Genomic DNA, 144,179 nt, shown 5'->3' on the forward strand with positions numbered 1-144,179 from the left:
ACCATTTTCTGCTGCTGATCATGTTCCTCAATACTCATTTGATCAGAAATCCTTGTCTTCTTTCCATTTCACTTCTCTGAGCATTAGTATGTGTAGATTGAGCCTTTGCATTTCCCTTTTCAGATTTTGTTGCTGCGCCCCGACAATCAAGCTTCTGACACTAAAATGGTTGAAATGGCTCTGAGCACTATGGGACTTAACATCTGAGGTTATCAGTCTCCTAGACCTTAGTACTACTTAAACCTAACTAACCCAAGGAAATCACATACATGCATGCCTGAAGCAGGGTTCGAACCTGCGACCGTAGCGGTCGCGCGGTTCCAGACTGAAACGCCTAGAACCGCTCGATCACAACGGGCGGCAGATTCTGACACTCCACGCCCCGTCTCGTACAACGTTATGGTTTCGTTGATTGCTCAATCTTCTTCTCATGGTCATCTTCCCCTTGGCAGTCCGCTCCCGGAGATCCGAATGGGGACTATTCCTGAATCTTTTGGCAAAGGAGAGATCATCATGACACTTTTTCATTTACAGGCCACATGTCTTGTGGATACATGTGTCTTTAATGCAGTGGTTTCCATTGCCTTCTGCATGCTGATGTCGTTGATAATTGCTGATTCTCACCCCTTCAGAGACAGTTTCCCATTCCAAGGACAACAGAGTGCCCCGAACCTCAGTCCGCTTCTCCGCCATCTTTGACAAGGCCGTTGGCAGAACGAGGGCGACTTATTATGAAGGAAGTCTTCGGCCGCCAATGCTGATTATTAATCAAATTTAAAATGGTGGCGGGTTTCGCACACTGCACTGAGGACGTTTTGATTACACTACTGGCCATTAAAACTGCTACACCAAGAAGAAATGCAGATTATAAACGGGTATTCATTGGACAAATATATTATACTAGAACTGACATGTGATTACATTTTCACGCAATCTGGGTGCATAGATCCTGAGAAATCAGTACCCAGAACAACCACCTCTGGTCGTAATAACGGCCTTGATACGCCTGGGCATTGAGTCAAACAGAGCTTGGATGTCGTGTACAGGTACAGCTGCCCATGCAGCTTCAACACGATACCACACTTCATCAAGAGTACTGACTGACGTATTGTGACGAGCCAGTTGCTCGGCCACCATTGACCAGACATTTTCAATTGCTGAGAGATCTGGAGAATGTGCTGGCCAGGGCAGCAGTCGAACATTTTCTGTATCCAGAAAGGCCCGTACAGGACCTGCAACATGCAGTCGTGCATTATCTTGCTGAAATGTAGGTATCGAATGAAGGGTAGAGACACGGGTCGTAACACATCTGAAACGTAGCGTCCACTGTTCAGAGTGCCGTCTATGCGAACAAGAGTTGACCGAGACGTGTAACCAATGACACCCCATACCATCACTCCGGGTGATACGCCATTATGGCAATGACGAATACACGCTTCCAATGTGCGTTCACCGCTATGTCGCCAACAACGGATTCGACCATCGTGATTCTGTAAACAGAAACTGGATTCATCCGAAAAAATGAGGTTTTGCCATTCAATCGCGGGCGCGGGCGCTCCTGTCTGTGATGCAGCGTCAAGGGTAACCGCAGCCACGGTATCCGAGCTGATAGTCAATGCTGCTGCAAACGTCGTCGAACTGTTCGTGCAGATAGTAGTTGTCTTGCAAACGTCCCCATCCGCGGCGTTCCGTATTACCCTCCTGAACCCACAGATTCCATATTCTGCTAACAGCCATTGGATCTCGACCAACGCGAGCAGCAATGTCGCGATACGATAAATCGCAATCGCGATAGGCTACAATCCGACCTTTATCAAAGTCGGAAACGTGCCTCCTTACACGAGGCATCACAACAACGTTTCACCAGGCAACGCCGGTCAACTGCTGTTTGTGTATGAGAAATCGGTTGGAAACTTTCCTCATGTCAGCACCGCCATCGGCGCCAGCCTTGTGCGAATGCTCTGAAAAGCTAATCATTTGCATATCACTGCATCTTCTTCCTGTCGGTTAAATTTCACGTCTGTAGCACGTCATCTTCGTAGTGTAGCAATTTTAATGGCCAGTAGTATATTAATCAAAGGTGCTTCCTCTAGACTACGGGTCAATCTAGATTTGTTCATGTGAATGTGAGTAAAAAATTTCTTAGTGTTTATGAATAGTGTAAATGAGGCGGGACTAGGCCAACATTCACCTAGTGTAATGTGGAAACCGCCTGAAAATCACATCCACGCTGGCCGACACCCTGAGCCGCGTCATTAATCCGGGGCAGGCGTACCTCCCCGTTCCGGAAGTGGCACTTTAACACGCATAGCTGTCCAGGCGTGTCAACATGGATCATGTATGCTGTATTAATAATCAACATCTATAAAGTGCAGTCTGAGGAAGCCTGTAAGTGTTGTGTGCTGTCCTTAGGTTTGTTAGGTTTAAGTAGTTATAAGTTCTAGGGGACTGATGACCATAGATGTTAAGTCCCATAGTGCTCAGAACCATTTGAACCATTTGAAGTAGTAATCTTTCCGAGAACCGAAGGCGCGATGAAGTTTTTCGCATTATGCCTCGGCCAGCTGTGTTTTCACGGGTGACGGGTGTTTGTCCGATAAGGTAGCAGGGATTAACGCAGAGCGAGAGCAGGCGGTAGGAGCGAGCCGTGCTGGGGTAACAAAGAGCGCGGGCGGAGCTGTGGCCGGCCTCGGCGCAGCCGCCACGCCACGCCGCAGCACGCGGGCCGCGGCGCGCTCCTAATTGGAAACAATTAGCGCCTCGCGGCCTCCACGCCAGACGGCAGCGGCAGCCGCGGCGGCAGACGCCAGGGCTCGAAGCGGCGCCGCGCTCCTCCTTTTTCACTCCGCCAGTGCGCCGCGACACGTGCCCACACATTAGTATCTCCTCGCCTCCTTTCTTCGCTTATTCCCAGGCCTCCATTGTGCAACGCTCCCTCTCCCGGTCCGGGCGTACACTCAAAGCGACGAAAAGTAGGATCAGTTCCTGGGCTGTTTGGTAAAACCGTGTGACTGACTCGAGGTCGCACTCGAGTTGTGCACTTCATTCATTTGTCTCTGATATCGTGTATTCCAATCCCGAGCCGGCAGCCAGCCGGAGTGGCCGAGCTGTTCTAGGCGCTACAGTCAGGAAATGCACGACCGCTACGGTCGCAGGTTCGAATCCTGCCTCGGGCATGGATGTGTGTGATGTCCTTAGGTTACTAAGGTTTGAGTAGTTCTAAGTTCTAGGGGACTGATGACCTCAGCAGTTAAGTCCCATATTGCTCAGAGCCATTTGAACCAATCTCAAACAAAGCAGGTGTTGACAGATGTGAAAATTACCGAAATATCAGTTTAATAAGTCACGGCTGCAAAAAGACTAACGCGAATTCTTTACAAACGAATGGAAAAAAAATGGCTCTGAGCACTATGGGACTTAACAGCTATGGTCATTAGTCCCCTAGAACTTAGAACTACTTAAACCTAACTAACGTAAGGACATCACACAACACCCAATCATCACGAGGCAGAGAAAATCCCTGACCCCGCCAGGAATCGAACCCGGGAACCCGGGCGCGGGTAGCGAGAACGCTACCGCACGACCACGATCTGTGGACGACGAATGGAAAAACTGGTAGAAGCCGACCTCGGGCAAGATCAGTTTGGATTGCGTTTGAAATGTTGGAACACGTGAGGCAATACTGACCCTACGACTTATCTTAGAAGAAAGATTAAGGAAAAGCAAACCTACGTTTCTAGCATTTGTAGACTTAGAGGAAGCTTTTGACAATGTTGACTGAAATACTCTCTTTCAAATTATGAAGATGGCAGGGGTAAAATACAGGGAGAGAAACGCTATTTACAATTTGTACAGAAACCAGATGGCAGTTATAAGAGTCGAGGGGCATGAAAGGGAAGCAGTGGTTGGGAAGGGAGTGAGACAGGGTTGTAGCCTCTCCCCGATGTTATTCAATCTGTATATTGAGCAAGCAGTGAAGGAAACAAAAGAAAAATTCGGAGTAGGTATTAAAATCCAGGGAGAAGAAATAAAAACTTTGAGGTTCGCTGATGACATTGTAATTCTGTCAGAGACAGCAAACGACTTGGAAGAGCAGTTGAACGGAATGGACAGTGTCTTGAAAGGAGAATATAATATGAACATCAACAAAAGCAAATCGAGGATAATGGAATGTAGTCGAATTGAGTCGGGCGATGCTGTGGGAATTAGATTAGGAAATGAGACACTTAAAGTAGTAATGGTGTTTTGCTATTTGGGGAGCAAAATGACTGATGATGGTCGAAGTAAAGAGGATATAAAATGTAGACTGGCAATGGCAAGGAAAGCGTTTATGAAGAAGAGAAATTTGATAACATCGAGTATAGATTTAAGTGTCAGGAAGTCGTTTCTGAGAGTATTTGTAGGGAGTGTAGATATGTATGCAAGTGAAACATGGACGATAAACAGTTTAGACAAGAAGAGAATAGAAGCTTTCGAAATGTGGCGCTACAGAAGAATTCTGAAGATTAGATGAATAGATCACATAACTAATGAGGAGGTATTTAACAGAATTGGGGAGAAAAGGAGTTTGTGGCACAACTTGACTAGAAGAAGGGATCGGTTGGTAGGACATGTTCTCAGGCATCAAGGTATCACCAATTTAGTATTGGAGGGCAGCGTGGAGGGTAAAAATCGCCTAGGGAGACCAAGAGATGAATACACTAAACAGATTCAGAAGGATGTAGGCTGCAGTACATACTGGGAGATGAAGCAGCTTGCACAGGATAGGGTTGCATGGAGAGCTGCATCAAACCAGTCTCAGGACTGAAGACCACAACAACAACAACAACAACAACAACAATCGTGTATGTTGCTTTGCAACGGCAACTGCTGCTGCTACTTTTGTCTGATGCTTTTCCATCAGGGTTCCGAGGTGAGCATCTGAAATCCGATAACTAGTTACACATTTACAGTCCGAAAAGTCTCGAGACTGGATTAATAAAAAACATTGAAAAGTTACGAGCTTGATTTAGTGTGGCAGATGTTCTACATAGTCTCCCTCCCCCCGCTTGGCTACACCAAACAAAACGTTCATACAACAATGTGAACCTGCAAGAAAAGTCCTTTGGGATGTTGATCAACTCGCACAAACCCAGTCCTGTCGTCCTTGGTGACTTTTTCCACAAAAAAATAAAATAAATAAAAAAATAAAAATAAAAAAAACTGTCGGCGTTTTCCATTTCAGATAAAATAAGTCGCAGTAGGCGCTTAGGCGTCGTTGTTTATGTTCCGGAGTTACGGTGGTCATGTGGTCACGTTGTTAGACTGCATAGAGGGAGATCCGGGTTTAAATCTCCCTCATGCTCCACCTTTTCTTTCTCACAACATTATGAACTAACCGTCCGTCACTGACGTCTGTTCGTTGTATTAAAATTTGTGTATCTATTATGGTGTAATGTCTATTCGCAACAGCGACGTGTAACGAATGGACCTCCAGTCGTACGTACATCCTGTTTGTTCTATCAAAGTACCACATGCTATGCCTCTTGAGTTCCGCTTTGGAAATTTTGACTCTTGGATTCCTTCATTGTAACATAATTCACACCCGTTTATTTGTTGTTTACATTTCTGTCAGAGACCTATGTGGCATCTCACCTGCTCTCACTGTTCATCGTATTTACTTGCGACGGTAATGTATTCTTACCGCATGACTCATAGTATACAGAAATAGTTAAAAAATGGTTGAAATGGCTGTGAGCACTATGGGACTTAACATCTGACGTCATCAATTCCCTAGAACTTGAGAACTACTTAAACCTAACTAACATAAGGACAGCACACACATCCGTGCCGAGGCAGGATTCGAACCTGGCACCGTAGCGGTCGCGCGGTTCCAGACTGAAGAGCCTAGAAACGCTCGACCACGACGGCCGGCGTAGTCTAGAGACTACAAAAAATGGTTCAAATGGCTCTGAGCACTATGGGACTTAACATCTATGGTCATCAGTCCCCTAGAACTTAGAACTACTTAAATCTAACTAACCTAAGGACATCACACAACACTCAGTCATCACGAGGCAGAGAAAAACCCTGACCCCGCCGGGAATCGAACCCGGGAATCTAGAGACTACAGAGGGAGTACAGAAACGTCAATGACCGGACGGACAATTCATTAATTTGCAAAAAGAAAAAAGAAAGGTGTGAGGGAGATTTGAAAACGGACTTCTCGCTTTGCAGTTCAACCACGTGGCCAGACGAACACTACGCCATGGTTGTTGCGAGCCGCTCGATGTTATACAACTTAAGCTTGCACGTTCCCTATTTCCATTTTGCTTCGTTTCACAGTTCAGTACACCTTCTTCTTGTTTTCATATCCGATCTGTATTCAGTTTTTGACGTCCTACCCACTGGGTCATTTTACCAATAAATCTGAGGGGCGTGCGATGTGCAGTTTCTCTTGTTAGTACAATGGCGCGTCTGACATAGCCGTCCATTTGTGTTCCTGGACGTCCGCATAGTTTTAGCCAGCAGCGGGCAAGATTCTAAAATTGCCGCCACTGATGTAACTGATTCAAGAGTTCGACAACATGTTGTGCCTTAATTTAACAGGAGGTGCACAAAACTTGTTGTATCTCTAACGTCTGACAGTTATCCAGGCGATAAGATTACTTTTATACCTAAAAGGTAAGCATAATTATTTCATTCTCAAACATATAAAATTTTTATGTGTTGGCCACCCTGTATTATTTCTTATTTTGATTACGCTGGCTAGCTGCCATTATGGGATGTCATGAGATAAAAAGTAAAATCATGGGATATCTTTTGTCTCAAGACAGATCCGATGATGACAATTAGCTGAAACAAGTAACCAAAATGAGAAATAAAAAAGGGTGGCGAAGACAGGAAAAATTTGCGCTTTTGCACATGGTAATGACCAGTGGCCGACACAACGACCTTATCTCTGCTGTTACATTTCATTCTGTGAAGTAAATTTTTAAAATATTATTGAAACCAAGGAATTACGAAACAAAACTAGAAAACATTTGCAAAATACATTTTCATTTGTACGTCAATGATGTTAGGTTGGTATGAATATCAGAAATCTCACATAGGAAAAAAAACCATATCCATTAAAGAAATCCTGTCGCATATCTGCATAAATAATCACGAAAAATGCTCCTGTTTGATACTATAGAGGATGAAACATGAAATAACCTATAATAATGGTTATTCAGACTTGATACCATGTTTTTTACTTACAAAACTTTACATCTGATCATGCCATCGGATTTATTTCTTTTCTTTCATGACGACTATTTTTTAAAGTTGATTGTCATAATAAAAGTTCAACAAAACGTGTTTTGAAACATGTACAACCTTTTGGTTCGTTTGACTAATATGTAAACCAGTATCAGCATTCGACGTCGTGACTGTGAAAAATGTTCCAAAACTTTCTTCAAACAGACCAGTAGAACCGAAACTTAAAAAGGTATGACTGAAACAATTCTCGTCCCCTTAGTCTAATACGTTGTCGTGCAGTGGTGTCAAAGGAGCTGCTCAATTAGTAATACGACGCCTGCAAGTTGCACGTGCTGAAAGGATGAGGAGTTTAATTCGGCATTGTCCTCTAAAGGCCTGCATTCGCCATGACCTGAAAACAATATCGAAATTGCCGGCGCGATAGTCAAACTTTGTAATTTACGGTTAACGCCCTGATAACCAAAGAACCGAAGTTATGCAAAGCTTGCCAAATCCGCAGTGTTTCCTATTGCAGTCGACGTTGCTAAATCTGGGGTTTAATAGTATAACAGGTGATAATTTCTAAGAAAGAGTGAGAATTCTGTAATGAATAGGAGCCTGTGTCTCACGATTCCAGGAGAGGGCACGCGCCCCCTCTTGCCCTCCACAGAGTCCCACTATCGCCCACTGCCCCCCTCCCCCTTCCACAGCTCCCTGGTCAACACCTCCACCTCTTAGCCGGCCTGAGTGGCCGTGCGGTTCTAGGCGCTACAGTCTGGAGCTGAGCGACCGCTACGGTTGCAGGTTCGAATCCTGCCTCGGGCATGGATGTGTGTGATGTACTTAGGTTAGTTAGGTTTAATTCGTTCTAAGTTGTAGCCGACTGATGACCTCAGAAGTTAAGTCGCATAGTGCTCAGAGCCATTTGAACCATTTTTGAACCTTCACCTCTTACGGACGTCTAGGTTTCTATTTACAGTATTTGAGAAATAGGTTTCTCATCAGCCACAAGCGAGGATTGGTAATAAACGTAACTGTTTACTGTGCATCTGGTTGTAAAGATGACATTTTAAGGTTGAGCCTCACTGAATTACGTTCGATCTACCGATCGCGATAGACAGCTTCAGAGAATAAACGCGCGATTGAAATGTAGGAAAACCGCCCTGGGCTTCAATGTGACATATTTTTACCCGCACATTTATCTGTTTCTGCCACAGGGGAATTTGCTTGAAACTCACAGTCATACGTCAAAGAAGACGTCTGGAAAATTCCAGGAAGATAGGGAATGACGTCAGCGGCAGCGTCCCGATAAGGGGCCGCTGTGCCGTGACCCAGATGTGGCAACAGCGCCCAGATCAGAGCAGCAGGGGTAGCTTAAGTCGGCAACTATTCTGCTCACTCCACGAGCCACTGTAGAACGTATGCAGGACGGTACATAGTACCAACATTATTCATTCTCTTTCCTGTTCCATAGGTGCACTGAGCGACGGAAATATTACTGTCGTTATGCCTTTTTGCGAGCACTAATCTCTGTTATCTTATTCTCAAGATGCTAATGGTGGCAGAGTCTTTTTAAAATACAGGTCCCCTAAATTTGTCCGACACGGCTTGCGAGAACTACGTCGTACTTCTTCGAAGGGGTTTGCCATTTAAGTTCCCTGAGCGTTTCTGTTGTACTTTCACGTGAGCTTCTCCGACCTGTGATGATTGTAGCAGTTCGATGTCTGCAGCCGTGCCTACTTGATGACACCAAACACTGAAACTGGTCTCTCTACTTTCTGGTTTGCTGTTTCCTTTACACTCCCAACATTAAGCCTTCCATTGGATTTCCCTGGTGATTTGGCGTGATGGTCATATTTCATATCGTTTTATGATATTACCCCTAAATACTTACGTGTTTTGACGTGCTGAATATGTTCGCCAGTATACTTGTAATCAGATACTATACGATTCTTTCTTACCTTTGTCCACATTTAATGAGATCTACCATTCATTACAACAAGTGCAAATTTTTTCCAAGAGCCTCATAATCCCTTTCGATCGTTCATCAACGATACTATTCTGTACACAACAGCATCGTCATTGAACACCATTACAATGCTGATCATCATATCTAGTTAATCGTTTATGTGTATTGACAAGAGCAGAGGTCCTACGCATTTTCTTCGGGCACATCCGATGTTACTCTCGTTTCTGTGGAACATTCCCAGTCCACTTTAAGTTCAGTCACAACTTAGTGAATATATTAGTGAATATGTTAGTTGTCGGCGTTGTGCTACACTTGAAATCCAGCTATACTTCGTTGTTTTGCTCGTTAAGGGCAAGAACCCATCAATAGATTCTCATATTGATACCTCCTATGGATACACATACTTCTTTTGTGCTCGTCGATCTGTTCTCGACTGCAGGTTCAAGACATCATTTTATGTTGAGGTAATTTTAAATTTATAAAAAAGAAACCAAATATTTGCACCATCAAGCAAATACGGTTCTGCCTTGAACAAACACGAATTACTCTTCTTGTTTAACATCCAGACATGTTTCACTATATGTACAGCAACTACTGGCACAAATTGCACATCCATCTGCATATTTTCAAGCATTAACCAATGTATTACCGCAACGTTTAGGCATTTATTCCATGTAACAGATATAATCTTAACACCCCTTGCCTTGTAAAGTTTCCTCTCATACAATCACTCTTTCCACCCCCTCTCTCCCTCTTACTTTCTCTTTCTCTTCCTCCCTCTCTGCCTCCAGCCTTTCATATCTATCTATGATCGCAACCAAAATTGTTATTTGTGTATAATTTTACCACTGTAGCCAATATCATTACAGTACTCAAAGTTTGTAACACTTCACCTGATTGTATAAATGAGTATGAAGTTTAAGCTATTTTAACTTTTCAAATCCTGATTTATATACCACCTGAAGCATTTATTCCAACGAGTGTATTCAACACCTCAAACAACACCTTCAAATCCCTTAAAAAATTTATTCTGTAATAATGTTGTTATGACGTATATTCTTTGTACTTTGTGATGTTTTCTCTTCTGCTATAAGATCTATGCACCCAATAGTTTCCGGCGCCATATTTGTTTACAAAATATGACAGTATACATGTGATGTGTTACGACAGTGAAAGGAACCTGTGACCACTGGAGCTACTTTATTTTACTTATTTTTATGTTTACCGTTAGATACATGTTTAATTTTTTGTCAAAAGAAACCCAAAACCATGTTCTGAGATAGACAGTACCACAAGTTCCTCCAAAACATCGTAACATAACACACACACAAATGTCATATTAACGAATGTAAATCCACGTGATGATGGAGCTTTAAATCGTTGAAACGCGTCGTGGAGATTAATAAACAGTGACTGGGAACAGTATACTTATTGTTTCATTTAATGTTTCGCTGAAGCTTTACGATCCTCAGTGGTTTCACTGACTTTCGTAGTTCCATGTACTGATGTTCATATGGCTCTTTGTTTTCACGGAAACTTGTTTGGGTGTTAAACAAAAGGAATTTGTGATTGCCCAAGATGAAATCGTATTTTCATAATTCTATATGAGGAATCAAACACGGACAACAAGTGAGCTTCAAGCACAAGATGCAGAGATTTGCTCATACGTTTCGCACTACTAAAAGCTTTTTATACGATATTTGACTACTTCCATTCAGTGACAAGCCGTATTGCTCCACTTCAGTATGCCACTGCAGTATTTGTTAGAATGTAAGAATCTGAAACTGTTGCTCTCACTCTGCTGGTAACTGACCTAGCTCTCTCAACACTCTCCACAACTGCCCATCTTAGCCCGAACATTTTCTTTGATTGTCGTAGTTACGTCAGAAACACAAAACATTTATTGTGGATTAACTAAACGTTGCTACAATTTTAAGTGGAACCGAAGGCAAATTTTCCGTATAATTCAGCTTATCCTCAGAAATCGTCAGTTCTGCTTGCGTGCGGATCTTGTTTCTCATAATTGACGGAACCGGGTTATACGTGGGGATACAAGGCCTAAAAAACACCCACAAAACGAAGGTCACTTCAAAATGGAAATCATTAGCAAAGAATGAAGCCGATGCCGTGCTTCGGCGACATTACTAGCGGACGTCTAGAAATTCACCATATCGTCCGTTAGAGCTTGGCGAAAACTGCACGTTGATATATTAATCCATACCCGATATATCTGCAATGGCCTGTTCTAGCTGCCTCACGCTATATATAAAGCAAGCACATTTTAATTCAATCTGGCCTTCGCAAAGTAGGTCATCAGTTATGAGTGCATTTTTGTTGATGTTTTAATTGGGTCCGAGTTGTTTGGGGGAAGAGAGCAAACAGCGAGGTCATGGGATTAGGGAAGGACGGGGAAGGTCGTCGGCTGTGCCCTTTCAAAGGAACCATCGCGGCATTTGCCTGGAGCAATTTAGGGAAATCACGGATGTTTTAATTAATAAATATTAATTGGAATCGTGTCGTTTGGATGAAGAAATTACTGTTCTAGTTCAACCTTTATATCGACTGTAATGCTTTGATTAGTTCGGCATGCTTTTTGAAGGAAATATCGAAAAGTAGGACGAGCAGTGCTCTGATACCTGGCTTCGCAAGATTAGTTCAAAAATGTGTGAGAAATCTTATGGGACTTAAATGCTAAGGTCATCAGTCCCTAAGCTTACACACTACTTAACCTAAATTATACTAAGGACAAACACACACCCATGCCCGAGGGAGGACTCGAACCTCCGCCGGGACCAGCCGCACAGTCCATGACTGCAGCGCCTTACATCGCTCGGCCGCAAGATTAGTTCACGGTAGCTAACGCCAACAAAACCTATTATGCCACTGCATATGACAGGTGGCTCTGACTTCCAGTAGATGTTAGTTATGATCCAGTTAATTTCTAAAAGAGAAACCGCATACGAAAACTTGAAATACACGGAGAAAGCTGATAAATTAAATGTAAGTAAAACAATCAATGTGAAAACGGATAGATAGTTTCAATTCATTTTATGTAATGTATGAAAGTGTGTTATGTTGCAATAGAACCAACTTTGATCGTGTGGAATTCTATTTCAACAGTGGAATGCCAATTATGATGATACGAATTTAAGGAAACACAACACCCAATCCCCGTGCGGAGAAAAAACTTCGCCGCCGGGGTGGCCGAGCGGTTCTAGGCGCTACAGCCTGGAACCGCGCGACCGCTACGGTCGCAGGTTCGAGTCCTGCCTCGGGCATGGATGTGTGTGGTGTCCTTAGGTTAGTTAGGTTTAAGTAGTTCTAAGTTCTAGGGGACTGATGACCTCAGATGTTAAGTCCCATAGTGCTCAGAGCCATTTTTTAAGAAAAAATTTCGAGCCGGTGAGGAACCGAACCCGGGACCCTTTGGTTAATAATCTGCCGTGCTGACTTCGCTTCTACCGAGTCGCACACCACCAGCACTACTGCAGTCTAATGGAAACGCCATCGCGCCGTACTTTCATAGTGCTTAAGGTGGCGGGCTGCGGCCAGCTGCTCTGCGCGTGCAACTGACCTGCGGTCGCGGCCGCGAGCCGCCGTGTTTGTGGAGCCCGCTCGCGCCCAGATACCGAGCGTCCGTTTGGACAGCGCGGCAAACAAACACTCTATCCCTAAGTACACGCAACTTTGAACACTGAACTTGGCCTTTAGACGAGCTGCCCGGCCGAATCTGGCACAAAAGAAGCGATTGCCGGTGGCACTTTATCGCCGACCGAGACGGCTCGGTAAACACCGTGACTTCTCCGGACACTACGGCTTGTCTCGGAGATCGGCGGTCGCCAACCGGAAGCTGTGCAGCGCCGCCTCGTCCTTCTTACGACAACATTTCGTTTCTGAGCCACTACTCCAGATCTACAGAATGTTTTCATAAACACATTATACAGAGTGCCACCAAGAAAATGGCGAAGTTTGTGGGATGTTTTGTGAGGATTTTGTTATAAGGGACTCGTGATCTCCGGAGGTTCATTACGAAATGATACTGTGTTTATGATTTATTACGTTTGTTCCCCCAAATTCCCTTTGGTTCTGTAAAAATATGATCATAAAAGCGAGTAAGCCTATAACATGGGGGTCCGTATCTTTCATTCTACAAAGGACAAATACGCTTTCTCACATGTACCTATATACGGATGCAAAACGCCTGTGATCTGGTTGCCGTCGCTGCAGTAACAGCTCGGCTTAACGTTTTGCCGCACTTCCATTTCTGTCAGAGAATCCTAACATGATGTGTATAATCTACCAATTCTTCATAGAAAAACCTGTCCATATCGCTGTGTATCAACGTTAACGTACAACTAACACTGTCGGAGAAACAAACCCGAAAGAGAAACGAGCAGCCGGCCGCGGTGGTCTCGCGGTTCTAGGCGCGCAGTCCGGAACCGTGCGACTGCTACGGTCGCAGGTTCGAATCCTGCCTCGGGCATGGATGTGTGTGATGTCCTTAGGTTAGTTAGGTTTAATTAGTTCTAAGTTCTAGGGGACTAATGACCACAGCTGTTGAGTCCCATAGTGCTCAGAGCCATTTGAACCATTTGAGAAACGAGCAGTAATGAATGAAAGCTTGGTGGCGAAGAATAAACTGCCCACTGCTGTTGCTAACGGCGAGTACCGTTAGTGAATGGAAGGTGCTTGTTTCCAAAGAAGAAATGGTTCAAATGGCTCTGAGCACTATGGGACTTAATTGCTGAGGTCATCAGTCCCCTAGAACCTAGAACTACTTAAACCTAACTAACCCAAGGACATCACACACATCCATGCCCGAGGCAGGATTCGAACCTGCGACCGTAGCGGTCGCGCGGTTCCAGACTGTAGCGCCTAGAACCGCGCGGCCACACCGGCTGGCCCAAAGAAGAGATACGGCGCATATCGTCGATAATTTGCACTGCTGTATACATATTTTGAGTCCCAAAATATGTATACAGCAGTGCAAATAATCGACGGTATATATGAATAAATGAGAGCAAGAAAACAAACTGAATGTACTTACTTTGTAACGAACCAGCTGAGACAACTGGTCCATACGGAAAAACACAACTTTCGTCGTTTGCAAATTATCATACGTTGGCGCACCAGAGTGGTGGAGCTCCATTGTGTTGGAAATTAATTCATTAGGTTTCCTGAAGTTGGCGAAAAAACTACGCCTGTAGTGTCTGACACAGTGTTTTGTCCTCAAAAAGGGAAGGCTGCACATTTTTTGATAAAAAAGACAGACAATACGTTCCCTTTAAGGGAGTGTCTTTCATGGTAGAACATTTATTGAGGATTCTGGGGTCCCCATATACGCTCGTTATGTCGGTTACTATTACAGCTTAATCGCAGAGAATTATCAGCGGTAAAAATGTGTCGCCTAAGAGAGCTTCGCTGATGTCCTTCGTTCATCAATTTGAAGATGTTGCACTAATTGTAGCGTGTAGTTTGTGGGCTATACGTGGCCTCACCATTGGCCAGAATCTTGTATGGGGTGTCACGAGTTCTTTGCATGCGCACCAATTTTCGTATGCTCCGTTCTAAAGTATGCCGAGTGCTCTCCACCCCTTCATCGGAAGTGCAAGGTGGAACTCTCACGCCGGCGGCTGTGGCCGAGCGGTTCTAGGCACTTCAGTCCGGAACCGCGCTGCTGCTACTGTCGCAGGTTCGAATCCATCCTCGGGCATGAATGTGTGTGATTTCCTTAGGTTAGTTAGGTTTAAGTAGTTCTAAGTCTAGGGGACTGATGACCTCAGATGTTAAGTCCCATAGTGCTTAGAGCCATTTGAACCATTTATGACACTCCCACCTTTGTACAGACATTCTGCATTTTCAAATTGGTGGTACCAACGACGATTAGCTTTCGCCAAAGACGAAAGAATCTCAAAACGACGGTGAAAAGCAGGCAACGCTGGACGGCAATGACTGAGGCGAAATTATTCGCAGCAACACATAAAAAAAAACTTGAACAGACACCAGCGTGCTTTGAAGAGCTACAGCTAAAGTGTCCCGGGAGAACCAGTTAATGTTGAGACATTTAAAGTATGCACAATTTTCAGTGAAAGCGTTCACACGATCCTGTGTACAACTTTCACTCTGTACGCTGTTACAACATGCCTCGCACACAAGAATACAAAAGCACGCTGGTCCAATGGCGCTTGACTCGCGTTTAGCTGGCTTCAATCCCGATATCTCAATAAATTTTTATCGATATTCGCAGGTAAAGGGTAGGCACAGTAGGTGGTGGCTTGTGTCGCTAATTTGTATAACTTGCCGACCTTTTCCGCAGTGTCCAGCGAAGCGAGGCCACGTGACACAGTCGACGGTTCTCCGTCCGCCGGGTGGCCCGGGTGAGTGAGAGCCACGTCGTCCTCGAGTTTCCGTCCCTCCCATCAACAACAAACAACGGTGACAACAGTAGATTAGACATATATTCGTCTCAAAAACTTATACTAAACGGTTATACTTAAGACACAATATTCATTCTTTGATGAAAAAAGGTGTTAATATGCGCGAGGATGGAGAAGCTTACTAAGTAGATATCTTAACCTACCCTCTCGTGTCTCCCAGCCAACAATGCCAAATGACCTTACTTTCATCTTCAAACATAATCTTATTTTTCACATTGCATTAATAAATCAATCACATTTTTTAGGTCGGAACTAATGATGAAGCGGTGTGGAGCTCATGTTATACACGCCAAGATATACGGGTAAAATTATCAAGCAAATAAAAGTTAATCTGTCTTCGTACTTTGACATTTCTAAAAGTAATCCAGTGATTTACAACAATTAAAATCAAAACTGTCAAAATGTTACTCGCCTCAACGTGCTTTTGCTAGTCTTAATAGGTCGTATAGCTGAACTGAGTATAGTCAGCGATATGTACCAAGCCGGATGACACAATTCAGACTCCAGACATTCCATGCTTGCGACTCATAGAATGTTGTCCCTTCGTTGGTTATTCCACGTTTTTCTCATTATCATACCCTCCTTGGCAGTCCCCTCTCGGAGATCCGAATGGGGGACCAATTAGGAATCTTTTGTCAATGGAGACATTATCGCGACACTTTTTCAGTTACAGACCACATGTGCTGTGGATACAAATTATGTGTCTTCAATGCAGTGCTTTCCATTACCTTCTGCATCCTCTTGCCGTTGATCATTGCTGATTCTTCCGCCTGTTAAGGACAGTTTCCCACCCCAAGGTCAAGAGAGTGCCCTGAACCTCTGTCTGTTCCTCCGCCCTCTTTGACAAGGCTTTTGGCAGAACGAGGACGACTCCTTAAGCCTGAAGTCTTCAGTTGTCATTTCTGTGTTTTTTATTCAAAATTTTAGAAGCGCTTGGGTTCAAACCCGACATGTTTTGATGACTAGTAGAGTCGCAAAACAGTCGTAGGCTACTGTAGACTACCATAAGTAAGCGTAGAGTGCGGCAGTTTTTTTGTCTAACGCGCTGCTTCCCGAGCGGGAAGGCGTGTCGGTCCCAGGTACGAATCCGCCCGGCGGATTAGTGTCGAGGTCCGGTGTGCCGGCCAGCCTGTGGATGGTTTTTAAGGCTGTTTTCCATTTGCCTCGGCGAATGCGTGCTGGTTCCCCTTATTCCGCCTCAGTTACACTATGTTGGCGATTGCTGAGCAAACACTGTCTCCACGTACGCGTACGCCATAATTACTCCACCACGCAAACATTTATGGTTACACTCGTGTGGTATGAGACGTTCCCGGGTAGGGGGGGGGGGGGGGGGGAGGGCGGGTTCGGTATGAGGCAGCAGTGGGGTTGGCGGACTGCTGTGGCCTGTTGAGGGGTTTGTGAACCACTGAGGGCTACGTCGGACGAAGCCTCCCCGTCGTTTCTAGGTCCCCGGTTTAAAACACACAATACACATACACAAGACACTGATAGCCTACTTAAATAAATCTATCGTTGTGAGATAACACTTGATAGGTATGCAACACATCTATTCTACAGGTACCTCGGGTAGGACCTTAACCGACCATAGCTACTAGGAAAATTACCGTGTATTGTGTATTGTAATTATGGTGTACGTGTACGAGGAAACAGTGTTTGCTAAGCAGTCGCCGACATGGTGTAACTGAGGCGGAATAAGGGGAACCAGCCCGCATTCGCCGAGGTAGATGGGATTCGCACCGGGGACCGGCACGCCTTCCCGCTTGGGTAGCAGCGTGTTAAACCGAGCGGCTAGCCGGGTGGGCATCAGATGTGTTACTAGATATCCCTAAAAACTGGAAGTGGTTAACCGTCCATAAACTGAGGATGTATAAAGGCAACCTATGGAATATTTTAGTTCTACATAGTTATCCTCTTGTCTGTTACTTAAAAAAACAATTTTTATAGCAAAAATGAAATTATCAGTGATTAATTCACGTTTTTTTCGAACATTGTTAACTTGTAACGTGAAAAAAGGGATATTGTAGTAAAAATAAATAAAACGGTACAGGTTTATCATATAGCTCTAGAAAACGCAATTTCGTCAGCAAAAAGGTAAAACAAAAAAACAGCAAAACAAAACTATTTCAAACATCGATTCAATATTTCGTTGTACATACGTGAAACATGTATCTGTTATTCGTCAACAACTTTCGCGTTAATCAATAATAACAAAAAACTCTTGCCTTTGACAGTGGTGAAGGACGTTGTATTGAGTGGAAAATTGCAACAACATTTATATATTTTATATGTTGGTGCAAAACGATTTAGAAAAAGATATCTGTATGGTGCGAAAATTGGCAATTGACTTTAAATAATGAGAAGTGTGGGGTCATCCACATGAGTACTAAGAGGAAGCCGCTAAATTTCGGTTACCCGACAAATCTGTCAAATTTAAAGGACGTAGATTCAACTAAATACCTAGGAATTACAATTACAAACAACTTAGATTGGAAAGAACACATAGAATATGTTCTGGGGAAAGGCAAACAAGAGACTGCGTTTTATTGGCACAAAGAAAATCTAATAGATCTACTAGACTGCGTACACTACACTTGTCCGTCCTCTTTTGGAGTACTGGTGCGCGGTCTGGGATCTGTACCAGGTAGGATTGACGGAGTACATCAACTTTCTACTCCGAATGCGAAAATATTTTGTTGATGGCTATTTACACAGTGAGAAACGACCATCATAATAAAATAAAGGAAATCAGAGCTCTCACGGACAGATATAGGTGTTCGTTATTCTGTTTGAGATTGGATTAATGGAGAATTATTGTGAAAGTGATTCGATGAACCCTCCGACAAGTACTTAAGTGCGATTTGCAAAGTATCCAAATAGACGTAGATGTAAACTGTACTTGTATCCAAAGTAATTGCTTTGGTTAATAAAAATGGAGGAGTTACGCGATCAACTAATTCATATTACTTTGTTGATGTTGTGGTCTTGAGTCCAAAGACTGGTTGGGTGCAGCTCTCCATGGTACTCTATCCTGTGCAAGCCTCTTCATCTCCGACTAATTACTGAAACATACATCCTTCTGAATCTGCATAGTGTGTTTATCTCTTGGTCTCCCTCTACGATTTGTACCCTCCATGCTTCCCTCCAGTACTAAATTGGTGGTCTCTTGATGCCTCAGAACGTATCCTATCTACCGATCCCTTCTTCTAGCCACGTTGTGCCACAAATTCCTCTTCTCCCCAGTTCTATTCAGTACCTCTTCTTTAGTTACGTAATCACCCATGTAATCTTCAGCAGTCTTCTGTAGCCCCACATTTCGAAACCTTCTTTTCTCTTCTTGTATAAACTGTTTATCGTCCATGTTTCACTTCCAAGCTTCTAAACACTTCCTACAAACATTTTCAGAAAACGCTTCCTGACACTTAAATTTATACTCGACGTTAATAAATTTCGCTTCTTCATAAATGCTTTCCTTGACATCGCCAGTCTACATTTTATATCCTCTCCACTTCAACCATCCGCAGTTATTTTTCCGCCCAAATAGCAAGACTCATCTACTACTTTAAATGTCTCATTTCCTAATCTAATTCCCTCAGCATCGCCTGATTTAATTCGACTTCATTACATTATCCTCGTCTTGCTTTTGTCGATGTTCATCTTATGTCCTCCGGTCAAGACACTGTCCATTCCGTTCATCTATTCTTCCAAGTCCTTTGCTGTTTCTGACAGAAATACGACGCCGTCGGCCAACTTCAAGGTTTTTATTTCTTCTCTCTGAATTTTAATTCCTACTGCAAATTTGTCTTTGGTTTCATTTACTGCTTCTTCAATGTACAGATTGAATAAAACCGGGGATAGGCTACAACCCTTTCTCACTCCCTTCTCAATCATTGCTTCCCTTTCGTGCACCGCGACTCTGATAACTGCCTTCTGGTTTCTGTACTAATTATAAATAGCCTTTCATTCTCCGAATTTTACCCCTGCCACCTTCAGAATTTGAAAGAGAGTATTCCAGTCAACACTGTCGAAAGACTTCTCGCAAGTCTACAAATGCTATAAACATAGGTTTGCCTTTCCTTAACCTAGCTTCTAAGATAGTCGTAGGGTCAGTATTGCCTCGCGTGTTCCTACATTTCTACCATTTCTACGGAATCAAAACTCATCTTCCACGAAGTCGTCTTCTAGCAGGTTTTTTTATTCGTCTGTAAAGAATTCGTGTTAGTATTTTGCAACCGTGACTTATTAAACTGACAGTTCGGTAATTTTCACACATGTTAACATCTGCTTTCTTTGGGATTGGAATCATGTATTGTTCTTGAAGTCTGAAGGTATTTCTCCTGTCTCATACATCTTGCTCACCAAATGGAAGAGTTTGGTCATGGCTGGCTCTCCCATGGCTATCCGTAGTTCTAACGGAATGTCGTCTACTCCGAGGGCCTTGTTTCTACTTAGGTCTTTCAGCGCTCTGTCAAATTCTTCTTGCAGTATCATATCTCCCATCTCATCCTCATCTATGTCCTCTTCCATTTCTATAATATTGTCCTCAAGTACATCGCCCTTGCACAGATCCTCTTTATACTCCTCCCCTCTTTCGGCTTTCCCTTCTTTGCTTATAAGTCTGCAGTTCTTGGTCTTTCGGTAGCGTTCTCGCTTCCCTCGCACGGGGTCCCGGGTGCGATTCCCGGCGGGGTCAGGGATTTTTCCTACCTCTAGATGACTGGGTGTTGTTGTGCCGTTTTCATCATCATCATTCAACCCCATTACGGTCGGAGGAAGGCAATGGCAAACCACCTCCACTAGGACCTTGCCTAGTACGGCGGTGCGGCTATCCCGCATCGTCCCCTACGCTCCTCGGAGTATGGGACGTCCTCCTCCTCATCATCGTCTTTGCTTATAAAATGCAATTTATGTTATACTAGGATATAAAGTACACACTGAAGTGATAGGGAATAATGTGCGGCTCTCATCACGTGCAAAATGAACAATCAAGTAAAAAACAAAATAGAAGTCGTCAGCTCCAATTTTTTCTCTTACACATTCATTTACGTTTCTTTTCCTACCAATTATACCAATACTACCAGTAATTCAACCATTTACTACGCCATTCATGCAATGGGCCAAAATTACCGAATCGTAGTTTTGATAGAGCCCAGCTTTAGTTATTAGTCAAAGACGCTACACCTAGACCGTTAGTAAACCTTGAGGTAAGTAGTGTAAACGTATACATGACTGGCTCCTTTATTTTTCAATATTTGATCGCTTTAGAGAGGCGTTGATTGAGGAACGACCGATACTGGCGTGCAAGACATTGCGTTTGTTCCACACTCCAGTACACACAGCAACAGTTGCTACCAATATCGGTTGGTTGGGACTATAATGTTATACCAAGGTGTGTTTCTTGTTAGTCTTTATCATGAAAATTTGGGGCTTGGGAAAAAAATTACACCAAATTGGCTTCCAGTGTGGTATAGTTTGTAAAATGTGATAAAGCTCCTTTTTTCCCCGCCCGCCCTTGTCCACAAGAGCGGCTCTCCAGATTTTCTCCGGTAAAGATTACTGATATTCCCATTATTTTACCAACTCGGCAGGAATGACTTGTTCCGCGGAGATTACGTGTATCCCAACCGTTTCTGTTTATATCTGTATACACTACTGCAAATTTAATATTCTACATATTCCTGGAATAAAAAATTGGGCGCAGTAGTTTGAAGAAAGCACAGATCACACCTTCCTGCAACAACTGCCGTCCAAAATCCCTGACATCCATTTGTTCCATAACAGTGTTAGTACGTGTTGTGAGCACAAATGTGATGAGGGATCTCGAACGGAAAGACTTCCTCCATACTAATCAGTACCGTTTCCGAAGTTATCTATCACACGAAACGCAACTTCTGCTTTTCTCACATGAGATCCTACAAACCCTCCATCAGGATAGTCGGATAGATGTGGTATTTCTTGACTTCTGAAAAGCATTTGATTCAGTATCGCTCCCACGCTTATTGTCGAAAGTAACTATCTTACCGGGTAGCGAGCCAAATTTGTGGGTAGATTTAAGGATTTCTCAGAAGGGAGAACGCAGGATGTTATCTTGGATCGAGAGTCGTCGATATGTGTAGAAGTAATGTCAAGTGCCCCCAGGAAAGTGCTTTGCTGTACATTTTGTACGTTAATGATCTTGCATACGATATTAATGCTAACCTCAAACTCTGCATAGATGTTGATGCACCTATTTATAACACAGTAACGTCTGAAAAGAACTGCACAACTATTCAGTCAGAGCTTGACAGTGTTCAAAGTGGTGCAAGGATTGCCAACTTGCTTTAAATTTTCAGAAATGTTAAATTTTTCGTTGTATAAATTCAAATACCTTTTGCTTGCAGCAATCTAAGCGTATGAATTCGAAAATTCCATACAACAAGTTCAGTTCATGATACACCACGAACTGGAAGGACCATAATTTTATCAGCACGGAAATTTGACGTTTCGGACATTATGTTGCGGAGTCCAACAAAATCAGGGAGATTATCGCAAGAAACTATAGTCTGTCGTACGACAGCACATAAGGACTCAACCAAAGAACTGGGGATGTACCTCTATAAAATTATTGTTATGCAACAATTACACTGTATGGACCATATGCAACGAGTAGCATATTGTGAATGGTTTCAGCGATTTTTTATCCGAAATGGTGTTTTAGATAGAAACTCTTTCACTGATAAGGCTTTGTTTCAACTAACTGGTTACATTAATTCCGGAAATTCACGAACTTGGTCATCAGAAAATTCACATGTCTTCAGAGAAAAGCAATTACACGAAGAGAAGATCGGAGTGTGTGTGGTTGCCATTACACGAGCGCAGTATAGGCGCGATGTTTTTCGATATTATGTCTATCGCCCTGCTGAATGAAAATGGGATCAATCATTCATTTCTACAAAAGAGAACGCTACTGCTCATACGGCACACAAGCCCCTACGAATTTTAGGTGAAATCTTTGGAGACAGAATAATTGCGGAAGGTCTCTAGCCCCTGCGCTCACCAGATCTGTCTTCGCCCGACTATGTCCTTTAGAGTGCGGCTAAAACATTTGTGCATAAAAACAACCCAAAGACAATAGATGAACTGAAGCCAATGGTAATTGATTATCAGCATTGAATTAGACATGAAACATTGGTAAAGGCTTTCGCTAATAAATGGTATCGTGTTGAACTATGCTTTCAAGAAAGAGGAAAACTTTTCCAACGCTTACTGTAGTAGTGGTGAGTACGGTGTATCAATTGTAATTAATATAATTAATTAATTCCGTTGTTTTAATTATAATAATATTGAATCCCATCATAAAGGTGTTGCCAACCTTACGCACCCCGCAAGGCGAGACACGCGGAGACTTTACGGATGCATTTATTAAATGCTTTGAAGATACCTTAACGTAGTATTTTGTCTAAGTGCACCTACTACCTCAATACGAACGAGCTGCAGGACGTATGTATTTGCGACCTGTTAACTGCTGAAGGTTGTCGTAACAACTTCTCTCACCGGGTGAATTCCGTTACACAATTCGTCAGTTTACATGCTGACTGCGCTTCTTGGTGATTTCATAAAAATTTACTAAGTGATATAGCTTAGCTGTACTGCAAGAAGAACTGCTTTATTACACAGCGAAGAACTTGTTTATAGATGTTATGGAATTGTGTAGTATTTGAATTGTGTAGTATTTGCCTCAGCTGTAACGAATTCTCGGGTGTTTTACTATTATATACCGTATGCCACGTGAAAAAAAATTCACTTTATGGTGAGTAAACCTATCCTGCTTCATTAGTTATGCTCTGCTAGGAAACTGTCATAATCTTGCTATTTCAGGAGTTGCAAGGTTTAGAAACAATACAGAATTATGTATCGATGAAGGAGTTCAAGAGGACATCTAATCCTATTGCTGCTCCAGGTACAGGAGTACTAGTTACTTTTCAGCACAGTAACGGAGATGCGGATCGCAGAGAGGTTGTTTCGTTTGGAATATGTGCTAATGCTGTACTACAAAACATTATGATGAGCCCTCTTTCGTATGATTCAATGTCTCAGACTTTCTTGAATGGCTCATATCATACTTCGAGTACATTTATCTCCTAAACCATTATTTTATAGATGCTGCTACTCCTCCCTCACCACACACACACACACACACACACACACACACACGTTTCTATGGGATGTTCACAAAACCTTCGTTAATATTGTAAATTGCATATACCTCTTGATCTGTGTATTAGAAAAAAACTTTATTTATTTCCTCATCAATAGGTGGCACTGTGTTGAATGAAAGGCATATCACCGCTGACTCGGTTGTCACATAGTGCGCGGCTGTAGCATTGGGCGTGGCATGTCGTGGACGATTGTGGTCAACTGCCAATCTATGAGGGTTGACTGAAAAATACTGCCTCCACCTTAGTAACTCCTCAACAGTTGGCAGCATTGGTATGCGGCAGGTACTGGCTTGTTCCGTAGCCTCTTCTCTACAGCTGCAGTTGGCGAGAAGCCTTAGCATTGAACGGTTATGTTGTTACAGTGTAAAGTATTGAACCCTGCGCATTTTCTCTGCCTCGTGATGACTGGGTGTTGTGTGATGTCCTTAGGTTAGTTATGTTTAAGTAGTTCTAAGTTCTAGGGGACTGATGAACATCGATGTTAAGTCCCATAGTGCTCAGAGCCATTTTTTGAACCCTGCGCAGACTGTCGGTTAATGCGGTTTAAGCAACGTGCAGTCATTGAATTCTTGACAGCAGAAGATGTCACCCCAAAGGAAATTCATCAGAGAATGAAAGCAGTTTATGGTGATTGTGTTGATGTGAGTACTGTGCGTCATTGGGCGAGTAAGTTTAAAGGTGTTGTGGCGGAAACATCTGACGTGCGTGACAGACAAAGAGCTAGACGTCCTGTAACAGCAACCACCGAGTTTCACAAGCAAAATGTTGATAGATTGATTCACAACGCTGCGAACTCTGAAATGACGGCTAACGAGGTTCCTGCAGTACGACAGTGCCAAACCACACACTTCACGTGCCACCACACCAGAACTTCAGAGACTGAATCTCACCACCGTACAGCATCCTCCGTAACAGTCCATCCTCCAGAACACTGTCTAACTTCCATCTATTCCCGAAAATGAAAGACTATCTGCGGGGCATTATTATGCTTCTGATGAAGAGGCTGAGAGAACTGTGAGACTGTGGTTGCGGAAACAGAGTGTCGACTTCTTCCGTGACGGTTTCAGAAACCTTGTTCATCGTTGGCAGAAATGTATCCAATCGGCTCGTGATTATGTGGAAAAGTGAACATTGGCAATTAACGATCACATTCTAAGGATTATTTCTGCATTTGCTTTATTAAAATATTCCCATCCAAACCCAATTAACAAAGGTGGAGGCATTACTTTTCATTCAACCCTCGTATATCGCTTACATATTTCAGATGGGAAAGGGGTACGGCTGTCCTTACAGTATTAAAAATAATTTTAGCTTATTAGCTACATCTTCCACAAAGGACTGTGTGACCTAATCATAATTACTTAGAGCAACAACAAAAAGAAAGTCAGTTAATTATCAAGCTGTCAGGTGAGGCTGCAAGATGCCAAAAGAGTCATTGCTTTTGTCAAATAGTTCTAACAAAATGGAAGGAGAATGGTTGCGTAGCAGATAACACACTAAACAAAAATAGTAGTTATATTTTATTAAACAAAAGTATTGTTTAATGATAAACTAACAACAGAGACGGATGTAGATGACCTGTACTTACATAAAACAGTTTATTGAGAGGTACAGCAGCTGAGCAAATATTTGGTTCTTCACATCCTGTTCCACAGATGGCCACATGACTTCAGGACACTGTGTCTCAACCCAACATGTTTTGTGATGCGGTAAAATTCCGACCATGTGGCTCCAGCACTACAACCAGTAGAGGGGTAGTGTTGATGAACAAGCTGAAACTCGAAAGCGGCTTCTTCATACCAGCTGCTGGTGGTGCGAGGGGGTTAACAGGTCGCAACTTACAAGGAGAATGTTCAGACCGGCCAATAGAAGTGTGATGGCGGGACGAGGCCCACGAGAATGACAGGCCGCGGCGCGTACGTCACGAAGGTACTCCTGAACTCGCTCGCTCGCTCAGCTCAGCAGACAAAATGCGTTTCTAAACCTGTCAACTCGCAGCTTGGCGTGTAAGTAGTAACGACAATTGAACCGCGCGACTGCTACGGTCGCAGGTTCGAATCCTGCCTCGGGCATGGATGTGTGTGATGTCCTTAGGTTAGTTAGGTTTAAGTAGTTCTAAGTTCTAGGGGACTGATGACAACAGATGTTAGGTCCCATAGTGCTCAGAGCCATTTGAACTAACGACAATTGCATCTTCCACTGGAACCTGCTAATATGAAGTCTTACTGATTAACAGTACTACAGCAAAATTTAATTTAAGATCAGTACTCGATATAAATGGTATAACGGCTTGTTTATAGCATTTAGTCTCTTCCGTTCAACAGTGCTCATTACATGCTGGAAGTGGTACCGTATGCAACTGATAATCATTTTAGCATGATTTTATTTTATTGTACGCCAGTACAGCCGTGACATACACTCCTGAAAATGGAAAAAAGAACACATTGACACCGGTGTGTCAGACCCACCATACTTGCTCCGGACACTGCGAGAGGGCTGTACAAGCAATGATCACACGCACGGCACAGCGGACACACCAGGAACCGCGGTGTTGGCCGTCGAATGGCGCTAGCTGCGCAGCATTTGTGCACCGCCGCCGTCAGTGTCAGCCAGTTTGCCGTGGCATACGGAGCTCCATCGCAGTCTTTAACACTGGTAGCATGCCACGACGGCGTGGACGTGAACCGTATGTGCAGTTGACGGACTTTGAGCGAGGGCGTATAGTGGGCATGCGGGAGGCCGGGTGGACGTACCGCCGAATTGCTCAACACGTGGGGCGTGAGGTCTCCACAGTACATCGATGTTGTTGCCAGTGGTCGGCGGAAGGTGCACGTGCCCGTCGACCTGGGACCGGACCGCAGCGACGCACGGATGCACGCCAAGACCGTAGGATCCTACGCAGTGCCGTAGGGGACCGCACCGCCACTTCCCAGCAAATTAGGGACACTGTTGCTCCTGGGGTATCGGCGAGGACCATTCGCAACCGTCTCCATGAAGCTGGGCTACGGTCCCACACACCGTTAGGCCGTCTTCCGCTCACGCCCCAACATCGTGCAGCCCGCCTCCAGTGGTGTCGCGACAGGCGTGAATGGAGGGACGAATGGAGACGTGTCGTCTTCAGCGATGAGAGTCGCTTCTGCCTTGGTGCCAATGATGGTCGTATGCGTGTTTGGCGCCGTACAGGTGAGCGCCACAATCAGGACTGCATACGACCGAGGCACACAGGGCCAACACCCGGCATCATGGTGTGGGGAGCGATCTCCTACACTGGCCGTACACCACTGGTGATCGTCGAGGGGACACTGAATAGTGCACGGTACATCCAAACCGTCATCGAACCCATCGTTCTACCATTCCTAGACCGGCAAGGGAACTTGCTGTTCCAACAGGACAATGCACGTCCGCATGTATCCCGTGCCACCCAACGTGCTCTAGAAGGTGTAAGTCAACTACCCTGGCCAGCAAGATCTCCGGATCTGTCCCCCATTGAGCATGTTTGGGACTGGATGAAGCGTCGTCTCACGCGGTCTGCACGTCCAGCACGAACGCTGGTCCAACTGAGGCGCCAGGTGGAAATGGCATGGCAAGCCGTTCCATAGGACTACATCCAGCATCTCTACGATCGTCTCCATGGGAGAATAGCAGCCTGCATTGCTGCGAAAGGTGGATATACACTGTACTAGTGCCGACATTGTGCATGCTCTGTTGCCTGTGTCTATGTGCCTGTGGTTCTGTCAGTGTGATCATGTGATGTATCTGACCCCAGGAATGTGTCAATAAAGTTTCCCCTTCCTGGGACAATGAATTCACGGTGTTCTTATTTCAATTTCCAGGAGTGTATTATAAGTAGACCCATGGGCTTCCCATCATTATAGGACTAAAAACAGTAAGAGTCCATAATAGCGGATCCTGTAGAAGATTCAGTTTTCGTTTGTACGGACACGCCTAGTTACGAGTTAACAGGTACAGAAACGTAGTCTGTCTGCTGATCTGAGCGAGCGAGTGCAGAACTACCTTCGTGACGGACGCGCCGCGGTTTGTCTTTCTTGTAGGCCTCGTGGTGGGAGTTAAAACTTGCAGGAGGCTGTGTGAGGATGAAATACAGGTGTGTTCTGAGTCTTTTCAGCTCATGCAAATCTGCTACGCAGTCATAGATCTTCCAAAAATGCTTCCCAGGTCAGGTCCCAGAGAAGGGAAAGTGTGGATGGCGACTCGGATGACACGGTATAGCAATGGCTCATTACTACCGCCTCCTGACCTGTAACCCATTCGCTCCATGGACATCGATGAGCTTGCTCCAGCACTTACTACACTGCCTGCTCCAGCGTAATTGTTTGTAATTATATAATAAAACAACGATTCTGCCACCTATTTTTACCAACTTGAATTTTTGAGTAGCACAAGTGGGTTATCTCCTACACTGTAGTACATACACAAGGTGTTCAGAAATTCCGTTTACAAACTTCTAGGACTTGTAGAGGGGAGTGAGTAGATAATATTTTGAACTGGAACCCGTGTCTGGAGACGTACTGCTTCCACGATAGAACCATTACAAAACGTCTTGGTAACGTGACCACTTTTACAAGTAATTGATCAGGCATGACCCAGTACATCAGTTGTTTTACGATTCCGCTCATTAATAACCGAAGAAACTGCTCGTGTACTCGTTGACGGGTTGTCTTCCACGTGATCCAGTGCGGCCTCTTCCAGTTCGGCTCAGTGGCGTCTCCTTGGAGCACAACAGTCACACCTGTTAATCGTGACAGTACCCTTTCTCGAAACTGTTGTGTAATCTGGGTGAAAAGGGTATGCGGTAGAGTCAGACAAGTGGAGAACGGTCATAATAAAGATGATGAGCAACAGTACATTTCTCGGCATGGGTCCCTATTCAAACTACACTACTGGCATTTAAAATTGCTACACCACGAAGATGACGTGATACAGACGCGGAATTTAACCGACAGGAAGAAGATGCTGTGATATGCAAATGATTAGCTTTTCAGAGCATTCACACAAGGTTGGCGGCGGTGGCGACACCTTCAGCGCGCTGGCATGAGGAAAGTTTCCAACCGATTTCTCATACACAAACAGCAGTTGACCGGCGTTGTCTGATGAAACGTTGCTGTGATGCCTCGTGTAAGGAGGACAAATGCGTACCATCACGTTTCCGACTTTGATAAAGGTCGAATTTACCCTATCTCGATTGCGGTTTATCGTATCGCGACACTGCCGCTCGCGTTGGTCGAGATCCAATGACTGTTAGCAGAATATGGAATCTGTGGGTTCAGGAGGGTAATACGGAACGCCGTACTGGATCCCAACGGCCTCGTATCAGTAGCAGTCAAGATGACAGGCATCTTATTCGCGTGGCTGTAACGGATCGTGCAGCCACGTCTCGATCCCTGAGTCAACAGATGGGGAAATTTGCAAGACAACAACCATCTGCACGAACAGTTCGACGACGTTTGCAGCAGCACGGACTATCAGCTCGGAGACAATGGCTGCGGTTACCCTTGACCCTGCATCACAGACAGGAGCGACTGCGATGGTGTACTCAACGACGAACCTGGGTGCACGAATGGAAAAATGTCATTTTTTCGGATGGATCCAGGTTCTGTTTACAGCATCATGATGGTCGCATCCGAGTATGGCGACATCGCGGTGAACGCACATTGGAAGCGTGTATTCGTCATCGCCATACTGGCGTATCTCCCGGCGTGATGGTATGGGTTACACGTCTCGGTCACCTCTGGTTCGCACTGACGGCACTTTGAACAGTGGACGTTACATTTCAGATGTGTTACGACCCGTGGCTCTACCCTTCATTCGATCCCTGCGAAACCCTACATTTCAGCAGGATAATGCACGACCGCATGTTGCATGTCCAGTACGGGCCTTTCTGGACACAGAAAATGTTCCACTTCTGCCCTGGACGGCACATTCTCCAGATCTCTCACCAATTGAAAACGTCTGGACAATGGTGCCCGAGCAACTGACTTGTCACAATACGCCAGTCACTACTCTTAATGAACTGTGGTATTGTGTTGAAGCTGCATGGGCAGCTGTACCAGTACATGCCATCAAAGCTCTGTTTGCCTCAATGCCCAGGCGTATCAAGGCCGTTATTACGGCCAGAGGTGGTTGTTCTGATTTCTCAGGATCTATGCACCCAAATTGGGTGAAAATGTAATCACATGTCAGTTCATTATACTTGTCTAATGAATACCCGTTTATCATCTGCATTTCTTCTTGGTGTAGCAATTTTAATGGCCAGTAGCGTATTATGTATTGGCTTCGCTATGAACAACACGTGTAAAAAATTCCGATTCAGCCATTTTCGACATCCTGAATTTTTTTACACTGCCATTTTAACCGTTCGCTTTCCGCCATCTTGAAGCCTAAGTGGGCTAGATCCGCAATTTTGGATTTTTGCTACATGGGGGAGAGAGAGGGGAAGGAGAGGGTGAGGTAGGAGAAGGGGTAAAGATGAAGGGGTGACCTCGAGGAGTTGGTTGTGCGGCTAGAACAGCCGTGACACAGAAGTAGGAGGATCCCTATTGTCCGCGCTCGAACGCTGCTCCATCCGCTACTGAATGTGTCGACTGTACCTCCGCTCCCACATCGCGGGAAGCTGAGCAAGTGTTACACAGCAGCGGTTATTAAGCGAGCGCTCTGGCTTCCGCCTTTCGCTCCGGATGACCCGCCGAGTGCGCGGCACGTCGAGTTTGCTGCGACACATCGCGCAGAGCCGCCATCCGTGCGTAATGCAGTCCGTTCACGGCTGGCGTACCCGGCAAGCGAACTGCTGGCGGCAGGCGAAGCGGCGAGTGGCCAGATACGACCGCGACTGGCCGACCGTGAAAAAGCGCGCGGCGGCTACCTCGCCAGCTCACGCCTCGCAGACCTCCACAATAACTGGTAATTCCATTTGGCTGCCGCTGCAGTTACAGGGGAAAAAGAAAAAGAGATACGGGAGTGAGCCCGCGGAGAAAGTGAAGCCGCCTCGCGTGCGTGGGCCGGTGCCCGAGCTGCGTCTCGCCCCCTGACGCAATCTGGCCGAGTGGCCGCGTATTTGCACGTCAAACAGCACCACAAAAGGCGCAGAAGAATACGCGCCCGCTTCCGGAACAGCGCGGCGGTGGCTGTGGCGCCTCTGATAATTTTTGTTCCGACTGCGACGGCGACGGTGCGGCAGACCCGTACGCAGCTCGCTTTCCTGGTGACTCTTCTCCCGCGCACACCCACTCACACACCCACGAGCACAGTGTAGGAAATGTAACGGCGAGCTTCCAGCGCTGTGCACTCCCTCGTCTCGCAAGCGGGACGCTCTATTAAATCAAGTGCGCCGCGACCCTGCTCCTTTTTTTTTTTTTACATTTCGCCGTGTGTTCGCTGAGAACGTACACGCCGCTTACGCCGTCTGGCAACAAGGGTACCGGCACTAATACAGACAGCGCGGTGGCACAGTGATGAGTCAGCAGAACTGAGCCGACTCGTAGCAATAATATCTCGGGAGCGAATGAATCTTCAGGGATGGTCGAGGGCCACGAAAATTTTTGTTCTTATCTTTTCGTCCTGAGCTGCGTTAGACATCTTCAGATTTGTTTCTGGTTCTACTGAATCTGGCCGATTGACGGGTCGGACGTCGGAGAATGACATAAATACCGTAAAGAGGGACTCTGATCGGCAGAGATAATTCTTGTCACAGATAAAACTTAATTATCGAACTATCGTCTGTCAAAGATAAAATTTATCTACCCATTCTGTAGTACTACTGTCCATATATCATTACGTTGAGGGTTTTCCTGTTAAAATTGTCCCTATATTTATATACTTCTCAAAAAAAGAAATGTTCAAATGTGTGTCAAATCTTATGGGACTTAACTGCTAAGGTCATCAGTCCCTAAGCTTACACACCACCTAACCTTAATTATCGTAAGGACAAACACACACACACACGCCCATGCCCGAGGGAGGACTCGAACCTCCGCCGGGACCAGCCGCACAGGTCAGGTCATGACTGCAGCGCCCTAGACCGCTCGGCTAATCCCGCGTGGCTATATGCTTCTGTTCGTGCGTATAACCCGGATAGTAGTTCGTCGTTGTAGATAAAATTTTGCTTTCGAAAGCTCTGCTAGTGACGATTTCTCTATTTTATATAGTCGACAAAGACTGTTGTGCTCCTTCAGACGTGTATTCAAGCTTCTCTTTGTATTCCTACGTAGACATTACCAGACGCATATGAATCTTATAAAGGGTGATCAGAAGCAGTCTGAAAAGCTTTTAAGGATGTTGCTGAATAGTTTATGCTGCGAAATAACTGTTAACAAAAATATTCGGTACGTTCCGCCGTTTCCGAGTTAATCAGCATTGAAATTAGCCTGTCAGGCCACTGAACGCGCACATTCAAGCGACCCGCAAAGGAAGGTGTAGCCGAACAAGAGAGCCATACAAACATTGGACATGGGAAGGTAATGAAGATCGAAACCGAGCCAAAGGTAGAGCACTCTCGTGCTCTATCTTCTACGTGTGCTACGGTACAATTTGTGACAGAGCAAGTTGACTCCCATCATCCTACTTCGTATGCCCTCGTGTTTCACGTGTTGTCGCATAAAATTTTCGCAAATTTTCTTTTCAAATTTCGATATTAAAGTTCCTAATTTAAGCACGTGCTAAGCAATCATCCAAATCATAGGAAGAAATCCCCCTCAAAGAACTTTATTATTCAAATCATTCAGTTAGTTGATCTGATTGCAATGAGATAATTAGTTTTGTCGGAAATAATGACAAACAAAAGTTATCGCAATAATTTTTGAGAATATTTCTCGTAGGGAAAGAGCTATCTGGCTAAAAGCACTTTTCAATGGAATACAGACAGTCCTGACTGCAATAAAGCATTTATTTCAATGGTTTTGACGTTCGTGCAGTCGTAACACCAACTCCGTTCACCGCTACAGCCTACAACCGTCGTATAAAGGGTCTGAGGATGAGCACGTCCTGATCAAAACCAGTAACCGTTGAAATAAATGTTTTATTGCGGTTGGGACGTCTGTAATCAATTTTTAAAAGATACTGCAATTATAAGATTGTTTCATCTAGCCTTAAGGGAAATTCATGGAGGTAATAAGTAAATTCAGGAGGGAAGACTACATCTAAATTAAAGAGCTATTTTTGATCTTTCCAGTAAAGTATTTACGTTATTCCAAACTTAATTAGATCAAAAGATGTTTTAAATTAAAGATTTCACTTGGTCCAAATTTTCAGTCCCAATCAGAGCCAAATGTCTTTAAATTTCTGTAATGTGTGATATGCTTTTCATGGCCTGACTTTTCTTAATCACCATTATTGATTAACATGGGTCCTTAATTAAAAACTACTAAATTTTCAATAACTATATTTTAACATACAAGACGGCTCCCCGCGGAATCAACAGCCGATAAAAGACGAACTTCCTGACCGAAAGAATCTGTAAACCATTGTAAATTAACGAAGTACAGTAATATCCTGGAACGAGTATTTATAAGGCCGAAGCTTACGCCAATTTCGATTATTCTGTTCATTTCGCTTGTAGCCTTTGGATAGCATGGCTAGTCTGTTCTTAGCCCAGCCTCTCGAATCTTGTAACTTGCATCTCCGTTTGTGCAAACCGGGCTGAAAGAACTTGTTTCATAATAATAATGAGCAATAGACAATCGAAATAGGTAGTGGACCATTTGAAAGATATTTATGACTAATAATGTTTCTGTGGTTTTTCTACTTCACAACGTGTGAATCAACTTCTGATCGCTCCATCTGCGCTGTATACTCTGTTACTATTTAAGAAAGTAAGAACTATTACGCTCCGCATATGACCATACTAACTATCTGTGCGTAAACGTTACTAGACGCTTGCTAGATTCGTTGGAAAATTGTAATTGAGAAATTGTAATGTCTTCCTTTACAATGGGGGCTTTTGCGTTGCTTTCTCTCTCGATGTGCCTATTTGCCTAATGTGCTGTACGATCTTTGTATGGAGCCTGCAACTCATAACGAATTCTGTTTTTTTGACGATATGACGTTTATTATAAAAAAGAAAGGGATGTAATGTGGTAGGAATATTTACATTGGTTTATGTATTATAAAAGCTATTTCGGGGTTTGTCTTGATCTTTAACGTCAACGCCCTCTGGCCCTAAGTTAACAAATATGGTCCTAGAGTCTGCTATCTTGTCTGGCATGTGAAGTCTCCGTATAAGACGCTTCACAAATATCGCCTAACGGCAACTGCATATGAGACTGTACGTTTTTCCTTTATTATTCACGCATATGAGCTTCTGTCAGCATATTGAAAGTACTTGTACCTACTATGTACTTTCGTTTCTGTTGACACTTTGGCCTCGTAATTATTATGTATTGGCTTTTCTAATTTGTGTTTTGTGTAAATTTTACCATAGTTGTCTCGTAATGACGACGCGAAACGCATCAAGACGAAAGTTTTTAACGATCCAGACATTTCATGGAATTACTACATGCCAAACATTGTTGGAGACTAGGAGTCATGGTTATTACCGGTAGAATCTTAAAGACGTTGGTGAACTTTTAAGTTTGAGCATTAAAGAGAAGCTTCTGGCTATTCATTATACGGATAAGTCCTACTACAGTATTTTCAGGTGGTGACCGAACAATGTATGACAAACTGACACTAACTGTGTCTGGCGGGCCGATTGAATTTGCGTGCGCAACGGCCTGACTGACTAATTCCAGCCCTAATTAACATCAGAATGGCGCAACGTATCGAATTTTTTTCTTAACGATTATTTCCCAGCACAGCCTACCATGCAACGTCCTTATAAGGTTTCCAGACTGTTTCTGACCATCCTATACCCCGCATTCCGACATGGGAGAGAGTTTACCCTTTACTGACGTGAGAGATTGACATACGAGTATTTTACTTGTTGGTCTAAAGACTGATCTGATATTACCGACCTGATCAGTTACGTTTTTGAGCCTTCATTGTACAACAATATTGGTAGTTGCTGACGTGATATATGTATTCCTCACATGTTCTGTCGACAATGAAAGCCATGAAAATCTGCAACACTATGATGGCGGCAAGCAGTAATGAGTACTAGATGCTTAAATACGCAAATGATTAGCATTTCGATGTAACCGCTCCAAGAAGGTGGGGATAAAGCCATTTGCAGTATGTATACAAAGGATTATTATGCGTCAGATGTATCATTCAAAAATCGCATTGGAAAGTTGGTTGTCTGTGAGAAGAGCATATTATGTGCCTTGTGCAATAACGAGAATCGTCTACCAGTACGTTTCGCAAGAGCCTCGTGGCCTTTCGATCATGGCGCTTGATCATTCGCGATTTTGTTGCTCACATTGGTCAGATTCCTGCGACTGATGAACGCGTGTGTGGAGTTGAAGCAGCACGGAGTAACGTAACCCGTGTCTATCATCCGAGCTGAGTTCTACTCGATGTCCAGCCGGGTAAGAGCCACTTTTCCTGCTAATTGTGTGGCAGCTCTCTGTTGTAAATTTCGTATTCTATACATCCAGTCACCTACTTATTTAGCTTTGTATTACTGCTACTATACTGTGATCACAACAAGTAAAATTCTGCTCTTTACCGCTATCCTTCCTGTTGTTACTATTGTAATATTCCTCAGTGTAGAAGGCTGTACACAATTTGTAACTTACAGAATTTGACGTGCCAACGGCCTTTCTGCAGCGGTAACACCGGTTTCCGTTAGATCACGGAAGATAAGCGCTGTCGGGCTGGGCTGACACTTGGATGGGTGATCATCCGGTCTGCCGAGGGCCGTTGGCCAGCGGGATGCACCCAGCCCTTTTGAGGCAAACTGAGGAGCTACTTGATTGAGAAGTAGCGGCCCCGGTCTCGTAAACTGACATACGGCCGGGAGAGCGGTGTGCTAGTAACATGCCCTCCACATCCGCATCCAGTGACGCCTGTGAACTGAGGATGACACGGCGGCCGGTCCGTACCATTGGGCCTTCATGGCCTGTTCTGGCGGAGTTTAGTTTTTTAGAATCTGGCGTGATGTGAAGGCCACTCGTGCTTCTAACAATGCGCATGAATGTTATGGCTTGGAGTCAGAAAAGATCTGTTAGTATTCCTGGAGAGTTTTCTCCTACGCCGTTTGTAGGCAAGTTCTCAGGTCATCAACCGGGAGGATCCTAACAAACAAGCTGCTGAGAAAATCCCTAGAAGTGACATTTTAAGAGGTCCGAGCAGATGTAATTTCGATGTATTGCTCATGCGCTGCCTGCGATATGCAAGGTATAAGAGAATCTCTGACCAGAGAGCAGTGTTGACTGCACTAGGAACTGTGTAGCTGTAGCAGTAAGTTGTTGCTAGTGAGCAGTCTGGAGTCTGCTCTGGTCTGGTCTGGTGTATCGTGTTGGCTGGGCCGGTCGCGGTGCAGCGATGCGGGAGCCTGAGTATTATAGTATAAGGTAAAAAGCAGCCTCGCGCATATGTAGTAATGTTATCTCAAGTCCCATGTAAATGTTGTAAAAATGTCCTAATAATAATCTTTCTCATAAAAAATAACTTTTAATAACCATTCATTTCAGTTTAAAGAATTCTTCAATCCATGATCATCCCGATTATTGCAAAAGTAAAATCAGTTGTTTCCTTTCATAAATGACAAATCTATCGGCCAGTATTGCACAGGGCTGTGCGAGAAAAATTTATTGTAAGAGCAGATATATATGCGTTATCCGGCGACTTCATTGAGGTAAGAATTTTTCTCTTTTTTATTCAGAATGATCTTTCAGGGCCATGACGCAGCACTGCTGACGTCCAAAATTTACCAGGTTAAATTCATAGTCAATTATTGAAAAGTTATAAGTGAGCGACAATTTAATTGAGAGGTTAGTTACATTGTATTACTACCAGGTTACTGAATTTATTTATTTTTTTTTTTGTTGGAACATTACACTGAATGTGAAAGACATAATTATTTTTTACTGTTGAGAGGTTTAGCAATTTTTCTGTTTTGAGGTTACATTAAATGAGAAAGAATTTTGTGGGGAGGTTACACTAGTGTAACTAGAATTTTTTGGGGCGGTTACACTAGTGTAATCTCCCCACAAAATTCTTTCTCATTTAATGTAACCTCAAAACAGAAAAATTGCTAAACCTCTCAACAGTAAAAAATAATTATGTCGTTCACATTCAGTGTAACGTTCCAACAAAAAAAATAAATTCAGTAACCTGGTAATAATACAATGTAACTAACATCTCAATTAAATTGTCGCTCACTTATAACTTTTCAATAATTGACTATGAATTTAACCTGGTAAATTTTGGACGTCAGCAGTGCTGCGTCATGGCCCTGAAAGATCATTCTGAATAAAAAAGAGAAAAATTCTTACCTCAATGAAGTCGCCGGATAACGCATATATATCTGCTCTTACAATAAATTTTTCTCGCACAGCCCTGTGCAATACTGGCCGATAGATTTGTCATTTATGAAAGGAAACAACTGATTTTACTTTTGCAATAATCGGGATGATCATGGATTGAAGAATTCTTTAAACTGAAATGAATGGTTATTAAAAGTTATTTTTTATGAGAAAGATTATTATTAGGACATTTTTACAACATTTACATGGGACTTGAGATAACATTACTACATATGCGCGAGGCTGCTTTTTACCTTATACTATAATACTCAGGCTCCCGCATCGCTGCACCGCGACCGGCCCAGCCAACACGATACACCAGACCAGACCAGAGCAGACTCCAGACTGCTCACTAGCAACAACTTACTGCTACAGCTACACAGTTCCTACTGCAGTCAACACTGCTCTCTGGTCAGAGATTCTCTTATACCTTGCATATCGCAGGCAGCGCATGAGCAATACATCGAAATTACATCTGCTCGGACCTCTTACAACATGTGAGATGAAAGTCCAGACAAACCAAGTAGTTGTATGAGAAGTTCCTGTAAAATTGCTTGCACATTCGTTATCATAAGTTGCCGAGCATTGTAATATATTGATATTTCCTGTGGAGTTGCTTAAGCGACCTCGGCTGCAGGCCGTCCCTCAAGCAGCCACAGCTGTTGAGATAACTCTCAGTGGCTACTAGCCGTGATCACATGACGTGTCCCAAGTTGTGTTATTTGATACAGAGAGACGCCACGGGAAAGTAACACACCAGCACTATACGACAGTGTGAAACGATGCTCGTCCAGAAATATTACATTTTTGGAACAAACGATGTTTTGTCTATGGAGTAAAGTGCCTCACGTATTCTTCTATTTTCCCGTAGACACAATCACACAACATGTTGACAATCGTTACCAGTTTCAGCCGTGACTGATCATCGTCTGCATCCATATGTCGTCGGAGACATTTGGCGAACAAACCGTTAACGACATGAGTTCCCATGCGTACATGTTAGACGAGTGCGTGGTGACCTCAATCTGGCAAGTATCATAGTTGATAGCCATGGCGAAAAAACACCAAATGGTATGGGTTGGTACCCAACGTATCATGACGACTCCTAGACATTGACTGCAATCTGATCAGCATAGCATCGCATCTCGAAGAAACTAGGTTCACCATACGCCACCTATGATGCGTGGACTCTGAAGATGCTCAACGTATGGCTGAAGTTTCTAATGGTTCTAAACGTGTGCTTCGACCAAGTGGTAAAGAAATACGTATAAGTTAAAAAAAATGGTTCAAATGGCTCTGAGCACTATGGGACTTAACATCTGTGGTCATCAGTCCCCTAGAACTTAGAACTAATGAAACCTAACTAACATAAGGACGTCACACACAGCCATGCCCGAGGCAGGATTCGAACCTGCGACCGTAGCAGTCGCACGGTTCGGGACTGAGCGCCTTTTTTTTTTTTTTTTTTTTTTTAAATTCTCATTTTGTTCACTTTTGTTCGTTGCATCTGCTCGGGGCGGACGTCGTAAGACATCCGTTTAAGTTCGTTGTTGATCGATTAGCTCAGTTTATTTATTACAGAGGGCTGCTAACATAAAGTTTTCTCTCGAGAGTAGACTTGAACCCAGTACCTCTCGCTCCGCAGCCACTCACGCTAACCACAGGACCACGGCGCGCCCGTAACCTAGAACCGCTCGGCCACCACGGACTGCCGTATGAGTTAACATATAATCCTTCCACTTAGTATAGAAGTGATAGCACTTACATTAACATAGCATTTTGCTATGTTTTGTAGGTACTTCAAACTCGTTAGTCAAGTGGTAGACTGAGATATTTCGTATATCATTGCCTTTATTCATTTTATCGAAAAACGTATCATGTTTCAATTTGTTATGATTGGAACAGATAATATGGGTAACATCGCTGACTGCAAAGGTCGAGCAGCAAATACCTCTTCATTTCCCTCTATCTTTTTAATTAATTGCAGGCCCTGTATTCATTATGCTATATAAGTCTGACGGACCTTTAATGAAGGAGGAGGCAAGGGCCACTGGTGACTAACCCCTGGAGTACATGAAATGTATTCGCAGTTCCGAAAATGGACAACCATTAGCTAGAATGACGACAGTGAAAATTTGTGTGAAACCGGCAGTCGGACCCGGATTTCTTTCTTATGGAGAGGGGTCGTCTTGGCATTAGGCTGTCTGAATACTCTTCACGGCCAGATAAAAACTTCCATACGTCGTCAACCATGTGTCTACAAACTGTACTCGTACATCCATTATGTATATTACTATACTGGGGGTACTTTTTAGTTGAAAGTCGCTTGCCCGATGTTAGCGGATAAATACGATATTGCAGCGTCCGTTTTGTTTTGAAATATGGTGCAATGTTCGTTCGGACATGCATCCATGTCCGAAAGAACAATGCATCATACTTTTGAACAACACAGGCACTGCTAAATTATATCAACCCTTGGAGCTCCCTAGGGAGAATAGTCGGCTTCTTACACTACTGGTCATTAAAATTGCTACACCATGAAGATGACGTGCTACAGACGCGAAATTTGACCGACAGGAAGAAGATGCTGTGATATGCAAATGATTAGCTTTTCAGAGCATTCACACAAGGTTGGCGGCGTCGGCGACACCTACAGCGTGCTGACATGAGGAAAGTTTCCAACCGATTTCTCATACACAAACAGCAGTTGACCGGCGTTGCCTGGTGAAAGGTTGTTGTGATGCCTCGTGTAAGGAGGACAAATGCGTACCATCACGTTTCCGACTTTGATAAAGGTCGGATTGTAGCCTATCGCGATTGCGGTTTATCGTATCGCTACATTGCTGCTCTCGTTGGTCGAGATCGAATGACTGTTGGCGGAATATGGAATCGGTAGGTTCAGGAGGGTAGTACGAAACGCCGTGCTGGATCCCAACGGCCACGTATCACTAGCAGTCGAGTTGACAGGCTGTAACGGATTGTGCAGCCACGTCTCGATCCCTGAGTCAACAGATGGGCGCGTTTGCAAGACAACAACCATCTGCACGAACAGTTCGACGACGTTTGCAGCAGCATGGACTATCAGCTAGGAGACCACGGCTACGGTTACCCTTGACGCTGCATCACAGACAGGAGCGCCTGCGATGGTGTACTCAACGACGAACCTGGGTGCACGAATGGAAAAATGTCATTTTTTCGGATGGATCCAGGTTCTGTTTACAGCATCATGATGGTCGCATCCGAGTATGGCGACATCGCGGTGAACGCACATTGGAAGCGTGTATTCGTCATCGCCATACCGGCGTATCACCCGGCGTGATGGTATGGGGTGCCATTGGTTACACGTCTCGGTCACCTCTTGTTCGTATTGACGGCACTTTGAACAGTGGACGTTACATTTCAGATGTGTTACGACCCGTGGCTCTACCCTTCATTCGATCCCTGCGAAACCCTACATTTCAGCAGGATAATGCACGACCGCATATTGAATGTCCAGTACGGGCCATTCTGGATACAGAAAATGTTCGACTGCTGCCCTGGCCAGCACATTCTCCAGATCTCACCAATTGAAAACGTCTGGTCTATGGTGGCCGAGCAACTGGCTCATCACAATACGCGAGTCACTACTCTTGATGAACTGTGTTATCGAGTTGAAGCTGCATGGGCAGCTGTACCTGTACACGCCATCAAAGCTCTGTTTGACTCAATGCCCAGGCGTATCAAGGCCGTTATTACGGCCAGAGGTGGTTGTTCTGATTTCTCAGGATCTATGCACCCAAACTGGGTGAAAATGTAATCACATGTCAGTTCTTGTATAATATATTTGTCCAATGAATATCCGTTTATCATCTGCATTTCTTCTTGATGTAGCAATTGTAATGGCGAGTAGTATAGAATTGTACTTGAGCCATCTCTGACAGACGGCACAGCGCTGAGAGCGGCAGCTCCGCGCGCCTACCTCAACCAGCCACGTAACGCGATTTGTGAACGTCTCTGTTGCAATATTGTTTTCGCCGGCAACCGTTTCCGCTTCGCATTTCAAAACTGGCAACAACGCTGCTAGCTGTCTGGGGTCTGCGTACACCGACCCGACCTTAGGATGCTGGCTGTCCGGTAGGCGGGATCCTGTGTTGTCCGGCTCGGTGCCGGCAGGTTGCGAACAGTCGCGACTGCACGCGCTCTGCTGTCCCAAGAGTCCGTCTAATAAGGACCAGTGTAATGAACTGTGTTGCATCTCAGCCAGTTAGAATAAATTGTTCTACAGGTCGGTCTCTCTGCCCAAAGAGAACATTGACCAAGTGTTGCTTTTCGCCAGCAGCGCTTTTCCTAGAAAACTGGAGGGTGCCAGGTTGGTTGGGAGATATTCATCTCTGATTTCTTGTGGGAAGCTCCGTTGGTGTTTGTTGTTAAAAGGGTTTTCTTCTCTCCTTTTGGGAGAGGAAGTGCCACAACCAGGCGCCACTCCAAATGGAGCGGTAATTTCTCTCCACTCCAAGGCGGGGAAAACGGCCCAATGGGCAGTATAAAAAGAGATCTGAGTAGTGTGAGTTTGGAACTTGGGTTTTTCAAAATTGTATCCTCTGGAAGGGAGCCCATAGGGTAACTTGCAAAACATTTGATAGGTCGGACGTTGGACTGCTGTTCGAAAAAATATTCCATTGTGGAATGGAGAGCGAAAACTTGTCATTGTTGGAGTACTCTTTTGTGCGTTTTTTGTATAGAACATAAGAGGAAAGATGGTATTTTTTGGACTCTTTGGATGGAAACGTGGAAATATACACTCAGTGCTCGGAAACATGTAAAAGCGGACGTTTTGTCTCTGGAGGCACTGTTGAAGTCGGACTCGCATTTTTGAATGACGGCCAAGCAATTGACGACTGGTGAATAGCGACTGGCAGGGAGCTCTACTGTGTGTAGGGGGTCAACGCTTCGACTCATCATCTGTGGTGGGATTATCCTGCAGCGTAGGCTAACCAGGAAGAAAAGCAGTTAGGACTTCTTCGACCCGTTGCTTCTAAAGTGGTTAGAGATTCGACGGCTCATCTGTGACCGAGCAGACTCTGTCGTTTGTATTCAGATTTCATATGTCTTTCGAGCACGATAGAGTCAATCACTGCAGTCCATCCGCAGTTTGGCATTTTCGAGGATGATCTATTGAAACGATGGTCACTCCCACCCCACTTGTTCCCTGGGGGCTTTGCCAAACCAACCTGCCTGTGATTTAAGAGCATTCAGTGTTCCTCTCACTTTGTAATTTGTTGCTCACATTAATATGTGATTAATTTATTTTTGCTTATATATATACTGATGAAGAATAAATACAATAAATTCGGGTTAAATGGAGCCAAGACTTTTAATTCAGTATCAAACCGCTTCCAATTAATTAAACCTTTGATGCTCTATGTAAGAATAAACAATTAGAACTCATTTACGAGGGCTAATATTCAATTCCTTTCTCACAGATTCATTTCCATACCTTTCATGAGGAGCGATCTGTCTCCCAATCGGCCCAACAGATACAGACCATCATAGCAGCCATAAGGCTTGCTAGCTGGGTTGGTGTGTTACACATTGAATAATGGCAGGACGGGGTAATGGCTTTCATGTCGTCGGTTCAAATGGTTCAAATGGCTCTGAGCACTATGGGACTTAACATCTATGGTCATCAGTCCCCTAGAACTTAGAACTACTTAAACCTAACTAACCTAAGGACAGCACACAACACCCAGTCATCACGAGGCAGAGAAAATCCCTGACCCCGCCGGGAATCGAACCCGGGAACCCGGGCGTGGGAAGCGAGAACGCTACCGCACGACCACGAGTGTCGTCGGTATAGCTCCAAGAGACAGCTGGGAATCGTCGACCTAGACAGTTCTACAGCCATTTTACTGCTGTACCATGGAACCAGGGACTAAATCAGCGTTCTGCCATATAGATAGGAATATGGTAGAACTGCGTATCCATTAGATGCTGTACACGACCCTCTTCTAGATTAATTTTACACTCGCATTAACGTTGTCGTAGCATGCCCTGTTCAAGTAAAAAAAATCGCGATATTATAAACCTATTTTCTGGAGAGTCCTGATTCTGCTTCACTCAACTCAAATACGCGGGCCGTACTTGTTCATAATCCTTTTCTGAATGTATTATGTAGCCTTCTGCAGAAGTGAAGCGTGAACAAAAATAAATCAGGCAGGAAGAGACTGGATGCTTTTGAAATGCGTCGAAGAAGAATTAGATGAATAGACTGTATAACTAATGAGTAGGTGCTGAATCGAATTGTAGAGATAAGAAATTAATTGCAAAACTTGATTAAAAGAAGGGATCGGTGTACAGAACAGATCGTGAAGCAGCAAGAATTATCAGTTTCGTAATGGAAGCAAGGGTAGAGCATAAAAATTGTAGAAAAAGAGAGGCTAAGACTTAAATACAATAAGCGGATTCAAATGCTTGTAGCTTGGTGTAGTAGTCGTGTAGAGATGAAGAGGCTTGCACAGGCTAGACTAGCACGGAGAGGTGCATCAAACCAGTCTTCAGACTGAAGACAACAACAATAAGAAACAGTGGTGCTGGGCACAATTGTTGACAGTCTCTAAGCATTCTCAATCGCTTATTGCTGGCAGGATGTTCTAAGCTTCCTTGATTTTCTGCGCGCCTGTTATTTCTAGGTTCTACAGGTTTAGTATATGCTAATGTGTTAAAGAAATCATGTGAATTACCTCCAACCTCACTGAACTGAGCCACGTGAAGCCCGGCCTCTATTGTATCTTTGTGTACCTACATTACGACAACTGACAACCAAATGCATAAAGAAGGCTAATGTCAGGACACACATTCGGCCTACCTTGATTTTCGTACAGTATTTTTTCCTTAGTTATGTTGAAACCAATCTCGGAAGTACTGCTTTAGTGTAGCCTTAGCCGATTCCTGAAGATGTACGGTTTAACTGAGTTAGTGCTGTGCCCGCAATGTGTTTCTGATGTACAGTCAAAGCTAAAGTCAGTTCTATGATAATCTACGACGCAATCCTGGACGCCAGCCTAGAGGAGATGGTTTAACGTTGTCACCTTGCAATCAGTTTTCAAATAACTGGATCCACATATACACCTTGCAAACCACTGTCAAGTGCATCACAAATGGTACTTCTCATTCTACTAGTTATTACGCCTTCTTTTGATTCAGTTCATGTATGGGACACGGGAGGAAAAACTGTTTAGACGCCCCTGTGTGCGCTGTAATGTTTATAATCTTGTCCTCTTGATACCCACGAGAGCGACACGTGAAAGGGTTGTAGTCGTCTTCTGAAGCCGGTTCTTGAAGTTTCATAAGTAGGCATTCTCGAGATAGTTTGCGTCTATCTCAAGAGTCTGCCACTTCAGTTTTTTTTTTCAGAATCTCCGTCGCACGCACCCACAGGTCAAAAAAATCACTGTCCATTCGTCCTGCCCATCTCTGGACGTATTCAGTTTTCCCTGTTAGTCCTTTTAGATCGTTTCCACACTCTTGAGAAATATTCTAGGATGGGTCGTACATGCTTTTTATAGTCATCTCTTTTGTAGACTTATTACATTTCCCTGCAATTCTATCAAAGTACCGAAGTCTGCCATCTGATTTACCTACGACTGGGCTTATGTTACCATTCTATTTCATATCCCTACGAATTGTTGCATCCAGGTATTTGTATACATCGACCGATTCGAACTGTGAATCGTTGAAATTATGATCACAGGATACTATGTTTTTCCGTTTTTGAAGGTACAGTTTTACATTTATGTACATTTAAAGCAAGCTGACAATCGTTGCACCACTTTTAAATCTTATCAAGGTCCGACTGAATGTTTGTGAAGCTACAGATGCAACTTAACTATAGATAAATGCATCTTCTGCAGAGAGTCTGAGGTTACTATTAGTTTGTCTCTATCTCCGTCCGAACAGGCTCAGGAAGGCACGACGGTGCCGACCGACCGCCGTGTCGTCCTCACAATATCACTGGATATGGAGGGACATGTTGGCAGCGCTCCGCTCTCCAGGCCATTGTTAGTTTTCGTGACCGGAACCTCTACTTCTCACTCAAGCAGCTCCTCAATTGGCCTCACAAAGCCTGAGTGCACCCCAATTGCCAACAACGATCGGCAGACCCGGACCGCTACCCAACCAAGTACTAACCAACCCGACGCACTTAACGTTGGTGATCTGACGGGAACCGGCGTTACCACCGCGGCAAGACCGTTGGCTATAAATTTGTCTGCAAGGTAATTAATATACAAAGTGAACATCGAGAGTCCCAGAACACTTCCCTGTGGCACACCCAAAGTTACTTCTACACCTGGTGACGACTCTCCATCCACGATAACATGCTGCGTCCTCCCTACCAAGACATCATCAATCCATTCAAAAATTCCGCTTGATATCCTACACGATCGCACTATCGATAATAAGCGTAGGTATGGTATTGAGTCAACTGCTTCTCGAAAATCTAGGAGTACTGTGTTTACCTGTCTGCCTGATGCATATATTTCAGGATGCCGTTTGGGTTTCACGTGACAGATGTTTTCGGAAGCTATGCTGGTTAGTGTTGAGGAGATCATTCTATTGGAGATGTCTCATTACGTTTGAGCTGGGAATATGTTCTATGGTTCTACAGCAAATTGATGTCAAAGATATTGGATGCCAGTTTTGTGGATGACTTCTGCTACCCTTCTTGTAAACGGGTGTGTTCTGTGCGTTTTTCCAACCAGTGGTACGGCCCTGTATTCAAAGGATCTACGATATGTTATAGTTGAATTCGATATGGGATCTGACAGTAATTCAACTAGGCCCTGAAGCTTTGTCCTTTTTTCTCCCCACCACTGACCCGGATATCTAAAAATGGTTCAAATGGCTCTGAGCACTATGGGACTTAACATCTGTGGTCATCAGTCCCCTAGAACTTAGAACTACTTAAACCTAACTAACCTAAGGACATCACACACATCCATGCCCGAGGCAGGATTCGAACCTGCGACCGTAGCAGTCCCGCGGTTCCGGACTGAGCGCCTGAACCGCTAGACCACCGCGGCCGGCCCCGGATATCTGTATCACTCATCTTTGCAGTGGTGCAAGAATTAAATGGAAGCAGAACCGCTCTATTTTCTTTTCTAAAGAAACAGTTGATAACGGAGTTTAACTATTTTTAGTTTGCTACTCTCAGTTTCAATTCGTCCATGAGTCCATGAATGTCTGGACACAAATTTTGGCCCACTGATGTTCTTTACTCATAACCAGAATTTCGTGGGTTTTGTGACAGATTGTTCGATAATATTCTGCTGTCGTACTCACTGAAGGCTTCACGTATGGCTTTCTTCGCAGCCAAAGGCGTGTCATTCAGCCCCTTTCTTTATATGTTCCTAAGCTTTGTTTTACATGTATTACACAGTAGTCCCCGTTTCTTTAGAAGTTTCTCACCAAGGAAGGTCCCTCCCATCATTAGTATTAATTTATCCGTGTTAATATTTTTATTTATGCTGAGACACGCTTAGGGAATTTATCCATCTTCAACTGGCGAAATACATTATATCTTACTCATTGCATTTTTATCGACTTAATTATAAATACTGCACAATTTCCTGTGCAAAATAACAACTCGTTTAGTTGAAGAGAAGCTGTAGGCTTCGGAGACCAGTCGATAAAAACGCTACACTGACGAAAAAATAAATGTAAGAGTGAAAGGCCTAAATGCCTCTCGGCATAAATAAAGCTACACAAAAACTGGCTAGTTTTTTTATTTCTTCAAGCAAAATATCAATATCCTTTCAGGTGGATGGTAGTGACAGATGTGTGTCTAGCCTACTATCATATTCATGTTGTGGTTAACAAGGAATAAAATAAGAAAACTGATCCCGTTTCGAATAAAATCATGATCACCAAGCTTAAGATCTCCCTCCAACGTGTCTCAGCAGTTCCAGAGATACACGACCTAACACAACCAAACGCGGCGTAGTGTTCCGATGTTTAATGCGAGACGTTGACACAAGCTCTGGAGGTCTGCAGGCCAGGAGTTCTGGAGGTCCTCTCCCCAGGGTTCCTACTTAATGGTGAAAATTTCTTACGCTACAAGAATACGAGTGTCGCCGGTTACTGCGGAGAGTTAGGGTGTGTAGGTAACGAAACTTTTATTAGACTCTGTGGTTTCCTTTTTTTTTTTTTTTTTTGCTGGTTATGAACATTCATTGGAGGAGTGCATATTGCGTTATTCAGACGAGGTCTGCATGGTGACTACCAGTGTTGCGAGAATGACAGGAATATGCATTGCGCACAAATCTTCTCGAGAATGTTTCACGACATGATTGTCAGCAGGAAGTGTCTATCGAAGAGTTCAGGGAACAGTTTCCAAAGTCATTTTGAATGAAAAGTGTTTCACAAGTTATATTTCGACTGTCTTCACCTCTCGCCAGGTATAACGACTTCTGTATTTCTTAAGAGAGTTCTGCACTGATGGTTACCTATTCATCGAAAACTACCCCTCCCCCACTACTCTCTCTTTCTCTGTCTTTGCCCTCCCGGCCATGTAGTAACAGCATTCGACGCATTTCATTTCAGTGTTTGCACGTGTATCTTAGCCTTCATCACTACAGACACACACGGGCAGCGATAGAATACTAATACTTGCAACACTTGCTTAACAGCAGGGCCCGTTATCTCGTCAGAGAAGAAGAACACATTGAAAGAAGAAAATCCTTTCTGCTACGTTCGCGGTACGGCTTATTCTTCTGTTATCATAGTAGCAGGAAAGCCGAGAAATCTGCAAATCACAGGCGCCGTTTCGTCTTAAAAAATAAGCAGCTGTGGCGCCATGACCTGCAGAGATGCTTTTTTTTCTGGCAAATTTTATTTTCCACAGGCAGGACAGCTGACGTGCTGAGTAGATAAAATTCTTTTAATCCAACACGATTGTATTATGCGCAGAGAGAGAGAGAGAGAGAGAGAGAGAGAGAGAGAGAGAGAGAGAGTATGTGTGTTCGTGCGTGTGTGTGTGAGTGTGTGAGTGTGTGTGTGTGTGTGTGAGCGCGAGAGAGAGAGAGAGAGAATACGGTTATCAGCTTTGCGCTCCAAAGGATCTGCTATGTTTTCCTCCGAATTCGACGAAAAAGGAAGTGGAGCCGTGTCCTGAACTTGAACGAGCACGACGAGAGACAAGACGAACAGGTAAGTGTCTGTTGAGACAGTATCAATTTGTTAGTAGCCCACAACACATTTAAGGTATTCAAAATATCCACGGGTGTCCTGCCGGTCTATAGTGTCCAACGGGCACAATATTTCGGCGATCATACATGTCGTCATCATCAGGTGAACTGACGGACTGAGCTCCTGTGAATGTGCCGGCACGGAGATCCGTACGCTATGGCCGCCGCGACCGAACCCAGTTCCCTCTGAGCACGTTCACAGGAGCTCAGTCCGTCAGTTCACCTGATGATGGCGACATGTATGATCGCCGAAATATTGTGCCCGTTGGACACTATAGACCGGCAGCACACCCGTGGATATCTTGATTATCAAATACGCCGGGAGAAACTCAAGAATCACAACATTTAAGGTATATTGCACTTCCCCTGACATGTAGGACCATACCTGGGTAATTAAAAAAAATCCAATGGTATCGATACAGTGCCAGTCATGACAAGCCGCTGTGTAATGGCACAACCGTTATCAAAATGGAAAGGGTTACTTGTGATCTGAAAGCTCAAAAATTTTTAATCCTAGTGAAATATTTCTCTACGACTGTACGTCACAAAAGCTTTGGTTTGGTAAGGACACTGGAGTTAACTGAATATGACAAAACAACATACTCGGCAATCCCATTCTGTGTTACCAATGTGCTTCAGGCGTTAACTACTAGGTAACTCACTGCTGCACGCTAAGTACAGAAAACGTAGAGTAAGAGTGACCATACCTCTTAAGTTCTTGTAATATCGTGCTTGGCAGCACTTACTTTTACGAGTAGTAAGAAAAGAAAATGTCAGTAAGTCCCGACAAAGTATTAAGGTATTGAAATGTCAATACAAGCTCAATTAAATGTTCGAAGACAGTTATGAGTAACACGCAGCTTCATCCGCCCATCGACAGGTACTCGTAAGACTTCTAAGGTTGTCAGCTACCTGCAGCAAGTGGAAACTGTGAGCTGTGTTTTCCCTACTGCGGACCCGACACCCGTGTCACCTAGGGATAGTGGTGGAACTACTGCGAAAATAATAACAACTTCTGACTGGGAAATGCAGGTAAAAGGCAACATTCACACAACACAAGTACAGCGACAGTTCCTCGCGGACGGGAAAACACGGAGTCCGAGCTGCTCTTGGCTGGTGTGAGTGAGGGAAGTCAAACACTACACTGGAAACAAACCAGTACAGTCCTTGTCCTTATCCATAAAGTGTCAACTGCAAGAACACTGAGAGTCGCCGTAGCATTTAGAGATTGTAGCACGTAGTGGAGATCACTGTCTGGTTGAACTCGCTTACTACACGCCGTACCAAAAGGTTACGGAACAGAGCTGACGGTCGCGCCACGATTTTTTCAGCGTCTCAGGAACTTGCCACGATGAGTGTCCCTGCATACATCTACTTACACATTCTGCAACCACTGTTTCATCTATCAGAACCTTTTCCCACTCCATTTCACGTATTGAGTGTAGAAAGAATGTCAACTGCATCTGTGAACGCTGTAATTTTATCTAATCTTGTCTTCGCGGGCCGTAAAGGAAATGATATTTACGGGATTGTAATAAATTACTAGATTCATCACTTAAAGCTGGCTCTTGAAACTTAGTAAGCGGGCTTCCTTAGCGTAGTTGGGTCTAACTTCAAGCATCACCCAGTTCAAATTTTTCAGCATTTCCGTGATGTTATTCCATGGATCAGACAAACCTGAGACCATTCGTGCTGTGCTTCTTTCTATCGTTAAATACCCGCAATTAATTCGATCTGTTAAGGATTAAACACGCTTGAGCAAAACACTTTTGTTATGGATCGAACGAGTGTTTTGTAAGCGATTTCATTTATAGACATTACATTTTCCCAGCATCCTATGAATGAATTGAAGTCTGTCACGTGCTTTATCTATGGGGTTTGGTCAAAAATATGGCAACACCACCAGAAATACATTAAGGCTCTAAGCACTATGGGACTTAACATGTGAGGTCATTAGTCCCCTAGACTTAGAACTACGTAAACCTAACTAACCTAAGACATCACACACATCCATGCTCGAGGTAGGATTCGAACCTGCGACCGTAGCAGCCGCGTGGTTCCGGACTGAAGCGCGTAGAACCGCTCGGCCATAGCGGCCGGCCGAGAAATACATTCTTGAACATAAATGCGAATACTAACCTGCAGGTTACGCTGTTGTATTTGACCACGAACGGCAGCGGTGCAATGTCCTCAACACGTTGAAAGTGTCAGTTGTGGTCAGAACAGCGTTCTGTGAAGTTGTGAGAGCATTATATCGGAGCTAAGTGAATTGGAATGTGGGCAAATTGTTAGTGTTCGTGTCGTGGTTGTTTCCGTAACCAAGGCAGCCGAAATGTATGATGTTCCAAGAGGGCGCTATCGAAGATTTACATCGCACGCAGGGAAAGCGCAAAGACACATCCGCTAAGTCACATCGCGGAAGAAAGTATGCGCTGAGCGGACGGTCATTGAAGAGGACTGTAACGAAAAATAAGAACAACTACAAAACTCACTGTAGAACCGAGTGTCACACTTGCGAATACTGCCAGCATCAAAACAAAAAGAAGGGAGGACCATACACCGGGAATTTCAGGGCGAGTTTAACTCCAAAACCATTCATATGTGATTCAAAGTCCCCTAGCAGGAAATGGTATTGACAAAGACATAAAATCTGGACTACTGAGCAATGAAACAAAGTCGCGGATCGTTCTTGTTTCACACTTTTGCCAACTTCTGGCCGAGTTTACGTCGCAGGAGTGAAACGTGGGTGGGGGGTTCGTGTTGATTTCGGCAGCCATATCGTGGTATTCGGTGGGCCCCTTTGTTACTCTGCAAGTCGCCTTACTGCCAACGGTCGTTTACCCATTTTGGCTGGCTAGGTCCACCTCATAGTACAATATTTCTCTCCCAACGGTGATGCTGTGTCCCATGAGGACAGGACTCCGGGTCACTCAGCTCGCCTGGTCCGGAACTGATTTTGTGAGCACGATGGTGAATTGTCGCATCTCCCCTGGGCTTTGTGGTCTTCTTTGGAGAGAATGGTGCGCGATCTCTATATCCACCTCCATCATCGTTACCTTAACTTGCCATTATTTTGCAGGAAGACTGGTATAAGATTCTCTTGTGAACCATACATGACCAGTATTTACAGCTTCTAAAACGCCAGAGACATGTTTTGAACACCAACAGAGCGTATTTGTCATGGTAATGTATTTCGTTCTTGGTGCTTTCACATTTTTGATCACTTCCTATAGGATTGATCGTATGTGATCATTCCATTTCATTTCCCCACAAACTGTCACACCTGGGTATTCGTATGAGTTCGATAACTCTAAATTGTGACTAATTAATACGATAATCATATAATACTACGTGTTTTAATTTTGTGATTTAATATTCAGTTACTGCTTTGGTTGTTTCATGCGTTTGTGGATAAGCAATCATAGGAGAACTCTCGGAACGAGAATTATTCTTCTAGGGGAAGTATGCGCGCTGTACTCACGTTGTGTCTGAGACGTAGAGGATCAAACGTGTAGGCTATTAGTCACGCAGAATCTTTCTCCCCAAGGAAATATGGTCTAGGGGGGTTGAGAACAACGACTTGGGTGGCTTGGCGGCCGGTTTCTTGACCCATTAGCCACGTGTTTTCTGGGAACGTGGTACCTGGAATGCTACGAGAGTTGAGGTCCAGCGATGAGTCACGCTGGCCTGCAGAGGCCGGCCTTGAGAAGTGCGCAGTTGCAGCTTCCTCTCGCGCCAAATGACTGCGTGTGCTGCATCGTCTTGTGTCGTGAAGCACATATTAACTCAATTCACTCTCGTAACCCTGAACCTACGAAACAAGCTCATGACAGTCGTACTGAGTTTCGGCTGTTGCTATATCTGTATAATGGAAAACCAAACCATTTCTACAGGTAATAAATAAATAATAAAAAACGCCCTATGAAGTACCCAAGCACCACACAAAACTACTCGTAGAAGACTTCAGCGAACATATCGGCAGAATAGAGAAATACAAACTAATAGTACGAAAGTTTCCTGTTCACAAACGCACCAATAAGAATGGAGAAAGGCTCATCAGCTTATGCAGACAATTCGACTTAAAACTAATGTCAACATTTAACAGAAAATTACTGAGAAGGAAGAAGATCTGGTCTTCTTCTAATACACATTTAAGGTTCATATCAACTTGATCATGTAATAACCAAACAAAATCATAGAGAAATCGTCAACGAAGGGGTCAGAAGAGGGCTAGGCACAGATTCGAACCACTTTTAATAGAAATCAGAACCAAATTTCAACCTAAGAAACCAAATCCCAAAATTTAAAAAAAGCCTAGAGAACTGATGCAAAGTTTCTGTCAGACAAGAGGAACGAATTCGATAAAAAGCTTCACACAAAGAAGAAGGGGGAATTGGGATGAGATCAGAGAAGCTATGAAAAAAACGGTGAAAGAACTAAAACAACCACGAAGAAGAAGGAAACATGGATGGTGGAATTAAATATGTGACTAAGCGATAGAGCGTAGATTAGCAACTTAGAAAAAATGGAACTCCCGCAAAAAGGAAAGAGAGTGGAGCACATTCACTGAGATCAGAAAACAGGCATAAAAATTGTTCGATCATAGAAAAGGAAATACGACAAAAACGATTAGAGGAAATAAGTACATATTTAAGATAGAACAACATTAGGGACTTCTACAAAGTTTTCAGAGAAGAAATAACAGGGTACAAGCTGGTGAGCCTTCGCTTCGGAGATTCAACAGACAAACTGATTACCAACAACAAGGACAACTGCGAGGTACTAGCAAACTACTTTAAAGATCTTCTAAACTGCGAGAAATCAACACAAAGACTAGTTTTCGGACAGCCTCAAAAAGAAAACCCGTCTACAGAACCACCCACTGCATCAGACCGAACAATGCATTGGCGAGCTGGAAAACATTTGGGCCGCCCGGAGTGGCCGTGCGGTTCTAGGCGCTTCAGTCTGGAACCACGTGACCGCTGCGGTCGCAGGTTCGAATCCTGCCACGGGCATGAATGTGTGTGATGTCCTTAGGTTAGTTAGGTTTAATTAGTTCTAAGTTCTAGGGGACTGATGACCTCAGAAGTTAAGTCGCATAGTGCTCAGAGCCATTTTTGAAAACATTTGGGCGCCAGGTGAAGGCGGAATATTAGCTGAGATGTGGGAAATGGGACGGAATGTTATCAAAGATTTCTGGGAGAATGGAAGAATATCAGACGACTGGAAACAAGTCATAATGCATTCACTACATAAGAAGGAAGACAGGGCACACACCAATTATCGAGGCGTATCTCTGTTTACAGTTACCTAAAAAATTATATCCAAAGTTCTACTGAATAAGATAGAAAACCAATCAGAACACACAACTGGCGAGTACCGAACGGCGTTAAAAAAATAGATTGTGCCCAGAGCAAATTTTTTTCCTGAAAACAACCCTCAGGGTCAGAACAGTGCGGAAGCTTAACACAGTCGTTACATCATTGATTTCAAAAAAGCCTGTGATTCTGTAGACAAACATATTCCTAACACTGGAAGAAGCAGGTATTGACAAAACCACCAGACATTTAGTCGAACAGCCAATCAGAGGCACAATTTCGAAAGTTAAATTCCTAGGAAAAGATTCTGAACCCTTCAGAATTAACATAGGTGTTCGGCGGGGTGGTGGGCTCTCACCGATTCTCTTCAGTCTGGTCTTAGACAAGGTAATGAGAGAGTGGGATAAGGAACTACAAGAGAAAAGCATCGAAGGAATCCATCTAGGCCTAAGAGAGGTGAAGATTTGAAGTGAAATGTACCACTTTCGGTGACAATACTGCAATAATTTATAAGAACAAAATAGATGCAAAGATAATGATAGAAACACTTCACGAAATTGCAGCTGAAATCGGATAACAAATGTCGCCTGAGAAATCGGAATACATTCATAATGTGGGAACATCAAAAGAATTAATAGGTTTTCGTATTTGGAAGAATGGATACAATCAAAGGAATTGATTAGCTAACACCACAAATAATGAAAGTTCGAAGAAAATTGAATTAGCGTACAAACTCACTCAAAATCGATACGATAAAAGACCAGTGTCGTTCCAGGCAAAAATTAAACACATCGCAACAGTAATTGAACCGGAATTACTAAATGGATATGAATGCCTAACACTGAATGAAAGAGGTGAACAAGAAGAACCAGAAAAGAAAGAAAGGAAAATACTCAGAAAAGTTTTGGGACCAAAAAGAACAAATAAAATAACTGGACGAAGAGAAGAAATGAAGATCTATATAAAAACGAGCCACCATGAGGAAGAAGAGATTCTAGTTTTACGATCATATTTACAGAATGCGTGACAATAGGCTAATGAAGAAATTTTTTAATTTCCAAATTAAAAAACACCACGGCTCCAAGAGAGAAGAAGGGATTTGAGAAAACTAAACGTCACAGAAGACACCATAGAGCAGAGGGAAAATTTCACGCTACTGATCAGTACTGCAAAATTTCGTAACCAACAGCAAAAACCACAACCAAGGAGGCTGAAGTCAAATAGACAGGGTGCGGTCATCGACAACGCGTAAAGAATTCCTGGAAAGACAAGAAGAAAAAAAAATGTACCGTAGTCTTTGGTTCTAAGTGATCTATAACTGGCCAAATTCTGTAATGAACGAATATGTAAATAAAAACCAATAACACGATGCGAGTTGGAGCAGAGTCAATACAAATTGCACACTCATTGTCTTTTTTTTCTTTTGTCTGATGAACTCTTTAAGGACCTGGCTATTGCAGGGGCATCAAACTAGTTAGTGCAACAGTACGGGGTTTCGGCTGTTGCTATATCTGTATAATAGAATAGCAAACAATTTCTAGTGATAATAAATGAAACAAATAAATTGCGAGAACCAATAACGCAATGCGAATTTGAGAAAACCAACACCAACCGCGTACTGATAGTCTTTTTTTCCTTAGTCTGTTGAACTCCTTGAAGACTGGCTATTGCTGGGGGAGCTTCGAGCTACATACATAGTGCGATGATTAAAACTCTGGAGCCGCGCGTCTGAAGATTTTTTAAAAACATGTTGTTACGCTTAATTAGATACCCAAATAACTTAGATCCATTTTATTTCTTTTAGTATTTCGTCGTTGGTTTTTCTTTCGATTCATGATAGTTTTATTGCTATTGTCCATATCCACATCTCTGCTGCTCTGCCATTTTCTCTCTGCTGTTTCTCAAAAGTCCATCCTTCACAAACATAGCATAAAACACTTCAAATAAATGTCTTAATAAATTTCTTCCTTCGTTATGTATTAAGGAGAGTTGGAACATTCTCTGATGAAGACTTGCTAAGGGTATGGCTGTTCTTTTCATATTCATCAGACTTTTATTATCATCAACTACCCAAGCAGCAGAAAGCGTTTGCCTGCTTGAGTGTTGTAATTTTTGTCTGAGTATTTGCTCTCGCTTTCCAGGCACTTTATACGTTATTATGCTATGGGTTTTCTTTATCATTAGTTTATGATCGTACAGGTCATAAATCAAAAATTTGAAATTGTAGTTCACACTTTTTTCTGTATCTGCAATCTTCAGTAGTATCTACTCGTACAATTCAGTGTATTACTTTACCTATTAGTGTTATCTTTCGTGTGATTTCTCTTTGTTTCTTTTGCATTTTCTATAAGTCAAGAAAACAGAAATGGGTATAGCAGACTTTCTCTTTCGTTTCCTTGTCTATTCCAATGTTTATCAACTGGGAAAGCAGTAAGCTTGCTATTCACTTTCCAGGTAAATTGTTGTGGGTTACTTTTTCCTAGTCATTGACTATTAGCTGTACTGCCGTCTTGACTCAATTTTAATTTTGGTACTTTTACTTTGTGCAACGAAATGCCAAATTTCATACCTCCGGCTGCCAATAACTCCTTTTCCAGACTACAGTTTAATCCATCTGAGGTTTTAGATCCACAGAGCTCATATGTGCATCAATAAGCGCAGTTCAGTTGAATCTGCTCTCTAGTTGTCTTTTCACTGAACCGTTAGACTCCTCTTTCAGATTCAGGAATCCAGAGTAAGTTAACGTTTCAATATATAGTTTCTTAGCAGGAGCTGAAGGTCTTAGCCGCAGTGAACATTTCACGCATCGAAATAATATGCACTTTCTGGAGTGACTCAACTGCTGCTTTCAGCCGCCGCATCTGGCCTGATAAAATAATATGTTATAAATCCATGCAGATTTTAAAAGGTGCATACGGTTAACGCTGTGACGTTGCTATCTGTTACAACTTTTGTTTTGTGAGCACTGTTTCCGATTTTGTATAGCGTTCTTACACGTAACACATACTCAAAATTATTGTCTCTATTTGAAGTAAGTCAGATAGTAATCTGTGTAGACTGTTCACATACTACGTGCCCGATCATACTTAAGAAAAATATTCACACATCAACAAATATCCCAGAGTTTGTGGTTGTTTGTAACTAAACAGTCCGATAACAATACCCTGACCAGAAAAAGTCTGTGTTCTCGCCAATACTGAGAAATAGGTGATCAAGATGTTCTGTAGTTCGATGACTCATCAAGCAGGCAAGCAGTGACTCACGTCTGCTATGCAACGTAGCTTTGACGTTCTACATCAGTTTTGGCAACCTCAGGTCCAGTGATGCCATCTTAATGACGCAGTAATGGTGTTGGGAAATGTAGGCGCGAATATACAGGCAGCACTAAAAGCGCCGTTATCCCCCCAATGCCCACCCACCCACTCCTCCTACATGGCACAAATTCGATAAATGTATTTTTTCAGCAGCACGTAAATGATGAGAGGCGTACGGGTAAATACACTGATCAGCCAGAAGATTATGACCGCCTACCTAATAGTCGGTATGCTCACATTTGGCACGGATAACAGCTGCGATGCGTCGTGGCATGGAAGCAATGAGACCTTGGTAGAGCGCTGGAGGGAGTTGGCACTACAGCTGCACACACATGTCACCTAATTCCCGTAAATTACGGGGAGGCTGGGTTGTGAGCTCTGACGCCACATTCAATCACATCCCGGATGTGTTCGATCTGGTTCAGATCTGGCGAGATGGGGGGTAAGCCATCAATTGTAACTCGCTACTGTTTTCCTCGAAGCACTCCATCACACTCCTGGTGTTGTGACATCGCGCGTTACCTTGTGAAAAATGGCATTGCCTTCGGAAAACATGATCGTCATGAAGGGATGTAAGTGGTCTGCAACCCCTTGGCCGTCATGGTGCGGTGCAAGAGCTCCACTGGACCTATAACATCGGCAAATCATGGGTCGTCGCCTGCGGAGGCCCATCGTTACGAGTGTTCGGTGCACTGGCGTGCAGACACACTTGCGCTCTCTCCTGAAATAACGTCTGATGTTAATTTCGCCACAGTTCGCCGCCTGTCTTGTTTTACCAGTCTACTCAGCCTACGACGTCCGACACCTGTAACGAATGGTGACAGCCCAACCCCCCAAAACGTCTGGCTTCACCTTGGTTTTACTACGTGTTCAAGACACTCGCCACAACACTCGTGGAACACCCGACAACGTTCATTTTCAGAAATGATCATGCCGAGCATCCGGGCCGTCAGAATCTGCCCTCGGCCACACTCAAACAGATCGCGCGCCTTCTCCATTCTACACATTGACAGCACGCTTACTATAATTACATGCACTATGCGTATGCCTGACTAGCGGCCGGCCACTGTGGCCTAGCTTTTCTAGGCACTTCAGTCCGGAACCGCGCTGCCGCTACGGTCGCAAGTTCGAATCCTGCCTCGGGGACCGATGTGTGAGGGGACTGATGACCTCAGATGTTAAGTCCCATAGTGCTTAGAGCCATTAGACTAGCAGTCATTCCTCGCTAGGTGGCGTCCTGTCTCCTGGACCGGTTTCTATCCATAGTAAGTCGGTGGTCATCTCTACATGAACTGTCGGCAAGCATTCATCTCCATCGTGCAGTATCAGTCTTCCCGAGGAGCGATGTGAGATTCATCGCAGCATTGCTGCCGAGGCGGAAGCAAACGCAATTCGAACAGCGTTTCTGACGGCCTCAGTTATCAAATAAGGAATCTGCACGATTTTGCGTTTGTTGTGTCTACACAATGAATTACCACAGGTTGTCGTGCCAGGATTTGCGGAGACCATGACGGAGGTACTGATAACGTTGACAATTTTCTTATAATTTATTTGTCTCCGAATACATCTATAAAGTATTACTTTACCTACTGCAAATGTGCTGGCTCCTCATCTTGTTGAAACCAGATTCAGCCAAAAACGCCCAAACATTACAATTTCGGTTCAGTCCAGTCAAGACGCACGGCGAGGTACGTTACCAGGTTCAGTCAAATGTGACAAATCGAATATGTGGCAGACATCGCAGCCCACACCGTCACATGAGGAGAGTTCACTTCCAGTTCCTCAAAGAGGAAATAGCAAGCTCGTCTTTGGCGGTGAGGCAAATTGAATAGTCGTCTGAGGATATCACTTTTCCACGCTTGACAACTGTGTTTAACAAATCCAACAACAGCACATAGGGGTGACGACGATTCTTTAAGTACTGAATTACGTACTTCTCGATAAAGGTATTAATGGGTTTAAGTTTCAGTGTTTCCACATGTGTCACTATAATGTACCAACGTAGCACTGTTGAATTCGGGGGATCAATTGATATTAAAATCATGTTGAATCCCTCCTGTGTGTGTCTATTCGTTAATGAGCCCAAGCACACAAATCACGACAATGCGCTGACCCAGCGTGTAACGAGAGTTGTCTATCTTTCTTACTACTATTTTTATTTGGTAGTTATTCTTGAAGTCCCCCAAATATACACTCCAAGATATTTAATGGATGTAATGGTTTCCAGTCATTGTTTGGGAATTATGTAATCAAACAATGACGCCCCTTTATATCTATTTATAGGCAATACAGTTGTTTATGTTGGTGCCAAACGTCAGTTTCTGCACCAACGTAGATCCCTTGTAGGTCTTCGTGGCCTACACACAATCAATGCCTTCTCTGCGCGGTAGCAATAGAAATACTATCGCTGACAGTGCTGCTATAGCAGAGTTACTAAACACAGCCTTCCGAAATTCCTTCACAGCAACTTAAATCACTTAATAAAAGCAAGTCTTCCGGCCCAGAATGTGTACCAATTAGGTTCCTTTCAGAGTATGCTGATGCAATAACTCCATACTCAGCGATCATATACAACCGCTCGTTCGACGAAAGACCCGTAACCAAAGCCTGCAAAAGCCAGCTCACACCAGTATTCAAGGAAGGCAATAGGAGTAATCCACTAAATTACAAGCCCTTACCATTAACGTTGGTATGCAGCAAGATTTTGGAACATGTATTGTGCTCGAACATTAAGAATTACTTCGATGAGAAGTTGACACATAGTCAACACGGATGGAGAACAGCGCGACCGCTACGGTCGCAGGTTTGAATCCTGCCTCGGGTATGGATGTGTGTGATGTACTTAGGTTAGTTAGGTTTAAGTAGTTCTAAATTCTAGGGGACTGATGACCTCAGAAAATAAGTCCCATAGTGCTCAGAGCCATTTGAACCAACACGGATTTAGAAAACATCGTTCTTGTGAAACACAACTAGCTCTTTACGCACACGAAGTGTTGAGTGCCATTGAGAAGAGATTTCAAATTGATTCCGTATTTCTAGATTTCCAGAATTCTTTCGACACTGTACCTCACGAGCGGCTTGTAATCAAATTGCGTGCATATGGAATATCCTCGCAGTTCTGGGACTGGACCTGTGATTTCTTCTCAGAGAGGTCGTAGTTCGTAGTAACTGACGGTAAGTCATCGAGTAAAGCAGAAGTGATTTCTGCCGTTCTCCAAGGTAGTATTACAGGCCCTCTGCCTTTCTTTATCTATATAAACGATTTAGGCGACAATGTGAGGAGCAGGGATAAGTTGTCAGTTACCCCAAGTAAAGTCCTAAAAAGATCAAAACAAATGGCAAAATGGTTTAGAAAAGATATATGTATGGTGCGAAACTTGGCAATTGAGCCTAAGAAACGAAAAGACGTTTCTCCTGCAAATCTGAAATTATTTTTCTGTCGCCGATCTAAACAGGGAGAAACGTCCATCATAATAAAATAAGTGAAATGAGAACTCGCATGGCGTGTTCGTTTACTTTCGCACTCCATTCGAGAGTGGAATAATGAGAATTATTGTGAATGTGATTCGATGAACCCTCTGCCAGGTATTTAAGTGTGGTTTACAAAGTCGCCATGTAGATGTAGATGCAGATGTTTACCAACGCTGCGATTTCTCTGTGCACTACGTATTTCTGAAGCTGTTTTTGCGTCTAGAGTTTATCTCCGTCAGGAATGACATGCTGTCTTTTATTTGCTAGTAACTCTTCAAGCCTGACACAAAGCTGGTCTGATATTCCGTGCGCTGGTATTGCGTTCTTTTAGGCTGCAGTTCGGAACTGTATTGAATGCCTCCAGGAATTAAGGAGACAGGGTGTCGGTATTTATTGTTTTTTTACGTCTCGTAGCCAAACAGAGTGAGGGGTATTTCACGTGATCGTTGTCTTCAGACTCTCCGTTGGTTTATACGGAGGATATTTTCGCTCTTCAGAAGGATCATAATACGGGAGCATAAATCGGGTTCCAAAGTTCTGTAACGGACTGACGTCAACGATATAGTCGTACCGTTTATGTGCGCCAGTTCGATTACCCTTCTTGAAACGAGAGTAGCCTGTACGCCTTTCCCGCCATTTGAAACACTTCACTTCTCCAGCGATGTGCGATGGCGTTCTGCTAGAAGAGAAGCAAGTTCTATTTCATATGCTACACAGACCATCAAGTCAACCTCTTTTGCTGAGCGATTTTAGTGGCTTGGTGATTGAAATGTAAGGAAACGCCCAGGGTGATTGTTACCGAAAGCCAGAGGGCATTGGAGACAGCGGGATACTCATACTGCGGGATTATTTGCTGCTAAGCTTGAAGTGAAGCACTTTGACCTATGTTGTTACATTAACCATGACTTTTGTTCTGAGTGTAAGCAATCAAGAGTCACAGCCGCTAGACGGCCGGCCCAGATCGGCCCAGCCGCGAACACACACTCGGCTGCCTCTCGCGCGGTTGCTTTTCTCCGCGACGCTGTGGCCGACACCGCCTGGTAGTAGGGTGCACTAAGGCACTCACGATAAACTCCACCTACCAATGTTCTGTGTGTCTCAAGATAACAGCGTTCGATTACGAGATTAGTGGTGAACATTTGAAGCACGTTCACCATATTTGTGGTTAGGGGTAATACTAAGAAAAGACGTAAATGGGGAGATCAAGTAAAACCGATACTAGTGAAGATGAATGGAAGACACATTTTTTGGACGGGTCCTGGGGATAAATACCCAGAAATGCGTAAAATGAAATTTTCCGAGCAGTAAAAACAAAATGATTCGATTATGTTTTGGTCATGAAAATAAATTATTTTTAAAGATTTCGTAAGACTGTAGGCCTAATAGTGACCACATAAGTAACCAATACTTACTTTCTTTTTCAAATACTAGCATTAATGAGTGACGCACTGTGGTGGAGGTTACAGCTTGATTAACGACGTATAAACAACATCTTTCTTGCTCCTCACATACCTCGCCTCCTACACATATACTTTGTACTTTATACTACGCATGAGTGATAGTGAAATTAGACATATAAGCTTAAACAGCTCATTAAAATGCGTTGTAGGTAGTTCCTGCGATGGACTAGAAAGTGCATCATTATTCACTTCTCAACAGATACACGAAGTAATTGATTGCACAACAGCAACTTAGTATTGGCTATTATGTTGCTGAAAGTCCTACACAGTATTATTATTATTATTATTATTATTATTATTATTATTATTATTAGTAGTAGTAGTAGTAGTGGCAGTGGTCAGACGCAAAGCCTTGGCAGCTTGAATTTCCAGTTTCTGCCACTTCAGAAGTAAGGAATCCAGCGATCAAGTGAGTTACAAAAAGTAATTATAATGCATGCATTTTAACTTGGTTGATTCCAAATGGGAGTTCAGAGTGTGGGTTAAGCAAGTATCGCTAGGGAGAGACGAGGTGTCGGAGAAAGATGCTAAGTAACAAGTGTCTACTCTCAATGGGAAGAGTTCGCTTTTTTTTCTGAGAAGTTGTAGGTAGAACTTGAGATGCACTGCAAATTGCTTCTTCCTTGTGAAAAAGAGATTGCTAGAAACAACTAGTACCAACTGTCTCACTGACTCATTAGTTACATGTCTAGTATAACACCTACAAAAACTAAATACCATTTACCTTTCATCAATACAAGTGTTGGAAGAAAAATCTTTTTGATTCTAAAGCTTAGTCGAGTGCCAACGTTGATGATGTAGGGGGAAGGGGGTTCTAACAGATATCGGATCTTACTTAGGGGTATTGGCAACAGAAAGGTTGTGAACTACTGCTATAGTCAGAACAGTTTCATTGTTGCAGCATTTGGAGTCGCCAAGTAGACACGACAACGACACTGAAAGAGTGTAGCGACGCGCTGCTCGGATTGTAACGGGGCGGTATGGCCCATCTGAAAGTATTGGGGGAATGCAAACGGGAATCCATGTAAGAAAGACGATGACGTTCTCACGTGAATATGTTTATGTGTTTATGAGTTGGGGGTTACCGCGGTGGAAGTTTGTTTGGTTGAGGAGGAGAGGGTGGTTGGGGTATTGTACGTGGACGTGGTGTAAAGCATGCCATAGAACTTTTTATTTGCAAACTCTGAAAGACTGTTTTAATAAAACAAAGGTTATTAACATTCTGCATGTTTATACTTCATGTCTACATATTTATTTCTCAACATATTCAACCTGACGACGAACACATTTCTCTCAATGAGATACCAGCTTGTTGATACCGTCACTGATGTTTGACGGAGTCACAACCTCACCTCTGGTTACGCCACTTCATCACTGTGGGAGTAAACTCCTACAAAGTGTTCTTTAAGTTTTGGGAACAGATGAAAATCGGATGGGGCCAAATCGGGTCTGTATGGAGGATGATCGATGACAGACAGAGAACCCAAGGCGTGGGATTGCTGCAGAAGTCTCAGCGCTCGTGTGTGGGCCGGCATCGTCATGCTAAAGAAGAGGGCGCTCCATACAGAGCCGTGTTACACGCTACAATTCGGAGTCCTCTAGCAGCAGAGGGCTACAAATGTAGAGACACGAAGAATAGAGCTGCAGAATGTTAATAACGTTTGTTTTATTTAATAAATTTTAGGAATTTTCACTTAAAATGTTGGGAGACATTACTTTTCAGCACGCCCTCGTAATGATTTGTTGAATACAATATCACAAAAGAAAAGCCTATTTCCTGATGTTATTTGCAGTAGGAGAGAGACTGATATATTCAGAGGGACTATCGACGGATGTAAATGAGTGCTTAACAGACACCGTGAATAGATTAGTCTGCTTGTAGATGTTGAAAGAATCGGAATAAACTCAACCTTAGACAGTTTTTAGCGTAGTTTATTTTAATTTAAAAGCCATTTGTGTTTACACTTGTGTATCACACTATTGGCCAATTAGTGCAACATATGTTAGGAAGATTGGTGGCTGTGTGTCTAAGTGGTTTACTATACTATGGCGTGCGTCTTGTCTACACTTGACGCTAAAAGCTCTTGCTGGTTGTTCTTTCAGTTTCTTGCAGAATCATCAAAGGTGTTAACTTGTACTCTGGTTTACATCCCTCCTGTATTTCCTACGAATATTCTGAAGAACCCTTACTATCTCCAAGATATTTTCGTTTTCATTGTACATCCCTCGAGTCATATCCGAAATATTTCTTTTGTTGCGCCTGGACACACTGTTGTATTTGGCCACTTGAACTTGTGAACTGAATGTAATGTGTCGGACTCCGGCTATCAGTACCTAGAAGGTAAGATGTTTTAACAAAGTCGTCTAGAGTGAATCCCGCATCGCAACGAAGATGACCTTGCAGCAGGCTACATGTAAGGTAAAACAAGAATCAGGGCTTTCGACGCTGGTCAAGTCGCGGAAATTAACAGTTCTTGCCAAAGAGTAAGAATAACAACATATGCGGGTTATTGAGCGTACTCAGAAGATGACAGGAAAACGAAAGAGGCTGTAAGAATGGCTGTCCTCTGACTCACGGCTGCCCCCGTTTGTTTGACTGCGTGCTTTCAGAACGACCGTGTTCGCTGACGCATGCCTGCGCGCCTTGTTTGAGATATCTCCTTGTCCCCTAAGGCGAAATCTTTCTCGCCCCCCCTCCCTCCCCCCCTCTGCCTTAACCCTCACTGATTCCAGAAACAGCCGTGCTCTGGAACCACAAGGCACTCAGCTTTACAACAAGTGAAAAAGTGACCAAACCTGTTTTGTTAGCTGGAGCTAGGAATTTTCGGTGATTTTCGACCCAAGACGCGGTTACCACAAACTGCCTGATCGCATCCTCAGCGATCAGACACTGAAATACTTACCCTCAAATGTACAGGAGGTACGCATAAATATGGAAACACAACACATTACATCTACATCTACATCCATAATTCGCAAGCCACCTGACGGTGGGTGGCGGAGGGTCCGTTGAGTACCCCTATCGGTTCTCCCTTCTATTCCAGTCTCGTATTGTTCGTGGAAAGAAGGATTGTCTATCGGTTCTCCCTTCTATTCCAGTCTCGTATTGTTCGTGGAAAGAAGGATTGTCGGTATGCCTCTGTGTGGGCTCTAATCTCTTTGATTTTATCCTTATGGTCTCTTCGCGAGATATACGTAGGAGGGAGCAATATACTGCTTGACTCCTCGGTGAAGGTATGTTCTCGAAACTTCAACAAAAGGCCGTACCGAGCTACTGAGCGTCTCTCCTGCAGAGTCTTCCACTGGAGTTTATCTATCATCTCCGTAACGCTTTCGCGATTACGAAACGAAGTAACGAAGCGCGCTGCTCTCCGTTGGATCTTCTCTATCTCTTCTATCAACCCTATCTGGTACGGATCCCACACTGCTGAGCAGTATTCAAGCACTGGGCGAACAAGCGTACTGTAACCTACTTCCTTTGTTTCCGGATTGCATTTCCTTAGGATTCTTCCAATGAATCTCAGTCTGACATCTGATTTACCGACGATCAACTTTATATGATCATTCCATTTTAAATCACTCCTAATGCGTACTCCCAGAGAATTTATGGAATTAACTGCTTCCAGTTGCTGACCTGCTATATTGAAGCTAAATGATAAGGAATCTTTCTTTCTATGTATTCGCAGCACACTACACTTGTCTACATTGAGATTCAATTGCCATTCCCTGCACCATGCGTCCATTCGCTGCAGATCCTTCTGCATTTCAGTACAATTTTCCATTGTTACAACCTCTCGATATACCACAGCATCATCTGCAAAAAGCCTCAGTGAACTTCCGATGTCATCCACAAGGTCATGCCCAATGCGGTGTAGGAAAACTGTTGGCATTCGAAACAGCTTTTAGTCGTATCGAAACGGATACAAATGGGTCCTGTGTGGTTTTCAAGGGAATCTTGTACCATTCTTCCTGCAAAATAGCGACACGTTCACGTAACGGTAATGGAGGTGAGTAGCGGTAGCTCATCCTTCTCTCCACAGTAGACCAATGTTGAGATCTGGTGACGGTGGTGGCTAGAGGAAATTCGGTAATTCAACCTCGTGCACACAAAACGGAGTCATCGACGATGCCAGCTGTCTGAATAGTCACCCTGTCGTCTCGGAACGGAGCATCACCATCGCAGAACAAACAGTGTAGCATACGATGAACTTGATGAGACAAAATTGTCACATAAGTCTTAGCAGTAATGCGATCTTTCAGAGTAACCACGGTGCCCATGGAACCACTGCTATGTTTCACTCTTGGGATTTAAACTCGGTCAGAAATTGGAAACAGTGTGAAACAAGACTCATCAGACGCATTGACTTTCTTCCACTGTTCCACCACGTTTTCCCGTTACTGGGGTTTGTCTCACTGATGATTAGTTTTCGAATTCCAGCTCGCCTTGCAGTTCCTTGCCTATGCAACTCACTTCCTGTTGTTTTGGTGTTCGCAGAGTTTGCGAGTGAGAGAAAAATGGTTCAAATGGCTCTGAGCACTATGCGACTTAACTTCTGCCCGCATCTCGTGGTCGTGCGGTAGCGTTCTCGCTTCCCGCGCCCGGGTTCCCAGGTTCGATTCCCGGCGGGGTCAGGGATTTTCTCTGCCTCGTGATGGCTGGGTGTTGTGTGCTGTCCTTAGGTTAGTTAGGTTTAAGTAGTTCTAAGTTCTAGGGGACTTATGACCACAGCAGTTGAGTCCCATAGTGCTCAGAGCCATTTTTGAAAACTTCTGAGGTCATCAGTCGCCTAGAACTTAGAACTACTTAAACCTAACTAACCTAAGGACATCACACACTTCCATGCCTGAGGCAGAATTCGAACCTGCGACCGTAGCGGTCGCTCGGTTCCATACTGCAGCGCCTAGAACCGGTCGGCCATTCCGGCCGGCCACGCGAGTGAGAGATTCAGCTCTGCAATGACTTTTCAGCTGTTATCCTCATAGTTTTCGTTACAGTCCTCTTCTGAAACCCTTTGTCACGATCACTCAACACACACTTCCGTTCGCGTTGTAACTTAGCGGATGATGATTTTCCTTCCCTGTGTACAGTGTAAATCTTCGATACAGTGCACTTGAAACACCATACACTTCGGGCTACTTTGTTTACGAAGGTGCTTTGTATACGAGCACCTACAATTTGCAGACACTCGAATTCACTGACAAGGGGAGGCCGCCAATTGTGAAATTCAGATTCGATTCATACTGCGCATAATAAAAGCTCATGGCCAGAGGTGCAATGTGGCAAAGCACCAAGATGCACTTCTCAGCCGTTGTCGAGAAAATCGACGGTTAAAATAAACCGTTCGGTGAAATACTCTCTACGATTAATGTTTTTCTACAGCGTCGTGGCGCAGCGGTAAGCGCTCGGGTTCGTAATCCGAAGGTCGCCGGATCGAATCTCGCGCCTTGCAACATTTTTTTATTATTAGTTTTTTGTAATTTATATATATATATATATATATATATATATATATATATATATATATATATATATATGAATTACAAAAAACTAATAATAAAAAAATGTTGCAAGGCGCGAGGTAACTATTAATGAATTGCTTATGCATGTTGGTGAAGGCGGATCGCTCTCCAATTGTACCGCCTCCATTTTTCCGTTTGTTTAACTGGGTGTACCAAAGCTCTCACGTCCGCACTGATTTTCGACGATGTTATAACTTGCGCTAGGGACCGCATCTACCTTATTTCGAAGTTAGCAGGCAACTACGCTGTTATGCGGCGGCTCGTTTCGGCCCATTCAACATATGTCCTTCAAGTGTAACGAGTGAGTAACGGAGTTTATATTTCATACCTGCCACAGCACATTTGTGTTCGTGGGGTTTCTATTCTAATTCGAACGCTTGACTAACGCTATACGTATTCGTTTCGAAATATCGTTTCTACGTCTTCCGTTAACTATACGTGGTTAACATTATGAAGACAATTAATAACATTTGTGAAATACAACTTTGTTTGCGGAAAACATAATGATGTTCGAAGTTGCCAGTTTTTCCACGACAAACGACTTTCAACAACTTATTATATGCATAATTGTTGCAACTGATTGCCGGGAATTATATGTACACTCCTGGAAATTGAAATAAGAACACCGTGAATTCATTGTCCCAGGAAGGGGAAACTTTATTGACACATTCCTGGGGTCAGATACATCACATGATCACACTGACAGAACCACAGGCACATAGACACAGGCAACAGAGCATGCACAATGTCGGCACTAGTACAGTGTATATCCACCTTTCGCAGCAATGCAGGCTGCTATTCTCCCATGGAGACGATCGTAGAGATGCTGGATGTAGTCCTGTGGAACGGCTTGCCATGCCATTTCCACCTGGCGCCTCAGTTGGACCAGCGTTTGTGCTGGACGTGCAGACCGCGTGAGACGACGCTTCATCCAGTCCCAAACATGCTCAATGGGGGACAGATCCGGAGATCTTGCTGGCCAGGGTAGTTGACTTACACCTTCTAGAGCACGTTGGGTGGCACGGGATACATGCGGACGTGCATTGTCCTGTTGGAACAGCAAGTTCCCTTGCCGGTCTAGGAATGGTAGAACGATGGGTTCGATGACGGTTTGGATGTACCGTGCACTATTCAGTGTCCCCTCGACGATCACCAGTGGTGTACGGCCAGTGTAGGAGATCGCTCCCCACACCATGATGCCGGGTGTTGGCCCTGTGTGCCTCGGTCGTATGCAGTCCTGATTGTGGCGCTCACCTGCACGGCGCCAAACACGCATACGATCATCATTGGCACCAAGGCAGAAGCGACTCTCATCGCTGAAGACGACACGTCTCCATTCGTCCCTCCATTCACGCCTGTCGCGACACCACTGGAGGCGGGCTGCACGATGTTGGGGCGTGAGCAGAAGACGGCCTAACGGTGTGCGGGACCGTAGCCCAGCTTCATGGAGACGGTTGCGAATGGTCCTCGCCGATACCCCAGGAGCAACAGTGTCCCTAATTTGCTGGGAAGTGGCGGTGCGGTCCCCTACGGCACTGCGTAGGATCCTACGGTCTTGGCGTGCATCCGTGCGTCGCTGCGGTCCGGTCCCAGGTCGACGGGCACGTGCACCTTCCACCGACCACTGGAGACAACATCGATGTACTGTGGAGACCTGACGCCCCACGTGTTGAGCAATTCGGCGGTACGTCCACCCGGCCTCCCGCATGCCCACTATACGCCCTCGCTCAAAGTCCGTCAACTGCACATACGGTTCACGTCCACGCTGTCGCGGCATGCTACCAGTGTTAAAGACTGCGATGGAGCTCCGTATGCCACGGCAAACTGGCTGACACTGACGGCGGCGGTGCACAAATGCTGCGCAGCTAGCGCCATTCAACGGCCAACACCGCGGTTCCTGGTGTGTCCGCTGTGCCGTGCGTGTGATCATTGCTTGTACAGCCCTCTCGCAGTGTCCGGAGCAAGTATGGTGGGTCTGACACACCGGTCTCAATGTGTTCTTTTTTCCATTTCCAGGAGTATATATATATATATATATATATATATATATATATATATATATATATATATATATATATATATGTGTGTGTGTGTGTGTGTGTGAATATACACACATTTGAATTACAAAAAACAAATACAAAAAAAGTAGCATGGCGCGAGATTCGATCCGGTGACCTTCGGATTTCGAACCCGACAGCTTACCGCTGCGCCACGACGCTGTAGAAAAACATTTATCGTAGAGAGTATTTCACCGCAACGGTTTATTTTAACTGTCGATTTTCTCGACAACGGCTGAGAAGTGCATCTTGGTGCTTTGCCACATTACACCTCTGGCCATGAGCTTTTATTATGCGCAGTATGAATCGAATCTGAATTTCACAATTGGCGGCCTCCCCTTGTGAGCTACGACGTAATGCGCTCACAACTACACAGAGCGCTGTCCTTACTAGACCACGACCTACAGTTGCAGCGTATTGAGGAGATAGCACAGACGCGTTCGTGGTCAAATACAACAGCGCATTCTGCGTGGTAATGTGTTGTGTTTTTGGCGTTTCCTTATTTTGCTCACCTCCCGTACTTTCTTAGAGAGTTTATGTGACTGGTTACTTTGCTATGTTCATGTACATATTAAATACGTTAACGTTTGCAAAACAACAGTATTACTGAGAGAAAATGATCCGAATGAAATCAATGTGACAACAATAAGCGATAAGTCCCAGCAGAGTCGCCTCTTGTTTGACTGCGTACATCTGTGGATTGGCACGCTGATGCGCTGTAGAGCCATCAGACAAAGTGTAAACGTGAAAACAAGTGCCATTATGCTTCGTCGACATCAAGGGGTGCATGCGAGTGTATTAGAACAACGAAAAATGAGTTTGTAACACGGTGGCAAGAAAGTGTACGGCACAATTTTAAATTTACCGTCTGCAGCGACATCTCTGGTAGTGGTCTCGAATCTGTAATCAATGCACTTTTGCATCGTGTATAGATAAACAGTGTGCAAGTTGAATGTTTTGTCAGCTCTGCACCGACACAGCAACAGGAATTAGTCACGTGTCTTACATAACGTGTTTCCTTGGGGTAGCCGCGCGGTCTTAGGCGCCTTGCCACGGTTCGGGCAATTCCAGCCGTCCCCCTTTACCGCTTCCCCCCCCATCCCCCGTCGGAGTTTCGAGCGCTCGGGCATGAGTGTATGTGTGTGTGTTGTCCTTAGCGTACGTTAGTTTAAGTTAGATTAAGTAGTGTGTAAGCCTAGGGACTGATGACCTCAGCAGTTTGGTCCCATATACCTTACCACAAATTTCCAAAAAAATTTCCTTGTTAGCTACCTCAGAATTAGTACTCCATCATAATTTTATGCTGCTAGATTAATGGAATAAATCCCTCACTACAGCTGGGCGAAAATCCCTAACCTCGTCACGAGTTTCACACTACTACAGTCTATGAACTTAACTACAATTATGACTGTCCTCTACTGGCGAGACGAGACGCCCTATCAAAACACGTATCTTGGAGCACTGGCGGAACACAGAGCGCACCTCCAGGAAATGAGGAATTCATCCTAGAAGTCACGAGGGGCAAACCCCCCAATATTGAAGGGGCAGGCAGTAATGTGTTGTCTGCAGAAAAGCAGTAACAACAGAATTGGTCGACCACGAGTGCTCAGTGACTTCGAATGTGGCTAGTCACTGGATGCCACCTGAGTAAAGTTTCCAACTTGGACATTTTAACCCTTCTAAGGCTGATCAAGTCGACTGCTGGAGATGTGGTTGTCAAGTGGGTTTGTACAGTAGGGCAGTTGGGACAGGTCAGAAGCTGTTCCATATCCTGACATTACCACAACCACTCCTGCCGTCAGTTTCGTCTGTAAGGACCCACTTGATCAGGTTTGCCTTTACTGGTCCGATCTGAAGCGATTTGTGCTCTTCCCTTGCCGCAGTGGATCTCTTGTAGTGGGGGATAGTCATTTGGAAGTTCGTTGAGTTCTTTGTTGCGGAATTTTTTGGGATATTTGAGTCTTCCAGGTTCACATGTAATTATAAATAAGGTGGGTGTGACGGCCATCGAAGATACTCTTAGCTTCCCAGTATTTCCGTGATTAGTTCCTCGAGAGCTCATATCTGTGAAAATGGCCGCTTTGTGCAATTAATCGAGCGGCGTTGCGTTTCATGCCATCAGTTATTATTCGACATGTTTCTTTCAAGCTCATGTTGGCATTATTGACACATACAAGTCTTGACGATACTGGGTAAGCATACTTTGTCAGGAGAAATAGAGTGATTGGGCTGTTGTCATCAGAACCTTTGGTCTATCTGCACATTTTCAGTAAGCCAATTTTCTCAATAAGTTTTCTCGGTAAGATTTCTTACTGAGACTTTATAACGGGTCTTCTCACAGTGATGTCTGTACGTCAGCACGACACCTAAGTATGTAGGATATTCTGTGTTTCAGAGTGATGCAGTTCCAGGCTACATTCCGCTTGTGATTTGCTTCTTTTGAGCGAAGACTTGTGCCTTTGGGGGATTTGGTTCAAGGGAATTTTTAAAACTCTTCCCTTGAACTGACAAGAGCATATTGTCCTCGTACGGGAAGTATGCAGGGTGAATAGGAGGGGAGTGGGGGCAGGACGCTACTCTGGAAAAGCCCGTTCCTCTGCCGCTGCTATCGGCTCTTTCTGTCCTCCTGCGTGACACGTAACACTGTCTTTTACAGCAGTGATTTTTACAGGCTGAAAATCTTTATGTGTCGTGCAGTTATGTCTGAGCTATCTGCGGTTCACTGTGTCTTAAGCAGAGCTTAAGTCAACCAAGGCTAGATCAGTTACTTGTTTATTTTCATATCCTTCCTCTATAGGTTCAGTAAGGACCAGGAAGTGACTGGCGCAAAATTTTTCTGAGGTGAAACAGGCCTGTAGACGGTTGAGGGTTGGATCCACAATGCCTGCTGCGCGGTCCAGTCAGTATCAGTCATTGATATACGTTTCACAAGTGATCACGCATCAGCTAAAAATAAAAGTTACTAAATGGTATCAAGGCTGGCACTATAGAGTTGAGACGAGCGCGAGAGACAAATATTTGCAACGGGGAGCAACAGTGGAGCTTGATGGCCGTACCATCTCTCCGCGTTATTCAGACAGCGGCCAAGGCTTTTCTTGATCACGTGGATCACGTATACCATTTATTCGTACGCCTCGCGAACAGTAAACGTCTTACTCGATTTTCCCATGTTCTCACTACTCCTCTGAGTCCGTAAGGCCTCAGAGCCAAACTTTCGACTGATTTGGTTTTACGTTTCATTCCTGAGGGTGGATTTTATCATTCGATCTGAGTTTTAGCGCCTCTCCTTTGTCCCTCTGTGTCCTCCACCCTAGTGCCTTTAGGGTGAAGGTTTTAATGTGTTGCAGGGTGGCTGGCTTTTCCTTTTTATTTTCGTGGTCGGACAGCCACTGTAATCTGCTTCCTTGTTTTTCTCTCTTCTAACTGTTTCTTGCATCTCTCTGTTGTTCTCTTGTCCTCTTTTGTTCCTTTTAGTGTTCGTGGCCCTTACTTCGTTCTTCTGGTCTTTCCTTTCTTTCCGTTTTTCGTTATACGTCTCGTCTATGTTATTCTCACACTTGTGGCATTGTTTTACTAGGAACAAGGGATCAATGACCTCGTAGTTTGGCCCCTTTACCCCTCTTTTAAACTGACCAACCTAGCAACCAACCAAACTTTCGCCAACATGGCGCCTACCATGAGGTGGACCCTTCGTGTTCTGCTCCAAGGCACAGGCAGAAGTGAGAATGAGTGACCCTACTTCCAGCAAGACAACAGCAGACTGCCAGAGTGGGCACTATTTTCTGTTGCCACCCAGAGCGGCCATTCCTACAAGAAGCTATGCTCGTCTTACAAGCGAGTTCTGAGGTAATTCACCAGGTCGGTTAGGCTGCCGCTATCTGGCTGGCCCCAAACGCCAACTACCTCCCAGGAACGTATCGCTGCCCATCTGGCATCCTTCTCCGGATAAAGGGACCTCCCTAACGATCACCGCCATCTTCTTGACCACCAATTATTATTATACAGGGTGTCCCAAAAAGAATGACCCGATTTTAACTTCTAATAATACTGAGACAAATGTCACTAGGCAACTGAAACGGCGCTAGATGTAATCGGCATGGTCTAGAGTCTCGGAACAATACGCTAGATGTCGCTACGAACGCTGACCTAGAGCGTGCAGCCAGTCTCGAGCAACATGGCGTATTGTGTTGTTGAATTTAGTCGTGCTGAGTCAGTAAACGCAGTTCAGCGGGCGTTTCATATTCGATTTCGTGCTGAACGTTCCTCCCTTACCTCGTGACATTGATGAACTAAAAACCAGAATATCAGCTGCTGCAGCCTCAGTGACAGAAGACACCCTATGCTCAGTTTGGGATGAATTCAGCTATCGGCTAGATGTCGTCCGTGCAGCTAATGCAGGACATATTGAACGTTTATGATGGATTTTTATAAACTTTTATCTTTTCTGAATAATTTTGTATGCAATTTGTTGGTTTTAAGCCCTTCTTCCTCATAAATAATTCTATTTAAAATCGGGTCATTCTTTTCGGAACACGCTGTAGTTTGAAAGGTGTTAGCACTAAAATTAAGCTGACCAAAAATTATTTTTCTACAGAGCGAATGATGACACGTAATTTCCGTCTCATACTCATCTTAGGGACACGTAGGAAATTTGGAGACGGGACGTTTAATTCTAATTTATAACTTAATCCCTCAAAAATGGATATAAGATCGTAAGTTATACAAGCGGTTACGAACGCGGAACGGTATTATTGAAAGGGATTCCAGCCGCGAACATGTACAGGGTGTTACAAGAAAGGTACGGCCAAACTTTCAGGAAACATTCCTCACACACAAAGAAAGAAAATATGTTATGTGAACATGTGTCCGGAAACGCTTACTTTCCATGTTAGAGCTCATTTTATTACTTCTCTTCAAATCACAGTAATCATGGAATGGAAACACACAGCAACAGAATGTACCAGCGTGACTTCAAACACTTTGTTACAGGAAATGTTCAAAATGTCCTCCGTTAGCGAGGATACATACATCCGCCCTCCGTCGCATGGAATCCCTGATGCGCTGATGCAGCCCAGGAGAATGGCGTATTGTATCACAGCCGTCCACAATACGAGCACGAAGAGTCTCTACATTTGGTACCGGGGTTGCGTAGACAAGAGCTTTCAATTGCCCCCATAAACGAAAGTCAAGAGGGTTGAGGTCAGGAGAGCGTGGAGGCCATGGAATTGGTCCGCCTCTACCAATCCATCGGTCACCGAATCTGTTGTTGAGAAGCGTACGAACACTTCGACTGAAATGTGCAGGAGCTCCATCGTGCATGAACCACATGTCGTGTCGTACTTGTAAAGGCACATGTTCTAGCAGCACAGGTAAGGTATCCCGTATGAAATTATGATAACGTGCTCCATTGAGCGTAGGTGGAAGAACATGGGGCCCAATCAAGACATCACCAACAATGCCTGCTCAAACGTTCACAGAAAATCTGTGTTGATGACGTGATTGCACAATTGCGTGCGGATTCTCGTCAGCCCACACATGTTGATTACGAAAATTTACAATTTGATCACGTTGGAATGAAGCCTCATCCGTAAAGAGAACATTTGCACTGAAATGAGGATTGACACATTGTTGGATGAACCATTCGCAGAAGTGTACCCGTGGAGGCCAATCAGCTGCTGATAGTGCCTGCACACGCTGTACATCGTACAGAAACAACTGGTTCTCCCGTAGCACTCTCCATACAGTGACGTGGTCAACGTTACCTTGTACAGCAGCAACTTCTCTGACGCTGACATTAGGGTTATCGTTAACTGCACGAAGAATTGCCTCGTCCATTGCAGGCGTCCTCGTCGTTCTAGGTCTTCCCCAGTCGCGAGTCATAGGCTGGAATGTTCCGTGCTCCCTAAGACGCCGATCAATTGCTTCGAACGTCTTCCTGTCGGGACACCTTCGTTCTGGAAATCTGTCTCGATACAAACGTACCGCGCCACGGCTATTGCCCCGTGCAAATCCATACATCAAATGGGCATCTGCCAACTCCGCATTTGTAAACATTGCACTGACTGCAAAACCACGTACGTGATGAACACTAACCTGTTGATGCTACGTACTGATGTGCTTGATGCTAGTACTGTAGAGCAATGGGTCGCATGTCAACACAAGCACTGAAGTCAACATTACCTTCCTTCAATTGGGCCAGCTGGCGGTGAATCGAGGAAGTACAGTACATACTGACGAAACTAAAATGAGCTCTAACATGGAAATTAAGCGTTTCCGGACACATGTCCACATAACATATTTTCTTTATTTGTGTGTGAGGAATGTTTCCTGAAAGTTTGGCCGTACATTTTTGTAACACGCTGTATAAAAGGACCCGTCAGTTTAAAACGTTGTCATGAAGACATCCTGCCGACGCTGTACCTCAAAAACGGATTTAAAATAGTTTACAGATGTAATAAGGCGAGGCTGCGGAACGCAGCAGAGGACTTAGTGTCATGTGACCTCTGTGCGTAGTGGTGACGCAGGTCACTGATATGGAGGAGCCGTGGCAGAACGGCTGTTCCCGGGCCGCGAGAAAGCACCTCGACAGGAATTTACAGCTGGCGTCGCCGTTATCTCGGCAGCTGCTCCACACGGCGCGTAATTTAGGACGGCGGTTCCTCGAATCTCGGCGTCGCGGCGCCTTCTGCGGCTGTGGCGGTGTGCAACTTCTCGACAAAGGACCTCCCGACAGCTCGTCACCGCCGGGTGTCTTCCTTATCGCGTAACAAGTCGCCCTTCCACGTCGTTCCACTCCTGTTTGTCGGCTTTCTTCTAGTCCTTTGTGATACTTGTTCTTTCTGTAATTATCACAACCTCCCTCGTTGAGTGAGGATGCTTTTCTAAGGCTGATGAAATACGGGGCCATAGGCTGAGCATTATCTGGGCTGCACTTTCCACAGAATGGCTCTTTTCTCTTGGAGTTTCCTTCACCTCGAAATCGTTATATGGTTACAGTGGCCTCTCCCTACATGCCGTCCGTGTCTAACCTTCAACGTTCTGTCCTCATCCCTGTTGCTCGGGCGATATTTTTGTATCCTATAATACACAGACAGCTATCTCCTCGCGATGCTTAGATCATCTTCTTTATAGACACGAAGTAAAACCTGAACCAAATTAAATCCGTGCTAAGGTTAAATGGCTGTTGATCCGATACAGATGCCCCCCCTACATCGATAGGCGGCTTCCCTTAACAGTTCAGGCGAATGGCAAACTGATTTCCTATTTCCAATGCATAATTACAAAATGTACAGTAAGAAAATGAAAGCACTACGAACGGAGGCGACTCGTTGAGCAGACAGATGCCATGCATGATTTCTTCCTTAGACCAAACTTAAATTTTGACGATGGAAAACTTGTACTACTACAGATGGTCGAAATATTTTCTTTAGAACCTAGAAAAAAATCAAGCTCCTACAATGAAACGTATTGACACGCTAGTCCTCTACCCTTCAGTGCGACACCCTTTTGCTCTGTCTCATTTACACTTGTGTGACCACAGTGGGAGCGCTTACGCGTCGTAACCACAGTGCCGTACGATGGTGCATTTTTATCGTACAAACCCAGCATTCATTGTTACAGCTTCGTTTCCTACAAATACAGAGAAAGAATTACCGAACGATACCACATGTCTTTAGCTTTGGTTTCTCTAGTGGAGTGCTGCCGTCCGCGGTGCGGTCTGCTGACGTGTATCTCAAAGAAACACAACTACCCCTCGTACATCTGCAATGGCAAACAGGTGCGAGCCTACCATGAAAGCGGATTAAGCCAGGGTCGTGAAATAAGGTCACCTGGACTTCAGTTACGCTAAATGTGTTTAACCCTTGAACACTAAAGGAGGAAAATGTTACATTGCAGTTAAACCATTGTAAAATTTATTAATCCAAATTTATTCAGAAGAAGTCATAATTTATAGGTTATGCATTAGTTACTTACAATTATTAGAACTCCAGTGGTATGTTACACAACAAATAAGTTACAAAACATCCGTTTTAATACCCTGTTGCAATCGTAAATTTTACGAGGGTTGACCAGTATACAGTTAATCATATTTAGTTTCGAGGCTGAAGCGTCGCTATTAAGTGCTCACGCTGTTATCAGTCTTAAGTTACACCTTAATAAGATTTAGCGGCCTTGGTCAATTTTTAATTTGTTTAAACTGATTACCGGTGTCAGATTCAACGCCATCATCAGATCTTAAAAAGAACAGGGCGCACACGACACGTAGTTGTAAAGAAATGACTCTGAGCACTATGGGACTTACCATCTGAAGTCATCAGTCACCTAGAACTTAGAACTACTTAAACCTAACTAACCTAAGGACATCACACACATCCATGCCCGAGGCAGGAATCGAACCTGCGACCGTAGCGGTCGCGCGGTTCCAGACTGAAGCGCCTAGAATCGCTGGGCCGCTTCGGTCGGCGTAGTTGTAAAGTAAAAATTGGTAATCCACTTGAATAGATCAAAAAGGGACGAAGAGTGTGAATTTTTTATTTAAACGGTCAGTGGCTATGAAAAAATCTCTAGCTGTCATCATGCCAGATTGAGATCAGTGGAATAATCGAAAGGAAATGTAATTGCCCCACGAAAAGAGGTAGCTTGACTGATTTCCCAGCATTGCTTATCAGTCTGTGACATTTGTCGTGTAATATTAACAAAAGAGTTTGAAAAAATGTTCGAAAGAGTGGCGCATTGCGTCACGGATTCGTTTAGTAACCACGAGAGCGTCAGTGAGATAGTTTTCAAATTGCAGTGGCAGACTCTATAAAAGAGGAGTTGTGCATTACGGAGAGGTCTACAGTCGAAATTTCTAGAGCGTACGTTCCACGAAGAGTTAGATGACACAATACGTCTTCATAAATATTTCGCACAAAGCTACGATGATGGAAAATGAGAAAAATTACATCTCATACAGAGTCTTACTTACAGTTCGCATTTCCGCACACCATTCCCAAATGAAACGCGAAAGTATCTCTTCCAAACACCGCAACTCTGATTGCAAGCTTTACGTGTATTCGTACGTGCATTAGAATTTATCTGTGCTCGGGACTTATGAAAGCAGTCTGCCTGTTCTCAGTACAAGTTAACGGGTGACGCTGGGCTCCGAGGTAACCTTTCGAATTGTCTGGGTAGCTCCGGCACTCCAAATTCTGTCTCAGTAACCAAAGTTCAGTCGCAAAACAACTTGAAGTAACTTACGAAATGAGGGTTAACAGTAATTACAATCGGTTAGGTCCATGGTACACGAACGTGGAGATTTCCCAGTACAGACATCATTACATTCTTGACAGGTCGTCATTGTTATAGATTCACTTCTCTCACATCAATTATAGATTGGATGATGGCAACGGCAAACCCTGCCAAGTAGCATTACTCGATGATACATGGACCATACATAGAACGAAATGCTACGTATAATACCGAAGGTAACTGAAAGAGATACGGAATGAGATGAACGAAATGACACCTTCATTCAAAGGCAATAAATACACGGAAGTCAGCACGATCGATGATAGTACACTGTACAATAAAAAATTCGGGATTCGGTTCTTACTAGATTGTGTAATCAGCACGGGCGGAATGCATCCTTCACAACGTGAACCCATACTGGCCGCAAGGTCAGTAACGAGTTCTTGTGGTAGGGCGTTCCATCTGCTGGATGCCCATTGCAGCAATACTTCTCCCAATGGCATCACACATGCGCTCGATGGAATTTAAGTCAGGGGAAACGGGTAGGTCAATCCATTAGCCGCATGTCCTTTCATTACAAGAGATGCTCCACACACACACTGTCCGATGCGGTCACACATTTTCATCTATAAAAATGAAGTGACGGACGAATGAATGCCTGAAAAGAGACACGTGGGGAAGGAGTAATGTGTCGCAATAATGACCGGTGAACGGACCGTGTTCATGTAAGTACTACTTCTAACATATTCGAACAGGCATGTTGCATGCAGGCATATGTTAACGGACTCAGCAGTGAAGTGTGATATCCAATATTTTCACTGACATCAGCCACTGAATGCATAGATCCAGCAAATACTAGACCAGATTAAAGAAAAAAGATTGGTTAAATGGTATGTGACTGAAAAATGTGTTTAAATGAAATGAATTGTTCTTAAACATTTTGAACCAAAAGTAGTTTTTCCTATATAGACACTACAGTCAGTTAGGAATTTTTGTACTTTTCTACTTCTTTCCGTTTTACATGTTTCAGAATTCAGTTGATAACACCTGTAGCACACTTCTGTTACGTAAAGTAGTCTATATTTCTTCTCAGCTCAATTTTTATGCGAGTAAGAAAGGAGTATTTTATTGCTTTATTAGTGGCTCGGATTAGTACTATTCATGTAGAAAGAGGTGTTTATTATTCGTAGCGTATCTTATGTCTCTAGAGATCAATGAGTCGGTGGCGGTGATCTGTAGTCCTTAAGTTTCGTTTTTTCCTTTCCTTTTATGTGTCTCCAAGAGAGTCATCGACAGACGTAAACACAGTGACTATTGTGCTACACTCTATCAGGGAGGGCACAGGCAGCGTGCATTAGATTTTCCATCGTTTCCCTCTTCCCTATCCTTCTACAAACACGTTAGTGTGCTAATGATCTCGTCGACCGCGAAATCTGTTACCATGTTGCCTTCTCATCCCGTATTTTCGCGCTCCTTAGAAGAAGGCATACAACAGAGTTATCGCTCCCGAAGCATCAGCTGCCTACGTTGACGAACTAGTTAATTGTAGATAATCATGTTATGTGTCATAACAATAGTTGGACAAACTCAGAACCTGAAATCTGAGACAACAGTTAACGAAAATGTTACCTACACTACGTTACGTATGCCATCGAAATGTTAATTAAGTGAATTAGTCAAGAAGAAAAAATATTGAAAAGCATGTAAGAAGATATACATAAAAACTATATAGATGGATTCCCTGATGTAATCTGCAAGATGCTGCAAAGATTAGATAAATTGTCCTTGAATTAACAATTTCCGACCAGATTTTTATGAGGAAATAAAGTAGGACTGAGAAATGAACAGCAAGCGCTATAAGAATACAAGAACTGCCAGTCATGTAAATACTTCTAGGATCTGCGCTCTTCGCCGTCTAAAAGATGATTAGGTTGTCGATGTACATAGTGCGGCGTTGCTGACAGCTGACCTGAAGGGCCACGCAGTAAGTTGAGTAAATGTGTGAGTCACACTCATTCAAAAGGCTAGTGTCGGTCTCTGCAATCAAAAGATAATTTCCAGGTCAGTCTTCTAGCTGCCTCTTCCCCATTCTATAATCTAGTGCGTACAAATGCGCACATTGCGTTCTCTAGCTGTTTATTTAAAATCCACAGTTGAGAAATTATTGTTTTTGTTACACAAAGTTTAAACAGAGGAGCAAAGACATTGACTGAAAAAAAGTCGCGTACCAGAAACTAATTAATGCAGAGTAATGAAATTTCGGGAATACATTTGTACAGGTAACACATTTAAGTGGTTAGCATTGAAAGATAACAGGTAAGCGCTAGGTAAGCCATTGCGAATGTGGAATCCTGGTACATTATCCCATCACAGGAATAGCATCACCCACTATCCGCAGACAAGTAGCCGCCGAGATCGAAAGATCAAAACAAAAGAATGATCCTCGACACCCGATGCATATGCACCGAAAACAACGTGTCCGGCTGAAATCCCGCAGGAGTTTCATCGAAACTACTGAAGAGCTCGCCACCAAGCCCGTCGCAAGGCGGCTATCTCTTTCGGAAGAAATGGTGCCACACTCCACAATGGAACTACTTGAGGAGGGATCTGCAGGATTTCAACTACCTTTTACAACTTGGAGGTCATTAAACCGGCTGCGCACTGGAGTAACTGGGTGCAAATCAAACCTATTTAAATGGGGTTACAGTGATAGCGATAGGTGTGAATGCGGAGCAATACAGGACTTGGACCACCTATTGATTTGCCCAGATATGTCTATAACATGCACTAAGGATGATATTTTGAAAGTCAGTGACAAAGCAAACTACGTTGCTAAGTACTGGGAAGGGAAGATATAATTGGTGCATCCGGATACGGAAGAAGAAGAATTAATCAGTGTAATCGCCAGAATGTTGAATGCAAGCATACGAATGTGCATTCATTGTGTTGTACTACGGCCACAAGTCAGTTTGTGGGATGGAATTCCATGCCTGTTGCACTTGGTCGGTCAATGTAGGGACGGTTTGTGGATGACGCTGGAGTTGTTCAAAAAATGGTTCAAATGGCTCTGAGCACTATGGGACTTAACTTTTGAGGTCATCAGTCCCCTAGAACTTAGAACTACTTAAACCTAACTAACCTAAGGACACCACACACATCCATGCCCGAGGCAGGATTCGAACCTGCGACCGTAGCGGTCGCGCGGTTCCAGACTGAAGCGCCTAGAACCGCTCGGCCACTCTGGCCGGCCCGCTGGAGTTGTCGTCCGATGATATCCCATATGTGCTGGATTTCAGGCAGATCTGGAGAGCAAGCAGGCTAAGGCAAACTGTCGATACTTTGTAGAGCGTGTTACAACAGCAGTATGTGGGCGCTCGTTATGCTGTTGGAAAATACCCCCTGGAATGCTGTTAGTGAATGGCAACACAACAATTCGAATCAGCAGATTGACGTACAAATTTGGAATCGGGAAGCGTGGTATAACCATAAGAAATGACACCCCAGACCGTAGCTCCAGGTTATGTATGCACAGCACACAGACAAGTTGGATGCAGGCTGGCAACTGGCCTCCTAACCAACAAACGGCCTTCACTGACACCGAGCCAGAACCAGCTTTCATCAGAAAATACGCCACACGGCCTTCCAATGAGTTCTCTCTTGAGACCACTGAAACTGCAAACGGCCGTGATATGGGGTGAGTGGAATGCAGGCCCCAGCATTTCTGGCTCGGAGCTATTCCTGACGTAACGGATTTGCAACAGCTCGTTATGTCACTCTGGTGCCAATTGCTGCTCAAACTGCTGCTGTAGATGCAGTACGGTGCGCCGTCGACGGGGCGTTGAATCCTAATATTCCTGCCTTCTTTCCTTGTGTCGCTGCAAGACATTTGACTTCCCTGGAAAGATGATCAGACTGTTTATAGCAGTGCAATTTTTTATCTCCGAAACTGGCAATCAGAGGTTAGCTCACGACTATATATCAAAAAGTCCTACATCGGTAACAGAGAAACCACTGTGTTCAACTAACCTTTACAATACTCAGAGTTAAATCAGAAGGGCATTGTAACCCGACCTTGCCAGTGTCATCCTTTCAATGAGTATTCCGCGCCGTGCCGCGCCACGAACTCACCAAGTGTGCGCTGAGTCGCAGACAAAACAGTGCCACCTACCTGGGTCACTCAGTTTGTTTTTTGGTAGTACTTTCCTGTCGTATGGCACCTATTTGTGACGAACACGACAACCACTAAAATGTTAATAGTGACGTTTAGTAAAGGAACAAACTCTCTCAAATCGTTGGCAGGCCCTTTTGCTTCATTGTATAATTTGTTATTTGAATGGTAAATTTGCTTAGTGTGTTATCTAAGTTCCAAAACACACCCTATATTGCACTCAAAATTTTTATATAACACTTAGAATATACAATGATCGCCCAAAACATTAGGACCAGTTACTTAATAGTGCGTTTACCCACATTTGGAACGCAATACAGCAGCGATTCAGCGTAGCATCAGAAATCACGCTTACATACGTGTCGCCTTCAGAGTTGTGTCTTGATGTATCAGGGGTCCCACACTATGCTAACTGCACACGCCCCACACCATTACAGAATCCCCAGAAGCTTGAACAGTCCCCGGCGGACATGCAGGATCCATGGATCCGTGAGGTTGTCTCCATACCCCTACACATCCAACCGCTCGATACAATTTGAAACGAGACTCGTACGACCAGACAACATCTGGAACCGCGAGACCGCTACGGTCGCAGGTTCGAATCCTGCCTCGGGCATGGATGTGTGTGATGTCCTTAGGTTAGTTAGGTTTAACTAGTTCTAAGTTCTAGGGGACTAATGACCTCAGCAGTTGAGTCCCATAGTGCTCAGAGCCATTTGAACCGACCAGACAACATGTATCCTGTCATCAACAGTCCAATGTCGGTGTTGATGGGCACAGGCGAGGCGTAAAGCTTTGTGTCGTGCAGCCATCAAGGGTACACGAGTGGGCCTTCGGCTCCGAAAGCCCATATCGATGATGTTTTGTTGAATGGTTCTCACGCTGACACTTATTGGTGGTGCTGCATTGAAATCTGCAGCAATTTGCGGAAGGGTTGCACTTGTGTCACATTGAACGATTCTCTTCTGTCGTCGTTGGTCCAGTTCTTGCAGGATCTCACTCCGGCCGCAGCGATGTCGGAGATTAGATGTTTTACCGGATTCCTGATATTCACGATACATTCGTGAAACGGTCGTTCTTCATCGCTACTTCGGAGATACCGTGTCCCACCACTATAACACCGCGTTCAATCTCACTTAAATCTTGGTAACCTGCCGTTGTAGCAGCAGTAACCGATCTAATAACTGTGCTAGGCACTTGCTGTCTCATATAGGCGTTGTCGACCGCTGCGCCGTACTCTGCCTGTTTACATATCTCTGTATTTGAATACGCATGCCTATACCAGTTTCCTTGGCGCTTCAGTGTACGTTTGTAATGGGCACAGGGTCATCGAGGTTGGACCACGGATCAACGGAAATGTGTCGCCTAATTGGATCAATCACGTTTCTTGTTACACCAACTCAATTGTCGTGTCCGGTTATGCCGGCATCCGTGCATCAAGTAACCGATGCAGGTCTTTGGGGGCAGTATTACGTTAAGGGGGACAGTCTCCCGGGCTCCCATATGACCTGTGGCAGTAATCGAAGACATCATCATAGCTGTACACTACGTGAACGTTACTGCCTATTTCCCAACGGCCGTGACATCGTCCAGTCGGAATGGTGCTACTGTGGCTTGAGGAATATTACAGTGAATACACGTTGATATCTTGGCCCCAAAAATCGCTTGATCTGATTCCGATGGAACACATATGGGACCCTATCGGGCTCCTGCTTCGCGTCTACAAACGGGAACTGCTTGACCTACACGTAGACACAGGATGCAACATACTTCTGGAATCCTACTAAGGACTGGTCGCATCCATGTTACACTTAATCACTGCTGTATTGCGGTCGAAAGGTGGGCGAACACAGAATTAAGCGGATGGTCATAAAAATAATAACTGGATCATTTTACCTACCTTCCAACTTAGATGATGCTGTTGCTGAAAGGTTCAAAGAAAACTTGAGTCTGGTTTCAAACATGTTTCCGACTCACACGGTTACAGTTGGTGGTGACTTCAATTTACCCTCGATATGTTGACGAAAATACAAGTTTAAATACGGAGGTACGCATAAAACATCATCCGACATTTTGCTAAACGCCTTATTTCGTGTAATTAGTTCATGAGCCCACTCGAATAGTAAACTGTTGTGAAAACACGCTTGACCCCTCAGCAACAAATAATCCTGAGCTAAAAACGAGCATCAGTACGGATACAGTGATTATTGAACACAGGGTTGCACAAGCGGATTGTAATCAAATTGTGTGCTTATGGAATATCTTTGCAGTTATGAGTCTCGTTCCGGCACACAGTTTTAATCTGCCAGAAAGTTTCATATCAGCACACACTCCGCTGCAGAGTGAAAATCTCATCTAGGTGAACACATTTGTGTCTCTGTTACCGATGTAGGGCTTTTTCATAAACATTTAACAAAGAAATTCGCGAAAACAGCCGTGCAAATTGAGAAGTTATTTTATGTTATATTCGCTACCAGTTTCGACTATTCAATATGCCATGTTCAGGACCCATAGCACCTTACAAAAATTATCGATATTGGCATACTGGGGCCATCTGCTTCTGGATGTCGTGAACTCCCAAGTGCTTTCTTCGGGTTGCAGTCAAGTCTTCGAAGGAAGCACTTGAGAGTTCACGACATTCACAAACAGATGACCCCAGTATGCCAACATCGATCATTTTTGAGTGGTGCATATGAAGCCTGAAGATGGCGTATTTAACTGTCGAAAATGGTGGCGAATATAAAGTAACTTGTAAATTTGCAAGGCTATTTTGGCGAATTTGTTTGTTAAATATTTGACCAGACGCTATCCCACGTTTACAATGGATCAAGGTTGTTTCATGTACGGCCCTGAGGTAACCGCTTATTGCCAAGTCGGAGATAAAGTTTTATACTATAGAAAGTGCACAGCTATAAACAGTCTGATTATATGTCAGAGGAGTCAAATGTCTTGCAACAACATAAAGAAAGCTTGAAGGAGTGTTAAGATTCAACTTCTCATCGACGGCGAAGTCATTAGAGATGTAGGACAAGCTCGGGTAGGTCTGGTATGAAGAAAGGAAATCAACAGAGTCCTTTTCCAAGGAAAATTTTTAGCATCTGTCTTATCTCTTGTTGCGCTGGGTAGCCGCGCGGTCTGAGGCATCTTGTCACGGTCCATGCGGCTGCCCCCGTCGGAGGTTCGAGTCCTCCTTCGGGCATGGGTGTGTGTGTTGTCCTTAGCGTAGGTTAGTTTAAGTTAGATTAAGTAGAGTGTAGGCTTAGGGACCGATGACCTCAGCAGTTTGGTCCCATAAGACCTTACCACACATTTCCAGATTTCCTTACCTCGTTTTAGATAAACTATGGAAAATCTAATTCTGGCTGGCCGGAAGGAGATCTGAACCCAGGTCCTTGCGAATGCAGGTCCAATGTCTTACCTAGATTGTCACCACGCTCAGTGAGACAACACATCTACCCTTGTGCTTACAAGTGTCCCTTCTGTACATGTGCTCTGGCGCCACAGCAGACTTCTCTACACGTATGTAAGCAGAAGTAAAGTTGTGAATGAAGAGATCAGAATGATTCAAGCTTAAGTCTCACTGTCTCGAAAAATGAGATTTCACTATGCACAGGCTGCGTGGTTCGTTGAGTTTTCAGCAGATGGTGCAATAATGTAAGAATATTTTAAGTTATCAGCTTTGTGTATAGACGTTCCAAATCTTACGTCTTGTGGTTTAAGCTTGTCATTCTGATCTCTTCAAATGGCCTTTAAGTAAGCATAAATTAGCTCTAAATAAATGCATCCAACGGTTGCATGTACAGGAAGTAGAGGAAAATAATTTCCCACAGAGTAAACCCAAAGACATGACTGTAAATATAATTGCAGTTTTCTGTAGTCTTCAAGGAGAGAAGGAGTTCACACACACACACACACACACACACACACACACACACACACATACACGCAAACACTCACAGACTCAGACACACACACACACACACACACACACACACACACACACACACAAGCTCCTTTAATTTTTGTCCGAGACGAATGACTACACTGTTTTAGAAACAAATTAACGCTATTTCCAGTCCCTCAGTTTCGACCAACCATTTCAGAACCTTTCCATTGATTATCAGGTGTACGTGGGAATTGGTTATCCGATATTCGAAAGTAGGAATACATTTACTCAATTTCTAACATTATGGGCCTTGATGATGTTACTGTGACAGAAATAGCGCCCACCAAGCAAGGACACGTGAAATGAAATGTGAAAAAAACGCCAGGAAAAAGTAAACAATGGTGCATCGATTTACTTGACGTCTAACGAGAACCGTCTGTTACCTTAACACTGGATTATTGTACCCTCGTAAAATTTACAATTGCAATTGGGTATAAAGCAGGACATTTTGAACTTAATTTGGTATGTAACATACCACTGGAGATCTAATAATTGTAATTATCTAATGCATAACCTATGAATTATGGCTTCCTTTAAATAAAATGTGGAATAGTAGTCTAGGGGGCGGTTTAGTAGCAATATGACATTTTCCCCTCTTTAGTGTTCTAGAGTTAAACACGGATGACATCTCGGACGCCAGCAGTTGCTTCTTGAGACACGTCCTGTCGTTTCTCTGTACGATGGCTCTCGGCCTGTAGTTCCTGCCAATCTCTCACTGGTACTTGACATTGACTAGGACATCGAAGAGAGATGTTACCTGCTCAACACTAGCGGAGAACGCTGGGAAGACACGAACTTATGTTGGTCCTACTGTGCGGGCCCCTATCGCGCCTGCCTATCTGCTCCCTAATTAAACAAGAGCGTGATGACGTCAATATGCGTCTTACGATATCTCCGCTGTTATCATCCGGCGTCTAGCTGCTACTCGCTTAGACTATGTCACTATGTTGCTCGTCTTGCAGGTCACCCTTACAGCTCAAATACAGTGCTTCTGATAGAGCGCCGAAACTCGGCACTGTGCTAAACACTCGGAAAAACAGCTGCGTTACTTTCGCCCAGTAGAACTGAACTCAACCGAAATACCTTGACGAGCATTTAAAGGTTTTCGACTGAGTATTCAGCGACGCATTATTCGGGACAGAATGCGAAAGCAATTCGAAGTCAGTGGACTGTTCTGCGAGCAATGGAGAGCTGCGTGTTGTGAATAACGAGGAGCGCTAGGAAGACCAGCAAATATGACGAGTATTGCACTACATTGGAAGACGAAATTACGACCGTAGTGAAGATTAAATATCCTACAGTGAATTGTGAGTATAGGTTATTGGATTTAGAGCCCTTATTATCATCCAACTGACCTTTTGTCTTCGTTCGCCTTGGTGCCGACACGATATACCTTTCTCTCAGTTCTTTGTTGGAGCAACTAGTCACACTATTAGCATCGAAAACCCTGAACTGACTCTTTGGGCAAAATGACGTCAAATAATGGTAAATATATGAGGGTAGAATTTCTTTTTACTAAGAGCATATTGCAGAACAAGAAACCCGTGCTACTAAACAACACTAAAAACTTGGCTGTAGATTCTCCTTTTTCTCAATGTATACCTTTCAGAAGATATCCAATTTCCTGTTAAATCAAATTCCTCTTGAAGCAGCCCTAGCGCTTTTGACGGCGGTGTCGCACGGTTCTAGGAGATTTGGTCCCGGTGCTGTTCGCGGCTTTGGGTGTTTGCTGGCGAGGAGTTTTCCCGTCTCTTTGCACTGGTAGAGAAGGGGTAAAAGGCTGCCCTACTGCCAGGCGAGAAGTCTCTCATCACGAGCCCTATCTGTCTCTAGTTATACGTAAATTTGACACCACCACTCGTTTCGCAATGTTTCGATCGCTGTAGTTGTACTTTTGATGGAGTTTAAAGTTTGTCCGAGACAATGTTCTCACGCACATCAAATCAATTCGCATTGCGTATAAGAACTAAGGAATGAAATGACGACAGTGAAAATTTGTGGCGGACGGGTACTCAAATCAGGATTTCCAGCCTGTCGCAAGTGGCCGCCTTACCATTTGGCTATCTGCGCACGACTCACAGCTATACCCAAATTTCCAAATGTTGTCAACATGCCTGCATGTCCAAAGGAACTTCGCATCGTAATCAGAATAACAAAGGCACTGCAATATCTCATATTTGCATACTGTCACTGTTGTGGAGTAAGTAATTTCAGAGTTCTAAGCGGCTTTTTTTTAAGCTGCAGAACATAATACTGTACCCTGGGTGGATAGTTATAAATTCGAGACATTTGCTACTGATAAATTCGAATTCCATATTGTTCCAGACCACACAAAGCAGACAAGAGACTTTTTATGGCTTCGTCAAAGTTCATACAATTGCTGGGCATGTTGATTTGAGGCTTAATTACTTTCCCTAAACATTTTCACTATTTTTGAAGCGTATACATCGACAAGGCCACCAAAGAGGTCTTCCCCGTCACTACTCGGATACTACAGAGATATGTAGTTTCGTACATGAACACAGACGGGTAGAGTGTAGACCTACTCTACGTCCTCTGTCCCACTAGACCACATTAAAACATCCATATTCTTTTTCTGGAGCATTTTCACCTTGAAGGGATGTGAAACAATGGCAGTCTTTATAAGCGAGCTCATAATGGTTTCGTTGTCTCTCTCTCCGTGCAAGATTGTGTGTCGTCTGTGTGTGTGTGTGTGTGTGTGTGTGTGTGTGTGTGTGTGTGTGTATGTGGCGTGTGCCCAAGACAAAAGGTACTACAGCACAACGTTGACATTAATAAGGTGACAGCTATGTGTAACCGCTTATCTGAAACTGTTGTCATGTGATTACTCCGTCAGTCTATCCTTCGCCCCTAGCATAGCTTCCACCCTTCTATGATGGCTTTCACTTACCTGCAGCACAATTCTGCAGATGTTTTATTCCTTTCTTCCTGCATCTTGCTAGGTCTGTAACCGTTTTGAGGCGTATGGTCCAGCTATCATAGCCCATTTGAGAGATACTAATGCGGAGATTGCGATGGTCGGTGAAGTGAGGAGCTGCTCGGTTGTTAGAGATAGGCCTAACTGTGCAGGTCAGTAAATTTGAGGACATTTCATTATTCTTCAAACTGACCTACATTGTTTGGTCTCTCTTGCCTCTTACTGTTCCTAGTGTACACATTTAAGGAAGATATAGAACTGAGTACGTTGCTTTTATATATTGACAGCCCAATCCGATTTCATTTCGTTACGCCACTTGCTTGTATTGGTTACGTACACGAAGGACTATTTTCCATGTCTTTCACAGGGTTCATTCGAGTTCAGTATGGTAGCACAAAGTGTGACCTGTTACGCCACTCCTGACGTTCCTGTTCGTTACTCAAGATCCACTACAACCAGTGAGATTGGTATAGACTTTTCAGTTTGGTGATCATCTGTTTATTCTCAACAGCTCGCTGTCGGAATTTGTGTATAAGCTGCTCTACATGAATACAGCTTCCATCTGTGAAACCCATTTCAATGTTTATGCCCGTGGTTTTACGTTGACCACAGCCTCCAAAGAAAAGTCGACTTCAAATTGTCAGTTGTTGCAAACACTAAGAGTCCATTTCAGTCAATCATAAAACTACCCTGCCAGACTTTGGGATTTTATAGTTATCTGAAGTTTCTATTTCATCTAAATATCACCATTACAAAATTGGTATTTTTGAAAGTGACGCACTTAAACTCCTTACGCATTCAGTAAATATAAAACAATATGTCGGCAATAGTGAAATAAATTTTCGGGGTATAAAGTTGAAAAAATGGAGAAAACATGTACACCTGAAAACCTATAAAAACTTCTTAAATTATAGAAGCTTCCAAATGCATAATTGGACGCGTAGTACAAAATCCAGTAAACTGGAGATAAAGGTTATTATGGCAATAAATGTGTTTGAGAAAAACATTTTTCGTTTCTGTCTCAATTAATTTGTTAGTGTTTTTTCATACGTAATGAACAACCATTCTGCACGGAAAGTTTGAAAATTTGTGGTATGGTCTTATGGGACGAAACTGCTGAGGTCATCGTTCCCTAAGCTTACACTCTACTTAATCTAACTTAAACTGACATACTTTAAGGACAACACACACACCTATGCCCGAGGGAAGACTCGAACCTCCGACGGGGGGAGCAGCACGTACTGCGACAAGACGCCTGAGACCGCGCGGCTACCCCGCCATTCTGCACGTTTAAACTAGCAATTAATTTGTGTATTCAAAACATGCGTGACAATCTTGCACTGACTAAAACGCCGTTTACCAAATAGCAACATGTTTGCAGCAACCCTGGTCGTTAGTGCAGACACCGAAATCAGAGCTGACAACTACTCAGGTATGGGGCTCATCTTCACAAAAGGTGGAACTACAGCTGTTATAGAATCCGTAGTGGACGTTAGGTAACTGCATAGTCTGCGTTGGCGGAGGATCTTAGCTCACCATATGTAGCATCGTTGACAGGACCGACTGTGAACTTTTGGTGCAGAGCCAACTGGAGGATCCGAATCAGAGGCTTACGCATTTCTGCGACCGTGTAGGTTGCTGGTTATTTGACTTATACCGTAGGTTGATGGGGTATCTGGTTCCGCTTAATAGATCTGTGGTCCATCACACACATGGGAAGCGGCTGCTGTGTGGAGTGGACTAGGAGGTTTTGTAGGTTAGAGGATTGCGAAAATGGAAAACAGAGGATACATCTCAAAGGATGCCGATCAAGTACGGGAAGAAGGCTCTGACACTCCACTCCTTTTCACATTCGTCAGACATCAGCAAAAACACCCTGTGAGTGCGTTAGCATCTCTAGAACAAATTACTGGTGGTAGGAGTGGACACTTATTGTTGTCAATGAAGCACACTGGTTTACATAGATTGTGACATGACAATTTCAGGACAATTGTCAAGATAGCGGATTACATCCTGATTAGCAGAAATAACACTGAACACAACAATATCCAATTTCAATAGAAGATCCTCTACAAGATTTTTCTTACATCTAGACAGTGAAGTACTGTCTGAGTTGGGCAATATTATGTCAAATCATACAGTTCCGGTTCTAAGTTCGGTACTATTTAGGATGACAATCAAGTCTACAGAGGATGGTTAGCTTTTTGTGACAAGATAAGCAAAAGATTACTCAAGGTTGCTCATGTTCACAGTAGACGCAAGCTGATGATCCAATAATTTTAAGCCCCTGCCAGCGGCATTTACCTTTAGTTGCGACATGTTGTCGGCTGCATGGCTGCTCTCACCCTCTGAAAATCCTATATAAAGCTAATCAAAATCTTTACTGATATTATCAGCTGAAACTGCCGTATGTTTCTCGTTAGGTGAGAAAACATGTACTCATCCCTAGTCTGGAAAATATGGCGATACACACGAGCACAGATGGAGGAGCGTGTATCTTCAATGCCCTCTCAGGTCAAATGGTTCAAATGGCTCTGAGCACTATGGGACTTAACATCTGAGGTCATCAATCACCTAGAACTTAGAACTGCTTAAACCTAACTAACCTAAGGACATTACACACATCCATGCCCGAGGCAGGATTCGAACCTGCGACCGTAGTGGTCGTGCGGTTCCAGACTGTAGCGCCTAGAGCCGCTCGGCCACTTGGGCCGGCCGGTTCAAAGAAAACTTGAGTCTCATTTCAGATAGGTACCACACTCTTACAGCTGTAGTTGGTGGTGACTTCAATCTACCATAGATATCTTGGCTAAAATATAAGTTCAAAGGCGGTGTGGGAAGAAACATCGTCCGAAATCGTACTAAATTGTTTTCCTGTAAATTATTTTGAGCAGATGATTCAGGAGTCCACTTGAAGCGTAAATGGTTGCGAAAACATACCTGACACAAGCTCTTTGTAGCGAGACTGAACGCTGTAACATCTAAAGTTACCCCAAAAATAAACACAAAACATTTTTGTTCAAAAAACAGATAAAAATTCGCTTATTGGCTTCCTAAGAGATAGTGTCCAACCCACCCAAGTATGTAACCAAAGACGAGCAATTGAGAGATGTATTGCGAGGTGCCGGGGCTAGCAGTGTATTTAACACTAAATTCTTCTAGAATATACATATGTAAATGATGCTCCAAGCCCCCCCCTATTCTAACTCCGACTTTTGCTGTTGCACATGGATTAAAAAATATACGCGAACTGACTGTAATCAATCCTGCAAGTGGAGTAGAAAAGAGTTTGGCACCTGCAATAATTTAATTTAATAAATAAGTTAAATAAAGGAAGGTTTCATTAACGTAGTGAGAAATGATAGGGTTGCTCTACCGATTAACAGAATGAAAGTTCTGTCCAAAATAACAGTATGATTTATTAAGACTAAACACAAAATAATAAACAAAATAACATGAAACATTTACAATACATCAAATTGGCTCAAATTGCATACTCAAACAAACGCTGTGAAGGTGAAGTTGTCCCTAAACTAAATTGTGAGGTTTATGACGAAGTGGTATGTGAAGCCAATTCCTTGCCACTCAAATCTTAAGAGAGACACACAGCTAACCCAACATTAATTGCTGCTACATTAGTGAGAACTCAGACGATGAACACCCAAGACAGAACAAAGTTGGAAAAGACGAACAGGCGCGCTCTGCTGAGCTCTGATTATCGCCTAGCAAAAATGCCTGCTTTGCCTATGCTGCGGACGTACATTACCCAGCTGTCTTCTTAGCTGCAAGGACACGATCTGGCGTACTGTAACCGATGATTGGTTGCTTCGACGTCCCGTTGTGGTTACGATAATGTCGCGAGTATAGCCCGAAACAAATTATCCTGGCCTGGTTGTTCCAGACTAAAGACTTCCTAGCAATACAAAAGCGCCTCTGAGGGAGACGAAGAAGGCTCGCCACACAATCACTGACGGTACAGTGATTGATTTTAACAAGCGAAGTCACCCAGTAACTCCGATACAGTCAACATTAGCCAAAACTGCTCAAGACAGACAACATAGGCCTCTTGTACACAGAACGCTCAATTGCCAACTGTACTCGGAAAGTTACGTTGAAGTCGAAACTTCAGCAACTTCGTCAAACAGTTACAATTAAATAAAAGTATATTAGACAGCCAACGGAAGGCAGGCTGTCCAGAGCAGCGAGAGCTCAGTGTTGTAACCTACTCCGACCGAAAGGCGAGAGACGACTCCTAGAGCACCCGTACAGGCCGAACACAGAACATTCCCGCCCCCACGACAGTGGCCGAGGTTAAACGTTCCAATTAGCAACCCGAAAACCGGCGGAAAATTCCACTCTATTCCAGGAGCACTACCATTCCACCAATGGAGATTCTTGGCGCCAATTTCTGCGCTGATTTTGCTACGTCACGGAGCTATGCCCTGAGCAAGCCAATCACAGTTACTATTTTGCAGAAAGCGCGGGAATTTTCCCGCCACAACTGCCTGGGTACACAAGTCATTCCCACGCCTCACTGGTAGCCCGCCAGAGAGTGTTTTCGCTAAGTTTCTGCGAAGTAACGGAACCTCTAGCCCAGCCGCTACTTCAGGCCCCTCCGGGCGTGTCTTTTGACAATGTCGGCGTCTGGAAAGCATTCACTCGACTCCCTCACACCCGTCGGCTTACCCTTTCAAGATCGACAGAGCCCGCCTGTCACCGGACCACCTGGGTGACGAGAGATGCTGCGTGGGAAGTCCGCGTGTGAAGGAATAGCAACTTTCCACAGGATGCAATTAGAGAGGAGAATCGTAAGATAGAAATATGAGAGGGGGCTCATGCCACCTCTCAATATAAGAAATAAATTAATAACAGATTATACTTATCCCTCATGGTACACAAACAAATAAAAACTCGGCTACAGAAGCAACGAAAAAAGCATGCCAAATTCAAACGAACACAAAATCCCAAGACTGGTGGTCTGTTACGCTAGCTCGAAATTTATCGTGGAGCTCAAAGCGAGATGCTTTTAATAGTTTCCACAATGAAACTCTGTCTCGAAATCTGGTAGAAAATCCGAAGAGATTCTTGTCTATACGCCATTGGCAACACACAATACCTTCACTGCGCAGGAGCAGTGGTAATGTTACCGATGACAATGCCAATAAATTGAAATTGCCAAATACAGCTTTGCGAAATTCATTTACCAAAGAAGACAGAGTAAATATTGCAGAATTAGAATCAAGAATAGTTTCAATATAAGTAAGTTAGATGTACATAGATACCATCGGGTAGCGAAGCAATGTAAATACTTTATAAAGGCAAGTCTTCCGGTTCAGAATGTATGGAAATTAGGTGTCTTAAGAAGAATGCTGATGAAAGACTTCCATATCTAACAAACATATATGACCGCCTCCTCGACGGAAGATCCGGACCTAAGAACTATAAAGTCGCGTAGGTCACACCAATACAAAAGCAAAGAAATAGGAATAATTCGTTGAATTATCACTGACATCAATATGCAGTTAGATTTTGAAACATATACTGAGTTCGAACATTATGAAATACCTCGGAGAAAACGGTATATTGACACATAGCACGGATTCAGAGAATGTGTTCTTGTGAAAGACAACTGGCCCTTTATTCACACGAATTAATGAGCGCTATAGGTAGGGGATTTCAGATAGATTCTATATTTCTAGATTTCTAGAAGGCTTTTGAAACCATTTCTGACAAATAACTTGTAATGGAATCGCGTGCCTATGGAGTATCTTTTCAGTTGTGGTTTCCTGTCATAAAGGAAACATTCCTTGTAATTGACGGACACCCATCGAGTGAAATAGGAGTGATATCTAGCGTTCCCCAAGGCAGTGTTATAGGCTCCCTACTGTCTCTAATCTGTATAAACTATTTCGGAGACAATGTGACCATCCTTCTTACATTGTTTGGGCGTGACGCTGTCGTTTCACGTCTAGTAAAGATATCAGAAAATCAATACAAGTTACAGGTTGCGTTAGACTGGATACGTTTGTGACGGGAAATGTAACCATTGACCCTGAACAATAAAATGTGCGAGATCCTCCACATGAGTGTTAAAACGAATCCGTTAAATTTCGGTTACACGATACGTAGATGCGAATTAGTACCTAGGGATTAAAATTACGAAAGGACAACTTAAATTGGAACCATCAAATAGAAAAAGTTGTGGGGAAGGGGATCCAAAGACTGCCTTTAATGTCAGAAGACTCACAAGATGTGACAAATCTAGTAAAGAGACAGTCTGCAATACATTTGTCCTTTGCTGCTCGGTATGGGACCCTTATCATATAGGATTGATGGACGGCATTTAAAAATTTCGAAGAATGGCATCTCGTTTTGTATTATCTGGTAACAAAGTAGAGTTTCACGAGTATGATTAAAATGTAACCTTTTTCGTAGTGGTGAGATCTTTCCACAAAATGTCAGTCATCCACTTTCCCCTTCGTGCGAAAATGTTTTGTTGACTACTACCTACATGGCGAGAAATCACCATCATCATAAAGTAAGAGAAAGAAGAGCTCGCGTGGAAAGATTTAGGTGTTCATTTTTTTACCATGTGGTATTTGATAGTGGAATGGTAGAAAAATAGACTGAAAAGGGTTTGTGAACCCTTTGCCAAGGCATAAATTGTGAAATACAGAGTAATTATGTAGATTGGTTTACTTATTTTTGACGTTACCTTCAGTTATGTGTCAGAAAGTGTTTGCACAATGTGCTGAGGATCATCATTTTCTAATGAGGTGAACTTTGTGTGTAGAACTCAGTCGTCATCCAACGGAACCAAGAAATATTTTCTGTGGGTCAATGTTATATATGGTCAAAAGCAGTGGTCAAATGCCATACTCGTGAGGTTTACTGGACGCTACTTTCGCTTTCTCCGAAGTCTTCCCACAGCGAAAAAGTATTGGGCTCTAATAAGAAGTGTTCAGTCTACCCAGATATTGTACCGATATTTCGTAAACCCATATTTTATTTGTTAGAAGAAGGTAAGAAGTGTATCGACTGCTCTCCCGAAACCAAGAAACTTGCCCGGTGTATTCCTTGCACCATTGTTATAGCGTTGTGACATTAATAAGTGTCATAAACTAACACCGTGGTTATCGTGTCAATAGCTCTTCCTGATTTTGTGTTTTGCAGTCCATTCAGAAAGGTTAACAAAATAAAACTTTCCATCATTCTGCATGAGCTGTCTAAAGGATGCAGTGCGATCCTTTAGAGCACTCAAATAATTTTAAACAGCAGCAGCAGTCAAACTTTTCGTATATGTACAAATGGATCTTTCATTCGCAGCCAAACGATGAAAAATGGGAATCATGCTAAAACTATCGCCACACTTAGTAAAAGAGTATTATTCCAAATATGAGTTTAACAAGGCACTAAAACAGTAAAGGAGAAGAACATCCAGTTCAGAATCCTAAAATAAATGCGGCGTCCCGCTAAAACTTATTTACTGCGATAGAGACAACAATGATGAATGATAACTAACTGAAACCCTCAGCTGCCGACAGGTGTTGTTGATATACCTCGATGTGGACAGCTGAAAATGTGTGCCCCGACCGGGACTCGAACCCGGGAATCCTGCTTATATGGCAGACACTCTATCCATCTGAGCCACCGAGGACAGAGATGAATAGCGCGACAGCAGGGACTTATCCCTTGCACGCTTCCCGTGAGACTCACATTCCCAACTGTCCACAATTCTGCATATGTAATGTACCTTATAGACATTTGCCCATCCACTCATTACCCGCGCACGCTTTGGCGATTCCCGTAAGAGTTTGGGCAAACTGTGCGCATTCGCACAGACGAAGGTCAATGGCTGGGTAGCCTTTAATTATATATATGAAGACAGTAACTATTCTCGAAAGAACAGAATACTGTTGATGACCGTGCAGCTTTTCCCTGGAATAAATGATAACTAACTGAAACCCTCAGCTGCCGACAGTTCGGGGCACACATTTTCAGCTGTCCACATCGAGGTATATCAACAACACCTGTCGGCAGCTGAGGGTTTCAGTTAGTTATCATTTATTCCAGGGAAAAGCTGCACGGTCATCAACAGTATTCTGTTCTTTCGAGAATAGTTACTGTCTTCATATATGCAACAATGATGATATTGTTATCCCTCTTCATTTCCCACAGAAGCTGATCCATTATTCAGAGGGCGTGAACACTTCTGTGCTTCTCTGACTTAATTTAGTACGCCACTAAAATAGAGGTTTATTGCATAAAATCTAACATTACAAGGGAAATTCCATGTACTGTTAAGGCAGCAAACCTTAAACAGCTTTTTTTCCTTTTTCACCGGTGTCAAATTACTGTGGAACGATTAAGCGATATCACCAGGGCCAGTTTCTGCACATTTCAGCTTCCTCGGAAAGGACAGGTGTGCTACCTGCATTTGCTTAACCAGTATTACAATACGTCATACCACATCTCTTAAAGATAAGAGGGAGTATATACAGTCTGTCCCAGGAGGAACGGCCAATATTCAGGAATATGACAAGAACGATCATTCGAAACAAAAAAAGTTTGCAAATATGAGCTCTAAAATTCATAACTTACGAGCTATGAGCACTTCTTCATCTTCTGTACTGTGGAACGGATCTCCTCTATTGCAGGCTTTCCATATTTTTGAAGGAAGTAGTATCGATCAAAACAACAAAAAATTGTCCAGTAAACTTGGATTGCAAAATAAATACCTTAGGACTTGTGAGCAGTTGTTCAGTAGAAGAGACATGTTTCACTGTAGGCAAGACGAACAAGAACTCATATCGCGTACTGTTTTTCTTATTTTGGTCAATACTGCCACTTCTCAAAATATGAAAAGCTAAGAACTTGCACTAGAAGAGAAGGTGTTCCACAATATCGAACATGAAGACTGCTCATAGCTCTTAAGGTATGCATTTTAGAGCTCATGTTTACTGGACGTTTTTACTTCGAATGATCGTTCCTGTCATATCCGTGGGATAGTCAATACTCACGGATATGACATCCCTCCTGGGATGGTCAACACAACATAAAGTTGCGGTTTACAGACAGGTAATGTGGTAGACGGCACCTATCGTCTACCATAACGATGTAATTCCGCACCTTTGCTTCAGAAGACGACATGGCGGCAGGCACGCGACATTCCAAGCAGCAGAGGAGCAGCTGCGCCTCGTGACGGGGTACGCCTGCGAGCCGGCAACCCGCACTGCAACTCACAGCTTTCCCGTTACGATCTCTTGCGTCCCAGATAAGACGTCGCTCCTCTTCACCATGTGCCCCAAAACTATTCCACTGTATTGTGGAATACTTATTTACGTGCTTTGAACGTACGGCTCTCTCGATTTTCATGTCGCTTATACCAGTGGGAAGCTAGAGCTGAAGCCGGAAGAACAGAAATGATCAACGTCATAAAGATGCACGAGGCAAAGGAAGCGACTGCAGTATACACACATAATCTCTATCACAGGAAAAAAGGCCTGTAACTGAAATCATAATGATACTGTATTTAGCAAAAGACTCCACTTTAATCCATCATTTTGGTCTCCGGAAGGTCATTGACTAGAAGCGGGAAGGGGAAGGGGAGGGTGGGAGGTTTGAATAACCATCGAGTCGGAGTGTAGAATGTCAGGCTGGAGATAGATGTAACGGGCCTTAGTGCAGTGAAATAGTGATGCAATAAACATATGTGGTCATATCAACGTGGGGTAATATCTGCAGCATCAAAAATGGTGTAATGGGGCAGGGCAAAGAGTGTGTTACTATAAACAGTTGACGCTAATAGCACCTAACATATGCTTCAACATGAGAACAATATGTCTGGCGCACAACACTGTATTGAAGTGAATCGTGGATTTCGGGAAAACTGTAAAAGAAGAGAATCGAAGCCTTTAAGAGGACGTTGACATCTAATGGTCAGATTAGACAAGAAACGATGAGGCTCCCCGTAGAATCAGCGAGGAAATGAATGTGTCCAGAAGGTGTGAAGAAGGGACAACTGTATAGTACCGGAAAACTATAAAACGCTTTGGCTCGGGTGAAACTATCCGCTACTGGAGCCTAATATTTTAACCTCTAGAACTGAATTATTAAACTGAAATGTCCAATTACATTCCCTCTGTCTGCCGCTGACTGCATTTTACACAAGGTCTTGCCTACGCGAAACTAAAATAAAAGTCTCATAGATTATAGACCATTCAAGCAATAAATATTTTCCTCTGCTCCTAATTATTTTTCCACGTTAACTGAAAATATTATGCATATTAAACTTCAAATCAGTAACTGCAGTTTCTCATAATTTCACAAGTAATCTCAGTCTATTAATGAGAACAGAAAATTGCTTGGCGTCGTAACAGTTCTTCTCTAAAACATTTTTCAAAACAAATTAGCCCATGGTTAATTCCTTCCTTGTGGCTTCGTCCGGTCGCTCAGCAACATTTCTCAGCACATTCTCATATATTTATTATTTATTAGAGGAGTAAAGCTGAGGTAATAACGGTCGACGGATGCGACCCGTTACAAAACATACAGCATGCCATTGAGTGAATAACGTCCAAGGTAACAGAGTAAACCGTAGAGGGCAACAGTTATTGGGAAAGATAGGGATTGGAACATAATAATAACTGATGAGTGTTTTGGCATACGTTGTAAATCATGGGGGACCATATCAAACCAGTCCGAAGTAGAAAACACACACACACACACACACACACACACACACAAAATATGAACCTCATGTGCGATTGGTATTTCGACATGTTAACGCTTATCAGCTGCAGTTGATCTGCATAATATTGTACTATTATCCTAAGAATCTTTAAGGTGGCACTCCACAGAACTTTACAACGCTTCGAATTTACTACAGGGCGAGTAGGAAGATTAAGGGAGGGAAATAGATTTCTTTAGTGAATTGAAAAATAAATATTGTATGCAAAATATGAATCGAATACAAATTATGATGTTAAGGATTGTAAATGAAAAAAAAAGTTCAATGTAGATATTGTATATTTCACATCTAGGAGACCAGTAAACTGCTCTATTAACCCATAATAAAGAACACTTAAGAACTGAAAACTGTGGAGATTATAGAATGTAATAAACTAAGTGAACGCGCTACGTAATTTCGTTATGGCATATCTACTTCTTTGACAAAATATACTTAATTTCGTAATAATGTGCTTAATTCCAATATAAATTTGTTTTGCATTGTTAGAGCTCACTTTTCGTTCATTTTCTTCATCGGTGTCACTAACGTTTGCACAAATATTACGCATAAATACCATGACATTAGGTGAATCGATGGACTGACAAATTGCATGTAACAATCTCAGACGAAAACACCGAATTCAAGCACTTTCATTCTTTCTTCCTTTCGTAGGTCTCTTTACAGGTGGCACAGATGTCATTTCCGTTTACCCGTACACATAGATTTCAGTGTCCTACAGTGGTTAGTGATGGGCCGTGGGGGCGTATATCGATTTCGCTCATCGCTGACGACCTTTGTCTGTATAACTTTGGAGATACACCAGTGCCCCTCCATCGGTGTGAACAATAGCCTCGAAGCAGGATGGTTTTGGGCAATAGTAAGTGGTGTGCAGAGTGACCTGCTGGGGACAAGAGAACGTCGGAGTTCTGGATAGTACACGAGAGAACGAATCAGATCCCGCGAAGGCGCTGAGCCTGGTTTTGACTGTCGGTTATCACTTGCCCTGTGAAGTGCTTTCCGTGAGTGGGCATGGTATTTTAGTAAACACATTAGTGACTTAGAGGTTATTTGACCGGTTCTACGCTAGCGAAGGCGATACAGTTCTCTTGCAGATATAAAGAGTGGTAGGGTGACAGCCATCCTCTCCATGTTAAGTAACTTCTGTTAACGTTCTACCTCTTCCTCCCCCCCCCCCCCCCCCGCCCCCCCCCCCCCTTGCCCACCGGTGGGGTTTAAGCCAGCACCACTCAAATTAGTAGCAGATGTTTAAACGTCATTTGCTTAAAAGCTGATCAGTGAACTTTGGTTAAGTGTGGGTGCCTGTTCATTGACTGTTAATTGTTTCTAAGACTGTATTTTGCTGGTATTGAATGACAGTCGTTTATAAATAATAGCAGCTGTTTAAAAGCTATTTGGTCAAAATATGATCAGTGAATTTTTGCTAACTGTAGCTGCTTATTTAACGACTCTTAATTGTTTTAAAAATTCTGTTTTTTTCGTCCTACTGAATGACTGTGGGTTCATTATTAACAGCAGCTGTTTAAAAGTCATTTGCTTAAAATCTGATTTTAACTGTACTAACTATTCAGTGACTGTTAACTGTTTTTAAAATTATTAACCTTTGCTGTCAAGTGAGGGACAGTAGGTTCATAATTAATAGCAGCTGTTTATAAGTCATTTGTTCAAAATCTGATCAGGGAATTTTGGTTAACTGTAGCTAACTGTTCAATGGCTGTTAATTGTTTTTAAAATGCTGTACATTTGCTGTCTGCTGACTGACAGTGGGTTCATAATTAATGAAAGCTTTTTAAAGGGAATTTAGTGAAAAAAAACTGCTCAGTGTGTTTCGCTAACTACAGTTAACTGGTTTTAAATTCTGTACTTTTGGTGTATGTTTAATAGCTGATGGCTCATAATTAGTGGCAGCTGTTTAAAAGTCATTTTTCTAAAATACAATCAGTCCGTTTTACTGTTGACTGTTTTTAAAACTCGTTGGATTCAATGAAGGCAAGTTGTGTATTAAAGACCATGAACACCGAAGTAGTTATGTGGGTACCCCAGTCCTTCGATTAGGTGACCCAATTCCAAATCTTCTCACCCGCGTTCCTAGTTATCAATTGGTATCCAAGACTGTGATTATTTGCCTTTTTCTGAAAAGAGCCAGAGGGGAGGGGAAGGGAAGTGGTCATCCTTTCATTTTTGCAACAGCGTTCTCAATTACTACCTTACTCGTGTTAAGTGTAAACTGTATTTGATTAATTAATTACTGTTTTCCAGACAGCAACATCAGAATGGAAGCCAGACCGCGACCAGGAAAAGTCTACCACAAGAAAGACGAGCTTTTGTACAAGCAACAAGTTAGGCAGCAATCGGGTGAGGGCGCAGTGACTGAATTGGCTGCTCATTTGGGAGGCATCGTTTGGAAAGCCTTGGACCTCAGCCTCGGCTCCACTGCTGAAATACGTAGGTGCTGTGCTTAGCGACGGTTCGGCTGCGTCGGGAGGACTTCAGGAAAATGTGAACTTCTTATGGGAGAGACAGCTTATGAGCAAACAAGTGTATAGAATTCAGCGGAGGCCACACATTGAATGAATCTTGTTGGCGATTTAAGACAGGTACCTCTGAAGCCCGACGAAAGTGCTGCCGTTGACCTGAGTCTTCTCGCGTTAGATGACGTAACTAGCGCAAGCGAGACGGACGGTGTAGATAATCTGCGGCGTCAGGAGAGCGGGCAGGAAACCGCAGGCTTTGTGATCGGCAAGGGTGAACCTAAGGTCCGTTTCAGGTGTGGTGATAGCAGACATTTTGTGCGGTAATGTCAGGTGAAGCGGGACCCGTAACCCAACATATGACGCCATTGGCACCGGCGGGAAGAGGTACCCATCTTCCTGTTAAGAACTGCTCCCAAATTAGAACAGTGAAAAATGTGACGCTTCCTTATGCATGTGCCCACCTTAATAATGAGTCTACAGGCACTCTTTGGGATGCCGGGAATTCTGTTTCACTACTTGAGTGTAATTGTTACCTCTAATAGGGAATTTATGTGGAATGTCTCCTCTGTGCCTCCATTTCAGAGATGTCGTGTGGTTGATGGGCAAGAGGAAGTTTCGGGGCAGGTTTGGCATTCTGGATTTTACAGGGCCTGTCAACTTTGTCGTTACTAACAAGGGAACCTCCCCATCGCACCCCCCTCAGATTTAGTTATAAGTTGGCACAGTGGATAGGCCTTGAAAAACTGAACACAGATCAATCGAGAAGAAGTTGTGTGGAACTACGAAAAAAATTAATAAAATATACAAACTGAGTAGTCCATGCGCAACATAAGCATCTTCAAGGAGAATGTGAGCTCAGGAGCGCAGTGGTCCCGTGGTTAGCGTGAGTAGCTGCGGCACGTGAGGTCCTTGGTTCAAGTCTTCCCTCGACTGAAAATTTTACTTTCTTTATTTTCGCAAAGTTATGATCTGTCCGTTCGTTCATTGACGTCTCTGTTCACTGTAATAAGTTTAGTATCTGTGTTTTACGACCGCACCGCAAAATCGTGCGATTAGTAGACGAAAGGACGTGCCTCTCCAATGGGAACCGAAAACATTTGATCGCAAGGTCATAGGTCAACCGATTCCTCCACAGGAAAACACGTCCGATATATTCTATACGACACTGGTGACGGCATGTGCGTCACATGACAGGAATATGTTGTCGGCCCACCTAACTTGTACACTTAGCGAATGGGTAAAAAGATTCTTCTACCTTGCCCGATTTAGGTTTTCTTGTGGATGTGATAATCACTCCCAAAAAAGTGATGAAAATATAAGTTTGTCACATAAACTGAAAATAAAAAATTAAACTTTTCACTCGAGGGAAGACTTGAACCTAGGACCTCTCGTTCCGTAGCTGCTCTCGTTAACCACAGGACCACGGCGCTCCTTGACTCCCATTGTCCTTGATGTTGCCTATCTTCGAATGGACTACTCAGTTTGTATATTTTATTAATTTTTTTCATAGTTCCACACAACTTCTTCCTGTTTTCTCGATTGATCTGTGTTCAGTTTTTCAAGGCCTATCCACTGTGCCAACTTATAACTAAATCTGAGGGGGGTGCGATCGGGAGGTTCCCTTGTAAGAAACTGTCAGTTAACTTGATACTGGGCTGTGATTTCATTGAGCATTGGTATGGTTCTTGATTATCAAACTCACGCCTTTTATTTCAAATTTTGCCCTAAGGAAAGTGTTACAACTTCCCGGTTGTAATATGTCAGAACGACCGAGAGGTAAGGTTTGGGAGAGGTGGATGACTCACGCAGAAGTGTCCAGAGAAACACGGGCAAGTGTGTCACTGACTTTATCACATCGAAGATACACAGCGGGCCTTCTGCTGAACTCGGCTATGGCGCCGCACACGGTGCGGGCTTAGCGCCAATGCGAATGCCGGAATCCGGTTGGGCAGCCTTGCGGACGTAGCGGTCCTTACTCGCGCCACGAATAAAGTGGCCGCTGCGTGCGGTAACTGTGCCCGTCGCCCGGAACGCTGCTGACTGCTCCCTCAAGCGCGGCTCGTGGACCCTGTGTAGAGCGCCGAAGGGAAGCAGCCGATCGCCGTCTTCGTACTGAGCCTTAGCAGCTGCAGCCGTCCGCCAAGGGCAGCTCGAACAGTGCCCGCAAATAGCTGTGCACCCAAGAGGCCGCGAGTTCGTGCCTCGTCCCGGCCGGACGATGTCACTCAGAGAGCGGAGGCCAGCAGCGCTATCGCTTCTCGCGCAGGTATAGCTCCAAGGTGCGACGCGCCCCGCCACAGCAATGATGCGTCTGTGCAGCGGAGATCGGAGGTAGCTTCAGCGGGCCGGTTGGCCGGCCATATCCGTCACCAAAAGATCGTCGTGGTTGGCCTGCAACTTAACCACTCGACATTCTCTCCGGTTCTAGACGCGGACAAAATGGCGACACGACTGCCTGCTTCGAGCCTCCGGGCTCGCTTATTTACACGTCTTTTCCCTAAACCTCTGACGTAGTTCCTCTGGAGGGGACAAGTGGAGTGCCCTTTGATAACTACAGCGTCACCTTTCCTCAGCCCACTCCGGCCGCTTTACACAGGTCACTTAGGTGTTGTAATTGCAACGTGTGGCTTCCTCATAGCAAGTCAGCGCCCTGCGCTGCCTGATTACTTCACAGCCGTATACAGTGCCCGCTGGGCCCTGCCTTCTAGCCTGGGAGCTGTGTCGTAAACCTGCCTAGCAGAATCGGTTGATAAATATAAACATCGCCCCATCCTGCCATCCGATGTGGCAATAAATCCCTTAAGCACCGCCTTCCCGCCACAGCTGCACGAAATTAACAAGTATTTCCCAAATCCACGCCAGTACTTATTCCTGGCGCAGCAAAAGGATTGCATGGCTGGCGCTCTCAACCAATTAGTAAAGTGCAGCCGGGGTGGTTCGAATTTACCACTGATCATTTAGAACCTGGCAAGGCTACTCTACTGATCAGCATGTTGTCCCGATTTCCCTACGTCCTCACTAATAAATTAGGCGTGACTAGTAACATCCGATATAATATTCCCTTGGTCGACAATATTCTTGTTCGTCAGGCGCCTTACATCTACATCTACATCTATACTCCGCGAGCCACCTTACGGTGTGTGGCGGAGGGTACTTATTGTACCACTATCTGATCCCCCCTTCCCTGTTCCATTCACGAATTGTGCGTGGGAAGAACGACTGCTTGTAAGTCTCCGTATTTGCTCTAATTTCTCGGATCTTTTCGTTGTGATCATTACGCGAGATATATGTGGGCGGTAGTAATATGTTGCCCATCTCTTCCCGGAATGTGCTCTCTCGTAATTTCGATAATAAACCTCTCCGTATTGCGTAACGCCTTTCTTGAAGTGTCTGCCACTGGAGCTTGTTCAGCATCTCCGTAACGCTCTCGCGCTGACTAAATGTCCCCATGACGAATCGCGCTGCTTTTCGCTGGATCATGTCTATCTCTTCTATTAATCCAACCTGGTAAGGGTCCCATACTGATGAGCAATACTCAAGAATCGGACGAACAAGCGTTTTGTAAGCTACTTCTTTCGTCGATGAGTCACATTTTCTTAGAATTCTTCCTATGAATCTCAACCTGGCGCCTGCTTTTCCCACTATTTGTTTTATGTGATCATTCCACTTCAGATCGCTCCGGATAGTAACTCCTAAGTATTTTACGGTCGTTACCGCTTCCAATGATTTACCACCTATGGCATAATCGTACTGGAATGGATTTCTGCCCCTATGTATGCGCATTATATTACATTTATCTACATTTAGGGAAAGCTGCCAGCTGTCGCACCATTCATTAATCCTCTGCAGGTCTTCCTGGAGTACGTACGAGTCTTCTGATGTTGCTACTTTCTTGTAGACAACCGTGTCATCTGCAAATAGCCTCACGGAGCTACCGATGTTGTCAACTAAGTCATTTATGTATATTGTAAACAATAAAGGTCCTATCACGCTTCCTTGCGGTACTCCCGAAATTACCTCTACATCTGCAGATTTTGAACCGTTAAGAATGACATGTTGTGTTCTTTCTTCTAGGAAATCCTGAATCCAATCACAAACCTGGTCCGATATTCCGTAAGCACGTATTTTTTTCACTAAACGTAAGTGCGGAACCGTATCAAATGCCTTCCTGAAGTCCAGGAATACGGCATCAATCTGCTCGCCAGTGTCTACGGCACTGTGAATTTCTTGGGCAAATAGGGCGAGCTGGGTTTCACATGATCTCTGTTTGCGGAATCCATGTTGGTTATGATGAAGGAGATTTGTATTATCTAAGAACGTCATAATACGAGAACACAAAACATGTTCCATTATTCTACAACAGATTGACGTAAGTGAAATAGGCCTATAATTATTCGCATCTGATTTATGACCCTTCTTGAAAATGGGAACGACCTGTGCTTTCTTCCAGTCGCTAGGTACTTTACGTTCTTCCAGAGATCTACGATAAATTGCTGATAGAAAGGGGGCAAGTTCTTTAGCATAATCACTGTAGAATCTTAAGGGTATCTCGTCTGGTCCGGATGCTTTTCCGCTACTAAGTGATAGCAGTTGTTTTTCAATTCCGATATCGTTTATTTCAATATTTTCCATTTTGGCGTCCGTGCGACGGCTGAAGTCAGGGACCGTGTTACGATTTTCCGCAGTGAAACAGTTTCGGAACACTGAATTCAGTATTTCTGCCTTTCTTCGGTCGTCCTCTGTTTCGGTGCCATCGTGGTCAACGAGTGACTGAATAGGGGATTTAGATCCGCTTACCGATTTTACATATGACCAAAACTTTTTAGGGTTCTTGTTTAGATTGTTTGCCAATGTTTTATGTTCGAATTCGTTGAATGCTTCTCTCATTGCTCTCTTTACGCTCTTTTTCGCTTCGTTCAGCTTTTCCTTATCAGCTATGATTCGACTACTCTTAAACCTATGGTGAAGCTTTCTTTGTTTCCGTAGTACCTTTCGTACATGATTGTTATACCACGGTGGATCTTTCCCCTCGCTTTGGACCTTAGTCGGTACGAACTTATCTAAGGCGTACTGGACGATGTTTCTGAATTTTTTCCATTTTTGTTCCACATCCTCTTCCTCAGAAATGAACGTTTGATGGTGGTCACTCAGATATTCTGCGATTTGTGCCCTATCACTCTTGTTAAGCAAATAGATTTTCCTTCCTTTCTTGGCATTTCTTATTACACTTGTAGTCATTGATGCAACCACTGACTTATGATCACTGATACCCTCTTCTACATTCACGGAGTCGAAAAGTTCCGGTCTATTTGTTGCTATGAGGTCTAAAACGTTAGCTTCACGAGTTGGTTCTCTAACTATCTGCTCGAAGTAATTCTCGGACAAGGCAGTCAGGATAATGTCACAAGAGTCTCTGTCCCTGGCTCCAGTTCTGATTGTGTGACTATCCCATTCTATACCTGGTAGATTGAAGTCTCCCCCTATTACAATAGTATGATCACGAAACTTCTTCACGACGTTCTGCAGGTTCTCTCTGAGGCGCTCAACTACTACGGTTGCTGATGCAGGTGGCCTATAGAAGCATCCGACTATCATATCTGACCCACCTTTGATACTTAACTTAACCCAGATTATTTCACATTCGCATTCGCTAATAACTTCACTGGATATTATTGAATTCTTTACTGCTATAAATACTCCTCCACCATTGGCGTTTATCCTATCCTTGCGGTATATATTCCATTCTGTGTCTAGGATTTCGTTACTGTTCACTTCCGGTTTTAACCAACTTTCCGTTCCTAATACTATATGCGCACTATTTCCTTCAATAAGAGATACTAATTCAGGAACCTTGCCCTGGATACTCCTGCAGTTTACCAATATTACGTTAACTTTTCCTGTTTTTGGTCTCTGAGGACGGACGTTCTTTATCAACGATGATAATGTTCTCTCTGGTAAGCCGTCAGGTATTTTATCGTTTCGCCCAAGGGGGGGTCCCTCTAACCTAAAAAACCCCCGTGTGCACGCCACACGTACTCTGCTACCCTAGTAGCTGCTTCCGGTGTGTAGTGCACGCCTGACCTGTCTAGGGGGGCCCTACAGTTCTCCACCCAATAACGGAGGTCGATGAATTTGCAACCATTATAGTCGCAGAGTCGTCTGAGCCTCTGGTTTAGACCCTCCACACGGCTCCAAACCAGAGGACCGCGATCGACTCTGGGCACTATGCTGCAGATATTAAGCTCAGCTTGCACTCCGCGTGCGATGCTGGTTGTCTTCACCAAATCAGCCAGCCGCCGGAAGGAACCAAGGATGGCCTCAGAACCCAAGCGGCAGGCGTCATTCGTTCCGACATGTGCTACTATCTGCAGCCGGTCACAGCCAGTGCGTTCAATAGCTGCCGGAAGGGCCTCCTCCACATTACGGACGAGACCCCCCGGCAAGCACACCGAGTGCACACTGGCATTCTTCCCCGACCTACCCGCTATTTTCCTGAGGGGCTCCATAACCCGCCTAACGTTGGAGCTCCCTATAACTAATAGGCCCGCCCTCTGTGACTGTCGGGACCTTAGAGATTATCCCCACCCAATCTGAGGATTTTGTGTGAGCTAATTGATAATATGCTTGGGGATGGTGTCATTAGACCTTCGACTTCTCCCTACGCTTCAGCCATTTTTCCTGTTCCTAAAGGACAGAGTGGCGATCATCTGCCAGTAGTCGATTATAATGGCCCCAGAAAGTCGTCTTGGTATCAGTTCCGTTGCCTGACCTTCACAATTGCTTCATCTGGTTAGCGGGCGCCCGTGGGTTCTTTGTACTGGACCTCAATCAAGTCTACCATCAGATACCTTGACCGAAGATTCCCAACCACTATCTGTCTTTTGTACTAATTGGAATAAGTATGAGTTTAATCCGATTCCTTTTGGACTGTCTGAGCGCGGCTGTGTTGTCTCGTCTTTTGGACCATGTTTGGGGAGATCTTAAGTTCAAATCTGTTTATCACTACCGTGATGATGTGGTGGTTTACAGTGCCATGTTCGCGGAGCATTTGCACCACCTCGAAGAAGTTTTGTTGCGTCTTAGGGAGGCTGGGCTTACTGCCAAGCCTTCTAAGATCACCTTGGCTCGCCCATTTGTATCCTTTTTGGGTCACCTGGTTTCGACTCAAGGAGTCAGCATTGATCAGGAGTGGATACGTTCCTTGCGTGACTTCTCCCTCCCTAAGAGCAAGAAGGGAGTGGCCAGAATTATTGGAATGGCGAATTTCTTTCATCTACATCTACAAGGATACTCTGCAAATCACATTTAAGTGCCTGACAGAGAGTTCATCCAACCACCTTCACATTCTCTATTATTATAATCTCGTATAGCGCGTGGAAAAAACGAACATCTATATCTTTCCGTGCGAGCTCTGATTTCTCTTATTTTATTATGATGAAATTTTCTCCCTATGTACGTCGGTGTCAGCAAAATATTTTGGCATTCGGAGGAGAAAATTGGTGATTGAAATTTCGTGAGAAGATTCTGCCACATCGAAAAACGTCTTTGTTTTAATGATATCCACCTCAAATCCAGTATCATTTCAGTTATACTCCCTCCCCTGTTTCGCGATAATACAAAAAGTGTTGCCCTTCTTGATGTACTCCGTCAATCCTATCTGGTACGCATCCCACACCACGCAGCAGTATTCTAAAAGTGTAGTGTAGACAGTCTCTTTAGTAGATCTGTTACATTTTCTAAGTGTCCTGTCAATAAAACGCAGTCTTTGGTTAGCCTTCCCCACAACATTTTCTATGTGGTTCTTCCAATTTAAGTTGTTCGTAATTGTAATTCCTAGGTATTTAGTTGAGTTTACGGCCTTTATATTTGACTGATTTATCGTTTAACCGAAGTTTAACGGATTTCTTTCAGCACTCATGTGGATGACTCACACTTTTCGTTATTTAGGGTCAATTGCTAAATTTTGCACCTTATAGATATCTTTTCTGCAACGTTTTGCAATTTGTTTTGACCTTCTGATGACTTTATTAGTCGATAAACGACAGCAACATCTGCAAACAACCTTAGACGGCTGCTCAGATCGTCTCCTAATTCGTTTATATTGTTAATGAACGGTAGAGGGCCTAAAACACTACGTATGTTCCTGATTTTGTCCAATTGAATAACTCGCTAAAGAAAGGCGAGCCCATCATTTGGGGGGGGGGGGGAGGGGGGGGTCATCAAGCTTCCTTTGAGGTAACTAAAGCCGCCCTTAGCAACTCTCCTGCGTTAGCTATCCTGGATTTCGACAAGGTCTTTATTGTCCAGACCGCGCAACCAATTCTGGGGTAGCCGGCGGTATTCCTCCAAGGACATCAGGGAAGCGGCGTTAATATCTCTCACTGAATTAAAATATTCATTGCATAAGGGGAAACTTTAGCAGTTCTTTTCGCCTTGCAGTAGTTTTAAGTTCTACCTAGATCATAGGGAATTGGATCTCGAGAGTGATAATCAGGCCCCGAGCTAGGTATTGGCCCGCCCCAGAAAAACTGGTAGGGTTGCTCATTGGGCAGTCCGCATCTCCACCTTTCGCTTTAAAGTTCTCATCATATCAGGGGTGCAGACAACAGCGTGGTCAACGCTGTAAGTCGCACATATGAAGACTGCGACAACCATCAGTAAGCAGAGGACGGTGGCCAACTAGCCTTGGACGGGGCTGTTTTGACTGAAGTTACTGAACTCTTTTGCGGGCAGGGGGAGACGGGAAGAAAATTTCCTTATTTTACAGGCAAAAAAAAAAAGGCTTTTAAATGGCGAGCAGATAGACGGATATGTTCTTAATAAAGGTGTTGTGTGTCAAAAGGGAAGGGCAACCACATATTAAAAATTTGTTTGCCTCAGGTATTGGTTCACGCTGTTTTTAGGTATTTCATAACTCGGTATTGGGCGGTAATCCAGGTTTTCATAAGACATTGGCCAAAATTAGACAACAAGTGGTTTAGCCGTCTATGTGTAAGGATATACGTCGGTTAGTTGAGGGGGGGGGGGGGGGGAGGAGGGTGCCAGTTATACAAACAAGGGAAATCTAGTTCTAATTTACGCAAGGATCTTCTCGAGTCCGCTCATGAGAGCAGACCCATGGACCGTCTCTTTGTCGACTACGTAGGACTTCTTCCACCTTCACCGGGGGAGGGGAGGGGGACCATTACATTCTGGTTGTGTTGAACGGCTTTTCCCGTTTCAGCTGGTTAATTCCCAGCCGCGGGGTCACAAGCGGTCAATTGTAACGTGTCAAAATTAATTTTGAAGAGTTTCGTGTCTTTACGTAAATAATGTGGGCGTTGTAATTTATTATGACAGCAGCAAAATGTCGTAGAACAGATAAACGGTTTAAAAATGCTTTATTTCTGTTAACTAAAGTTAGTGTGTGTGCGTGTGTTCTAGAAAAACAAGTATCGTAACCAGCTGTTCAAGTGTTCAAAGACAAACTATGCGGTGGTGGCTGACAGCAGCAACGCGCGCCAGAGATTCCTGGGCTAGCTGGCCGCTGTACAGCGAAGCGACAGCCACACGAAATTATATTGACTGTTAAAGAATAATAGAAGTGCACTACTTTTGTCTAGATTTATGGTTCAGCTATGGTTTTGTGGGTAGAAGCAGTTAGTCACTACCGAGGAGCCGAAGAGTACGTGAGCTTCAGTCGGTAAGACGACTGTGGTGTTACTGCACGTGGGTCCAGACACGTTTACGTGTGTCGCTATCGATACTGTGCAAGGAGAATTCGGTATCGATTATCAAGACAGTTGGCGATTTTCCTTAAATTTTGTTGAAAAGGTTTCGGAAACTTGTAATGCGTGGATTTAGAATTTTAAATGCAGCATTGGATAATGCAGTAACGATACTAGGACACAATTAGTGGAATTGATTTATGAATTTTATTTGAAAGAAGCTCCTCGTAATTTTGTTTTGTACTTAACGTGTGGTCAAGCGATCTTTGAGTGGCAGGCTTAGGGGTCTAGTGCAGCAGGGGATACAACCCGTCGGCTTTGAACAATGACGTCATTCCTTAGTCATAGATCGTAATGTCTTCACTTCGAGGCGTAGATAATAAAGCAGTTCTGTGTTCTAATAAGCACTATCATTACAATAATTGAATGTTAATCTAAAAGCGATCGCTTGATATTCGGTGCATCATTAAATGTGTGATTTAATTAACTTAATTGTTTGTTTTTTATTCGTCCGGTACTTAATATTTTTCGTAATGATATTGAGGTAATGTGGATTGTGTTTTTGGGCTTTTTTTAAAAAAAAGTCTCACGAGATAGAATAAACTGATCCTATTTTATTCAGCAATCAATAAAAAAAACTAAACTAAAACATAACAGCTTTTGCTGTTATCTTTCCATTTCGTTTTTTTACTGATTGCTTAATAAAGTAGGATCAGTTTATTCTATCTCGTGAGATTTTTTTAAAGCCAAAAAACACTTATCAGCTACTGAAGGCAGCTACAACACTACGAAGAATCGCTTCTCGGCTTCTGACAAGATATTGCTTAATAAAGTAGGATCAGTTTATTCTATCTCGTGAGATTTTTTTTTAAAAGGCAAAAAACAGTTATTAGGTACTGAAGGGAGCTGCTTAATAAAGTAGGATCAGTTTATTCTATCTCGTGAGATTTTTTTTTAAAGTCAAAAAACACTTATTACGTACTGAAGGGAGCTAGAACATTAAGAACAATCGCTTCTCGGCTTTTGACAAGATATTGCTTAATAAAGTAGGATCAGTTTATTCTATCTCGTGAGATTTTTTTTTAAAGTCAAAAAACACTTATGCTTTTGACAAGATCAATGTTTATCTCTCTCGCATTCCTTTGTTTCTCAACATTCTCCTCAGCTCTTTCATCTCTGTAATACATGCTCTCTGGCGACTTGTGACGTCATTGTTCAAAGCCGACGGGTTGTATCCCCTGCTGCACTAGTCCCAGGCTTAGTGTAGCGTTGCTGGTACGCTGTGTTAGTTTGAAGATTGGTGTGTGTGTCGTAGGTAAGATCGTAAATGAAAGTCTTAATGTCATTAATTGCGTCTGATGAGGTCTGGTTTTGTTGCCTGAGATAGATTGTTGCACATGCCAAAGGATTTGGTTGTTGCGTATAGTTCGGAGATTTTGGGATAAGCTCGCTCTAAGGTAGCTGAGTGTTAGCTTTTCGTGTACATTTGCGGATAATAGTGTTACTAGGAGGTAGTAACTTGTTGCATAATGTGGAATATTTAATAATCGAGCATCGTTCTCTAGTTTTTCTTGATCGTAGGATCAAATACAGGAGCAAATGGACCAAAAGTGAATTGTGATTACCAATGTATTTTGCCCGTACTCATTAGTAGTGCCCAATTACAGAGATTTCTTTGATCTAGATGAATCGTTTCAAGGCGGAAAATCCAAATGCTACCATTATTCTAGTAGTACGTGACGAGTGACAATGAATTAGTTTTGTAGTGGGTACGCGACAAGCCAACACCTGAAGTGGCTGAGTTTTTGAAATTATTGTTTTAAGTTGAGCTTGAATCTGGCGGTGATGCGTAGGTTTTGTGTGTGTTTTTCTTTTTTTTTATTTCATTTAGTATGGGGATTAGATTTGTAGTCACTCGCTCACATCGACATTTGCCCAAGTAAAGACCTGATTCATTTTAAAGAGCTAAAATAAAGTCTGATTCGTTAAAATTAAAACTAAGACCACATATTATTATTTTACGCACTATTCTAAATAAAATGAAAGAGAATCACCCAATTTTGAACTTTGGGAGGGAAGAAAAAATATTTAAAGTTCAGTGATCTGAATTATAACAAATTGAGCAAGCACGCTCAAGTCAGCGATATAATATACATAGATGAGTGAAGAGTATTTAAAAACAAATCAGGAAAGTATTTCAACGAAGTTTACTATTTACGCAATTTCTTGAGAGGTAACATTGGAATTACAACTAAAAATATTTTAATTTACAATTACAATGGTTTATAATTGGAAATTAAAATATTTTATTTTATTTATATTTTAATTTACAATTGTAATAGTTTATAATTGTAAATCAAAATATTTTTTAGCTTTAGCTCCAATGTTACCTCTTAAGGAATTAAGTCAAGATTTACTTACAAAAGAGTTCTGATTTAATACGAAAGACTATATTTAAACTTTATTAGCAGGGGTATCGCTAAACAGAGGATGTAAATATCTGTTGTTTATTTCCATGGATGACAAATAATTTTTGGCCTGAGACATCAACTGATTTATAAAAATAATTAAGTGCAGAAACTTTTTATACAGTTTGGAATGAGTAGGTGCTATAATTAAGAATTGGTATTCATTAACTGAAATAATTAACTAACGAGCTAAGAGGTATCAATATTACGTGCTAGAGTAAAACTGCCAAGTATAATTTTCATTAACAGTAATTTGTGCAGTTCAACCATTTGTGGTGTGTTGATGATCTCTATAATTATTTATGAATTTCACTCAAAAAAATCCTTGTGATCGTTATAGTATTATAGTGTTGGAAATATTATTTACCATTTAGATCAGGTACACGAGTGCCGACGGTTTTCAGAATTGCTCATAAAGTGTTTCAGACAACCTTTTACTTTCTGGGAGGTTAGATTGAGATCTATTGCATCTCTCCACGAATAATTAGCAGTTTATTGCATCTCTATTTAATTTTTCTCTGTTCCCTCTTGTACTGTTGGGGTGATACCGGAACATTTTATCAAGGCTATATACGTGGACACTCGTGGGCGGCAATTTCGGCACAGTGCGCAATCTTCACAGCATCCTACCAAAATCTTTGCCGTCTTTGGACCACTGAGCACCCTAGTAAGTGATAATGTTCCGACATTTACATCTAGGGGATTCAGGAGATTTTGTTTCGATCATGGTGTTAGGCATGCTACAACTACTCCTTACTACACCCAGGCATTCTTTGCTGAACGCATGAATAGGAATTTGAAGGCTCTGTTGACAATATTTCATGCTAGGTCCCAAAACCCCAGGGACCTTTCAGTCTTGTGGTCAAATATGGCTTTTAATACTGCTCAGCACGAGGCCATCAATTTCACTACGGCCTCGTTAATCCTGGTCTATCCGATTAAATCTCCCTTGAGTAACTTTTGAACCACTGATGAGCTGCTCCCTGAGCGAGTCACCCCCCAAACCATACAACATAAATGGGAGAGAGCGAGAAACAGTACAGAGCTCTCGCGTAGGCGTCAGGCACGTAGATGCAATTGTGGGACGCACGTGTTGAAGGGGAAAGTCAGAGACCACGTGTTTGTGCGTAGGTTTAAGGTCGGGTCCAAGGCTGGAGTAACTCTTTCTGATAAACTGGCTCATCATTTTATAGGCCCTTGTAAAATTTCCACATTTCTGAGACTAGTTAATATCTTGGTCCATTACGAACCGAAGGGAAGATTCTAGGATACATGTTAGTCAGGATAAGGAAGCCCAATCTTTGCCATTGACGAGAACCCCGGCAAGGCATCTTTGGGTTTCAGTAGGTGAGACTGAGCCATACAGGTCCGACCTTCTATCGATTTCGTCGCTCGTTGACGATCTTTGTCTAGATAACTTTAGAGACATGCTGGTGGTGCCATCGGTGGGGACAAAAGCCGCGAAGCAGGAATGTTTTGGGCAACGAGTGTGTAGGGTGCAGAGTAAATCGGTTGGAGACGCGTGAGCATTGGAGTTGTGGATCTTGCACGAGAGAACGAATCAGCTCCCGTGAAGGCACTGAGCTTGATTTTGACTGTCGGTTATCACATGTCCTGTGAAGTGGTTTCCGTGAGTGGGCATGATGTTTTGGAAAACACACTATTGACTTAGAGGTTATTCGACCAGTTTGATGCTAGTGAAGGGGATTCGGTTTCATGCAGACTTAAGGAGTAGAAGGATGGCAGCCATCCTGTCGAATAACTTCCGTGTATGTCCTTACCTTTCGCTCTGCCTCTCCCCCCCCCCCCCTCCCCTTCCTCCCTCCCTCTCCCCTTCATGCAGCCACCAGACATAGTCAATAGTAGCTGTTTAAAAGCCATTTGGTTAAATCTGATCAGTTAATTTTGGCCAACTGTAGCTGCTTCTTCGCGACTGCTGTTTTTAAAATTCTGTGCTTTGTGTATGTACTGAATGACAGTGGGTTCATAATTAACAGCAGCTGTTTAAAAGTAATTTGCTTAAAATATCATCAGTGAATTTTAACTAACTTAAGCTGTGCATTCGGTCACACAAATTATTATTATTATTTTTTTTTAATTCCGTGTTTTACTTTCTGTTGAATGTCAGTGGGTTCATAATTGATAACAGCAGTTTAAAAATGATTGCTTAAAATCTGATGAGGGAATTTTGGTTAACTGTAGCAGCAATTCAGCGACTGTTAATTGTTTTTGAAATTCTTAACCTTTGCTCTATACTGAGTGACAGTGGGTTCATTATTAATGGCGACTGCTTGAAGGTCATTTAGTTAAAAAAATTACTCAGTGAATTTTGCTAACTGTTGTTAATTTTTTAAAATTCTGTAGTTTTGATGTATAGTTAATGGATGGTGGTTCACAATTAGTTACAGCTGTTTAAATGTCATTTTTCTGAAGTCTGCACAGTGAATTTTACTGTTGATTGTTTTTAAAACTCGTTTGACTTTGATAAGGCAATTTTTGTGTTAAATGTGATGAACGCTGAAGCAGTTACGTGAGGAAACTGGTATCTCCCACCAGATTTTCTTGTTATTAAGTGGATTGTTCAGTTAACGCTCAGGCCAAACTCTATTTCCTGCATTTGTATTATGAAGATAACTAACTGAACTTAGAGTTCACTCCTAAAAGCATACGGTCTACCCATTTTGCAAGTGACTACAATGTCTGTGTAACTATCATTGCAGTCTACTATGTCTTTTAAAGTACTTCGTGGAACGGAGAAATGTCTAATAGCTTTATATATCGACCACTTTTCTTCCAAAACCTTCTGAAGTGCACCACGAAGGATGTCACTTGAGCAGATTATATTCTCTTGCTCAGCTAATACATTTTTGGGTGCTCCTTCGCACGTTTTCTTGGAGATGGAGCCATTGTTTCTGAAATGGACACAAACGTTAAGAGATGATGCCGTTTTCCTATGCGAATGATTCAGTAAGAAGGCATTTAATTCCAACTATGTTGACTAAGATTGTAAGTATATTTCATTGGTAATACAACTGCATATAAATGTTATCTAATTATTTGATCAAATTCAAATTGTATTAAAGGATCAGCGCAGCAAACGACGTGTTTCCCTCCATACAACAAACAATAAATTACCTGTTCCGCACACAGCGTTCAGTGACGCCCAGAACGTCTTTACCGTGTGAAAACATTCCTGCCATTTGTTGAGGTGGTTAGAACTGTGTGCAGAAGGCCTACCTTATTTGAGGACATAGAATGCATCGGCTATTACGATATAAAGTATGTGACGAAGTTAGCTATGTTTAACCTCATCGCAGTGTTAAGGAAGGAAGTATGAAGTTGAATAATCTGTCGACGTTAAAGCCATTAGAGACAGAACACTAGCTCAGCTGGGCATAGCTATGTAAAGGATCTGCCGCGGCATTCAATTCTCTTGCATTGATCTAAGGAAACGACAGAGTACTTAATCTGTACTCTGTAAGGCGAGGAAAGATTCTTCACAGCCTGCGGCGCTGTTGCACGTAAAAGACTACACAATGTCACATTAAGTTATTGGTCATGGTAGACTGACGCTAAGTGCGCTCTGTCAGGTGTCTCCTCTGGCTGTACAGAATGCAGGATTAGTCGAGGTGCATTAGAGCTCTGTTCATATCGTATGCGGGACCAGTGCCGTAACCTCCTCGGAGCCATATGGCACAGTGGATTCATGTTGGTATTGAGTGGGCCTCAAAACCCTCATCCGCTAATCACAATTCACATACCAAGAATGGAGAATGGGGTTTAACGTCCCATCGGTTACGAGGAAATGGAGAACAAGATCCTATTGTGGAAGAAAAAATGTTTAAATGTGTGTGAATTCCTAAGGAACCAAACTGCTTAAGTCATCGGTCCCTAGACTTACACACTACTTAGACTAACCTACTCTAAGAACAACACACACACCCATGCCCGAGGGAGGACTCGAACCTCCGGCGGGAGGGGCCGCGCAGTCCGTGACATGGCGTCTCAAACCGCCCGGCCACTCCGCGCGACGTGGAAGGAAATTGACTGTGCTCTTTTCTAAGGAACCGCCCTACTATTTGTATGATCAATTTAGGGTCGTTTTTCTTAACCACTCAAGGTACGTTGTTTATAAAAGGTCAACTCCAGTTTCTTTCTTAACCTGCCCTAGCTTACCTCGTACATACTCTGTAATGAAATCGACGTACACAGTGTATTAAACTCTTTAGTTGCATCCTTTCTTCCTTAACACTATAGTTTCCATTCGGTTCATGTACACTGCAAGTTTTCACATTTTCAGTTAACTATTTAAAGGTTCAGGAGTGATACTAAAATTCACGGTGAAAAGATATCAGCGATAAAGATCCGCTGATGACTCTGTTAGCCTCAGTGAAAGTGAGGCAGAAACGCAGCATCTGTTGACTCAAATGAACAATCCATCGGGCACACACTATGGATTTAGAGTAAAGCGAAGAGAGACGAATGTAAAGAGGAGCAGCAAAAAAGAGATCAGAACAGAACTTAGTATAATATTGGGTGATCACGAAGTAGACGAGCACCGCCGTTCTGGCCACATACAGGCCAAAGGTGACGTCCGACCGCCATATCATCCTCTGCCAGTGGCGTCATCAAGATGCGGTATGGAGGGGTGGGGTCAGCACACCATTCTGCCGGCCGTTGTGGGGTTACCAGACGTGGTGCCGCTACCGCTCGGTCAAGCAGCTCCTCCACTGGCATCGCGAGGCTGAACGCACCCCATTCCAGCCCTCCCACTCAGAAAACAATCCCTGATAGTATCGGAAACCGAACCAGGGTCCTCCGCATAGTAATAAGCTATGCTGACCACTCAGCTACGGAGGCGGACAGGAAGTGGACGAAGTGAAGGAACTCTGATAACGTGGAAGAAGAAGAAAGGAGCACATAAAATGCAGACTAACACAGGTGAAAGGGCTTTCCTGACCTACAGAAGTCTGTTGTTGTCAAACAACGGCCTTATTTTAAGGAAAAAATTTCGGAGAATGTGACTTCGGAGAACAGTATTGTATCAAAGTGAACCGTGGATTGTGGGAAGACTAGAAATCGAAGGATTTGAGTTGTGGTGCTACTGAAGGATTCTGAAAATTAGGTGGACTGATAAGATAAGTAAAGAGACGACTTTCGGCAGAATCGGCGGGAAAAGAAATGAGCGGAAAACACTGATAAAAAGACGGGACTTGATGATAGAACAAGTATTAAGACATCAGGGAATAAATTCCGTTCTACTAGAGAACTTGATAAATGTTACAGTAACTTTATTGGTAACACAAAAACAAAAAGACTAAACTGGGGTTATTTAAAATTTCTTCAGCTTGAACAGCAACGTTGAGCAGAAGCTCTGCTAGTCCCCCAGGGAAAGATATCACACAGTGATGAAACTGTCAGCAACCCCTATCCCCATTATGCAATAAGTAGATGTTCTTTCTCCTGTCTGAAATCTATGATAGCTATTGAAGGCAGTGCCCTGTGGCATGTTTTGTTCGAACAGGGTCACTTGAAAAGAGAAAATGTGTCAAATACGGTAGTTTGCAAGGAAGTAGATTAAGTCATAATAAACCTTCTAGAAGTAATTACATGCTTTAGATTAAAAATTACCATATTCCTGCGCAGCAGTATCCCGACGACATCGTAGATTTGGTAGTCTATATGCTGATCATTAGCTATGAAACAAGTACAAATAATCATTAGGCCACTGTGAATGCCGACAGATATTTTATAGACACCGATTACTGAAAACATTATGACCAACTGCTTAACAGCGCGTCGGTCCACCTTTGGAACACAATACAGCAGCTTCGACAAGTCCTTGGGAGGTTTCCGGAGGTCTACGACCACAGGTCATGCAATTTCCGTAAATTTTGGGCCGGTTGCATGTGGGTACGGAACTGGCTCCCGGTAGCGTCCCAGTGTGATGCATCAGGTACAGATCAGTGGCACTTAGTAGCCAAGACAGCAACATGCGTTCACTATTGCGCTCCTCAAACCACCCTAGAACGGTTATGGTCTTGTGGCATGAACATTTATTCTACTGGTAGACGTCATCCTCGTCAGGAAAGACATCAAGCATGAGGTATGAAGATGGTTCTCAATAATGTTCGCGCCCTTGCCCACAGCTGCCGTTGTGCCTTAGCTTTCTATCACAGGTCACGTGTAAGGTCAGGTGAATGTTCCTCATACACTGCCACCACCGGCCTGGGTCCATGGCGCGGTGAATGATTTGCGTAAGCTCCGTGTCCTGACGCGACTGTCGACCTAGTAGAACAATAAACGGGATTCATCCTGTCAGGCGACACGTTATGATTCATCCATGACCGATTCTCGGTGTCCGCAGCTCGTGGTCTAGTGGCTAGCATTGCTGCCTCTGGATCACGGGGTCCCGGGTTCGATTCCCGTCCGGGTTGGTGATTCTCTTTGGCCGGGGACTGGATGTTTGTGTTGTCCTCATCATTTCATCATCATAATCATCATCATTCGTGACATTGGGCTGTGTAAAACTTAGACTGCATGATAGTTGGGACTTTGTTGGCGCTGACGACCGCGCAGTTGAGCGCCCCACAAACCAAACATCATCATCGTCATCATCATCGAGTCTCGGTGACTTCGTACCGACTGCAGCCGCACTTGCGGTCTTGATGGTGTCAACATGGGAACACACAGGGGTCTTCTGCTGCGCAGTCCAATGATCAACAGCATGTGCCGGACAGTGTGCCCGGAACACTTGTGCATGGACTACCACTGTAATCCGTCGTCGGATATGCCACTTATCGCCGACTATCCTGCTTTATGGAGAGGGCAAGCCTCCGACCTCCACGTTGTGTGATGATACGTGGACTTCCAACAACTTGTCACCTACTCGTGTTCTGACTGTCTTTCAACCACTTCCGTTAGTTGCTCACAACAGTAGGACGCCAACAGCCGTCCAGCTTCGTCGTTTCGGAAAAGCTGTTTTTCAAGCAAGAGCCATAACAATTCATACTTTTTCCAAGTCTGGGGAGTCTGGTGGCCAGCGGAAGAGTTTAAACTCGGAAGAGCGTTCCTGGAGCCATCCTGTACCAATTTTGAACGTGTGGAGTATCGCATTGTCCTGCTGGAATTGTCCATGTCCGTCGGAATACACAACAGACATGAATAACGCTGGCAATCTGACAGAATTCTTACGTACGTGTCACCTGTCAGAGTCGTATCTAGACCTATCAGGGCTCCCATATCACTCCAACTTCAGACGCCCCACACCATTATAGAGCCTCCACCAGCTTGAGCAGTTCCCTGCTGACATGCAGGATCCATGGATTCATGAGTTTGCCTCCATACCCGTACATGTCCATCTGCTCGATACACTTTTTAAACGAGACCAGGCAGCATGTTTCCAGTCATCAGCAGTCTAGTGTCAGTGTTTACTGTCTCAGGAGAGACGTATAGCTTTGTGTCGCGCAGTCATCAAGGGTATACGAGTGGGCCTTCGGCTCCGAAAGCCCATATCGATAATGTTTCCTTCAATGGTTCGCACGTTGACACTTGATGATGGCCCAGCATTTAAATCTGCAGCATTTTGCGGAAGGGTTGCGCTTCTGTCACGTTGAATGATTCTCTTCAGTCGTCGATGGTCCCTTTCTTGCAGGATCTTTTTCCGGTCGCAGCGATGTGTTATATGAGGAGGACATTCCCGTTAAGAGAAAACGCAAAAAAAAACGTATATATCTATTTCCAACAATTTCACTAGTACGAGTTTAATTGCTTAACCATTGAACTCGCTGTGTAGCTGTAGAAAAGATTAGCAAGTCCTGAGACGACTGTTGCGAAGTATCTCCCTGTAAACATAACTCTTATATATATGGTTTAAGTATTAGGGCGAAGGCCTCAGGCAGGATGCAAGTGATTCGTGCTACTGTCAGCATCTTAGAGTGCGGCGGGTCATGTTTGCGCAGCAACAAGGCAATCCTCGCCGCTTCCGCATCGAGCCGACAGTTTCAACAAACTTCATTACAATGTTGGTGTTTTATCGGTGTAATTTTCCTTTCACTAGCGTTGTACTTCTCGGAAAAACTTTATTTCATTACTGAAACTGTAGTTATATGAATAACAGAATTCTACATACGGTAGCGTTTCAATAAATGTTCTCTCCTTTGTATGCTATCATTTCTTGTAATCTTAACGTCAAGATCTATAAAATTAAAAACTTTCAAAGCTGTTTACGACGGCCTGGAAACCCCGTATAAAGTTTTTTTTTTTCGTACTGACGTGCTAGGATCACGTAACAATCACAATTCTTCTTCTTTCTTTGCTGTTTCCTATTTTTCCAGTACCCCTTCTTATTATGTTATCATTTCGTTTCTTTTGCCGATATTGTTAGCGATATGTTATCCCTTGTGATCTGAAAACCTTCAAATTTAGTATTTTATTTTTACAATGGTTTCTTTCTTTTATTTCCGATTCTTTCATGTTTGTTTCTCTCTAATTCTTTTCTTATTTCTGTAATCCATGCTACCGTTGATTTATTTTTCCACAAATATATTAATATTTCTTTCGTTAGCCTATCGTCAGAGGTATCTGTAGAAGATTAATCTTCGTTTTGCCATTACTTCTTGTAATATTATTATTATTCTAGTCATTATATCATAGCAATATGAGGGATGCTTATTCATTTTGTGTTCAGAGACAGTAGTGTGGACTTCAATAGCGACCTTATCGCAGCACGAAACCATTACAAGGCTGGAGATAACTGGAACGATCAGGGAACAACAGGCGACAACGGTAATCGAAAACTGATCGCGTCGTTATAAAGATTACAATCTTACAGAATTGAACAATTAATAAGATTACATCATAGAATGTACACAAGACTAAATCTGGAGATAACTTGCGTCTGTGGGTTCATCACACGATACCGATTGCGGCTGCCCCTGAAGGAGAGCGGTATGCCCTATGGCGGAAACGAAAGCGAGTAGATACTTCTTATCTGCACACAGCAGGTAAACAGGAGCATAAATATCTCTCGGAGAAGTCGTAGAACGATGCACTGTGCACGCTATCGTGCGTGTAGAGACCTCTGCAGCGCTTAATGCCTTCGTCTTCTAATCTTAGGACATTCCAACGGATATTTTATACAGTGATGAAGTCACATTAGTAGAATCATAATCGATATGTCCCTGACAACAGATAATTGTCATCTTGCATATAAAGTCGTACCTCTCAGTGGCGATAAGGACAGATGTTAATGAGCAATATGTTCTTAGGTTATGGGAAGACATAATTCGGCATCGACAGCGTAATGCTCAGGAAGTCTAACAACCACGCAGGCTGGGCTCATATCCTTAAATCCATCGTCTTGGATTCTAACATCATACGGCTGAGGACTTCCCCCATGAACCATGGACCTTGCCGTTGGTGGGGAGGCTTGCGTGCCTCAGCGATACAGATGGCCGTACCGTAGGTGCAACCACAACGGAGGGGTATCTGTTGAGAGGCCAGACAAACATGTGGTTCCTGAAGAGGGGCAGCAGCCTTTTCAGTAGTTGCAGGGGCAACAGTCTGGATGATTGACTGATCTGGCCTTGTAACATTAACCAAAACGGCCTTGCTGTGCTGGTACTGCGAATGGCTGAAAGCAAGGGGAAACTACAGCCGTAATTTTTCCCGAGGACATGCAGCTTTACTGTATGATTAAATGATGATGGCGTCCTCTTGGGTAAAATATTCCGGAGGTAAAATAGTCCCCCATTCGGATCTCCGGGCGGGGACTACTCAAGAGGACGTCGCTATCAGGAGAAAGAAAACTGGCATTCTACGGATCGGAGCGTGGAATGTCAGATCCCTTAATCGGGCAGGTAGGTTAGAAAATTTAAAAAGGGAACTGGATAGGTTAAAGTTAGATATAGTGGGAATTAGTGAAGTTCGGTGACAGGAGGAACAAGACTTTTGGTCAGGTGATTACAGGGTTATAAATACAAAATCAAATAGGGGTAATGCAGGAGTAGGTTTAATAATGAATAAACAAATAGGAGTGCGGGTTAGCTACTACAAACAGCATAGTGAACGCAATATTGGGGCCAAGATAGACACAAAGCCCATGCCTACTACAGTAGTACAAGTTTATATGCCAACTAGCTCTGCAGATGACGAAGAAATTGATGAAATGTATGACGAGATAAAAGAAATTATTCAGGTAGTAAAGGGAGACGAAAATTTAATAGTCATGGGTGACTGGAATTCGTCAGTAGGAAAAGGGAGAGAAGGAAACATAGTAGATGAATATGGATTGGGGGGAAGAAATGAAAGAGGAAGCCGCCTTGTAGAATTTTGCACAGAGCATAACTTAATCATAGCTAACACTTGGTTCAAGAATCATAAAAGAAGGTTGTATACCTCGAAGAATCCTGGAGATACTAATAGGTATCAGATAGATATTTAATGGTAAGACAGAGATTTAGGAACCAGGTTTTAAATTGTAAGACATTTCCAGGGGCAGATGTGGATTCTGACCACAATCTATTGGTTATGAGCTGCAGATTGAAACTGAAGAAACTGCAAAAAGGTCTGAATTTAAGGAGATGGGACCTGGATAAACTGAAAGAACCAGAGGTTGTAGAGAGTTTCAGGGAGAGCATAAGGGAACAATTGACAGGAATGGGGGAAAGAAATACAGTAGAAGAAGAATGGGTAGCTCTGAGGGATGAAGTGGTGAAGGCAGCAGAGGATCAAGTAGGTAAAAAGACGAGGGCTAATAGAAATCCTTGGGTAACAGAAGAAATATTGAATTTAATTGATGAAAGGAGAAAATATAAAAATGCAGTAAATGAAGCAGGTAAAAGGGAATACAAACGTCTCAAAAATGAGATCGACAGGAAGGGCAAAATGGCTAAGCAGGGATGGCTAGAGGACAAATGTAAGGATGTAGAGGCTTGTCTCACTAGGGGTAAGATAGATACTGCCTACAGGAAAATTAAAGAGACCTTTGGAGAGAAGAGAACCACTTGTATGAATATCAAGAGCTCAGATGGCAACCCAGTTCTAAGCAAAGAAGGGAAGGCAGAAAGGTGGAAGGAGTATATAGAGGGTTTATACAAGGGCGATGTACTGGAGGACAATATTATGGAAATGGAAGGGGATGTAGATGAAGATGAAATGGGAGATAAGATACTGCGTGAAGAGTTTGACAGAGCACTGAAAGACCTGAGTCGAAACAAGGCCCCGGGAGTAGACAACATTCCATTAGAATTACTGATGGCCTTGGGAGAGCCAGTCATGACAAAACTCTACCATCTGGTGAGCAAGATGTATGAGACAGGCGAAATATCCACAGACTTCAAGAAGAATATAATAATTCCAATCCCAAAGAAAGCAGGGGTTGACAGATGTGAAAATTACCGAACTATCAGTTTAATAAGTCACAGCTGCAAAATACTAACGCGAATTCTTTACAGACGAATGGAAAAACTGGTAGAAGCGGACCTCGGGGAAGATCAGTTTGGATTCCGTAGAAATGTTGGAACACGTGAGGCAATACTAACCTTACGACTTATCTTAGAAGAAAGATTAAGAAAAGGCAAACCTACGTTTCTAGCATTTGTAGACTTAGAGAAAGCTTTTGACAACGTTAACTGGAATACTCTCTTTCAAATTCTGATGGTGGCAGGGGTAAAATACAGGGAGCGAAGGGCTGTTTACAATTTGTACAGAAACCAGATGGCAGTTATAAGAGTCGAGGGGCATGAAAGGGAAGCAGTGGTTGGGAAAGGAGTGAGACAGGGTTGTAGCCTCTCCCCGATGTTATTCAATCTGTATATTGAGCAAGCAGTAAAGGAAACAAAAGAAAAATTCGGAGTAGGTATTAAAATTCATGGAGAAGAAGTAAAAACTTTGAGGTTTGCCGATGACATTGTAATTCTGTCAGAGACAGCAAAGGACTTGGAAGAGCAGTTGAACGGAATGGACAGTGTCTTGAAAGGAGGATATAAGATGAACATCAACAAAAGCAAAACGAGGATAATGGAATGCAGTCAAATTAAATCGGGTGATGCTGAGGGGATTAGATTAGGAAATGAGACACTTAAAGTAGTAAAGGAGTTTTGCTATTTAGGGAGTAAAATAACTGATGATGGTCGAAGTAGAGAGGATATAAAATGTAGACTGGCAATGGCAAGGAAAGCGTTTCTGAAGAAGAGAAATTTGTTAACATCGAGTATAGATTTAAGTGTCAGGAAGTCGTTTCTGAAAGTATTTGTATGGAGTGTAGCCATGTATGGAAGTGAAACATGGACGATAACCAGTTTGGACAAGAAGAGAATAGAAGCTTTCGAAATGTGGTGCTACAGAAGAATGCTGAAGATAAGGTGGATAGATCACGTAACTAATGAGGAGGTATTGAATAGGATTGGGGAGAAGAGAAGTTTGTGGCACAACTTGACTAGAAGAAGGGATCGGTTGGTAGGACATGTTTTGAGGCATCAAGGGATCACAAATTTAGCATTGGAGGGCAGCGTGGAGGGTAAAAATCGTAGAGGGAGACCAAGAGATCAATATACTAAGCAGATTCAGAAGGATGTAGGTTGCAGTAGGTACTGGGAGATGAAGAAGCTTGCAGAGGATAGAGTAGCATGGAGAGCTGCATCAAACCAGTCTCAGGACTGAAGACCACAACAACAACACGGCTGAGGAAATCTGACACTCATGCAACTGGGCCTGCGGTTTTGGATTCTATACTTAGAACAAATGGAAATGTTAAAATGTCTGTGAATTTCTAAGGGACTAAACTTCTAAGCTCATCGGCCCCTAGACTTACACACTACTTAAACTAACTTATGCTAAGAACAACACACACACCCATGTCCGAGGGAGAACTCGAACCTCCGGCGGGAGGAGCCGCGCAATCCGTGGCATGGCGCCTCAAACCGCTCGGCCACTCCGCGCTGCTAGAACAAATGACTTACCTGTATTTTCAACCAGTAAGATAATTACCTATCTTGGATGTTTGAAATGCCCATTATTTTATTCAAGGGTGAATTAGTCTATGATGTCAGAGGGGTGGTCAAATGGCTCTGAGCACTATGGGACTTAACGTCTGAGGTCATCAGTCCCCTAGAACTGAGAACTACTTAAACCTAACTAACCGAAGGACATCACACAGATCCATGCCCGAGGCAGGATTCGAACCTGCGACCGTAGCGGTCGCGCGGTTCCAGACTTTAGCGCCTAGAACCGCTCGGCCGGCGAAGGGCCTAGAACCGCTCGGCCACAGCGGCCGGCTCAGAGGGATGGACGGAATTCTGGCACTGTAGCAAGGCATCATAGGAGGGAATGGGGGATGGAAAAGTGGCGGGGGAGGGGGAAAGGCAAGTGGCAGGGGTGGAGGGAGGGGCGGGAGGGGGGGGGGGGAGTGTGGCAGCAGTACAGCCTGTGTTTAGGCCGCTCGTCCCACTACTCACAGTGAATTCTATGACGACTAGTCATTGGATGTCGATTGAGCAACATTTCTCTCAGGGACATATGAACCCTTATAAAGCTGTCCATGTCAACTGTTGGTGATACGATTTAAATCGGCAGAAGGAATCACTCAAGATCTCCAAAATGGTACCAGTAGCCTAGTTAGCATAATGACTGTAGGGGAACTAAACGAATGACATACAGTGGTGGAGCAGCTTCTCGTCAGCCACGCATTTCTGGAGTCAGTGCTAAGTGTTGCTTAAGGTGACATAAAGAGTGACGCCACTGAATAGTGAATGACTGGGAATGAGTGATTGAAGTGATGAATCACTCTATACTGTGTGGCAATCTGACGGAAAGGCTTGGGTTTAGCGACTTCTTGGAGAGTGTTACCTGCTATCATCTGCAGTGCCAACAGCACAGAATCCAGATGTGATGTTATGATATAGTGAGGTTTTTATAGTTAGGATGTAATCTGCTTATTGCGCTTAAGAAAACGCTAAATGCGTAAGAATGTGAACTCATTTTACAGTATTATGTACTATGTACAACAAAGAAATAGTTCGTAGGTAATGTTTGTATCAATAAACCAATAGCCGGCCGCGGTGGCCGTGCGGTTCTGGCGCTGCAGTCCGGAACCGCGGGACTGCTACGGTCGCAGGTTCGAATCCTGCCTCGGGCATGGGTGTGTGTGATGTCCTTAGGTTAGTTAGGTTTAAGTAGTTCTAAGTTCTAGGGGACTGCCGGCCGCAGTGGCCGTGCGGTTAAAGGCGCTGCAGTCTGGAACCGCGAGACCGCTACGGTCGCAGGTTCGAATCCTGCCTCGGGCATGGATGTTTGTGATGTCCTTAGGTTAGTTAGGTTTAACTAGTTCTAAGTTCTAGGGGACTAATGACCTCAGCAGTTGAGTCCCATAGTGCTCAGAGCCATTTGAACCATCTAGGGGACTTATGACCTAAGATGTTGAGTCCCATAGTGCTCAGAGCCATTTGAACCATTTGAATAAACCAATACAGCCTGTCATAATGTGACATCTGTGACGCAATGGTTTGTGGACAAGATCATTCCTGAAATCGGCCGTGTTGTCCAGAAACCTGACCTGATAACGGTGGAAAACCTTTGGGTTGAGTTAGAACGTCGACTTCATTCCGGATCTCAGCGTCCAATATCAGTTCCTTGTCTGGTTGCGGCTTTTGAAGAAGAACGGACTGCCATTCATCGACAATCAATCAGATACCTCAAAGAAATGGTCCCCAGTAGTTTTCAGAGTTCAAGCCATCATAAGGACTAAGGGTGGGCACATAACATATTTATGTCCACTACGAGGTGTTCGAATACTTTTAATCAGGCAATTTACAATGCTCAAAAGAATTAGAGGATCATGACTTTGGGCGTCTGCCATACTCCATTGAGCAACAATTGAGGAGTGAGTATGTTACCAAATTATACCTTTATCTTTCACAAATTAAGTAGGTACACAAAAAAACATCATTACTTCCTCAATCGTTTACATAAAAAGAACTGAAACATCCGACAAGTGTCGAAACAATGTGGAAACAATCATTCAGCCCGACATCCTCGGTGTTTTTCATTGGACTTGGAGAGCTTCAATAACATGTGTGCCCCTAGCAGCAGTTATAACTGTTGACACCTACGTGGTTGCCCTGTGCTGCCTGTTCACAGTCTTGAATGACAGTCCATGACAATTCTTGGAGAGTCTGGTGGAACAGGACGACGACGAACACGTCTGTCAAGCACTTTCCACGTGCAGAACTGAAGATGAGCTGCAAGATGTTGTCGTGTCAAGCGGGGCACTCAAACAGGACGTTTCTATCGCATGGTCCTTTCTCATAACCTGTTCATTACAGTTCGATCGGCCAAAACGGCCCCTGTGGCTCTTCTGAGGTCGTCTTCAGTTCTCTGGCGATACCCGTAGAGGCGCCGCAACACACAGATGGCCGGATACTGTTGTAACGCGTCGGTGACCAGGTCCAACTCTCCTTTTATGCTGACTTTCTCCCTGTGGCGTGTCCACAACCTATGGATGACAGATGAAGAAACATTGGCGTCTGCAGCAGCTTGACAGAAAGTCCATCCTTTTTGGATCAAACAGACCATCCTTGCAACTTGCAGTACATTAAGATGTCGCATTGCATCTGCTTGGTTGAATACAACGTCCAAAAATGAAATCTGCTATCTGTGAACCTCACTAAAAACACTGGGACATCGGTATTCACTTCCTTATGACGGGTTACCTGACACTGTAATGCATGATGCAGTCAAAGGATGGTGAATGATTTTAACTGTCGCTTACATGAAAATGAATACCTCAAGTCATGCAATAAGTCCACAGGAACCGGCAGCATCCAAATAGGTACTGTATAATGTACTGAACGTTGATTCATGTGTTTCCCTAATTTTTTTGAAGAGTGTATTTTTACTTTATGGTGGAATATACTCCGAGATAGACATTGAGACAAATTAACATCTGAAACAATGTAAGCTTTCACGGCCAGTACTGGCATGACTTAAAGCTTCCGTGCTAATAGGCCGCGGCCGATATATGAAACTTTTTCCTGACGTTTCCTCTGCGACTGCGGGAGACGTCTTCAGAGTTAAAATGGCGAACTGCAGTCAGCACTCAAGTGAGTGCCCACAGTCAATCACGTGGCGTCAGCTACGAGATTATCTCTGTTGACGCCGACATTCTCGATTGAAAGCAATCGATCGTCGTTCCTACTTTGCAACATTGACATCCAAATTTTAATTGATTTGACACCTTCCTCTTTTCTGTTAAAGTTATTTCGGTGTTCATAAATATCAATAGCCTCTCCATACATGCGCGTGTAATAATGTGATGTTCTCGATATGACGCTCGCGTCTTAGTAAACTTGTTCCGCCACGACCGATGTAACCGCATGTCCCAGCCGGCAGTTCGCCTTGTGTTCAACCAGAAGGCGTAAACATCTGTTTTTGTGGCACCAACATAAGCCAGTCCACAACTGCAAGGAATGTTACATACACCCGATGTAACCAAAGGCTGTCGTATATCTTTTGCCGATCTTAGATATTCTTTTATCTTCCTGGTGCGTCTGAAGGTAGTTTCCACACCATACTTGTTCAATACTTTCCCAGTGCGATCTGTTATCGTACTAATGAATGGTTCAAATGGCTCTGGGCACTATGGGACTCAACTGCTGAGGTCATTAGTCCCCTAGAACTTAGAACTAGTTAAACCTAACTAACCTAAGGACATCACAAACATCCATGCCCGAGGCAGGATTCGAACCTGCGACCGTAGCGGTCTTGCGGTTCCAGACTGCAGCGCCTTTAACCGCACGGCCACTTCGGCCGGCTATCGTACTAATGAACTGAAGGAAAACTTTTCCCTTGGCCGGCTGTTGATTTTGGCCGATCTTGATTCTCTCCCTAGGGTGAAGGGCTCGATCTATCTCCATGTTGATATAGGCAGTCCTCTTGAATGTCGACTGCAGACGTTCTGTGTAATCTTTCAAGTAAATCGATTCACGAATGTTGTACGCCTTGCCTGCCAAAGTTTTAATCACACCTGTTTCTTGTCTGGGGTGGTCGTTAGAACTTTTGTGAAGGTAACAATCAATATGTGTGACTTTTCTACACTGAAGCGCTAAAGAGATTGGTATAGACATGCGTATTCAAATACAAAGATATGTAAACAGGAGAATATGGCACTGCGGTCAGCAACGCCTATGTAAGACAACAAGTGTCTGTCGCAGTTGTTAGATAGGTTAGTGCTGCTAAAATGGCAGATTATCAAGATTTAAGTGATTTTGAACGTGGTGTTATAGTCGGCGCACAAGCGAAGGGACAGAGTACAGCATCTCCGAGGTAGCGATGAAGTGGGGATTTTCCCGTGCGACCATCAGGAATCTGATAAAACATCAAATCGCCGATATCGCTGCGGCCGGGAAAAGATCTTGTAAGAACGGGACCAACGGCGACTGAAGAGAATCATTCTACCTGACAGAAGTGAAACCATCTCGCAAATTGCTGTAGATATCAGCGCTGGGCCATCAACAAGCGTCAGCGTGCGAACCATTCAACGAAACGTGGACTATCGGAGCCGAAGGCCCACTCGTGTACCCTTGATGACTGCACGACTCATAGCTTTACGCCTCGTCTGGGCCCATCAACACCGACATCGGACTGTTAATGACTGGAAACTTGTTGCTGGTCGGACGAGTCTCGTTTCAAATTGTGTCTAACGGACGGACGTGTACTGGTATGGAGACAACTTCATGAATCCATGGACCGTGCATGTCATCAGGGGAGTGTTCAAGCTGCTGGAGAGTCTTTAATGGAGTGGGGCGTCTGCATTTGGAATGATATGGGACCCCTGATAGGTCTAAATACTACTGTGACAGGTGACATGTACGTAAGTATCCTGTATGATCAGCTGCATCCATTCATGTTCATTATGAGGGGAGGTACTGGCAGAATTGAAGCTTGAGAGGTTCCATGCCCTCTTTTGCATGTCTCCTCTCATTTTCATCAATTTTATTAATGTCGTATGTCATTTCACGGTAGTAACAGACCGAATAAGGTTATTGTAGTGAGAGTATTTGTACTGAGAGACCAAAAAAATACTTTTCACTTGATTCCTAAACATGTTGGGTTAGTTCCCTGGGTGGTCTGTACGAGGCGAACATCGGAGGACGGGGCACAGGGCTGGGGGCTGCACTTCCCTGAATTCTGAGAGGTTCGTACAATAGGCTTAAGCATGTGGCGGAACGACTGACGTCGGTCAAGTTTCGCCTATTGTATGCAGGGCGAAACGACCTGCGAGACGTCTGAGTGTCGCTACAGTTAATGTGTTTATCGTTCCGGTGCATGTGGAACGAAGATTCCTGGCACCGACTGACTACATTGTCCTCTTGATTCTGAGAATACTTGTTTGTGTGCGACTGTCTGGCGCCAGATGGCCGGTTGTCTAGGCAGGAGGTTTTCGTAGTCGGTGAAACGGCAAGTTCAGTGCCCTCAGCCGAATAGCAGACACATGATTGGTCAACTTAAACTGAGGCTAGTTGACGTCATAAAGCTGTGCTCGAAATTGGAGGGAACGGTCGCTATTGGCGCGAATGATGTTCTGAGACAGTGTGGGGGAATTTTGGAATCAGAACTGAGTGGTGATTCGCAGTTTTCGAGGAGATAAGGAGTAGAGCAATGTTGGCTTCGCTCTTGTGTTGTGCGGGCAGTGTATGCGGGATCTGATCTTCGTCAGAGTCGGACAGTCTTGCGACTTGGTCGCTCTTTTTCGGAAGAACTTACAATTCTCGGACAGCCTTCGAGCCCAGGCGTTGACACAGAGTTGCTGCACGGCAGAAGTCGGCATCTACATCATCAGGACGCTACGTACCGACGACGTGCTGCAGATTTCGGTACTGGCACAGTATTTTGCGGCTCCGGCATTGTGGGACCTTATCAGTTTTATACTGAATCCCTCAGCAGCACGCGCACTCACTTTACTACAAGTCCACCTTGCTTGTTTCTCCATGTGATCCCATTTGACCTCTCACTACTAATTGCGATACTGCTATATAGTTGGGAGATTAATATTTGATTCATTAGGACCTCCAGTCATTATCGTCAATCTATTGTATCACAGAGAGTAGGAACCCCTTGTTCTCGAGCCAACTCTTATTCTCATAATATTTCGGTATACCCTATCCTTTAACTTACTGTGTGTGTCGACAATCATGTGCATTTACGTTCTGATGTATAATAAATCTCTTTGTAAAATTTAATCCGCATATCATTTCGTAGATATAGGTAGAATCCCATTTCCTGTTGTTTATTATGATAAAGTTCCCTTTTTTGAGTAGATTACGATTTTTATTAAATTATTGTGAGTGTGAACTGCTTATTTTACCAACTAGCAGGGTCCACCATCATTTCCTTCCGATACCGTTGTGCGCATAATTAATTAGCTGGTATATAAGGAGGGGGTCGAATGCATGTCTCGTTCTCATGCAAGACTCATCTGAATTAAAGAGGTACAAACTCTTCTCCACCCCGGCACCTCGTAAGCTGTGAGGACAGGTCATGAGTCGTGCTTGGGTAGCTCAGTCGATAGAGCACTTGCCCCCGAAAGGCAAATGTACCGAGTTCGAGCCTAGGTCCGGCACACAGTTTTAATGTGCCAGGAAGTTTCATTCATGACCATTGTGTATTCCGATGGACGTGGGCAATTCCAGCAGGCCAATGCGACAGCCCACACGTTCAGAATTGCTACAGAGTGGATCCAGGAACACTCTTCTGAGTTTAAACACTTCCGCTGGCCATAAGACACGAACATTATTGAACATATCTGGGATGCCTTGCAACTTGCTGTTCAGAAGAGATCCCCACCCGCTCGTACTCTTACGGATTTATGAACAGCCCTGCAGGATTCATGGTGTCAATTCCCTCTAGCACTACTTTAGACATTAGTCGAGTCCATGCCAGGTCGTGTTGCGGTACTTCTGAATGCTCACGGGGACCATACACGATTTTAGTCAGGTGTTCAAATGGCTGTGAGCATTATGGGACTTAACATATGAGGGCATCAATCTCCTAGCACTTAGAACTACTTAAACCTAAGTAACCTAAGGACAACACACACATCCATGCCCGAGGCAGGATTCGAACCTGCGACCGTAGCAGTCGCGCAGTTCCGGACTGAAGCGCCTAGAACCGGTCGGTCACCGATTTGCCAGGTGTACCAGTTTCTTTAGCTCTTCATTGCATACTGTATACCGTATGTCCAACGTGCCGTCTCCTCGCTTGATAACAGACACACCTAAAAAATTCATTTGGTCATCATTCTCCATCTGCATAGTAAATTGTATTTTCAGGTCGATACTGTTGAAATGTGCGAGGAAGGCATCCAATTCTTCTTCACTGTGTGTCCACGTTATGAAAGCGTCATCGACATAGCTGAAGTTTGAAGTGATGATAACAACTCAAAGTTCCTATCGGTCCAATTTCGACTTTTTCGTTGCTTTCCGCTCCGCCATGACGGAAACTACACCGGAGGGAACGACGGTGGGGAGCACAGTGGAGCGCTGTCGGGCCGTGCTGCGTTGCTGAGAGGCAGACGGGGCTGTGCAGAGCAGCGCGCCGCCGGGTCGATGCGCGCCCGCCAGCAGTGGCCAGCCAGCCAGCCAGCGAGGCGGCGGCTATCTTATCGCGCCAGGCGCACCCCGCACGCCGCTCCCCACAGCCAGCCAGCGCTCTGGGGCCGGGGCGGGCCGCAGCCGCTCCGCCGGCGGCGTTTTATTGCCGTCATAAAGGCGCCAGCACCCTCTCCGCTCTCGCCAAATTACGTCATTTTGTCATTCCTTAGCAGTCGCCGATGAACCGGCCACTGCCACACTGACGTCCCGTCGGCGAAATGGAAGAAAAATCGGGGACTGCCACAGTTGGTGGAGCAATTGTTAAGGCTCTAGGGACGAGCTTAGTTTGTGGTACGACATTTATTTCCAGAATAAATTTTAACTCTGCAGCGGAGTGTGCTGCACTGATTAGAAGCCTGCGGGCAGATTAAAACTGTGTGTCGGACCGGGACTCGAGCCTGGGAAGTTCGCTTTTCGCAGGCTAGTCTTCTGAAGACTCAGCTACTCAAGAACGACTCACGACCCGCCTCACAGCTTCAATTCCGGCACTACCTCTTCTCCTACCTTACAAATAGAATTTCTTGGTAAAGAACTGTCTATAGCCAAGATCGCGTAGATTCTTCTTAGTTTTGCCAGCGAGATCGAGATATAGTCTTCAAATTTCTTTTTGTTACGAAGCCATTTCATTGTGACTTAAGACCTCGTTCCATGTTGTCATTATGATGGATAGCATGTAGCACACTATGCAAAGGTTTGTCTTAAATAAAACATTTACAATGAAGAAGCACAATGTGGACATACCCATATTCGTATACGTAGCGCTCACAGATGATCGTTAAGTCCAAACCACAATATACAATACAATACACTTTTGCACATCTTGCAGAGTTAACAGTAATCTGTGAGCGCTACGTATACAGACATGACCACGTGCACAAGCGCTTTTTGACTGTAAATGTTTCATTTCTGAAACACATTTCTGAAACGTGCTAAATTTTACCCTCCGTGACAACATGGCATGAAGTTAAAATGTAAATTGAAGGTCGAGGGTGAAGAAAGAAAGGAGAGGAAAGGGTCTTCTGATGTCAGGTGCATCGGGAGTATACACGAAATCAGCGAAGCCGATTGAAAAACGTTTGCCGGACTGGGATTCGAACCAAGGATCTTCTGCTTACTAGGCAGTTGCATTGCCCATTTGCCTCCTGAACACCGTATTTATCGCAATTCCTCCGACTATCTCGGCCGACCCACTCTCCCACCTAGCCCCACCTATCCGCAGTCCCTTGTCCATGTCCTCTATCCACGCTACTTTGAGATTGCCAAAGGAGGTCAGAGTAATTATGCATCCGCACTGAAGAAGGTGGATTCGTTCCTTATAAATTACAATTAACACGCTTTGTAACAAAAATTTTTGAAGACCAAAGGACGACAGATATACCTGTGGAAATCGCTCCTCAAAAATAGAGAAGAATTTACGCGATCTTCGCTATTTTTTACCAAGTAAAACGGATCGTTCTTTCTAATTCCTCAAAATGAGAAAATTTAGTCAAATAGAATTTTTTCTGCGTACCTCGCATACTAGCATTCCTGTAGCAAAGTTTTAGGTGGAAGAAGGTAGGAAAAGAGTAGTGGCAGAAGTGAAGCTGTGTGGGCAAGTGGTGAGTCGTGCTTGAACAGCTAAGTCTCTACAACACTCGACCGCTCAAGGTAAAGGTCGCAGGTTCGATTCGCGGTCTTTCACGCAGTTTTATTCGACATCTAGATTGTTAGAAAATTAAATTATAAAGGAAAAAAATCTCGTCTACAAGTTTACTATATTTACGCATCCTGATTCCGTCTGTAATGTAGCCTTTGTCAGGCAATAATCAGCAAGCATAAAAAATGGTAAAGTTAATTGAATCTGCTGAATAATATGCAATGAATGAATAAAGATTTGCCATCGGAATGACACATCACAGAAGCGATGGCATGACGTATTGGATTTGCACCCAAACGTTTGTAAATATTAATTATCCCCTAATTTCCAGGATTCTGGAAGGCATAACGTCAGCAACTGTGTGATGTTATTGGATGTGTTAATATTTGTGTAGGAAAATGATATATTTGAAGAATTGTGGTCAGAGAAACAGTTGCTAGGCAACAGTATCTGTGTCAGCGATGGCAGCACTGTGGAGTGGTGGAATCTTTGACAGTCAGTAATGGACAGGTGCGTTGTGCAGCAGGCGGGATTCGTCGAGTGTACAGTGTAATGCATGGACGCACTTTTGGAACTATGTGAGTTGCAGATTTATTACGAGGAGGAATGATGACTGAGAACTATGGCTGGAAAACGTTCTGAAATGAAGAACAAGGTTCAAATGGTTCAAATGGCTCTGAGCACTATGGGACTTAACATCTGTGGTCATCAGTCCCCTAGAACTTAGAACTACTTAAACCTAATTAACCTAAGGACATCACACACATCCATGCCCGAGGCAGGATTCGAACCTGCGACCGTAGCGGTCGCGCTGTTCCAGGCTGTAGTGCCTAGAACCGCTCGGCCACCCCGGTCGGCGCCAACACAAAAGCAAGCTCTGTCATCTTCCATATGCACAATAAAATTTGACACTTTCTAGGAGTGCAGGATTCAGTGGAAGTCGGATGACTTTCGGCCGGTACAGATTATTTCCGCCTCTCGCCAACCGTTGCTGGGAAACAATACAGACCGCGATAGCAACACGACGTTGTAGCAGGGATTGTGTGTGCAGTGTTGACTCTGCTTGCCCGTTGCTCGCACAGCGGCCTACGCGCAAGGTAGAGATCAGGTGCCAGCCAAGCTATAGTGTATGAGCTAAAGAGTTTATTTTTATTTTTTTATAGACTTGTATTGTTGGTCGACTTCACCCCCGTCACGGTCGAGTTTTCGATAATTATTCTATTGATTGGTCTTCTGAGTTACTTTGCTGTACCATGGAAGCCATTAGATTAAATGAATTTTCATATTAGAGTCTGTAATTTGATAAATTCCTTCCTAATTGAAATTTCAGAACTTAAAGGTTGAGTCATGTGTTTCATTTGCTTTCTGTGTCAACATACTGAATCAAATTTCACTGACGAACTGTAGTTAGTTTTTAGCAGTATTTTTTTAGCTCTTGCGGAGTCTTGCTGTGTTGCTGTTTCTGCCAGTACTTCATTCCACAGGTGAGATTCATAACACATGATTGTTTCGTTTCCTTTGTGCAATGTAGGATCTGTCAGTTTCTTTATTTTACCAGGAACATATGTCAGTGCAGAAATTACCGGTCGACATTATTGTTTTTTTTTTAACTGTTAGGTTTTTTCAAACAGTTCGCACTGGCCAAGTCTACTGAGCATGAAATTATTGGTTTGCTTATTTATTTGCTTATAAATGAGATCGGTTTTCACACACACACACATACACAGGATTCTTTTCAGTTTCATGTAGGTGAGGTTGCTTTGAGCCCAGTAGCACATTTAGGTTGTCGGTTCACATTCCCAGGTTTGTATTTAAGATAATACACATATCCAAGTAAAGGCTACTCACTTACATCGTCCAAGTTGGAGTATTAACTTTCTTTATTACATAAAGGACTCCAGAAAGGTTCAAAATCATGAAATGTTCAATTTTTATTTTTGTGCATTTTAAAAATCTACAGACTTCCCTCTTTCAATTGATGTATAATTTATTTAGTTCACAAGACTATTACAATTTTTAAAATATTTTTGAAATACGTTCTGAATGGACATGACCCACTGTGGCACTGTAAAACTGCTATGAAATGTTGTACTCATGAATCTACATGCTCATCATACGCCATTTAGTGATGTACGAGAAAATGAGTGTTACAAAATAAATGTTGTGGCTAACCTGTGATGTTTCGATATACATCGCTCGCTCGATTGTCGTGTGTTTCATGTTTATTTATTCTTCTGTAATTCTCAAAATATATGTAGTGAATTCTGTTCATTGAAATCTCTGTTTTATTGAAGGATAATTATGGCTAAACGTAAAGTGACTAGAAATTCTCTGAAGGCTTTTAAGGAAACGAGAAGTGTTGTGAAGCCTAAGGTAGGTATTATTACCGTAAACAATAAAGACGATAACCAAGTCTGTGAGCCTAATCCTGCCGGTACACCTGCCGATTGCAATGAAAGTGAGAAAGAAAGTACTTCGAAGGGGAAGTTTGGTTCAGTTAGTGAAACGTATGAATGTTTTATGGGCAAACCGGATGTGAATGAAATGTTTGATTTGTCAGTTCTCAACGGAATTTTTGTAAACTGTATAAGATGTATTCAGTGGAATGAAGTCGGTCTGGAGCTCTCATAAAAAATCACGTAGGACTTGCCTGTGAAATGGAACTGGAGTGTGGTAAAAGTTCATACATGACCACCATTTGGAACAGTGCTGCAGTAACACCCAATGAGGAAAGTGGTAGCAAAATCTATGAACACAAGATTAGCTTTGTTTATGTCTTGCGTACAGTTGGTAAGGGCGCTACTGCAGGTGCAGTTTTCTGTGGTATGATGAATCTTCCAAATCCCACCATCAAGTTTACGAATTATAATTGATTTATAGGGTATAACGTAGAAGATATCTATATAGAATTTATGAAGAAAGCTGTGGAAGAGGACTAATAGAAAAAATGGTAATAGAGTGTTGACTACAGCATTCGATGTTACCTGGCATAGACGGGGACACCCATCTCTCCATACTGTAGTATCTGCCACCAGTATGTATACAGGGAAAGTTTCAGATGTAGCAGTAATTTCTAAATACTGTATGTATCCACAAAAAATATAGGCATACATGAAAATAATTGTACAGCTAACTATAGTGTCAGTAGTGGAAGAACGGAAGTGGATGGTGGTGCTAGTACATTTCAACGTTCTGTTGCGTGTGATAAAGGCGAACGTGGATTACTTTGGTGACGGCGATTCTAAAAGTTTCAAACATATTCAAGAACTGAATATGGTGATGATGTTGTAATGGAGAAATTTGAGTGTGCTGGACACGTACAGTAACGACTGGGATCAAGACTTCGGCGACTGAAAGCTTCGTAAAAAAAACAAAAACTCAGTAATGGTAAAGACTTGGATGGGGAGGGGAGCTTAACTGACAGTGTAATTGACAAAATACAGAACTATTATGGAATAACTGTTAGGAAAAACACACACAGGTCGATGAAATGAAGGAGGTGTTTGGGCTCTTTTTAAACCGATGAAAGTCCCCATCATTACTAGGGTTCCAAAGGAGAAAACAGTTGGTGTAAGTACAACAAGAGATTGCTAACTGATGAAGTGTACAGTCATTAACATAGTCAGCCTGATGTGGTAATGGAGGCGATGAAATTTATTTTCAGAGACTTAGCAGCACCTGAACTGTTGAAAAAGTATGTTAATGGAAAAACTCAAAACCCCAATAAAACTGTAAATAGTGTTGTATGATCAAAAATCCCCAAGACTGTGTTTGTTGGAATAGAAACACTTCACTGTGGTGTAGATGATGCTGTTGCTACTTTCAATGATGGCAACGTTGTAAGGTGCAAAGGATTTCTTCGATACATGGGAATGAAGATAGGTTTCAACATGGTACGAACGATGCTTGCTTTAGACAAGGAACGTCTTCGGGCTGCTGACAGCTCTGCAAGTAGCCTAGAAATACAATCCGGAGCAAACAGGAGCAGGACAAAGAAGAATCTGGAGGAGGAGTTTGCAGAAGATGAAGATAATCTATCCATCCCAAAAATTTTATTTTTTCATACAAATTATGTGTTTTCTCAGAATCTACAGCACCAATTTGCTTCAGACTTTCAGGAAATGTTACACAGTCCCTTCTAAATAACTTAACACAGCCTTTCTCCAAAAACCTATATACCGTTCAATTTATAAACAAAAAATGGCACAAAAACTAGTGAATTTTCATTACAATAGAAAAAATTAATCTCTAACAACTCATTTCAAATTTTTAAAAATCAGTGTGAGAAATTGTAGCCAATACCGCAAAAAATAACATGTAAAAATTTCAACTTTATAGCTCAAATACTTTTTGAGAAAACATGTAATTTACAACCGCTATTTTAACATTGGAAAGATAGGGCTTTCTGGGGCTCCTTAATGAATAGTTTCCAGCCCAAGCTCATTATCAAATCATCTGTTAAGCTATGCAGCAACGTCTGTAACGACAGCCCTACGCCATAGCTACACAGACGTTTAAATTACAACAATGTGTGACTGAAGTTCAGCCCTGCACTAAGTTAAAAGCTGTGTTTAGCTGGAACGAATAATCATATGACTGTCGAAATGGACGTTGTTGATTAGCTTTAAGGAATCTATAGGTGACTCATTAATGGTAGACAATTTGAAGTCAAGTTATTATTCCGGAGAACATAAAGTACAAAATAGTTACACATACCTAAGTTTGTATTGAAAGACAGAACAGTGACAGTGATTAGCTAGAAGGAGATTCTTCCCCCAGTAAATTTCTGCTGCTTTAACAACTCACAGATTTTTACGTATCGATAAATTTATCTGAATTGATTGACTTACATAAATAGTCGTTGATTTTGTACTCATTGAATTGTCAATTTTCTTTTTTATCTTACGCTTGGATGGATGCATTTTATTATGACAGTATGGTTAAACAAAAATGTTGCATTACTTCCCCCAGTAAATTTCTGCTGCTTTAACAACTCACAGATTTTTACGTATCGATAAATTTATCTGAATTGATTGACTTACATAAATAGTCGTTGATTTTGTACTCATTGAATTGTCAATTTTCTTTTTTATCTTACGCTTGGATGGATGCATTTTATTATGACAGTATGGTTAAACAAAAATGTTGCATTATTTTATTTCGTAAGCTTTACCTCTGTACAAGAGTAGTTTTTGATAATTGTAATGTAAAGCCTTTTAGACTGTAATAGTTCATGCTGACCAAGGTACTGGTGACAGTTGAGAGGTCCCTTCATTTTAAGATGGACGTCAGGAGCGCAGTGAGATTCTTGGCAGTTAGGAGGTTACGACCTACCAGGTAATGGCAACCTAACTGAACTCGAAACTTCTCTCAGAACCTGCTCGTAACACGGACACAGCTTTTCGCTGAAACGGCCGTTCAGGGCGGCATTAGAAAATTTTGCTTTCACTGATGGCCTACAGCCTTATTACAGAGACTGAATTTTGAAATAGGACCCACCGGGATCAGTCAGCATCATTTTTGTCGTGTAAAACACAGTGAGATGCAACGGTGTATGTGCTAGGTAACACGCCATAATTTCCACTGTTGCTTTTTGTTGCTATTATTTCTCACTCTTGCTCGTCTCAATCGAGCAGTGGCGTACTCGATATAATTATTTTCAGTTGATCCCTGATCATAAGTGAAAGCTGATCATCTATATTATGTATCAGGTCAACATTTCTTTTACCCAACACTACCAATCGTACAGGGATGAATGAGCTATCGTTAGAAACTTTTTTTTAATCGTCTTCTGACATTGAATACCCATTTTGTACTAAAACTTACTGTCTATGGAAAATTTTAACATAAAAAAGACTTTAAACTATTACAGGCAAAAGGGGATCATGGATATCCAGCTTCATACCTATATTTTACGAAACTAACTCATTAATCACGAATAAGAGACTTCCTTTTCATATTACCTTATTACAAACACCATTTTATTTGTTTTCAACTATTTATTAACTGGATAATTTGTATACAGCACGTCAAATATAATAACCGTGACCACTGCGGGAGTCCATTAATCCTGCCCGTCGTACAAGTTGCTTTTTCTAAACTAATATACAGGGTAATTATAATTAAAGTTAAACTTTCAAATGCTGTAGAAATAACACCGCTGGTCAGAATGACGCCAAATTGCAACGAAACATTATCGAAAAAGGGGGAAAACGTATGGCAGAAGAAAAAAATAGTTTGAAAATTGATCAATAGATGGTGCTGTATGTGTCAGAATACGTAAATGAAAACGTCATGCGCACGACCCATTGAAGTTGGTATAAACACGCAAATGTGTAGTGCACGGAGCGAACATTGGACCCCGTGAGCTCGGTGCGTAAAATCCTACGAAACATCCTTCTTTGCTACTCATGCCAAATTACCCATGTGTACGAGTTGCTTCCTGTTGATCTGCCAGCAAGAAAGACCTTTGCATAAGAATTTCTTGCTCGCATGGAAGTAGACAATGATTGGCCGTGAAAGATTTTGTGGACAACCGAAGCCCACTTCCATCTAACAGGATAACTCAATACACAGAATTGTCGAATATGGGCAACGGAAAATCCACACGCAAA

This window comes from Schistocerca nitens, chromosome 1 (assembly GCF_023898315.1).
Source record: "Schistocerca nitens isolate TAMUIC-IGC-003100 chromosome 1, iqSchNite1.1, whole genome shotgun sequence".
Taxonomy (NCBI): Eukaryota; Metazoa; Arthropoda; class Insecta; order Orthoptera; family Acrididae; genus Schistocerca; species Schistocerca nitens.